A 138,557-nucleotide genomic window follows, 5' to 3' on the forward strand; every position below is an offset into this window, starting at 1 on the left:
CATTAAAGGGGTCAGCGTTGTTTTGTCTGGGTCTTTGGTCTGGGTGTAAATATGAATGAAATAACTTAAGTGTTATGTTGTGGTGTGATGTATTTGGTATTAAGTAAATACTAAGTAATATTGCTTAATTGCTGCATTCATTGATTGGAGTTTATATTTTGTAATAGTATTTTGTGTTTGTATTCTACATTTGTTAAATATGGTCTGGTGTTTAATGCTGCTAATATGATGTATTATTTTGATTTGTTGTGTAAAATATTTTCATATTCTACTTTTGATACTGCTAAGTTGATTGCTTTATAGTGATTCAAGTTGACTTTTATGCTAGTTTTTGTAACTCTGTTATTTTACACTGACTTAATTATTTACACTGGTGTATTGTCTGTTTGAAGGTTTTTACCTGACTTTTGATGCCAAAGGATCTGCAAAATTAAAGAGTGGAAATGTGTCTAAAGGCAAAACATAGTATCAGATGAAACAGCTGCTTTGACCCTTGACCCAGACTGACTGTCAACAATACTCAACATACTCTTGTTCAGAAGTTGTTCCTCAAGTAAAACACATGAATGTGTGTTAACTGTAGCTTGTGATTTGTAAGTTTAAAGTGAAAAACAGTGAATAAAGCAGACAAGTTGAGTTAATTTCAATCTGCTGCTAAGCCTTGTGTTTGATAGTCGTCCTTTTTCAATGTTCAACTTAATTTAGCGAAGTAGCTTGTGTTATGCTGTTGTAACATTATGCAAAAATGGCATGGGTTCAGCCGGACTCATTAGGTCCGGACCTGAACCTAAACCTCTGGATTCGAATCCGGACTTGAACCTGAACGTGGGTTTAGGGATGTGTAGGGTAATTATACTTGTTTCTTGCTCACACATTTGTACGAAGATGGAATGAATATTCTCTGGGACTAGCCATTCATCGTGGACAACACGTGTAGCACTTTAGGTAGTTAATGTTCATATTTATTTTTAAAAGGGCACCATCTGAAGCTTGTTCAGCAAAACATTAATATCTACTCAGTCTCATTCTCTGTAGGGGAGTACACGATTCGTTGACCGTTGACATTTGACAATTCAATGACCGATCAATACAAAGACTCTATAAACCAGGATGGTTTTGTGTGGTTTAATAAACAAAGATATAAAATCAATTAATGACACATTTGGTTACACAGGCTGTGCCTGGGCTCAACTTAGTTAGAATAAATGCTGGTATTAAGAATTAGGTTTTGATTGGTTTTAGGGAATAATTCAAGGGAACCTGTCTTTAAATGCCACTCTGTAATCAGCCACTCTCAGGTCTCACGTGTCCAAGGAAGGTGTGGAGCGAGGCCTCCCACGTCTTTGCGTTCTCAGAGTCCTTTGCGTCCTTGGAGCTGTCCGGGCGCTGATGCTTGAGCAGGTTTAGCATTCGAAGAGTTTGATGAGTCCAGGGTTCGTTGAATTGTGCATTTTTTTGATGAAGATGTTCGGGTTGTTTGGTGAAAGCCGAGTTTGGGAGACAATGCAGCCTCCCTGGTGGGGGAGGGGCCCCTGCGGGGGTCCCCGACCCGGTGTGTCGTCCTGGCAGGTCACGTGCCGGCGAAAGAAGAGGAGGAAGCAGAGCTGAGTCTGCTCTTTTATTGACCTGGGAGGAGTGGCCAAGTGGGAGTGGCTTTAACTCTTGGTCAAACTTATTCTCAGTTTGGGCAAATTTAACTCAAACCAGCAAAAATGACATGTGACCATAATAAAATAAACAACATTGTCAACAAACACACATCAATAGCAGGTAATGAGAAAGTACATTAAGTACGACATGAACACACTTCAAACCAGTTCTTGTGGCAAACGAAACTAAAACATGATTTAGTCACAAGTTTAGATCACACAGTCAGCATTAAGTTGGTTTGGATGTGAAATATAGTCTTTAAGAAACGTAGTCCTGAGGAATGTCTCTTATCAGATTCAGGGGGAAGGGCTCCGGTGAAGACAGTGTCCTCTCCGTGGGGGGTCATTCCTTTACACCCAACACTATGCTTTGATTTCTGCAACTGTGTTGAGCTGTGAAAAGGTATTATCTTTCAATCGTCTTTTTGGGACATATGGGTCCCTTACAGATACATCCCTACTGTCAACTGATTCCAATGCTCAACCAGAACCAGAAATCTGAGTTTTGTAAAAAAAAAAAAAAAAGTGATTCGAATTCAGACCTGTGTGACCTTACGTGGGCGTCACAGTGGCATGTTGACAACATTAAAGGGGCAAGTAAGCAAATTGAGCTACAAATGAATTGCTAAACCCTATTATTTGGACCCTGTTAACCCTTGATTTGCCACACTAATGGTAGTGGGAGATAAAGGACACTTAAACTCACTGTACAATAATTAATTTCCTCAACACACAGACTCAGAAACATATTTAAGGACAGAAAGATAATCCATTCTACTGTGTGTGATCACAAAGTCTGTATCAGTGATAAATGTGAGCGCAGCAGCAGTGTTCTGTTGTTTATCTGGTTTTCTACAACAGTTTACTTGTGTTGGGTTTTTATTTAGATGTCACAGACAAACTAAGTCAGAATTGTAGACTTTTACATTTGTTATTAGTACTGTAGCAACTCTCACCTTTTAGTTGTGTTTTGAGCTTTTACAGGAGAAAATGTCATTACTCGCTATTGACTCTCACCCAATTTCAGGTGTTGTGTGTTGTCGTCTGTATACCGTATTTAGCGCACGAAAAGGCGCACCGGATTATTAAGCGCACCATCAGCTATCTGTGTACAGTACCATGTGTACTGGTCCATACATAAAGCGCAACGGACGATAAAGCGCATAAGATGAACAAAACAGACAGATAAGTCAGAGTCAGTTGAGCTTTATGAAACGCGTTCAACTCATTGAGATCAACATTGTTCAACATCAAAACTCACTCTGCTATCGCTAACAGACACGTTAGCATATCCAAATCAATTCTCAGTCAAGATCACTTGTAAACACGTAAAATACAAACACAGAACACACTCTGCTACCGCTAAAAGACACGTTAGCGTATTCACAACAACTCCCAGCCTTGTTCAGTTGCAACACGTAAAATACAACACTGTCTGATATCGCTAAAAGACACGTTAGCATATCCACAACAACTACCAGCCTCGTTCAGTTGCAACATGTAAAATACAACACAGCCTGATATCGCTAAAAGACAGTTAGCATATTCACAACAACTCCAGCCTCGTTCAGTTGCAACACGTAAAAATACATCACAATACACTCACTTTTTCAGTTCATTCCTCGTCATCAAATCCTTCAAATGCGCCGAAGTACATCCCGCTTAGCTATGACCAGACCGTGTCCCGGTTTAATGTCTGCTGGGGAGCATAATGGTAAAAGCAGCCAAAGCGCTGATAGTGCTCCGTGCTAAAATCTCTTTGGTCATGTGATCCCGCATCTCGGACCCACGCGGCAGTTCAGTGATGATTCCGGCCTTTTGATTCCCACAGTTGACTGATAATTAAGCCCGTAAGTGCATTTCTAATAATATAACAGATCCAATGGTCTCTTGGCAGGAGCCATCTTGGGCCAAGTTTCTTGGGGTCCTTCATTTACCGGTAGGTGCGTTGCGCCTGACTGAAAATGTTGTTTACATTTTGACAAAGTGCCGCGTGTGCCACGTGCAGGTAGACTACTGTTCCCAGAATGCTTTGTACACATGTTGTTGGGACTTCCGGTTCTGGAGTACTGTAAATCTAGTCGCGCATCAGCGTCTCGTGTCCCAAATCTTCTTTATATACCGTGTACCACACAAAATATCTTCGCGGTCAGTAAGCACAACCAGAAATAAACCAAATATTAAGCGCACCGGACTATTAAGCGCACGGACGGCTTTTAAGGACGTTAAAGACTTTTACGTGCGCTTTATAGTGCGGAAAATACGGTAATCAACCATAACCAACATACACAATTGGCCAATACCCCAACTATAGTTTTAAGATTATGTTTAGGGGTCTAATTTATAAATTGAATGTACGTAAAATATTTTACGTTCGTGACACTCTATGTTAAGATTGTGAGCTAAAAAAAGACAACTCGATGTGGAAAGTAATTTAGCACGCGAGGCTTTCAAACGTGAGGGAGAAGGCAATTTTGAGCTCGGACAGATGAAAAGTGAGAAAGTTTGAGCAGTTTTATGGAAGTTTGTGTTTTGTTTGTACGTACACCTATAGTAAATGGTCACATCTATATAGCGCTTTTCTACCGTCAAGGTACTCAAAGCGCTTTAATCAAGGAACCAGTCACCCATTCACACACACATTCACACCCCAGATGTTCGCAGACACTGGGGGGTGAGTTGGGTTAAGTGTCTTGCCCAAGGACACAACGGCAGTATTCACATGAGGCAGCTGCGATCGCACCGCCAACCTGTGGATCTGACCGCTCTGATCGAGCGGGGAGTCAAACTGCCGATCTTTGGATCAGAAGACGAGCACTCTACCACTGAGCTACTGCCACCCAAATAGTAAAAAGGACACGTACATTTTTATAAATGATTGGGGGTCTCATTTATAAAACTTCTAGAATTCATATAGTTGACAATGTTAATCGTTAATCGAGATTAAGGAGCTGGACCACTCCTCCAGCAATCACGCCTCCACTTTTAACCACACCTCTAATTTCCCAGAAGCCCTATTTATACAGGCCTATTCCAGCATCTCTTGTTGTCTCTGCTCTCTCGACCATGGATCTATTTTATTATCTGGATAGGGTATGGCTATTCGCAGCATGTCGCCACCACCCCCAGTGGCCACTCCATTGGTACTGCAGCCAAAGAAATCGTGCAGCCCAGAAAGCTTTGTTTCCCTAGAGCGCAATGTAACAAAAAAGTGCTCGTGTTCGGCTGAAAGAGCACCTAGAGCTTTCAAAAATGTCGGATACAGCGGCAATTCTTACCTATTTATGGGTCATTGACTTTTTCTAATTTTAAGATTCTTCAGTTGTCTTTGTGGCAGTTTGGGGTTGCACCATAATTCGACATCCAGTAGGTGGCGCGAAAGTGTATAAAAGCGCCTCGTCTTCTTCGTCTCTAGCTCTGCAACTCGTGCATTTCCGGTCCTGTGTATTAGCTATTCACTCTTTTGTTGACAAAACTAACCACTTTAGTCATTGATTAACGCGTGTATTGTTTTAGTGCCGCTGTGTGGCTTAGCCCCGTCACGCACCGCTTCATGGCGCTTGTTGTCCGTCGCTTTGGTGGCTGGCACATCTTGTGAAGCTGGGGTCCGATGTGTCGTAGCCGGTGCGGTCAGCCATCACCCGTCAAGGGTGCGCGTTCACGAGGCGTTAAATGAAGCTTCAGGGTTGAGCCACAAACCTGTTGCTGCCCTGCCTTGCCTTGCCTCTTCTCTTTTTACTGCTACTTGTCCCTTCTGTGTGCTCCCTGCCCTGTGCCATGGGCCTGTCTCACGTGTGGACTGACATGTAAATTAAAATCAACGGATGTGCATCGAGAGCAATATTACATCTAACAAACTCAAAGGACTCGTTACATTCTAAATCTGCAACAAAGAGTATTTAATATATAATAAATTATGGTAACTTCTTGGTAGCGTCTTTAGAGGGCCCCTCACCACTCGTATGCCACATCTTTAAAACACATTTTAAGCTGTTGGCTTCGGCTACGCTCTAGCGCGCCGCTCTAGCCCAGCTCGTGACCGTCTAGACCAATCAGCGCGTCTAGGTGAAGTGAACGGGCCGAGACGCCGTGAGCGAGCCCAAATGCCACAAATGAGCTACAGGCGTAAAACTATGGATCTATGAGTTTAATAACAGAACAAATCATGGAACTAATGACAACCACGGATCTGAGAGCCGTGGATCTACTACTCAGAAGCGATGTCTTGAAATGTTTATGCCTGAAAAACGAAATAACGTAATAAATGCTATGGAAATGGAATGTTTTGCCAGGTATAAACTAATCGATGTTACGTTTTGTGTCCATCAGTGTTGTTATCTGTATAACACATCCAAGCAGCCTTAATACTGACTTATTCATGACTTTAAACATCTGAATACATTTGACATGTTGCAGAATGATAGGCATTTGGCAGATAAAAAATCCGTAATTTAAGAAATTAATTTAAATCATACATTCCATGTACTTACTAAGAGTCATAATTAAAAAAAGTTTACAAACTAGAATTTTTATGTTTTTTTATTTTATTTGCGATAAACCACAAAACACTGAATAATAACACTACATGACACTACATTGAGCCATGATAAGTAGATTTTGGTAAATACATATACAAAATGTACAGTTTTGCACTATGTATATAATATAATTGAATTGACCTATAAAAAACAAAACAATAATCATGCATTAATAATCAAGGCCGTGGCTGGAGAGCCGCGGTGCGGTCAAATGGCGGCACAGTTTCAGGGACCGCGGCATTTCCCTTACAGCCCGTTATAGCCTCATGGCTAACCCTAACCTTAACCCTAACCCTAACCTTAACCCTAACCTTAACCCGGCGCAGTCTAAAACGGCGCTAAAACGCGGTCAAATAGCGGCGCAGTTTCAGGAGCCGCGGCGCGCGGCCGACACAAAAATAACATGGCAGTTTCATTCGCGCACCGCGGCTCTGCAGACACTCCCAATAATCAAAGGTTCTGATTCATTGTAAAAGTAAAGAAGCGGCACACCAGCATTAGACCATGAGCTAAACTTTAAGGTAAAGCTCATATTTTAATAGATGTATGAGTGAAAACGGCTTGATTTTATGATGACGCAGTGACAGCTGCTCTCTCCTCACCTCGTGCTCCGTGCTCTCTCCTTGTCCTGTGCTCAGGTCATTTATTTTTTTCCAGTTCAAAATCCTTCAGTTTTCTTAAAACCAGTTGTTTAATATTTCACTTTATCTCACACGCAAACCTGACGCAAACCTACGTAACTTCCGGGCCGTATTGCCAGAAGAGCTAAAGGCTAACTGGCGACATGCGCTTCTGAGCAGCTGCCATTGACTTGAATGGGTCAATGGCAGCTGCTTGGAATGTGTGTACATTTAGATTGAGGAATGCAGCCGTAATTGAGTTTGGATCTGCGTGTGTGTGTGTGTGTGTGTGTGTGTGTGTGTGTGTGTCGGATAAGATGTGGTCTCCATGGATACGGCTCATCACAGTCTGGAGATGTGCGTGGAGTGTACCAGCAGCTGTACACAGCTCTATCACACACAAAAGGGTCAGGGGTTACGGAAAGAACTCAGTTAAATATACACAAAGACTAGTTTCATGCAAAGTTCAGATCAGCTTGACTGACTTACAATAACGCCTAAACTCATGTTCCTAATGGTTATTTTTGAGTTACATTCTAGTTGACACAGTTTCTTCATTTAAAACCAGGATTAAAAAGTTCATCTTTGAAATAGCTTACGGTCAAGCCAGTTAGGAACTGAAATAAAAACCTACAGTTTCCCAGCTACGCTGCCCTAGGAGCAACTATGCTGGGGGAAGTATGGCAGCTTGAGTTCTATCCTCTTCACAGTCTATCTGCAAATGGAAGCGCATCAGTCAGCCTGTCCATCTGTGGGAGTAGGATCTCTCTTCCACTGTGGTCTCTATTTTTTCTCACAGGGTTTTGTAGTTTTTCCTTGCCAAGAAGGAGGGTCTAAGGACATGGGATACTGGGACATTATCCATTTGCTACTTTTAATTTTGTTTAATCGATTTCACAGTTGCTCTTTGATGCAACTGTTGTGATTTTGGTCTTTACAAAATAAATTTAATTGAAATTTAATATTTTTACACAATAATACTTAACTTCTGGTTCAGTATTTTACTGACTGTTCATTAACTGTAATTCCTCTTAATATTTATTGTCTTTTGGCCACTTTCTGTTGACCATATCATATGATTTGAACTTTTGTGTTTCATTCACTTACCATTAGCCATTATTTGTTTCTGTTAAATACCAGAACACTTTAAAAATTGAGAGAAATTGTGTTATTTGTCTGGATGGTTGCATAAAGCATCCCCAAAAACTGGACCAGGCTTTAAAAGTAGGCCAAAGCGCATTTAATATTCGGTCCCAGAGGAAAATAAAATACAGTTTAATTACTGGCCCCGCCCCTTTCCACTTGTCCCAGAACAAATCTAATGTTTTGAACTGGTCCTTAAATCAAAAAGTTGGGAACCACTGGATTATAACAGCCTTTTTCAGTGTAAAATTTGATTCCAATTGTACAATTTGTATTTTAAGTTCAATAACAAATTGATGAAACCTGTTCTCTTTAGGACTGTACATAAAGACTCACAGCACCAAAACAGACTTCAAGAAAGTAATAGTTTGGCTTAAAGTGTACATGTTTTTTCTTTTCTTTTTTGCACTTAACAGCAAAACATTTCTCGTTTGATTGGAGACCATGTGGTATTTTATCAACCACCCATGAACAGTAGACTACACCTAGGATCTATGAATTCTAATGTCCCTTCACTCCTGACAGTCTGCCCATGCAGTATTTAAGACTGGAATGTTTGCAAAAATGTTCTTGTGAGGATAAAACTTAGCAGAGCTCTTACAATCCTACAAACATTATCTCCCAAATGTTCATTTTCTCACAAAGTCCCCCCTGAATACCTCAGTCCTGCTCTACAGGTAATACAATGCCCACTTGTTGCCATGGCGCCCACTGTTACTTCTGGCTCCACTTGTTTAAGATCAGAGCGCCCCGCTATACGCCATGTGTGTGAAGGCTGGAGCGGAGTGGGTTTTTTCCTGTTCTCTCCAGTCTTTTCAAAAAAAGTATTTTCTTCAGGCATTTGGCAGTTGAAATGCTACTTCTACCGTCTTTTGTGTTTTGGGGAAATAGAAACAGTTACAAAACCTCCGCCCCCGCCAACAGACCCACCCATACACTTCACTGGCAGCACCCCCTCCACCCTGGGAAGTATTTTGTGTCATACCAAAGCCTTTTCTCAGTCATGGGAAAAAAGATGGCAACATTATGGCTATTGAAGTGTTGAAATTAGTTTTTGTTATTTTGTTTTCAACCTTCATCATCAAAATATGTGTCTTGTTCTAAACATGCCTGTTTAAGTAATCCTGCTCTCCACTGTGGAAATCAATGAAGCTCCTTTGTCTTTAAACTTTTAAAATACATAACTTGCCTTCCACCAAGAAGGTGGTTCCACCAAGAAGAGGTGTTCTCTGCGTAGGTATCCTCAGGGTTCTCTGGTTTCCTCCATCAACCTAAAGCATGAATATTTGGCAGAATCCTCCAGCTTTGGTCCGGACCGAGCCTAGCTCAAGATCAGTTTCATGTTTCTCATAGATTAATTTTCACTACCCCTTTCAACGCTCATATTACTTTCTGCATGCAGTTAACCAAGTTTGATTCTGGCAGCCTTTATTTTTAATCTTCATGTTTCGCTCTTTTATAATATATGATTTTTCCTTGCTGTACAGTTTTTCCAAGCATGTGCAGAAGCGTTGTCACTGAATGTGAAAATAAATGTATACAACATGTGTATGGGAGAGTGAGCCATACAAATGAATGCAGGGAAGACTGACCCATGTATGAGAAACCACTATTATGTAAATCCTGTATTATTCAGCACAGTCTGTATTGCACATAGTGAATATAGACATTTACTTAATTTCCAGGCAGTTTTAAGTTCACATTATGTGGGTGACTGTTACTATTATACAAAACAGGGTCTAAATCAGGGGTGTCCTAACTTTTTTCACAGAGGGCCACAGACAACATGACAAGTTCAACATTTTGCATTTGATGTAGTTTTGATGAGCCTCCACACCTTTAGCCCTCATGCTATCTTCAGGTCTGGATGACCCACAAGCGTCTGTAGTAGAATGCCTCCACCCTCCCTCAACAACAAAAGTTTGTTGGTTTTCATTGTTTTATGTTCAGAAAATAAATTGAAAAAAGGAAAAAGTGTTTCTAACACGAGAGGGTAGCCCAAAGGTTATAAGGCTTGGAACATAAACTTTAGGTAAAAATTACAAATTCAATTTTCAAAAGTATTCAAAAGTAGTTATTTAGGTTAAAGAGTACTACTTTTGGTTATCTGGGCCATTTTTGCCAGAAGAGACCCGCATTTGGCCCCCAGATTACAGTTTTGACACCCCCAGTATAAATGAAAACTTACCTCTTAAAACTGTACACTATCTTTGTATTTGTTGGTGTAATATTTTTGTCTGTAATTGCTTGTGTATATCACTATTTAATGAATGCAGCGATTTGCATATTTGATCACTAAAAACCTTCACTTAAACGAACAGTATATTTTATTATATAAATACTGTACAGTACATACTTTTGCGTACATCATTGAGTAAAGCTTTTAAACCAACAGCCAACAGGAGCGTCCCTCACGTATGCAGTGCAGTGTCCTCGCAAATACTTTGTTAGTTTAGGCAGTTCCGCATGTAAAGAAGGTGTTTCATTAAAGGATTAAACTGAATTATAGGACTCGTTAGCAATATATGTATCCTAAGCAAAACTCTTATTTCATTCATTAGATACCAAAATGAAAAACAGTAAGTTAATAAATGTTACAAAAAACATCAAATGTCAAATATGGAATTTTGGTGATAGAACATGTGACATTGCTCCAACACACGTCCAGGAGATGGTATCATTGGCCCAAACATATGTGAATCTAGGCTGGAAAACTGTGTGCAAAATGCTGCCCAACTTGATCACAAAATTTCCCTTAATATTTCAAATTTTGGAAGGCACCGGACTCAAAGTGTGGCATGGCTGTAACATGTTCATAATAAGATTTCTTGTAAGACTAAATGTTATTTTAGCAAATTGTATCAACAACAAAAAATCATGTTACTATATGTGTACATGTGTGACAGGGGTGCCCGCGCTCACCGGACATCTTTGAAGCAGCATTACACATCCATCTAAGCCATGCAGCTGGGACAACAAGGGTCAAAGTAGAAGCAGAGGAACACACAGCGGACATTGTCATCATGTTAAAAAGGTTTTATTTCAACAACTGTCTCAATCTCTTATATGTTTAAAGTTCAAAAAAGTACAAAATAAAATCAAAATACATCAAAGGATTAGAAATCACAAAAAAACAAGACACTGTGTTCCATTTAAAATCAATCCAAGCAATGTTTCCAATATTTATACACACGCACTGGATTAGTCATACATCAACATCAAAAACGCTCAGTAGTTTTATCATTTTTCTTCTTCTTTTTTTTTTTAACAATGACAACTTTAAACTGCATGATTTATTTTTTATTACAAAATACACTGATGCAGGCAGGGATGAGTGTTGAGTGTTCACATTAAAAGCGTGGCTTTGTTTTTCACTTTTTTTCCCACTGTCTATATGCATATTACGTGCATGTGTGCAGGTCAGAGGGTAGGGGGCAGTAGACTGGCAGTAAACAATGGCTAAGGGAAGGTGCGGGGCAGCAAGAGCAGACGAAGGGGGTTACTCTCAGCTGGGGCAGTGGCAGCCTTGGATGTATTAGAGAACCATATATAAGTAGCTGTAGAACACAAGTGTCACTCCCTGTTATTTTCAATGGGAATTTTACTTGATGTATTCAGACATTTGTCAAGTTGACAAATTGTATGGTTTCCAAATTCCAATCCACCCAATGAAGGGATGTAATATCCTTCAACTTTTATAATAAAGAAGATGACATCTTTCTGAGGATATGTATCCTTCAGCTGAACCCAGTTTGGAGAAACAGACAAGAGCCATCGAAGCTAAAGTTAACCAAGTTTATTTTGGAAGTAAGGAAATAAAAAGTATACCAAATACCCTGAATACCTTCAGTGCTGAAGTTTGTTGTCGCATACTGGCACATTAGAACAGCAAATAAGACAGCTCCTGTCAGTTTCTACTGAGAGTCTAGGTAAATACATATTCCCCACTTCCTTAGAGTTTCACAAAAGCCTCGCAATAATATAAGATATTTGACAATACTAAAGATTGCAGGTTAAGTGTGTAAAGAAATAATAATTTATATTGCAACCGTCCATGGGAGCCGTAGGTGTACTATTAAGATCAAAATTAGAAAATCAACCCATATCATCACTCATGTAAACCAATTTGGTCAAAAATACAAAGATTTCAAAATCGATAAACGTTTTGTTGAAACAAAGATTAATAATTAAGATGTCCCCTAAAAATGACAGTTTCGAATGGCATAACTTCAAATGTTGCAATAACAAATTAACCAAATTTCAGTTCATTTTCAGTTCTCATAATACATCCATGGTGGCAGCGGAGGTGGAGTGAGTTTTTTTGCAGCAGCTGGGACTGCTTGGTGGCAGTGTAGCCATATAGACACGGTAGCAGACTGGGTTGTCGGGCTGGTAGTTGGCAGGCTGGTTGGTTGGTAGACCGGTCAGGCGCAGAGGTCAACCAGAGCTGGGAGGGCGCCCCCTGCTGTTGTCAGTGTGTCTGTGTTCACATCATGTTGTTCTGCATTGAGTTTACCTCGGAATTCTCCTCGCCCAGGACTTTGTGGTGGTCGGGTTTGGGGGTCAGGGAGTTGTGGATGTTCAGGGATTCGTCCTCTTTGGGCGGGGCCTTCACCGGGTCCTCCAGCTTGTTCTGGGAGTGAGGATCATCCTGCCCAGAGAGGAGGGCCAGGGCAGAGAGGACAGTTAGAACATCATCAGCAAACTATTACTACATTATGTCAGGCTATGCCAAATCTGCGGTCTTAGTATGAGCTGTTAAGGTTTTACATAATCTACATTTAGAAAGTGTTATCGTTTATCGTATTATATAATCAGTGGTCAACCTCTTCCTGTCATAATGGTTTAACATATATTTCTTGCAGTTATTATCAAGTTTGGTAGTTAGTATCGCCTAATGCAACGGGGGAAGATCAAAAACTTCCTCAGTGTGTTTTAAAGTTGATTGATTTGTTTCAAAATCCATTTGCACAGCACATTTGGTTAGTATTTGAGCTGTCAATGTTTCTTCCACTGTTACCACTGATTTGTCCTTTAGATTAGATTCATCTTTATAGTCATTAAACTTGTACAGTGTAACAAATGCATTTTAGTATCTAGAAGTAGGAACACTTACAAAAGGATACTAAAATAATAAGTAGATATTGGAAGCTTGTTTTGTTACTTTTGTTCAATGTTTAATACAGCTATGTGCTATCGCTAATGCTCTTTTGTGAGAAAGACCAGTGACTATATGGACATTGCTAAGCTTTTTTATGGCTAATCCCAAATATGAAAAATGGCTGACAGTTTACTTACTTTCACACCTGTTATTTTTGAATAAGGTACAAATAATAGCACTGATAATGCCAATTCAATTAAAATAATATATTTAAATACATCATTCTACAGGATGTATTTGTTCACACATGCACAAACTGGGTTACACCAACAATGATACATTTAACATGTAGCCATGTTTTCAAGCTAGCATCTTTATTCATTCTCTAATATCTATTTAACCGACTCTTGCCCATCTCATTCCCCCGCTAAATCATTGCTGTTGTAACCCAATGTTGGTCTTCAAACTTGTCTACATCTAAAAACAAGCTGCTAATGCAATGCTAATACCACTTAGTAGCATTAGCATTTTGGGCAAATGGCTAATGTTTTGAACCCCATGCTTAGTTGAGGAGACTTGAAGATGACCTGCAGAGCGACCCCTCCCCAGCCCCTCACCCACACTTGAGCAGCAGAGTTGCACATGCACATTCACGTCATGCAAGAATGATGTCGCTCGCACAGCCCACCTCTGTCTCCTCATTTTCTAAATCAAATTAATATTTACTCTACTACTGGCCAGGGTTTGGCTCCTCGCCTCTGGTGAGAGAAGTGGGTACCACCATCAGACTCTTAGGGACATCGTGTTTAAAGGGCTTTCGGTTCACTTCAGATGGACCACATTAAGGTCAGGGAGAATTGATTGCAGAGTGCATTTCAGATGGTTTTTCCCATCCATTTCCCATTAACACGGGGTCTGATCGACACTACGGCTAAAGGGCACATCCAGGGTACACTAGTCTGCAAGCTTTTACTATTCTAGGATGTTACAATTAAACATCAGCTCTGCACAAGGGTTAGAAACATCAAACATGGTGAGAATATTCTTTAATGTTTTTTCTTCATCACAAATTGTTCTCATGGTTTTAGCATGAATGTATTTATGGCGAGACATTTTAATTACATTTGAATTCACAGAGCTTAATGCAGCTGCCCCAAATAGAATCATCTAGAACTTTCTCCCTCTCTTCTGTGCATTTTGTGAGGATTGTTATCAACATTTTTATTTATTCTTAACGACAATCAAGATGCGTTCTCACCCATTGAAGACTTCTATATTTTTCAAAGTTGATGGCTATAGAAGCTAACATCTTGACATGTGGAAAGTGCCTTGTTAATGGGCAGAGAGGTCATTTGAAAGAAGGCATGAGCCTGTAGACCGGTAACACATGCACAGAACACTGTCCGGTCATCTAACACATGGAGGGAGCCGGGCAGCAGCAACTAGCCTGGGTTTGTGTTGGAGGTGCGTAAACTTTGAGAAGAGAGCATTTACCCGCTGGCTGCTGGCCTAGATAGTAACTTCAGGCAGGACGTGTGGGTACGTCACTTCCATGGTTACGGGATAGGGCCCCTCTGTCTTCCCGTCAGCATGAAACTGGAAAACGCGTGTTGGTTTGTTGGTGTTCAGCTCTTATCATTGTGCAAGGTGAAGGGGCGGGGAGGCACAGAGGCACCTGGACTTTAGAGCAGGTGTTTTGGGAGTGGGAACAGATATAAACAAGGTCTGATGGAGATGGAGATGGAGGCACAGGGACAGGCCCTTCATTTGGATCCTCATCATAATGAGGCTGACAATGAGTCATTTTAGATATTAGCAGTTTAAAAACAAAACGGTTTATTTATTGATTAATGCATATGACATTTTTTTGCAAGTCAACTCAACACCTCAATAAGCATACCAAGTAGTTGATTTCTTTGTCAATATGTATGTTATAGTTAAAGGCTCTGTACCTGATTTTAAAGGACTACAAAGTACTTATTTCAAAGTGTTTGCTGTGGTCCAACTTTATTCCTGAATTTGAAACACTTTCTAAGCAACTTAAATATACACTGTGAGGAGTTTGTTAGCATTTTTCACAACTTTTAGAAGTCGGAGTTGAGTTTTGCTGTCACTAAAGGTAACAACAACTAGCAAGCAACACTTTCTTGTATTTCCTCACAGGAGGCAGCAGTCTGATTTTGACCCTAAGAGCTGCTTTTACAATATCTCTGTAATGGGGAATTTTTTTTAAAACTTTATTGTAAAAAAAAAAAAAAAAAAAAACTGGTACAGCCCCTCAAACATACATTAATTCTCACTATTTTAAGCCAATTGCCTATTTTTGTACATTTAAAACAAGAAAATATCCAAGATATAAATAGAAAATGTATCTACTTTTGGTCATCGTGAGTTATACCCACAGACTCTATAAATGAGTGGACAGTGCACGCCCACTAGTTGCCTGGTTCCAAATAGGATCAATCAGGTGCCATCTTTCCTCAAAGTCATCTTCAGCTCCTGATAGCAACAGATTATACTGACAGCTAGTACGGCTCATTGCACCCACCCAGTGGAAACCAGTGGTGTAGGAAAGAAAGAGACCTTCTACAACCTCGCTCCTGAAATTAGCTCCACATTAGCTATAACTGCAAGTCGCCATTGACTTCAATTGAGCCAGACAATATGGCATCACTTTGTCCACTGATACAGTCCATGCTTATACCCCATACCACTCATCACTTTCAATATCATTGTCAATATTGTCTTGAGCATGTTGTGGTTGGCTGATTGTCAGGGCGGGGCAGTAAAGTACGGACTGTTCCACAAAGTCTGGAAAGAGGGGCTGGCTGACAGGGTAGGGCCACAGTTATAATGACGGGGGCAGGTGGGGCACAGGACTCTGGGACATACTTTAGGAGAGGCAGGACACTTGGCCAGGCCTTACCTCGCAGTCGGACTCCTCTTTGGTCTTACATTCCCAGGTGTATCTGCTCATGGTTTTCTGAGGGGAGGGGGACGGGCACACGGTTACACTCCCACAAGAACACAAGGTCAAACTTAGTAAGACACCACAGAGGAAAGAGAGCGAGACAGAGAAAGAGAGAGACCAGTGACGGCAAAGAGGAGTGAACGTGATGTTTGGTCATTTTGTTCTTTTATACTGTAGATACATGTAGACCCTTTCAAATACTATGTCATCAGAATGTTCAAAATCACAGAATGAGACGACTCTAGGCAAAATGAAGTTGAGCGTAATACATTTTGAATGATTAACTGACATTAGATCCAAAATGCTAATAGTTTCAAGTCTTTATAACAAAAATACAACAGTTTAGAATGTCTGCACGATTTGGAAAAACAAAATAAGTATTGTGATTGTGATTAGATTTGCAATTTTCGTTTTAAGAATAAGGATTCTGTTCAAAGTTCACATATTAACGTGAATTGACAAAACTAATAAAACTGACAAACTAATAAGAGAATCACATGTATTTCAGAACATGTTTGCAAAGGTTTACACTACAGGATTAGTAGTTTTTAGACAGTACCAGTACCCTCAGTAAGACAGGACATTTTGTTGTGGAAATTATAGTACTTCAAAAATTCAAGGTTCAAAATTGTGTTTGAGAGTCACAAATTGTACATTTAGTTTAGTGGTAAAGTGTGTTATCTCTAGATAAACATTTTTTTTAGAGAGAAGTAGATAATGTGGGGTCAGTAAAACCTACAAATCGGGATTCTGCAAAGTGTCTATCATAATCTGCTATTACATTATTAAATATATATAACATACTGTAATTGTAAATGTGTTTAAACCAGGCGCTGATTTGGATTTCAATTGCCAAAACCCCTTTCATTGTGAAATGATGTGGTTAATCCCAGTTTCTCCAATGCAATCACACTGGGTTCCACTTCACATTTGACTCCATTCAAAAGTTCAGAATATATTTGTTTACAAGCTTTAATAGAACTATAGACCAATTTAACGTGATTTATATGATAGAAGTTAGTTTGACAACAAGAAACATAGGAATGCATTATATATTATATATACAGAATTAAATCTTTTTGAAAGCTGAAGAGTATTGTGTAATTTTTCTTTTTTTTCTTCTCCATTCTTTTCCTGGCACAACAAATCTGTCCCTACTGATTTTATAATTGAACTTTTTGTAAAGTAAAATTGTGCAATAATCTTCAGAAAGTTATTGTAGCCCATTATCTTTCCTTTACAGGTGACATCACTTTTATATTGCACTCTTTTTGATGTCAAGGTTCATTAAGAGGGAGAGAGGGAAGGACAGACAAAGAGATCGGCCTTCGGAGCCTGACTTCCTGTTAGACGATATTCCCGCCCGACTCGATCAAGAGAGCTCCTGAAACTCCCCAGGTTTAAGTGAGCCTTACCACCGATGGACTATAAAGGTGATTTGAGGGGACATTTTGTATTATTATTTTTTTTATTTTGTGTTAATTTTCAGGAAAAGGGTGAAACATGAAGGTTTAGAAAAGTCTTTGGTAGAAAGGTCTTCCAATAAGTAGGAGGAAATGCTTCAGCCATGTACAAGGGTATCCTCCAATAGCTGACAATTGGTTAAAAGGGCTATTTATACCTTTGGTAAAGGTCCATTCTGTCTTAGAACTTTCTAAACTGTTTGTTTACCTGCAATAGCCTTTCTTGGATGCGTCATCCCTTGTGTGCGACATGGTACAATGTATGCTCACTGGACCTCGCTTGTGGATCTCATCGGGCTCTTTAATCCGGTTATGGAGAAGGCATTAGACATTGGAGGAAGCTACACCATGTAAACCAGGGGTGTTAGAGATGCAGCCCGTGGGTTTTAATCCAGCCAGTAAATCATTTCAAATGTATATTTCTTTTTTTTTTTATTGATGTATAGCATTTTTAATCACATGCACTATGAGTCAAACGATCCTTTGTAGCAGCTGCCTCTCCCCGAACAGCTCATTGTTGCTGTGTTGCTGAAGTGTTTCCTCAGTGCCTCAGTGATTGGCACAAAACTTTACAGATTTGAATTCAGTAGAGAGATCTGAGCAGGGGAATGAAGTGTGGCTTTGGGAAACATGTGAAAGAAAGAAAGGAGACGTTTTTTGGATGTTAGAGCTATGCTAAAGTGGCGCTAATGTAGAGCTAAATCCAAGAAAATACTGCCACGTTTAATAAAGCATCAACCTGACATGCAGCTTCATGACATTCTGCTGTGAGCTCAGAATCTTGTGTCCATGCTAATGTGACTGAAACGATAGAGATACTGTGCGTGTGCAATAAGAATGCACTCATTTGATGTACTACATGAATTGTTTATTCTCACAAAGCTTTAACTGTAAAAAATAGTGAGCTCATATTGAGATTGAGCAGCAACAGCCAACAGGCCTATATCACAGGTCCATATTGTCCATATGAATATGGAACTTTCACATGCTACAAATGAGTTTTACACCCCTGATATAATCAGTCTCTACAAGACACGCCACTACACCATCATGTGATGCTTCTGAGGAAGGCTGCTGGAAGTAGCTTAAACATGTACAGCCGGGAAATAAACACTTCTGTCCAACCAAAATAATTGTTACTTGACAGAGCTGTTCAGAGTATAAATAAAATGCTTTTGTTCCTGCTGCAATTAGAAAGTTTAATGTGCAAAGTCAGTCAGTGTGGATCCATCTATATCTATCTATCTAGCTTGCTAATATACAAGAGTCGCCTGGCTTCTGAACTTATGAAGCAACACCTCCTGGTTACCCAAAAAACAGCTAGAGTTGGCTAATCTTAATGGGCTATTTATCTCAGCAGAGGAACAAATGGCATCCATAAAGTTCTGTGGTTACAAAACGTTTTTAACTGTAGGTGTCTCTGGACTAGATTGTGTGTCCAACCCTGAGTAACTTGGGTAACAGAGATAGAAAAGGTTTCAAGGGTCATCATCTCACTGTTTTTGAAAGCTGTTTTGACTTACCGTATATAGATCAGTGAAGTATAAATTCTACTCAGACCAGTACCCTCAGATTGAAAATTACTTCTTGATGGGAGTCAAAACATCTTGATTTAGAAAACATTGTCCTGATGACTACCTTTTAAACATGTGCTTACCTTAGCCCACTCCTTGACAAATGAGATTGATAAGAGTTATTCCTGACACTCTTGCTTTGGTCTTCAACTCAAAACCTACACAACCTTTTGAACCCTTTTTTTAAAGCAGTTTGTGGGCCAATGTACCGTTGCTTTTGGGAGGGTTTTTAGATACTTTCGGGTTTCATAGTAGAAAAAGCTTCAGTTGTAGTCATCTGGACTCAGTTTGAAAAAATAGATGTTTCGACTCTCATCCAAGAGTCATTGTCAATAAAAGAATTTAGATCGAGAACTCCGATATTAATACTGTTCTGTGGTAAGACCCACCCATTGGGAGGAGCCTTCCTGAAGTAGAAAGAGTTGTTTGTTTCAACAGAAACTCCCCCCTTGTATCTACCGAGCTAGCCTATTCAGAATCTTAATGGGCTATTAGAATCCTCTTTGTCTTTGTGAGACCCTGGCTCAACCACCCTGAGTACCTGATTAGCATCTAAATGACCTTGTCCTGGTCCTCTACCTTTCCAGGGGTTCAGTATTCCATTATAGATACCAGGAAGATTGAATCTGAGCCCTCCATTTCTGTTTAAAGAAGGTCTTTCTTTTTTAACAAAAATAGCTTCCTTGACTCCTCTTTCAAACCATCTTTTCTCCCTGCTTAAAACCTTCACCTCACCGTCTTCAAACGAGTGATTAGAGGCTTCAAGATGGAGATGCACGGCACTCTGAGGTCCTGAACTTGTATTTCTTCTGTGCTGATAAAGCCTCTTGTGTAGAGGCTGTTTTGTCTCACCTATCACCTATCTCACTTATCAGCACAGAAGAAATACAAGTTCAGGACCTCAGAGTGCCGTGCATCTCCATTCTCAGATTCAATCTTCCTGGTATCTATAATGGAATACTGAACCCCTGGAAAGGTAGAGGACCAGGACAAGGTCATTTAGATGCTAATCAGGTACTCAGGGTGGTTGAGCCAGGGTCTCACAAAGACAAAGAGGTTTCTAATAGCCCATTAAAATTCTGAATAGGCTAGCTCGGTAGATACAAGGGGGGAGTTTCTGTTGAAACAAACAACTCTTTCTACTTCAGGAAGGCTCCTCCCAATGGGTGGGTCTTACCACAGAACAGTATTAATATCGGAGTTCTCGATCTAAATTCTTTTATTGACAATGACTCTTGGATGAGAGTCGAAACGTCTATTTTTTCAAACTGAGTCCAGATGACTACAACTGAAGCTTTTTCTACTATGGAACACGCCTGGACAAATGAGGGATTACACCGACACTTTCGGGTTTGTTTAATGGTTGAAACCTGGCCACCCTGCAATATCATGTCTTGGACTTTCTTTTCATTGTTCTGAATCATTTGTGTCAAGCATTTCCAACTACTTTAATTCTGATTTACTATCAGAGGATTCTGTTGAAAAGGTGAGTTTTAGGGATAGGTCAATAGGATGTAGGCCATTTTTTATGATATTTAGCTTTATGTCCAGATTTTATAAAGGCGAACATGTACATTGGTTAAAAGAGAGGCGATATTAATTCATGAATGAATGGTTATGAATTATTAAAAAGGAGAGATGACTGGGCCAGTAGAGCAGTTTAGGAAACTACTGATGCAGTTGTTAGAGGGTGGTACCACATCTTTAAAATGAAATGAAAATCTACTAACCATGCTGCTAACATGTTGATGCTAACAGCTAACCATGCTTTTGTCAGTTATTAGGCTCTTAACCTTAGGCGTATTGAAGTTTATCCTGACATATTCCCAAAGCACAATTATTATTCACATTATAATCTTACCTGTTGTTTCATAAATTACACCCTTCGCCCCACAAAGAAATAAAAATCCCAAATTGCCCAGATCAGGATAAACAAATCAAGCATATATTGAGTTACATTAGAGCACAGTTAGCAAAGCAGCACCGGCTAGCATGTCCGCTGTGGAGCATGTTAGCGCCTCGGAGGTGAGAATGCACGATAAAGAGGCCTGGAAGTGTTTTTTTATTTTGAATTTGTAACTATTTTATTTAGATTTAGACTTTTTTCATTGAAGAACAAATTTACTTTTTTTTAACTGTTTTGTAACATACTCAAGATTAAATAAATAAGTCGTAAAGTGGGTAACAAAATCAATAGCAGCAATAAAACGACAGGAGCCCCGGGAAGTGACAGCGAGGACTCTAAGAATAAGAGTAGGCCTAGAATGGGATTATTACATTTTTTGGGTGAACTCAACAAAATAAGGTGTACCTGGATCATTATTGAACAACAAAAATTAGGACTACATTGCCTACTGTATACTCAACGTACTTTTTACCTTTTTAAAAGAGTCAAAACATCTAAACTAAACAAACTACCTTTGAAACTTTTCTACAATGGATCTTGGACGAATGAGAAATTTCACCGACTTTTTAATTAAATACTGACTTCTGTTAGGATGCAGTTGTCTAAAGCATTTTGCGTTACATTGCTATTCAGTTGAAGCTACACAAGTCTAGTGTGAGTGTTGATTTTCTAACCTTCTGTAGTAAAATCAAAAATGTTTGATCATGTGTGGGAAAATAATATAAAGAGTGATTATTACGAATTGATTATTCATTATTATTTAGCTGTTTTATCTGTTATATCATATATATAATACAAATACATATTAATATATTTGAATCTATTCAGTGTCCTGAAAAGTGCTATATAATGAAAATGTAGAAAAAGAACGTTATTTTTAAGTTATTTTTTTATGTCATTTGAGTTTATATTGTATCCATATAACTATAGTTTTGTTACATTAATTTAATACAATATCTATTCTTGAAAGCTGGTTGGCATCATAGACTAGATGAGTAAGGTTTGTAAAACAGCTACATCTTATTTCGAGATATTGGTTATATCTAGCCAACTGTCCTTCTGGCCCCATGCTAACAGATCCACTTACTGTCTTCAAGATGCAAATCAGTATTAGCTGCTTTCCAATATGACAAACTCAATTTCCCTCAATTCACAGTCACCTCTATCATGGCATTCCCACCTCATGTCAGACCAGAATACTCATGCCCATGCATTAGGGTCAAAGGTCAGCCAGAGGGTCCCGAGCAGGGTCAGGGAGATGCAGAAAAGGGGGGAAGAGAGAGGCAAGAACCACGTTACCTGACAGATAATGTTATCATAGTAAGCCAATGCACGGGCATGAGGGACGTTAGGAGGGGTGTCGCACAGTTTCCTTACATTTGGATGGGAGCCCTCAGCGATGGTGGACAGGGAGAAATTGTCATTGTGCTGCTCCGACGAAGGCCTGTACTTACTGTGGGTAGAGCAGGAGAGGGAGAGGAGGGAGAGAAAAATGGGACAAACGTTTGGAACGTTGTCAAATGAAGATGAAAATAGGGGTGGAGGGAGGAGAGACAAAATTCAAGAAATTAGCACACATTCAACTGCAAAATAATGTTTGGTAAATGTAAATGTGCTAAATAAAAACACGAAAACACAATTTACTTATGTACATTCTTGAACGTGTACATGGTGTATGACGATTGCAGACAAATCTAATTATGTTGGTTTTCACTTATATCCGCAAAAATATTGGTGCAAAATATTGGCTGAATATCTATAATGTAATATATATAATACAACTATAATATAACTACAAATAATAATAATAATAATAATAATAATATAATAATATTACTATGAATGCAGCAAGCCAAACAAGAAGAGTCCTCTCTGTTACAATGCACACACATCCCACACAAGAATCAATCTAGTTTCACCGCCTTGAATCAGAAACAACAGAACTACAATCCAGCACAAAGAAAATATCCTTCCTTCAGAAAAGAACAAGGAAATGCATCATTGTTGAAGAGAATAAAGTATTCTGATTAGGCTACCCCAAATAAATTGTCTGTTTGCTGTAACCCGAGTCAACATTTTTCATCTGGGTCGGACGGTAGGCAAATTCTTATTTTTTTTTTACTTTGAAGGCAAAAAAAAAAAAATATCCAAATTTTGTCATTTTTTGAGTCGGAGTGACCACCAGGGGTCAGGCTTCAACAGTCAATGACGGAAAACGTCTCCATCAACCCGATCAGGAGACTAAATCTCACGATTTTAAGATATTTCAATCGACCTTTTGTACGCCGCTATCCTTTATTTTGGTAGCGAAGGCGAGCGGGGGGAACATGCGGGGGACATGGGCGCCGCCATGTTTGTTGTGATGACGCTGCTGGGCGTGTTTCAATCCCAGAATGCATTTGCGTAAGTCAAATTTCACACCCTGACAGAGGCTCACATTACAATGGAAATGTCAGTGGCGCCGACAAGGGCAAACCAACTTGTAAAAGGCAATATAACGACTCCTGCGCGTCTGTTTCATTATAGGCGTATGTGGAGGTCTGAAAATGAAGACGTGCATGTGTAACGCGGTGCGTTATCAGTCCAGAGATAAAAGTCAGGTTTACCAGCGTGATAAAAATATTTGACGCAGTGGTTTAGGAAAGACCGGTTGGTGAGGCGGCGAAATAATTGCAAAATAAAAGATTTTGACGTTTTTTCAACAAAATGTTGATATTTTTTTTCAGTCGGCTAGTTTCATAGCAGGTCGGTCGGGTTACGGCAAACAGACATATTATTTTGCTCAGCCTTATGCCAAAAACTGTTCATACCCAGTCACCTGAACCGAAACCCTAACAAGGTTTAAGGGTGTGAGCACACTTGTGAACCAGAACTAGAACATAACCAGATGATGTCTGCATCAGATTCAGAATAAAACTGAACTTAACATGTAGGGCTGTAACCCTTCAGTCATTTAGTCGATTAATTGGTCGATGGTGTCTTAGTCGACCAACATTTTTATTAGTCAACTATTTAGTTTAAAAGGATTTATTTGGAACAACAGCAAAAACGAGAAGATATAGAGTGAATTATAACTGAAGATCTCGGCGTGAATCATCTGTTTAATGTACTTTTCTGTGTAAATACTTTAGCTTTTGCCATACACCATTTTAGTTGACTATTTGGTTAATACAGGCATGTTTCTAAATTTCTTTAGTCGACCTACAAACAAGTACAAGTGTGAACGCACCCTTAATGCAGCTTCAATCTTTACCTTAAACTGGAACTCCTCTGCTGCATCTACTGAACCCATCCCACCCAGCAAAGACTGACTTAAACACCATCTCAGACAATCTCATCTCAGTATTATTTACATTAGCGGTACATCAGGTTATTGCAAATTTTTCAGATTCATAAAATGTCATTGTTTATCATATGACACTTCAAATTTCATTGACAAGCCAAACCATACTACATAAAATCTGACTTGTGTTCTGTTTCATCTCATCTGGAAGCTTCGGGACTTCCTTCTTGTCTGTGCAGCACTCAACAGTCTTTGAAATGGAGCATCTTTCTTCTTGCCTTAAAGGAGCGTGTTTGTCAGGAGTCGAATGAGTCGAATTATGTCACATTTCACCCAAGCTGCGGTAGAAGAAGTAAAGGAGATCAACAAAAGTTTTTTCTTGATCCTGGTCAGTCATGCGCAACACTTTACCTGATCAATAAGATGAGAGTCGTGTCCAAATGTCCATTAAAAAACATAGCGGTAAAGAGACGGTACTTTGTTTGACTGCATTTTAAGGAATACAAACTTTGAGACTAAACTAGAACAGAACAAAGATACACAGATAAATCTAACCCAAGCCAGGTGAAACTAAGAAGGTTGTTTTTTTCCGTTAGTGTGCTCTCTGTCGCGATCCAAGTGCACCCAAGATTTTGTTCCATTTATTTACTTCCCTGTTGGTTAGGTCCACATTCACACGCTCATCATTTTTCCCAAACTGAGCATGAGCCACGTGAGTGTTGACCAGATGACCGCCAAACTTCAAGCAAACGGAGCCCTGTGAACATGCCAACACACGCTCTTGGCACTACGAGCTTGTCTTTTTCTTTCACTAGCGGCTAAGTGAGGCTTGGTGCACTGGTGACTGCAGATAAATGGGCTCTGAGCGGCACAGAGACAGACCACGGCTGACTAATGGTGGTGTGAAGACAGATCAGTTTCCAATAGCGAACAAATATTTAATTTATTGAGCCCAAATGACAACAAAAGAAGTCAAGAAAACATATTTGCATTGGCATATGGAGTTTAAGTGCCTCTGACAGGTCAAACGACTCATTGAACTAAAATGCAGTTAAGATAAGTATATTCAGAATTGTTCTCAAAATGATTTAAAACAAAAACACAGAATGGCACATTTTTAAGTTTATGATTTCACTTCCTGTTTCTAATTGACATGATATCACACTTGGAAATTACCCAGCAACCACTGCTGACGAATACAAATATATGAGATCTCCTTTATTTTGTTATATTAATGTTTAGAGAGTCAAAAAGTGGTTTATTTGTGTAATTAATGCATAAACTTTGACTGGAATGAGTATCCCCAGTGTGATGGCACTTCCTGTCATTCCTGACAGATTTTTCAACGTTTTCTCCACAAATACCTGCTCGATTGGTGTAAAACTATTATTTGTATGTACAACAGGTATAAAAAGTCAGAATGACAAAATCGTAAAAGCCTGTCACACGCCCTTTAACCAGCCTTTTGTGAAACGGTCTCAAGGCCTTAAAAAGACAGCAATACTAGACTAACATGGTAAGATTGCTTCTGGATAGCAGTTGAAAGTTGTAATTTTACTTATTGAACTGTGATATACTTTAGAATTCTTGCTGCTTGGATTTACAGCCGTAGCATCCATCTTCCTTTCGAGTGGCTGTTTTTAGATTGCCATGGTGAGACGACTGTAATCACAGAGCAGATGGGAGAGTGGGAGTTTCTGACACGTCCGCCTCACATTCTCCTCTCTCGTTTCTCATCTCCTTCCTCGGCTAGCCTCTTCTTCCTTGTCTCTTCATTCCTTCGCCGGCTCCTTTCCGCTTCCTTGTCTCGTCTCTTCCTTCTTGTCTCATTTCTCGTCTCCTTCATCATCTCCTCACTTTCCCTGTCTCACTTCCTTATTTACTCAGCTTTCTCCTTCTCCTTGCTCATTTCCCCTTTCCTTCATTGTCTATTTTTTCGCCTCATCTTTTCTCTTCTTCCTCATCTCCTCACTCTCTTTTTCCTTCTTCATCTCCTCGCCTTCCTCATTTCCTCTCTCGTTGTCTTGTTTCTTCCTTATCGTCTCCTCTAGTTCCTAATCTTCTCTCATTTCTTGTCTTCTCCTCCCTTCCTTCTCTCTACTTCCTTATCACCTTACCTCCTCTTCTCCCCTGCCTTGTCTCCTAATTTTCAACCCTTGTCGATATTTCCCTTACCAGTCTCCTCTTTCCTTCCGTTTTCTTTGTTTTTCCTTGTCTCCTCCCTTCCTCTCTCCTTCCTTGTCTCCTCCCTACATCTTCACCTCCTCTCTTCCCCGTCTCCTCTTCTACTTCCTCATTGCCTTTCTTCCTTCTCGTCAACGCTCTTCTTCCTTGTCTCCTCTTTTTCATCTCCTCACCCCTTTGTAATCTCTTCTTTCTTTCTTTCTTTCTTCTTTCTGTCTCGTCTCTTCATTCTTGTCTCCTTGTCTCATTTATTTATCCTTGTCATTTCTCTGCATCCTTTTAACCTTCTCCTCCTTATTTCTTTAGTATCCTTTCTCATTTCTTCCGTCAACTCCTTTCTGCTTCTTTGTCTCCTTTCTTCCTTCCGTCCTTCCTCAGCTCATCTCTCTTTCCTATTGTCTCCAGTCCCATCTCCTTCGTCATCGCTTTTCCTTCTTTGTATCCTCTCTTCCTTCTTGTTTCCTTTCTCTTTCCTCCCCTTCTTTGTCATCTCCCCTAGCCTTCCTCATCAGCTCTCTCCTACTTGTCTCTTCATCTCTCTCTTTTCCTCTCTCCTTCCTTGTCTCCTCTTTGTAACCCTTGTTGACTTTGTCCTTCCTCTCTCTTTCTTCCTTCCTTCCTCAGCTCATCTCTCTTTGTCTCTTCTCACATTCCTCAGCTCCTCTCTTCCTTCCCTCCTCAGCTCACCTCTATTTCTTTGTCTCATCTCTCTTTCCTCATCTCCTCTCTTCCTTCCTTACTTCCTCAACTCATCTCTCTTTCTTTGCCTTCTCTCTCTTTCCTCATCTCTTCTCTTGTTCCATTCCTCTTCCCCTCTCCCCTTCCTTCCTCTACTCTCTCTGTCTTCTACTCCTTCCTTCCTTCCTTCGTCTCCTGCCTCTTTCATTTTCTCCTCTCCTTCCTTCCTCTCCCCTCTCTTCCTTCATCTTATCTTTCTTTCCTCTCCTCTCTCTCCTCTCATTTGTCTTGTCATAGGCCCGCTCTCATCGATCCCTCTAGATGGATTTAAGGATGTCTCTTACTCTTACTCACAGAGCCTCCAGGTTCCTCACAGCTGTATATAGGTCACTCCCCCCTCCGCTCTCTCATCCCCCCTCTGCTCCCTCATTCCCCCCTCCTTCCCCCACTGCTCTCACTGCCCTACTTTTGGCTGGATCTGCACGCCATGACATCACGTCTCACTGCTGCAGCGCTTCTTTACATTTACTCGCTGCATTCTAGATCTCCTCCATGACGGCCGAACAGATTGCATCGCTCAGCTAAAAATGGTTGCGACAAAAGCCACAATTCACCTGTTGGATTTGCCAGGTCATTGCTTCCTCTTTTGTGCACTTTTGAATTCATGTTAAATATTCAAAATTTAGTAAAGTAATGTATTAAAGGTTTTTCTTCTAAACACATCCAGGATTTTCACATCCAGTATAAGACAAAAATAGGGCTGCAATAATAGGTAAATCATTGATGGAACTCAAATTCTTATGTTTTATATTTTGATTTAATAATGTTACTGTCTTTGAAATAAAAAGGTATTTTTTGTATGTGTTTAGAATCTGTACGGTCCAGAGTCTACAATTATTTGTCATAGTCGACTAGCCGCGAGTATTAATCATTGCAGACCTACTCAGACAAAATGTCCTTGTTTAAATTGTTTCACAGATTCGTAAAGCTGCACTTTGTAACTTTTCAAGCAGGGGGCACTAAACATGCTTGTGACAATGGAGATGCACCACAGTTTAGTAATTAATGTATGCCAGCATTTATTCAATTACAGTACATTTGATTGCCTGACCCGCCAGCCCCGCCCACATTCTGTTCGAATGCGTAAGGGTATGGAATCCGAGTCAGAGCCAATGAAGTCATCGATCCTCAATTTACCTATCTGATCCCAGGTGGAGGTTTTAATGCGTCACACTGGCGATTCGGAAGTAGCTTTTTACCCCCGTTCCAAAACATTCAAGATGGCGGACCTGGCTCGAGACCGAGTGTTAACTTCTTACTTAACTTGTTGATATGGGCAACGTAATATCCGGTTAAGCGTGACGCGTTTTTTGCGTCACTTCTGGAATTATGTGATTGGTTCTGTCTCTGCTCTCTAAACTCCGCCCTAGAAATTGAAATGCTGCGGTCAGGCCCAAGACCCACACACATTTTTGATAAGTAGTCTGCCAAAACGTGTTGGGAATGGCTGGTCAGGCAAGTTTGCTTTGAAAAAGAAATGCATTTGTACTACGAGCTGGCTTGCCTCTCCACAGATCTGACCTGTGAGTTCATAAGATAAGATAAGCCTTTATTTGTCCCACAATGGGGAAATTCCAGTGTTGCAACACAAAGTATGTACAGAGGTGAATAATAAAAAACAGATAACTTATTAAAAACACTCTGGTAAGTTCACCAGGTGGCGTCACCTGCTTGTCTCCCTGGATATAGATAAGTTAAACATCTCCATGGAGACGAGACAAGAATGTGGCGGACACTCCATCTGGGAAGCTACATAGTGAATTTGGATAAGAGTACATCACTATATATAGCCTATACTTTCTTAAAAGAACACATGTTATGAATTATTTATTTGTCATTGTCCTTTAAACATGCTCTTGTTCCTCTGCTTTGGCATCTCAAGTTTTAGAACTAGAAGAATAATGTATTTATTGAAAAGTACATCGGTTTCCAGCAATCAAGCGTTCCATCATAAGGATTTGTGTTAGAACTCCGCAGCAGAGGTAATTACATGGGGAAATAAAACAATCTGGGAAGTGAGAGTTTTCTGAGGCTCAGAGGGAGAGGACTTACTTAACAGTTAGTCCTCTCCCTCGCCTTCATTCAAACAAGTGTGAATGAAGCTAAATACAACAATGGAGGTAAATACAACTTGTTACAAGCTAAAAACATTTAGCATAATAATTGATCTTTAAAAAGTATACATATTTAATTCCACAAGGGGGTGTCAGTGTTTACTGTCATGTTTTTAATGTACAGTTCATCCATGTAATCTGGAGTCTTTAAAGCCAAATAAATATAATGCTCACATTATAAAAGCTGTCTGTGTTCAAACTGGCCTTGACTGTGTGTATGTGTGCCAGTTAGTCCACCTGTTCTCTCCTGCGCTGGTGGAACAAACGGTCTGACACATTTGCATGGAACCCGCGCCTCTGCTCATCCACCACTGCCCCGTTGCCATGGAGATGGAAGCAACTAACACGCGCTAACTCGCCAGCGAAGCAATGCAACCCCTAACGCAGCTGCACTCTTTTATGTGCACTGAGAGGACCGTCCATTTTTATGCTAGAGTGAAAATGGATCACAGACTGTTCCATACAGTAGGCCTATGATCACAAAACACATTCAAGAAATATCACAACTTTGTGGAATGCTCATAGAGCTGGTAGGCAGGTTGGAAATTCAATTAAAATTGGCCTTTGAACTGTCTTTTTGTGCGTGTGACTAAAAAAGCTTCAATTTTTTTTTAAATGTTTCAACCTCAAAGACATGACTGCCGTCTTTTTTAATTTATTTAATGTATTTATTTTTTATGGGACATTGTAACTTCAAAGACCATCACTTAAATTAGCACAATTTTTAACAGATCTAATTTGAATTCTGATTTATTAAGGTACATTTTTACAGCAATTTCCAGTAACTAAAAAAAACAATAAGCTTTGCAATAATGGCTTTGTTAATTTTTCTGCTTTACATGGCTGAAATGTAATTTTAGCAAAAAAAAATGTACACATAAAATGCTTTATTTAAATATGAAAACATTACATGATGAAAATGTTGATAAGTTGACTTATTATTTGTTGGGGATTTCATGTGATTCATATTCACAAGCTTGAAGTTTTGTAAATAGTTGTGCCAGTTCTCATTGTTACAAAGGCTGTGGTTAAACTGTTCCCATTATGTTCCAATGTATTTGCCACTGGCCACACTTCGGACTGAGCAGAATCCATATTCACAATATCAATGAATGCCCGCAGTCCAGTGCATTAAAAGCAGCTCGATAGCTCACAATGGAACACTTTAACTCCCATAGATTTACACTGCTTCTCCAGCTAAGAGCCTTAATATGTGTAATAGGGCTGTGCTGATACCTGTTTGGTATGGGCTCCTTTTATGTACTGCCTTTTGGATTGAAAACTAGTTCTAGCCACTTTAAAAGGAGCTTGTGCTTTTTCAGTTCTTACTAACAAATTGTAACATACGTAGATCATTATTGAGTGTCTGCGTCATAAAGCAGACACTATATGTTCTTGTATTATGTCCTGATATTTTCGATATCAGGATTTTCCCGATTTTTGATGCGTTTCAACTCCTTAACACTTTCACCGATTTCAACAAGTTATACCTCTTTACGATCGCTTTCACCGTCTTAGGGGTGCTATTGCTTTTGACATTTGTACATCTTTTACTTTTTTCAGTATTTTCAAAAGTATCAGTACTTTTTCCCATTGAAATGAATGGGGCATTGACACCGCCACGTTAGACTTTCTTTTTTCAAAATCGTACTAGTCCTAGGTTTTTCGTTCGATTAAGCTCAAAACAGCACTTTTTGCATCAAGAGACATTAAAAAATAATTTAAAATGTGATATTCCTTACGGTCTCCGCGTAACATGCCCTCAAAAAAGGCTTAATTTCCTGCTAATGCTAATTAGCGTTAGCATTAGCATCTCTGTTGCTAGGTGACGGAGGTACAGGGAGGAGGTGGTGCAGCCGGGTCACCGAGGCTCTCTCTCCCTTTCTCCCTTTCTCCCTGCTCAGGTCTGCGTTCAGCACGATCTTGCAATTTGTCAAGACAAACAACTATTTGAATCGTAAACTAGGCAATCTTCAACTGTGAATTACTGAGCGTCGTTGGTGTTAGGTTTGGGCACTTTTCCTCCCTATTGGTTATAATAATATTGTCTGTTCAGTTTTGTCTAATGATCTGTTTAGTTTTTTTATTAGATTGGCTCCTGGCCGCGGGTGCGCGCCCTGGAGCCTTTAAATGGAGACCGGATGGGCTCATCTCTCTCTCTCTCTCTCAGCTCGGCTCCGCCCATCCCGCTACGGTCCCGCTTCGTAGACGCACTCGGCACTCGGCTCTCAATAGCAGTAGCATTAGCCTGTTTTGTTTGGCCTGGTGGGACCGGTAGTCCCATTTTCGCTTTTGTTTGGGGCTAGATAAAGGGTTTGGTGTGTCTTATTTTTGTGCTTTAAGTAGAGGTGTCGGCACCGGCTTCGACGGCCCTATACGGGGCTGGCCCGGTGTCGCTCCTATTTTATTTCTGTTTGGCTGGCCCACCAGGTCCACCTTTCTTTTTATAACTTTGGGGTGATTTTTAGGGCACGGGGGTTCGAAATTTGGTATTTATTTTTGGTGAAAACCTAATAAACTTGTTTAAACTTGTCTTCGTCTCTGTGTCCGTTTAAATATGTTAAACCTCTCTTCGGGGTCATAACAGTTGGTATGCCGCATAACGCAGCAGAAAATATGGACGGGCGGGAATGTGGCCGCTCGGGAAGGCGAGAGCCATCATCGCAGCTAGCAAGGCTTTAATGTAATTTGTTGTCAATTAAATCTGATTTTTTATCTTAAGTAGTACTACCAGTACTACATACACACATATAGTAATCTTACACACGTGTACTTTTGCACACGAATGCAGACACTCGCAATGGCTTCAGCCATTGCACATTATCTAGTTTAACATTTTCTTCACTGCTAAAAGGATCCAAGTAATAGAAAGGGGCCCATTGACTTCCTGTTTAAAACTGTAGAACCGATAAGCCCCGCCTCTCATAGTGACATCTTACTGTAACAAGCAGCAGATTTGTCTTTTTTTAAAAGTTAGTATGTGACATATAGAACCCAATATGTGTCACTCTGAGTTTGAATTTTCCGAGTAATCACCACTAATTACAGGGATTTGGGCGGGGACGGGGGATTACAGAATTACTCAAAGATGCAGGAATCAATCAAAACACAACTTTGAGGAAACTAATGATGAGGAAACACTGATTTAACAAGTTTAAAAGCTCATTAAAGTTGATTTTGCACAATATGTCCCCTTTTATATTCCCACCAGTTTTCTTCTGAATTGATAAAGCTTCTTGGATGAGAAGTGAAACATATTTTCTTAAAACTGAACGAAGCCTTAACTTTTAATATAGTTCTACAATATAGCCACCCCTGCAAATTGATTCTACTGACAGAATAATCAAATAGATGTAAACAGTAGTTGTTCTGTGTTCTGACCTGCGTCGTCGTAGCTTCTTGTTCTCGGTCTTGAGCAGGTGCAGTTTCTTGGCGAAGCAGACGACAATCATGAAGAGCAGCAGCAGCACCACGGCAGAGGCCCCCACAGCCAGGCACATGACCTGGAACTCCGTCACCACCGACTCACAGCGCGCCCCCTTGTTCCACATGTAGTCCTGGATGTTACACCTGCAAGACAGACGGTGTTTTTTTAACTGGTCTGCTGCATGTACAAATGTACTTTTCACATCTTAAGCACCCACCTGTAGCATACATTTAATTTACATTATCACCTCCAATTTATGGTGAAAAGATTGAACCAGGAGTCAATTAAAAAAATGGTGGATTAAGATATAAACTACAGGTACAGCAAGATTTTTCTATAAAATGACAGGATATATATATGGATATATATCCTATATACCTCCTATAATCTAAACAATTTGATAATTGTACCATTTCAAATTGCAATACTGATTTAATTAATTAATAGCATACATTGCCTGCTCAAAAAAAGGTTGCCACAGAAATAAAAGTCACGTGCTCTAATGTTCCGTAGGACCGCCTTTAGCTTTGATCACAGCACATATTCGATGTGGTATAGTTTAAATAAGCTTTTATTTCCATGAAGTGTTTTATTATTTGTTGATGATAGAGAGAGTGACCACTGCACAAAGCCTTCTCCAGCTCATCCCAAACACTTTCACTGGGGTTCAGATTTGTTGTACATTAGTTTCTGCTTCTCCTTAGATGTTTTCTCTGCTTGATGCCAATGATTTGACCCTTCTCAAACACACTGAAATCTTTTCTATGACCACGGGTTTTGTCTTTCCACATGGTTGTTTCAGAAATGAGAAGCCACTCACTGCATCTGTCGGGTTAAATACCATGTTGCAGCTGAAAGATCATCAGCCATGCAGCAAGCAAAAAGGTACGAGGCTCATGACTAATAGTTTAGTTTGCTTAGTTTAATCCAGGTTTTTTTGGACAGGCAGTGCAAAGCATAATGTGCAATATCTGATTTGAACATGTTTATCTTGTATTTACCATTTGGGGACAAAGAGAGGTCATGTTTGTCAATTTTGACATACCAAATTCTGTTATAGGTCAAATTTGTCACTAATCAGAGCATGATGAGGACTGACCAATAGGAGGAGTGGGTGAGTGTTGAGTGAAAGTAGTTTAGGCCCAAACATTTTTTTGTGTGTTTCCGGTAACCCGATCGACTTGAATTTCAAAATAAAAAACCCGACCTTAAACATTTTATTGCATATTTACTGGCGGTACGTTTAGAGAATGTCAAATTGAGAGAGAGAATCCAAAAGCTGCAAGAAAAAATCATCTGTGGGGATTGTAAAATATGAAAATCGGTGCACTTTTGATAGGTTTCGTTTTACCTAAGGCCGCATCCATGTTTGCAGATGCTCATATTTGGTCAGCGTGCGGACCGGCTGCAGATCATACACTCCTAACTCACGGAAGTCAGAATCAGTTAGGAGTGTATGATCTAGTGCCGACCCACTGGCTGCCATGGCCGTGGCGATATGCACGCCCGGGGTAGGAGCGGATATTTTGCGTGACGATCGGTCAAAAAGTGCTAACATCACGTAGTGACAATAAGAAAAATAGTGCAACGCCGACACTGGCGCCTGACACGAGTTCGTTCGCCACTTTCAAAGTTCCAACTATTGCTGGAAATGCCTATTAGTAAGTGATCCATTTGGTCAACGAGACTCCAAAGTACGGCTGGGAACTTACAAGCAATGGTTCTTTGTAAAATTGTTTGGGACGAGTGGATCTACAGCTCATTGAACACGCGCAGACAACGAGCGTTGCCCTCTCTGTTGTCTGCTAATGGCTCTTTTCCTGTGGTTGGACTATTCAATATCTGCATACCAATAAGGCCACTTCAATGCGAAGCACTCACTTCTGAGAAAATGTATAATTTAAAATATAAAAAAAATCTACCTACCTGAATTTTTTTTTCCAACATTACCGGAAACGCACTATTTATTTTATTTGGCCTGAGTATATTTGGACCATTTTACATTACCTTACATCGTATATACATTATCATTACATAGATACAGTCAGCAACACGTAATAGTGAAGGACACGTAATAGTGTCTTTGAAGACATTTTCTGGTGGATTATGTGTATTCTAAGCACAGCTAATTCTGGTTAGAAACACAACTTAGTCAGATGTGAACAGATGCTGTTGACCTGGCGTTGTTGTACAGAGGAACAAAGCAGCTCTTCAACATGAAAATTAATTGAGTTCCCCACAGAGGTCTGTTAGTGGGTTCCGACTGTAATGTACAGAAACCAAAAGTAGTGGGCTGAAGCAATAGCTTATGAGCGCCTCAGCCCATACACTGTATGGCAAACAGTTTCACAACTACAACAGCAAGACTCTCAGCGTATAGTGCACCAAAGGAACTAATTTATCTTATTACACATTCACTCATGCATGTGTGTGTCATGGCTTATCATTGTTTTCTATCCTTACCAAGGCCCACCCACACAGGTGTGCACATGCCGGTTTATGGGCACGGACAAGTATATAACGTGTGTCACAGGGTCATATCACAATTTTATAATAGATTATTTTATCAACCACCCACACAGGGCGCATAATTATGCAACTTTCAGTAAATCCTTTGTTATGCTACACTACCTCTGTATCATCTCCATCAGCAGTCGGATCAGTGCGTTCATGTGTGAGTGTGGTCAAAGACACATGTGACACAGCCATCTGAGCCCCAGCCATGCCCTGGGAGCCCAGCAAACAACGGTGTCCGCCCAGGTCACAGATAGGCTTTGTCTACACACTCGCAGGCATTTGTAATGGCACCATCTTTCTTAAGTTTAACCACAGTATTGCTGCCATGGCAACGCCAACTCAATCCCCACACCATGGGAAGAAATTAAACTTCTTGCAATATCTCCACAATCACAAAATTATTGAGGTTTGAGGAAGTTTAGAATATTATATATATATATATATATATATATATATTCTAAACATTTATGACTCTGCTCCACAAGATCACACAGATCATAATTTGTTTTGTTCTAACTAACTTTATAACTTTGCTGTTTCTCTGATTGTGCAGAATTTAGCTAGCTTATTTGCTAACAGTAGGGGGAGATAAAGGACACTTCAACTGAACGCAAAAATTAATTATCTCAACACACAGACTCAGAAACATGTTATTTGAGCAGAGAAGTAATCAGTTCAGAGTGATAAATGTGAGCATAGCTGCAATGTTCTGTACTTTATCTGGTTTTTTACTTGATTTTATTTTACAACTAAATATTAAGCAGAGTTGTTGTGCTTACAGAGAGGATGAGTGTGTTTTTCACACTTTAGACGTGTTTTGAGAAACCTCTATTGGCACTGATACAGTTTTGCCACTCACTGTTAAAAGAGTGTTGTGATGTCATCTGCATCACCTCTGCCCAACTTCGATACAGCTATGTATATTTGAGGTAGATTTATATAAGAAGCATTCATTTGAAAGTCCTTGTGCTCCTCTTCAGGGTAAAATTATGAGAAAGTTGGAAGAATACTGCTAGTTCATATCAAAGGAGACATTTTCATTGCACATTGCCTCCGAGCGCTCGAGTGTCCACACAAAGCCACGGTTTATGTAAGTCACCCTCAGTATAAAGAGGAGGAGAGGAAGAGAGGAGGAGGAAGCTGAGGCGAGACGAGTCGTCATGGTAACCGCAGCAGCAGATGTCATTCCATCACACACACACACACCTCTCTCTCTCTGTGTCTTCTCTTCCGCTGGGATAAACCCCTCCCCTGCTTGCTTCTCTTTATCCGCTGCTTTGCCCCTCCCCCTCATCGCCTCCAGCAGAATCATGTCTGCACTTTTCAAATCAACACAAAGTAGTGCAACGGAGCAACATGGCCTTTCAAACACCTCTGCCCAGCTGGAATTGATTCATGACAATACACTCTACAGTCTCCCACCTGAAGTCGTACCAGGTAACATCAGGCCTTAGAATACATTGCATTATGTATTTCTATTTGCAGAGGGTGGTAGAGAAGCCAAAAGTGTACTCAAGAGTAAAGTTACTTCAAAGTATGAGTAGTAGTAGAGTAGTATTTGAAAAAAATACTCAAGTCGAATAAATAAGTAGTGGGGACACTATTAATCAACTGTAAGAGTAATTGTCTGGACATGACAACTGATTTATAACTTGAAGTGAATGTAATGTGAAGGACAAAACATTAAATTATGCACAAAATGTGGTAGTTTTAAACAATAGAAACAAAATTAGATAAACTAAATTATATCTGAAAGAGAGATAATTTAATATTGTAGATTTTCTCACAGCAAGAAGAGGAACCAAAACATTTTAAATACAAAATAAAAATACTACTCAAAAAGGACTAAATGTATAGTGTCAGTGTATACTATCAGTATCAGAGTAACTGTAACTGAGTGAATGTATAGTGTCAATGTATACTATCAGTATCAGAGTAACTGTAACTGAGTGAATGTAACTTAGTATTACCCACCTCTGTCTAAAAGTATTTCATTTCTACATAGACCCTTCCAGTGACTTTGTATAAAGAGCGCCAGCGTTCTAAAGGCTGGTGCCATTCCATATGTTAGCTCATTTTCAATGGGAGAGTTAGCGTTAGCCTCTAAATGTTGCAAACTATTGTATAAAAATAACAACCATTTGTCACTGGCTACAAACATCATAATTCACAGTTTTATTTTGCTGTCAAAATAAACTGAATGGGACAGAACGTTTATATCCGCACCAGGCTGTGTGCACATCAGTCCTCAATAATCATATCATTGGCCCCCAATTCACCCTACATAAACACAGGCTTAACATTTTGCCCAATCATTTTATAAAATGAATGCTGAATATCCATTAAAGACCAGAAGTGACTTAATTACATTTATTCAAATAACTTTGAGGAAATTGTACTTCTAAGATTATAATTACCCCGAGTAGGATATTAAACCCTGAAAAATTCCATAGTGCCATGGAGTCGGGACTGAATTTGTTTCAAAATTCAATCTGCACATGCCCAGTTGCTTCTCAAACGTTGAACTCTTACTCCGAAAACACATGGACAAACGGTTAAACATGTTTATTTTAAATACAAATGAGCTCAACGTTCGTGAAAACAACATTTAACTGTTAATAAACCTGAGAAACTGATCAGTGCAGAGAAACATAAAGGCCAACTCTCTTTAGTAGTATATTACATTTTATTTTCATAATTTACATTCTGTTTGGTCCCAGTACAGATTTATTTCTAATAGCACATCTTAGTGCAAAAATGACGCTGCTGTGTGCTGTCTGCATCAACTTATAGAGCGTTTTATTCTCCGCAAAGCAGCACCTTTAATATGTTGGGAGATTATGGCAGGTACAAGATTTCTTTTTTTTTTTAATAAACATTGTGAAACCTTCTTACCCAACACAATAAGTAAACCAAGGCTACAACTGACAGATAGGCTAATATTTTTACCGGTTTATATTATTTAGATTATGAAAATATAGTCAAGCTAATGACTATATTTGACTGACGCAAATTTGTAAAATTACAAATTTCTCTCTACACAGTTAATACTAGCAGAATAGCCTTGCCAAGCGGAACCATTTGGAGCTTAAAAGGACCAATAAAGACGTCATTCTGAGCCGGCAGGGGGTGGCCATGCTGCAGATGTGCTATTGCTAATAAGGCCCCCTGCTGGTGTGAACAGGTCAGCGCAGGTCAAGGCCAATTCAAGCCACGCTACAAAGGTCAATTTTCCCACTGTTATTGGACAGAGCATGAATATTTAGCATTTTCTGCACGTATTTATGCTTGATCAGAGGCAGACTGTCAAACCGGTGAGAGAATAACGAGACAGCAGAGGTCAAAAGAGAAAAATCCTATACTAGAAATGCTGAACTTGTATTAAAAACATGATGCCGAACAAGCAAAGGAAGGGCAAACAGGGGGATGGAAAGTACTGACAGTGCATTCTATAAAAGTAGTTTCATTAGACCTTTGGTTGCAGAAATATAGCGAAGGTTTAAATAAATTACAATATCACCTAAATACATTTCTAGGAATTTTATAGATGGATAATGTTGGGAAAAATATTCTTTATTTCAACCAAGATACACCTAAAAAAAAGGCACTACGCTATCCATTACTATGATTATTCAGTCACTTGTGGCACTTTTATCACTTAGGCAACAAACTTCTGGGACAATCAGGGAATGTGACTTTCAGTTTTAAAAGAATTTCTAATATCAGGTATGCTTCTAAAATGTAGGTCAATTCCTTCCAAACTTGCTTCATGTGACATTTTTCTCATCTGGTTCTCGTCTCAGAGTAAGTAGAGATCCCTGCTTCAGTAATGGTAGTATTTGCAGTAGTAACCATAGTAGTGGCTGTAGCAATAGCAGTAGTATTTTCATTGCACTGGTTAGAAATGACCCACCCTACCAGTGCTCTTGCTTTGTATATTTGTATCCATTTTTATGTGTACATGTTTTCTAACATTCATATTACATTTTATAATAATATCCTCATACAGAAATGACAAAAAAGGTTGTAGCTCCCCATTTCCTTTAAAATGTTCTATAAATTATTAATTCACAAATTAAGAAGGAGAACTAAGTAACATTTTTACCTAATTAGACATCAATTATTATGACCTACTTATTAAAAAAAAAACACTTAAGATCTGTTCTCTGACAGTGTATTTTCACAAGGGACTTACAGGGGGAGTTCTGACTCTAAAGTTAGGTAGTTCTGCTTTAACAGAACAAATCCAGGTCTCTGTAGTTCCAACAAAAACAGAACTAAAGCTTATTAAAAATAAAGCATGTCTTTGTCATTTTGAATGTTTTTATTGCACTTTAAAAAAAACATGTGTCATTACTGTGAGTCAGGTTGTGTCTCCACAAACCAGCTGCTTGACTACATAAGCTATATCAGATGTGACCACAACATACACCGACCTATCAGAAAAGACAACTAGAACCGATGCCAAATCAGGACGTGTCCACTCCAAAACACCAATGGATTTCAGCGTCACCTTTAGGTCATTGCAACAGACCACAGTGTTAGATATTGGTTATGTTTTAGCTAGAAGCGCTAATGATTGTCAATAAAACCCTTACAGTTAGCAATTGTAAGTGTTAATAGAAAACAGAAAGGGAACTCAAATGTGCTAAGTAAGATCCAAATTCCAAGTATTACGTGATGAATTTTAATAATGTAACAAGAACCGCTGTTACGGGACACATACTATGCTAAACTAACAATTTAATTTAACCATGTTATAACATTGTTCACTCATCAAAACATACCTGGAGTTGTCATTCATAAACAAGGTCTTCTTCTCTTGGTCTCTCAAAGATACAGATCCAGATGTCTCATGGGCTGTTTATAAGTCCATAAATCATCGCCAAACCCATTCTGAACTTTCTGCCTTCAAACCACATTAATTATAACAGCATTCTTGTGTTAGCATGTCGGAAAAGGTGGCTAATCCTTGTTTTTATATATATTTTAAATTTATTTTTATGGAAATGTCCTCTGCTGCCAGTACAAGGCGTGCTAACACCAGTGAGCGCATGTAGGAACATGATGTCAGTTTTCTGCAGTTAGGCATTTATTTAAGTTCTAAAACATGACAATTACTCAAGAGTTACTCAAGAGCATGTTTAAAGGACAAAATCAATACAAATAATAAAGATTGCAGAAGGGAGAGAGAGTATGTTTATATTGCAAGGAAAAAAGTAGGGTTATTAGTACTAGTATTTGAAGGGTTAAATACACAAAGTAGTTCACTGGACCCTCTTCAAATTTGGCTGATGGAAACTTTAACCAGCGCTAGCCAAAGACGACCTACTCCATCTGTGTATTCTCACTGAAACGTTCCCATTTCAAGAGCAGGTCTGGCAGAAGCTTGCTGTTCTGTGAGTATGTGGGCGTAATCTGCGATGGGCTCGTGAATCTTAGCATGTATCCAAAGTGTTCAATGCTTGTGTTAATGACATCAAGCTGCATGCACACTCACACTCACACACACACGCAAACAGGACAATACAGAGACTGGCTGCGCCCAACATTTCCACTGGTACAGCCAAGTGAGTCATTCTGCTCCTCCACCTCCGCTAACATCCACAAGTTCATGCGCTGGTCTCTGCAAAGCTGCTAACTGTCAGCGGTTTATTCTTGTCGTATATGTTCATGGAAAGGGACTGTTGCTTTTAAAAGTTCTTGGCTAAAATTACGTGGGCTTTTTTTCCACCGGAGTTTGCATGTTCTCCCTTGAAGGTTCATTATGTATTTTTTCTGGGTTGGGTCTAAGATGTCATTGCTTGCTGCAGTATGGCATTAAACATTTGTGGCCCTCAGAGGCAACTGTTGTTGTGATTTTGGGCCTTACAAAAATAAATTGATTTGATTTGATTCATTTATTCATGTGTTTTTATTGATCAAAAAGGCCTTGAAAAACATGCTTTCAATTCTCCACAGATCTGACCTGTTACTTGGCCTGGTGGAGTCACCTGCTGGTATCTATGGATTTACATTAGCTTAAAGACATGGAGACAAAACATGTGGTCTACAATTTATTAATTATGTAAATGCTAATTTTCTGGCATTTTACAATTTATTGATAATTAAGTAAATTGTTTATTTATCTGGAGATGTTATTTTGCCTAGAATGTTCCACAAGAAAAAAAAATATCTATCTATCATCTATATTTACCAAATACCATACTGTGGAACATTCCAAGGCAAAGCAATAAAACGTTTGTGAGACTTACACGTGATGAACTCTCATATTCACAACATCAGAGGAAAATAGCAGCTGGAGAAAAAGATTCTGAATAGTTTTATAATATTTGTTTATTTCTAATGATTAGAACATAGTGGCATCCCGAAGGCAACAAAGCAAATTCACACAATGCACTGATGAAGCTAATATGTATCCATGTGAGACCAGATTTTTACAATTTAACGACGGCTATTTTTGTCTTTGAGTTAAGCACCAGCAGGACACAGCTGCAAAGATGTAGAAGTAAATTGGATTTGGCCAGAGGTAACATCAATTATAAAACTATCAAACCATTTTGCGGACAATAACACTGGAATCATAGAATATACTGCCACAGCTTTAAAAATGCCGGTTTTGGTGTCAATATGCTCCATCTCCACCGCATATCTCCATTAGGGTCTTGTTTAAAACCTTCTTATTTATTGCACCAGGACGTATTTGACCTTTTTAAATGTATATGCATTAAGTTAAACATGTCATGTAAATCTATTTCCATGTCTTCGTAAAAGGGATGTCACAATATCACATGTCAGTGTTACAATTACTGTGTGAAAAAACATAATGATTTAACGATTATTCATGATTACTGAGACTGTGACCAAACAACAATGAAATAATAAATGTTCTTTCATTCCCGTGGTCTGACATGTTTCTGTTCCTCAAGTTTGTGACTGGGTTTATGAAACTGAACTTTCAAGAATGACAAAATTAAATTAAATATGACAACAGCCAGATTAAAAAATGTATATACATTTAGGTCTATTTTTGACTAAAATTGTCACATTGTTATTATTTAATTATTCTCTACCAATTAACCTAATAATCTTGACATCCCTACTTCATTAGGGATTTTTTATTGCACCAGGATGTGTTTTGAGTTGTTTTAATCATCTATGCATTACGTTTAATCTCGATTGTAAAAAAAAAAAAAAATGTTATGTTATGAAAATGTGTCTACAGTAAAGCAGAGTGGTGTGTGAAACAGAGGGTTGACAGTGAGCAAGAGCGGCTGGTCTCAGGTCAGCGCTCCTCTGCTCAGCACCATGTGTTTGAGCGCTCGGGCTAACGGGCCGCTGGAGGCTGCTGCTGTAATTGAATAGTGCTGATGTATGACTGTGCTGAAAGGGGGACTCGCAAACACCTGATGGAAGTGAACTAACCTCGGATCAGCCATAAGATTATGACCACTGACCATACATTTAGAAGCATAGGTTGCATTAAGAGTAAAGCCATGTTTATGTAGTGCGGTTCTACCTCCACCGGGTATGCTAGACTACACCGGGACATCAGCATGTGTGGCCAGTGACAGGGAACAGCTAGACTCTATAATGAAATATTAGCTGTGACTCTTATGTCACAGCTAATATTTCGTGTGTGCTTATAGTAGTGCCTGTCCAGTAGTTTTTTGGTTCAAAGGTTTTCGGTTCAAATCTTGCTTAGACCAGTGAATTCTGAGCGAGACACTTCACTCACCTTGCCGTAGTTTGAATGTGGTGTGAGCGGTCCCTGGTGGGTTGGAAGCCTCAGTTGCAGTTGCGATTACAGAAGTAGCTTACTACTGAAGTAATTTTAGGACAGTTTTACACGAACCAAGTTCCTGAGGCTCAGAGAGAGGACTCACTAAACAGGATTAATGATACAAGCATGTGTGAAGCTAAATGCAACTCCACGAATGTTTTGGTGAGGGAACAATGTGGTTAAAAACATGTTTAAAATCTCAAAAACGTCCTTCCTTTAAGGATTGATCTAAATTGTGATCAACTCAACCTGTGAATGTATTAATCTTTCTAATGATGTATCAGTTTCTCTTGTCACACATGCCATCTTTAACATGCAGTGGCACCTCTTTCTTTCCAACGAGGCCCTCACTGCAACAATGCTCCTGATGTGCAGACGTGTCCTCAGGTGCAGCTCAGAGGAGAGGACTTTAAAAAATGGGCCAAATGCCCGGAGCAGATCTCCCCAAAGGGACAATCAAAGTGCCTGAGGACTTTTGAATGAATTCTGAAACAATATCAAGGTTTATTTATAAAGCACACTTAAAGTGCTGCACAGCAAAGTGCAATAATACATATATATACAAACAAGGAAGGTTTTTAACAAGGATTAAAACTGCTCTAGTGTCTCAGCAGATCTCAGATCTCATGCAGAGGCTGTTCCAGAGTCTGGGCCCCGCCACAGAGAAAGCTCGGTCCCCTCTGCTTTTTAGCTTTGATCTGGGCACATCCAGGAGGAGCTGAGAGGAGGACCGCATGATTGCTGTTGAAATGAGTATAGCTTTTACTCTGTGTTTATTTATGCTTTTCTATTATTTAGATTTTATGTTGTTTTTTTATTATCATAATGTTGTAAAAAAAAAATGTTGGTTCTATGTGCCTATCGCCTCCAACTGGCAAAATGGGAGGAAGCAGGTTTTTTTTTTTATATATATAATTTATAGTATGATTTTGTAAACAAGCAACTGTATTTTTAGCCTAATTTCACTTATTGGTTTCATCGAACCAATACGGATATCTGGGGAACCCATCGAAATCCTATAACCCATCTCTAATATTAACGTCCAGCTATTAGGTATCGTTGTCAATGAAAAGAGGATTTTTGTGGATGATAATTTGAAACTGCATTGAGCTGTTGAGCTGACTGTGACTCTGGTGTAGCACTGCTCTATTGACCCACATCCTGATACTACACTGTGTACTCCGGTGTGCCAGACCACTGAGGGCATCCAAAGCACATCTGCTGACGGATCATCTCACTGCGCTGTTGGTTAATCTGTCCACAGTCCTTTCAAAACAGGGGCCGCGAATTAGCCATTGGAAGCAGAGCAGAAATGATTGTGATTGTGAGAACAGAGAACTTCTATTCACAAGAGATGCCCATCCCTCTTGTTTAAGCAGCTTTATAGAATCAAACTTAATGAAAGAAGATAATGAAGTTGATGTGACATAAATGCAAATAAAATGTAGCGTATTTTATATTTATGTTTACTTTATTGGAGCCTAGATTTGCTTGAAGTAGTGATGGGCAGATCAATGCTATATATCAATGACAGAGGTATCAAAAAGTATCCATAATATGTTGTGAAAAGTAAACATATGTACAAAAACCTAAAATATGAACATTAGTTCAAGCCAAGGTTGAAAGAAGATTGAAGATAAAATTGTTTGTATTCGAGGAGTTTTAATGCATTTTAGTACAAAACTAGTAGAAAATCAATGGCATTTGCACATTACTACTTGAAAGTTGAAATTTTTTTATTGTCACGATTATTGTTTCTTTTTTGATATGATTATATTCTTTTCCTCTGGGGATAAAGATCAACATTGTCTAAGTCAGACTCTGCGGTGTATTTTTGAGTTATAACATGATATCACCTTCATGTCCTACTGATGACATTTCAGTTTGATAAATGTATTAATGTTACGGATTTGTTAGGTGAGATCATTTCAACACGCCTTTTAGTAATTAAAAAAAAGTATTTAGTATTAGAGCTGGGTTTCGATTCAAATTTCAAGAATCGATTCGATTCCGATTTTTACGTTTCACAATCGATTTTTTCTGATTTCTCAGATCCCATCCGATTCGCTCCGATTTCGCTCTGATTTCCGATTCGATCCGATTTCGATTCAATCCGGGGGTTAATGTTATTAAAAATTAAAAATGTATTTGAACCGTTTCCTTCACTTCATGACTGTGTGAAGAAGCAACATATTAAAACTAGTATTATATCAATATTAAACAGCAAATCTTACAAGTATTGGTAGTTACTGATGGCTGGAAGACTGATGAAAAGGTTAAGGGTCAACCTACCTTCAAGAAAGATAATCCAGGAGTCCTGAATTATCTTTCTTGAAGGCAGATTGAAGTTCGCTGAGGGAAATGTAGAAAATAATTTTAATTTTAAAAAAGAAAAAAAAAGAAAAAAATCGATCTTTGGACGTACGAATCGATAATCGGTCATTAATATGCGAATCGATTAAAAATCGGAAAATCGATTATTTCAACCCAGCTCTATTTAGTATTATAGTATTTAATTAAGTCCTTTGACCTCCTGTTAAAAATGTATTGTTCTAATATGCAAGACAAAGCAGATGAATGAATCCATCAAAATACAAATAGAATGATGAGAGAACACCATTTAAAAGTACATTTTGCATAATATATCACCTTTAAAGACATTTACACTCATGTAGAATGAAAGGTGGTCAATATATCAAAATTAGATAGAGTATTGAGTATAGAGTACAGTAGAAAAGTTAAGTTGCAAACATTCAACATAAAGGTGATATTTCTTTACTTGATTTATTTTACAAATGGTTCACATTTCTCTGTTAAATACACCTCAACTAATAGAGACATGTTTTAACATATTTTGGTGGATTGACATATTATTGTCTGATTGTCTGAATAATAAATATTCCCTTTTGGCAAAATCTCCCACCCCAACATAGAATGAATCCAGGAGAAGTCTTAGACCAAGTAGCTAAATTACTACTGAAGGAAGACTAACCTAAACCAACACCACACTAGGATTTAAATAGAACACATCTGAAGCACAACAACCTTCTAAACAACTAAACCAAAATTAAAGATATAGTAATATTCAACATAGTAGAAAAAGATTCAGTTATAGTCATCTGGACACAGATATTTATTCTAAATATCCATTTATTCTTTATTATTTGGAATAAATATCTGAGTTCCCGTTCCTCATTCGCAGATTGAAAATGACTCTTGGATGAGAGTCGAAACTTTTCGTTTTTTCAACAAAAATAACAGAGTCCAGATGACTGCAACTGAATCTTTTTCTACAATGGAACACTCCTGGACGAATGAGGGATTACACCGACAATATTCAACATAAAAAAATTCTCATGTCCTGCTTCAGCCCCAATTCTGAAAGGAAAATCAGTCTATTGGCAGGAGGGTGGACATTTCCTCATAAAGCAGTTGCCTGCTAAACCTTCCCATATGTCCTGGATACAAACACCAGCCCCTGTTATCTGTACTGCTGCAGGAGTACACACAGCTTTGGTTACATGTGCACGCCATGGAGCAGAGAGAGTGACTTTATGGCAACAACCGCAGATGCATTCTTTCCTATTTTGGAATTCAGGTAGACTGACAGTCCCTCCTTTAGTCACATGCTTTAATTATTGTTTTTGTAAAAGTGAAGTCCCTGAGAGTTTTTTTTTTTTTTTTGTGTGACTTCTTTTAAATGTGTAGGTCTGTTGTTGCCATGGTTGGTACAGTGTGTAGGTGATTTGGATTCTGTAGCCTCTTGATGCTGGTACCTGTCAAAAAGAGTAATCAAGTCTATCTTAAAAAGATAGAACAAAGCCCTTTGCTCCATTTTAGAGCAGCTAAACTGTTATGAAAAACTTCAATAATATGACTTCAATAATGGGACTAAAGGCTTTTCAAGGAAGTTTAGTTAAAAGTAGGGAATCCTCTGGACAAACATTGTTTCGATTGTCATCCGGAAGTCAATAAAATATTATAATTTTATGAACTAGATTATCAGAGAAGAGTTTTAGCCTGAAACTGCTCTGTCTTTGTTACCTGATGACCCAGTTTCAGTTCATTTCGCCCACTATTGTTTTCTAGAAGCCTTTTCCCCAAAGCTGCAATTACCTGACCTGGCTCACGCCAGATTGATCGGTGTCTTACTCTGAATTGAGTTCTTCACATGAATGAATCTGGCAAAGCCCTTGCAGAAAGCCGTCAGGACGTTAAAAAAATACTTCACGCTGATTGGTTGAAGGTCACAACAGCAGAAGTAGAAAATCTAAATTGTGTTAAATCCAGTGTTCAGAAAAGAACAGTCCTCTTTCTCATCCACAAATGTGCAAACGCTAGTTGCGGCGGTTAAAGTGGCAGCTCGGGACACCGTGCTCTTTCACACAACAAAACTTTTTCCGGTCGCACTCGTGAGTTTAAAACACGCCACTCTCTCCTCTGTTGTGCTTTAGTTGCTGCAGGTCAGAGCGGAAAAAGTTGTTCTGTGCGCTCCGTGCACCACAGATTTGCATGTTTTTAATTAAATATGTAAATTAAACGAATCATCAAGGCAATAAAATAATAATCAAAGGTTTTTTTGCAATCAAATTACTCAATTTACTCGAGTAATCTTTGCAGCATCAAAACATTTTCTGCTATGGATCACTCCAGGAGGAATGAGGGGATTACAATGACTTGTTTCAATAGTATTGTTTACATATACCCAAAATATCACTATCAATATCAAACCATGAGATGAATACAAAGACACAGGTCAAAAGTGTGTTTGTACCTGCAGAAGACGCCCATCCCCTCCAGCAGGTAGCACTGTCCCCCGTTTAGGCAGTAGTTCTGCTGCAGGTCACAAGGCGAGCGGCAGCTTCCATTCACCCTCTGGTAGCCCACCCTGCACCCGCCCTTGCCGTCAGAGCCATCCACAGGCAGAGCAGCAGGGGGCGCTGCCACAGGGCCACTCAGACCGACACGGCCCACTCCAGGCAGGAAGGAACTGGGCCCCGGGAGACGGGACCTGGTGCGGGACAGCCGGAGGTCAACGTCGCTCTCATAAGCATCGGTGGTGGTCATGTAGTAGTCTTCGGCGGTAGGAGACACCCCTTCATCGTAGGGCGACAGGTAGTCGTAGTTATCAGGCATGGCCCAGGATGTGGGGTCACCACCTTGCAGCTCATGAGCCTGATTGGAGGTAGGGGGTGGGGCAAGGTCTAGACCACGCCCACGAGAAGAGGGGTCAAAGAAGTCTACATGCAGGACATCCTGGTTGGGCAGGTTGGTGGAGGGTGGGGGCATGGTGTCCATGAATGAATCTAGATTGAAAACAGCCGTGTCCTTGTTGTGGATCCAGGGTGGGGCCGTGTGAAGCTCCTCCTCCTCCTCCTGTTCCTCACCCTCCATCACTTCCTGACCCTGTGCATTGCTCGGCAGAAGGTGCTCAGTCTCAGCTGAATCAGGGCTGATCTGAGGTGGGACGGCTTGCTCCTCTGATGTTGGGACCACAGGCTCAGGAAACATGCCACTGCCCTGCTCTGTCTGCACATCCTGCTCTCCAGCGCGGGGAAGGCGGCCCACTCGAGGGCTCGCGGTGCTCACAGTGTTGGGACCGGCTGAGGCACTCACTCCGGTTACCGCAACGATGGACTCCGCGGCCTTCGCTGGCTCCGCCTCCTCTGGCAGCAGGGACGTGAGGTTGGCTGAGATCTCAGGCTCGGTGCCGTTGGATAGAATTTCATTTCCTGTAAAGGCAGATTGACAAAAACATTATTATTATTGTCTTTACCATATTTTAATGAACTGAAAAAATAGCACACATAAAGCTTTCAAGTTACAAAGTTTAGTGCTTTAGTTTTAGTGCTCAGTTTGGTTAATCAGCCTGTCAATTTTGTGGAAACACAAGTTTCGGCCCACAAGTTTTGGGTCATCCCAGGCAAAGAAAGTTCAGGGTGTGATTCCCAAACAAGATGAGACATTCGTGTGGAGTCTGCATGTTCTTCTGATGGCTGCATAGGAATTCCCTTGCCGGGGTTCCACTTTAAGGGTCCTACAGTTTTTCACATTTATCAACAGTAAAAAACAAGTAATAATTCTCCAAAAGCAAATGATTCAAGTCTTGAACAAAAACTGAATCTGTAAAATTGCTTGTGCACAAAACTTGGAAGACTTTATCTCTTTAATAGATGATCATGTCAAAAATATTACAACGGCAAACAGAATGTCTTGTAGTGGCCATGTCAAATCCAAAGGCACTTTTGTGTTGGAATGAAACCTGGCCGTGTGGGCATGCTTTTAGGCCCTTCAAAGAGGAGGAACGTGATCCCAAAATAGATAGTTGGATTATTTATTGGTCATCCATCTGGAGAGTGTATTAGTAGAACACTGGAGTGGTTATATTTGAAAAAAGGGACGCAGTTTGAATTATTGTCGAATCTAAAAACTGCCTTCACCACAAATGGATGAGCACTCTGAGATTGCATGTCTGACGTCTTTTCAAGTTTTGATTTTGGTTTGGAATGACCTGTCCCATACCATGGTTTCAATAACAAACAATCTGAACATCAGCTCTTTTCAAAATTGGATTACATTTGGCACAGTGGACAATCCCAGTCACTATATTAACATGCACAGGGAACTCGAAGTGCGCTAAACAACCAAATTCCAATCAGACCACTCTTGTTCCAGTCTACAGCAGATCTAAGAACCGGTTAAGTGAGAACGGGGGCTGAGTGATGTTCATGGACGTCTATAATTTAGCATGATTTAGCTCTAGTGATATTTACTTTCACTTTTATGCAGCCAGAGGTGGAAGAAGTACTCAGTTTTGTTATTTAAGTAGAAGTACAGATACAGGAGCAAAAAACTTACTCATGTTACAGTAAAAGTAGCACAACAAACTTTGATTTCAGTAAACAGTTTTAGGGACACGTTTCAGGATGTCTTTAAGAGAAAAAGTATATCACACAGCTTTTGAGAACTGTTAAATAATGAAATGTAGGGATTTGGATAAAGAATTGTGCTGATCTTTGGTCAACAGTTGCAATTCCAATCAATTGCCTAATTGTGCTTGTGAATTTTATGGATGTATTTTTGTTTACTTGGGGCCGGCGTGAACTTTTTGGCATCATGTCACCATGAACGTGCTAAAAAATAACCCCTCAAAACATTGACAGTTTTACAGTTTTACTGGAGTGCATTTACAGTAAATGCAGTCAACGTAGCAACTACTGTTAGATTTACAGATGTACATAATAGACCTTTAAGATCACAAGTGAAAACCAGACTCAACAAATCAGATAGAACCTCTATCCAATTAACCATAGCCATGATTGGCCAACACTCTTGAGTGGTCGAACATTTGCCTCATGCAGAAAGGCGCTCTCCGCTGCCCCCTGGATTATGGGAGTAATTCCCTAATGTACTTGTGAGGCGGCGAGCTGGGATTAAGGATTACAGACGGCGTGAGAGGGATTGAGAAGAGTTTAGAGGAGGAGCAGCAGGAGGTGAGGAGGTTGTGAGAACATCAACCTTGCATAGTTTTGATCTGGCACAAACGCTGCTCCTGACGATAAAGCATTGTCTAATATAATGTAAAACTTTGGTCAAGGACTTTTATTTACTTCAAGCAGAAATGCAGTGCCAAGGGAAAGCTGAGCAATGGTAAACTTCAAGTCAATAATCCAATAGATTGACTGAATGACTGACCACACTATACTGTTGTCAGTCATAACTGCAAAATCTGCTAAATTAAAGAGTGGAAATGTGTCTAAAGGCAAACATTTTTTTATTTGGCTGTCTCAGTAAAATGAATGGGATTGAACGTTTACATCAGTATCAGGCTGTGTGTGTAACTGTTCAAAACACATCACACACGGTAGGGATTTATGTACAACAAAAAACTATAGTAAAGTGAAAAAAGTCAGAGATAAATGGATGTGACAGTAACCAGGGAGACAGAGAGTCAAAGTGACAGGGACAGAAGTCAAGTGTCAAAACAGTTTTAGAGGACAGTCCATTCCACCAGGCACACAGAGACACAGCTGAATCCACACAAGGACAGTCCACTCCATTGGGGACAATCCACAGCACCGGGAACTGTCCACATCAGCAGGACAAATGCCAAAGCACAATTCTTATTTGTCACTGTCTTTGTTTTAAAGTTGTTGTATATTACCCGCATCTAATTTTAGCCTGCAGTTCTCTGGTCTCTGCTGCCCTTTTCCATACACTAAAGCTGCAAATTAATTAACTGAAATACAAGCATAAGCAGGAGCAAAATAGTACATACAACTGTTCTGAAAGCTTTTTAATAACTCTTGAACCAGGACTGCAAGCTTTAGCAAATGGCAAGGCCTGCATTCATGGCAACAGAATTTCCTTTGCAAACATATGAACTGGTCTTATTGTGTAAAAAAGCAACAACAAAAAAAGCTAACCAACAAACATTCTTGCTAAGCGGTTCAGATTTCAGTCTTTCCTCATATTTTAATGCTTCAGAATCCTACACATTAACACATAAATCGCTTTTCAAAAATCTTTCAGCCCAGAACAGTGGTCCATGTCAGATCAGCACAGAGCAGTAACTCAATTAGACCTGTTTGATTGCTATTGAGACGTTGGCTGGAATGTTCCATGGTATGTCATTAAGCAGCCTCTCCACAGATCTGACCTGTACATGAAGTCTAAGCGGTACAACTACAGTAGGTGGCGGTTATGTAACACTTGGATACCAACCGCCATAAAATACCAAAGAAAAGATTTAAGTTTAATGCCAGACTTTAATGCTCTTTACTAAAATATAACTTGTACTTGTCAGCCACAGAGTTCAGAATGTCCAACGCTTCGTGACGATCGTGAACTGACAGTAATCCATTTGCTACTCTAAAAGGTGACATTGCACACACTTTGACCGTGTTGTCCGTTTAACACAGATCACAAAGTGGGAAGCTCACTTGGCGCGGGGGGCTCTCATTGGCCACGGCAGCTTGTAAAGTAGACGCTGATTGGTTGTGACAGCCAGGGCAGCCTTAGTCTCTGACCCAGACATGGACAAAGGCGTCGCTGTGTGGGAGACAATTACACAGCGCTGGACAGAAGGGACGTTGTTAAGGTAAACATATCGCTAGAACGTGAACATGTGTAGTTTTTGGTCATTAGCGAAATAGGCATGTAGATGTCAAAATGAATTCAAGTTACATCAGGTGAAAAGAGTGGGTGAATTGGATGGTAGCTGGTCCAAATCTTTCCCCAAACACATGCAGTCATGGTGCCCCTGAGCAAGACACTTTACCGCATTGGTTGGTGGTGGCAGAAGTGGAGTATCTAATAAAAAACTGTCAAATCAAAGAGAGCGTTTGCCAGACTGGATATAGACAATAAAACACAAGTACTGGACGTTAAAAGGAAAAAAAACAATATTATGTTAAATCAACTTTAATGGGCTTTTAACCAAATTGTAACTATTTTGGATTGATTCCTGCATGAATGAGAATTGTTCTGTATTAGAGGCTTGAGAGCTTGGAAAATCCCTGTTCTCACCTACCCCCAATCTCCACCCACATCCCTGTACTTAGTTATGATGATTTGAATAGACAAGACTCCATGTGACACATGTAGGGTTCTAAAATGAAAGCAACTTTTCTAAAAATAAGAACATGTAAATAACTTTTGAACAGGCTTATGAACAGGCAGTCAATGGGTCTGTTTCGATTTCTGAGTTGTTTTAGATCAATATTGCGGTTTACAATGTACAAAATGTGAAAGGATGATCTACTTATGTTTTAGCTAAATTCTAAGTACCTGAGCAAATGCACCATATGTTTCCTTTAAAAAGAACATAAGGTTAAAAGCCACACAAAGTCAATTTAGCAGAACATAGGAATATGTCCTTTAATATGAATCAACCTTGCCAAAATGTTGTCAGACAGTTTTCTTCTTCTCAGTTACTATTATGAACAATCATGACGAATAATACTGTATTACTTGTATAGTGCTTCTTTAGAATTGTAGATGCATGTAGCTTCAGATCTTTTGGATTGTGGTCAGGAGTACCCAGCTGGAGTTTCAGCCAATTTGGACACTCACATACACTGTACATTGCATTATATATTCATTCCACTGCTGCTGAAATTAAACTACTTCTGTAGCCACGACACCACGGCTGCCGCCCACACACAACATATATATGGCAAGGTGAGTGAAATGTCTTGTCTTCAGGATGGTGGACAAGTATTCAAGCCACTGAGCCATTGCTGCCCCGACAAATGACATACTTACAAACTGTTAATTGCATCTAAAGCCCGACTCGGACTGGATTGGCTTTACGCAGGGACCTTAGGTAATTTTCACAATTTTTCACAAATGTTGTCTGTTTTTCTAGTCCAGTGCGAATTATCAATATATGTGAAAATGTCTCCTCTAAAGAGACATTTTCCACTGCAAATGCTCATGTCTGTGATTTTAAGTCGGTGCACTAAATAACTAAATAAAAATAATATTAATTCCCCAAGGACAATTCTCCAATTCAATTATTGATTTTTCTACAATAAATAGTAAAACACCACAAAACAAACTGGTAAAGACATGACACCATTTCAGGCTGCGAAATAGACGGGGGCCCGGGGCCCGCAAGCAGTTGAATCTCCGGCGGGCCCTTGGTTTGAAATAGGAGGGGGCCCGCCGTGCCCCTCCTCGAAAAAAATCAAGATTTAACTAGAAATTTGGCCATATTCGGGGCATTTTCATCACTTAAGTTTCGTTTTGACAGACATGCCCACTTCGCACGTCTTCTCGCTTCTCATTGGCCGAGCGGTCTCCGTGATGTAATATCGATGAAAGCGGGCTTTGGCCGCTGCGTTCGTGTTGCGTTCACGTGTCCTCGGAAATGCACGGTCTAATTTTCGGGGCAATGTATATATGTTAGTAGTTTATTTTGTAGGATGTGATTTCATATATTCCACAAGATCTCCTTGTGTCAAATGCTGTAAACAGTATTTATTTTGTATCTAAGAAACATTATTATATTGAATTAAACAGTTTTAAAGATCATGATCTCTGGTTTATATGATTCAGTATTTGTGCTCTTCATATCAAATAACAGATAAAAGTGCTTTAAATTGTTTTACATGCTAATAACGAGGTTTAAAACAACACATTTATCTTGTTCTTATGACACCGCGATGCCGCGCACGCTTGTGGGCCCCTGAAATTGCTAGGGGCCCCCCAGGCCCCTAACTTTGAAAATCTATTTCTCAGCCTGCATTGTCTTGGCAACAGAGGACCGAGAGTCTTTGGACAGGTTTGGGTGATTTTGGTGCAAAGTTAGATCTAGGTGCTGTGTATGAATTGAGAATAGTGTGTTTCATGAGAATATGATCGTGTGGATATAATTCTGAGCGCTGATTGCACCAACGTGGTAATGAACCACGTCTGATGCTACAGAACTTCCATTTTAAATTTGTTTTTAGTACTTAACGCTTAAAACAAACTTAAAATGGAAGCAATGCTAGCGACTTGAATTTAACAGTTCCTGACATTTTGGTCTTTCTAAGTCCTTTATTTCTGGAACAAAGTCTGTAAAAAGTATTAAATTACTGTTGTCATTTATCCTGTGTGAATAAACACAACAAACACAGACGTTGGGAAGTAATTCAAATTTTGCAGACGTTTGTGAAACAGTAACAGGGCTTTAAGATATTACAGCTCCTTTCTATCAATACGTTAGATGCTATAGGCCCACACTGTGCATTCAGCTCTAATTGAAACCATTGATTTTGCCGCACACGCATGCACACGCACACATGTACACGCACACACCCACACACCCACACACCCACACACACACACACACACACACACACACAGCCTTTGACCTGCTTCTATCTGCCACGGCAACTCCCATCTCGCTCTTTAGGCCCTGCCTTCGTCACATAAATGCTTTCATCTGAGGCTCCACAGGTGGCGGGATGCAGGACTGATCTGTTGCCATGGAGATGCCTGGTATCCATGGGCAACGGAGGATGCGGCGGCGGCAGCAGCTTTTCAGAGACAGGAGGAGATTTGTGTTTGTCTTTGCACTGTGGAAATAGATGGATTTCACAGTTTTGATATGGTGAGAATGAGAACGTGTGGCGCTCGTGGGCGAGGGGAAAAGTATTTGTTAATGGTTGAATGATGTAACTAGTTAAGTTAATTTGTAGTGGTTGGATAGTACCTGTGATAAATATTTATTATAGTTTTACCTCAATAAAAAAATGGCTGTGTCCGAATATCCCCCCTAGTCCCCCCTAATGTTTACATTATTGACTGTTTACTAAAATCACAAACTAAAGTTAAATCAATTATTTTTGCTTCACATTAGAACACAACATGTTTTCACAATTTTATTTCATCATTTTATTTATCAATATTATCAAATCAATCATCAAATCAAATAACTTTTAAAAACTATTTATAGACTGACAATAATTATACATGTTAAACATCAAACAAACTAGAGTATTGAACTCCTTTCCGGTGCTGCTCTTCTCACAGCTAATGCTAAGGTAAACAAAGCTAACGTTAGCGACTTTGCAATGTAATTATTCATATTCACAGATCAACATTGCTTTGTTCAAAAAGCGTTCATCAGTCTTGGTGTATCCAGTTTAAGACCTGTCGCTGTCTGTTGTTGTTTTCCCAACTCTCCCAAAGCATCGTGGTCTATAGTGACCGGTAGTGACCAGCACTAGGGACTACTTTTCAAGGTGCATTGTGGAAAATTTTGAGTCCACAACATTTTTGCCATTCAGACACCACCAAAAATGGCCCTAAATTGTGCCAGGGGACAGTTTCTATGAACGGGGGAACTATGCTAATACTAGCATAGGCTACTGGTTCTGGTTCCACATCTCAAATAATTGCGCATAAACGTATGGTTTTACAGCATTAAATATAGCAGCATATAACCCTAACCCAGGTCGCGGGAACATAGGGTTTACCCCTATAGAAACATAGAAAACTAGTTACTAATTAACTAAATTAGTTAAAACGTAAATGAAACTACTGGTCTAGCCATATGCACTTTAATCTAGTTTAGCATACTTTTAGTTGTATTATACTTAAACTCAAATGTCTCCCACAGAAACACAAACTCAAGCATGCAGCCAATCATCTCATAATTTAACTAATTATTGGTATGGTATATATATTTTTATAGGCTTTAATGGACAGGACTATATAGTGAGGAATGAAAATCATTAAACTGTGTGCGCCGGCTGCACTCAGCTTGGCATATGTGCTGCTGCTTAGACCACAAGACAACCAGGCAGGACCATAACCACATTCATACATAGGAAAGGTGGTGGACGTGTCTTGCCCAAGAACACAACAGCAACACGCATGGGTCAGAGCGGAGGAACTCTCCAATCCAATCGTCCTTCAGCTCATTTTACAGCACAGCAGCAAAACCATCAGCCTCCTCAGCCACACAATCCATTCTTTTTCTTGCACCAAACATTTTAATGGCGGTAACTTTATTCATGTTTACCTGTTGGCATTGAAACAGTATGGACACTTTACGTCAGCAAAGTGTCCAAGAGTTTTCTTTCAAGAAATTATCACAAAAGAGCTGCATCCATTTAAAAAACGATATACCTGTTTCTGTGATAAGAAATCACAACGATGACATTTTTTCTGTTCAAACCATCATCATACATAGAGCTGTTATTACTGGTTTACTAAATGTAGATTGAATCATGTTTATTTGCTTTTATCTCCTTGCGTGATGGGGTTCAAAGTCACAGATGCTAGTGGCTTCGGAGTGCTTCCATGCAGCTAACACCGCCTCTTTCGCACTGCTCTTGTAAGACAGGAAATTACACACTCTTCTATATAAACGAATCATGCATAACCTACATAAACTATGTCCTATAGCTATATACCTGTAACCTATATACACATCCTGGTACTGATATACATGTTCTATCATATCCATTTTAATGAAGCATGAATTTTGTGCAGATCGTTTTTGGGCAATAACAGTGACACTGATATTCCTGGATTTGGGACATCACTACTGTGGTCTATTACAGCTATGGTCTATGTGTGGCACTCTGATTGATTTCTACACACGAATCAATCTGGAGAGGCTCTCGGAGAAGCATACAAATCGAAATAGTGTTGAATCCAGTTGGAAGAAAAGCCCAAACATCACACATATTGAACATACATCTACAAATACAATGCACCTGATGGTCCATACATCTGCAAAAACAGGCTGAAATATGTCTGTTGGCGCCACCATGTTTGCGTTAATTTGCATTGCAATTTTTTTCTGTTCACAAAGTTGAGCTTCCACGGTTGCTCTGTGTTCACTACTGCCCCAAGTGGTCAGCCTGTATACAGCTCCGTTGATACGCAAGCTGGGACAAGACCAAAAGACAGGTAGAACAACGCGGGGACGGACTGAAGGCTCCATGTATATCTGTAAGTGTCTCAACTGTGGAGCCTTTATTCAAACTCTGTACCGTATAGTTCGTTCATCGGGTTAGTAAATAGAAATGACAAATGTCCCTTGCCTTTATTCTGTTATTTCAGTACTTTTGCCACATTAGAAGGTCTGCGTGTGTGGGAAGGTGGCCTGAATGCTAATGAGAGCATGAGAGGCCTGTGCCTGTGCAGACAGGGAGAGGTGACACAGACAGGCTCGTGCACGTACATGAACTCAGTGACTCTCTCCACAAGGACACGGGACACACTCAGCAGCAGCGCGCGCACTCGTACACACACACACGCACGCGCGCACACACACACCTACACACGCACACACCAACACACACCTACACACACACACATGCGCACGCACACACACACGCGTGCATACACACACACCTACACACACACACACACACACCAACACACACACACACAGAATCTATTCTGCCGTTACATTATGACAAGCACCTGAACATATCAAAGGAGCGAGTGAAACTCCATTGGTGTTGGACAAGAGAGAGCGAATAGTGATGTCTAGACTGCCATGTCAGAACATCTCCAACACTGAAGCTCTTGGAGTGCTCCTGGTCAGCAGTGAAGATCCATAAGAACTTCAGAAGAGAGTTTGTGGACCACTGGTCACCACACAAAACAAAAATGGCCAGTAATGCAGCTGGATATATATGAGAATAATAAAATAAAATGTCATACTTCTTAATAACACTATACACCTCAAACGTGCATAATATCAGTGCATTTGAGTATCCGAAATATGATCCTTATCTCGGTTATGACAGTATTCTGGATTTGACTTTTATATGCGCTCAGAGGATACTCATGTCCCTGTAGACATGAGGAATTAGATTACCTTGGATAGGGTGGGAGCTAATAACAGATTCAGAGAGAAATGCCTGAACAAAATTGCTACACACAAGGAATTGTCAAATAAGCTCAGGAGAGCAGTCACAGCTTCAGGAAAAGATGTTTTGAACAGTAGAAAATACTGAGTCCCCCAGTGACAGATAAGTTAGAGAGCGGTACAAAGGTGGTAGACTGTTATTTTGTTGTTGTGACACTAAAATAATGTGTTTTTTAAACCCCAGGTAATAGTTACAGTCCTTTAGGGAAAGTTGCAGCTCCTACTACATTTCTTTCTTAAGTTTGCACATGCTCAGTACGCCATCACTGGAGAGAAATCAGTATTGTGAAAATACCCCAGTGAACGTATCATGGTTTCTCATATATCAGATTATGTATACTGAAACTAGGACACTGCGTTTCTATGGACACCGATTAAAGAAAGGTACTTGTCAGGATGGACAATATATTGTAGGTTCTATTGAAATATTTTTTTCAATTTGTTCTCCAAAACTAATATTATTGTCTTTATTTGTCATCTAGACTTTGCCTGCCTTGCAATAGATTGTGAAACATTGATACAAATGAGTTATTGGCCACATTAAGTTACGCAAATATTATATATTATCCATTTTGGGCCATTTATAGTCTGTAAGTCAAAACCAATGAAGGCAAAAGTACTTCAGTCCAAGATTATGAATTAGTTGAAAGTACAATATCTGGTTCCTACAACAGTAATATGATAAAAATACAAGTTTAAAAAGCCATTTCTATCAAGAGAAAACAATTCACCCTTAAAGCCTGTTAGCAAGTCTCAAATGTATATGCAGTTTACTTTTTTGGTCTGCACTGCGCTCATTTCACCTTAAACACATCTAACTCCTGAGAGACTTTCTTTTGTTCCCACACAAACATGTAATGACCGTCCACGAGAACTGTGAAGACACTGCCCACTCAGCTCTTAAGCGCCTGTACGTGCCGTGTCTTTGACCGACCACTGAACGCAACAGCAGTGTATCCGCCAAAAAACCTTTACAAAACCTCCGACGTCCTTCTCTTCCATACGGGCTGTGGACAGGATGGACATTTGCAAGTGTGGACAGCTCAAAGACAAGTACCGTTGTTGTTACAAGGACAATGCATTCACAAAGTGTCTCCAGATATTTTTAGCCATTTTAGTTTTTTCCTACATGAAACATTCTCTTTTCAGGTCTGATGCTATGCTATTAACCCACTGTTGTCTGTACGTACCTGCATAATTTATTCCTCCCTCTACAGAGCACAGCAATCTTGGAAAGATTCTTTTTTTTTTTGAGTAGCTGTGACTTAGAAAATAAAATGATCAAACAGTGGACAAAACAAAGCAACACAAACAAACAAACAAAGACTTTACATCACTTGGAAAGAATATCAGGAAAGACGTAATAACTACACATTTAATATCCTTAATAAACCATGAACAGTAACTGAAGTACCAAATATGTTACAAGTTAATTAATACCCTAACTACTTAATTAATTCTTAATACACTTGTTAAACTTTGTATGACAAGTCATATAATACGTTCTTGATTAAAGTCCTTTTAACTTACTTAGCTATTACTTTTTGTAGTGGTACTCCAAATGTACTTTCAGCAGGCAACTAACTGACCACAGATAATGTTAACTGAACAAATAAATCAAACAAAGGAACAGCGTCTTCTGCCATATCTACAGGGAAAACTGTGAACTGCACTTTATAACCGAAAGTAAGCTCAGGTCCAACGCTCAATCTTAATGATTCTTTTAGATAAAAGGCTGTGATTGTTCGATGTCACCTTTTGGCAAGAAAGGACAGGCTTTTTCTTGCCTGGCCGGAACACTTTGGCACTTGACAACCCTGTCAGTGACGTGATGGCGGATGGTGCTAGTGCAAGAGGAGGAGATGGAGAGGCTGAGGAGGCTGGTGGTTCTGCTGGGAGTGAACCGTATTTTCCGGACTACAAGTCGCACCTTTTTACATAGTTTTGGCCGGGGTGCGACTTTTTTCTATTTTCACATGACAACTGATAGAGGGCGCTCTAGGCTCTAAGTGACGCAGGAGAAGAATTGGCACTTCCTCTACCTTTGGAGTTTGCAAAGTTGTTTAGAAGTGATTCCGAGGAAGAAGAATTCAATGGATTTAGGTGCTTTGGAGTAATATTGATGCGTTGGTAAACTTGTTAGCATGTTCTTTATGCTATAGTTATCTGAATAATGCCCAGTTCACACCGCCGCGTCAAATTTGCACCCGACGCAGAAGTTGGACGCCTGTACATTTTGAGGCAAACGCCCCGGACACACTTCTGAAAAATATACACCAGCAGACGCGCATCCGAGGTGCACATGCGAGGTTGAGGAGTTGTTGCTTTTCTCGTGGTGTTATGGAGTTTAATGGTGGACCATGGCTTTGGTTTATTAAAGGCGTAATGGAGGATTTTTCGCCGATTTGAGAACTCAAGCGGCGCACTCGCCCCCGTGCAGAAGCAGAGAAAAGCCTCGCGGCCACACGTGCGTTTATTTATTAGCGCGACGGATAATCGCATCTCTCGTCTCCATAGATTTCCGTCTCTTCTGAGCCAGTTCGAACTGTCTTTCTCTGTCTTAGTTTTGTCCTGTACACCGAGGGAACTATATTATGATATTTTAAATTGCATTTCAAGATGAAATTTCCCCCCAAAAATGTGTCTTATACTCCAGTGCGACTTCTATATTTTTTTTTCTTTAATTTTTTGACTGGTGACTTATACTCTGGAAAATACGGTAAATGAAAACCTTGGGCGATATTGGTTGAGAATTATGAGCAGCTGGCTGTGAATGGCTGACAGCGACAGACAGGTGACATATAGTCTTCCTTGTTGAATTTACACTTGATTCCACTGGCATAACTACACCTTTACAGCCTGATAAGATCCGCACATGGAGCTTTTCACTTTTGACACAAATTGCTCCGTTCTTCCTGGCCCTGTGTGGTCGCCTGATTTCACGGACCATAAGCCGCAGTCTGGATAAGGCGCGTAAACCTGTCCACTTCTCTGTCTGGTCTCCACATCGTCATTACGGGCTTTAAATCATCTCTAAGCTAGCACCAAGAGGGTCGGCCATATCACAGGGATAATTACACTGTCTTTATGCCAGCGCTAAGCATAAGATGTAAAGTGCCAGAGACGTCAATGCACGGTAATGTCCGCAATTACAGGTACAAGTGGTGATGCATGTACTCAAGTAAAAGTATACAGTATGCAGGAAAAGTACTAGCAGTGGTGAAAAGAGTATTGAAACATTTTACTCACTCAAAGTACTCAAAGTACAGTTACATAGCTAAAAAAAAGTAGAGCTGTCTGATTTGTAAAAGTGTAAAGTAAAAAAATACCGCTTAAAGTACCAGCAGTGCATGGTGAAAAGACTGAAAATGTGTAGCCTGAAAGTACTGGTGCCTAATTTGTACGTAAAGAAAAGTACAAGGTATGCAGGGAAATGTGTACTACAGGAAAGCTGCCTGATTTGTAAAAATATTAAGTACGCAAGAAAAATAGGCTTTTAGATCAGTCGTTTATACAAGTACACAGGAAACATCAAAGTAATAAAAGTGTACTTAAAAGTACTAGCAGTGGTGGAAATAAAATTGAAAATGTGTACTCACGTAAAAGTACAGATGTACCCAATAATAATTAGGAGTAAAGCTGCCTATTTTGTTCTAAAGCAGCCATCACCAAATGGTGGACTCCGGTCCGGATCCGGACCGAGTGATGGTTCTGTCCGGACGCGTGACCGGTGGTAAATTCACGAGATAAAGTCATTTTCATGGAGCATTTTTTTGTGTACGGCAGTGGCTATATTTACACGGTGCTGATACTCCAATAAATACAACAAAACGGCATGCCCGGGGTTCAGTGCACCTGGTCAGCTCCGCCGCAAGGTGCGGGCGCCGCTCGACCGCACGCATCTCATATCATATTGACTTTCCTGCGGCTCTCACGAAGTGGAGCTTCGGCATTCTCCGGACCATGGCTCGGCAGCCAATCAGAGCCAAGCACACAAACTTTGTCGACCAATCAGCACTTGACAACCCTGTCAGTCAACCAATCATGCAAATTTTCACTTGTAAACAGTAAACTGTCATGGCGCGGGCCGTGGCAGACTTTAATCAAATGTTTCCCGGCCCGATTTAATGATAATATTTCCTTTTTTCTAAGATTTATTAATAAAAATGACCCCGGCCTTGCACTCGAAAATGCCCGTCCACATTTCAAAATACCTCGTCCAAAATACGGAACGAAAGAAAACCACCAATATTGAACTTCAATATGGTGTGTAAATGATTATGTTTTTGTTTGTGGACTTTATTGAACTAAGAGTTTGTGTGTGTGAGACAATGTTCATTGTTGAAAATGACTGGCTTGTGGTCTTAGTACTGTAGGAGTCAATTTCTGTCATTATCATGTTGGTGTGTGACATGATATTGTTAATAATAATAATAATTTGGCTGAGCAGCGGTGTGTGTGTAAGAGGAAGGGATGGGGTGATGTTCATTTGTGCCCATGTGTATGACGTGGCTCTTTGCGGTAATACAGTAAACTGACTGACTGGTTGATATATATATCGGCCGAAGAAATAGAACGTTGGCATACATTTAATTTTAATTAAAACGGCCCGAAAGAGCGACGTGGGGCCGCCCTCCCGTGGGCCCACCACCCGCAGGAGGATCCATAAGGGGCCGGTGCAGAGAGATCTGGGGGGCAGTCGACGGCAGGGGCCTCGGCGACCAGATCTCCAGACACAGAGACTAACTCTGGGGACATGGAATGTCACCTCGCTGGGGGGGAAAGAGCCTGAGCTTGTGCGGGAGGTTGAGCGATACCGACTAGATATAGTCGGCCTCACCTCCACGCAGTTTGGGCTCTGGAACCCATCTCCTCGAGAGGGGCTGGACGCTCCACTTCTCTGGTGTTGCCCGCGGGGAGAGGCGGCGGGCTGGTGTGGGCTTGCTTATAGCCCCTCAGCTCAGCCGCCACGTGTTGGAGTTTACCCCGGTGAACGAGAGGGTCGCGTCCCTCCGCCTTCGGGTGGGGGACAGGTCTCTCACTGTTGTGGCGGCCTACGGGCCGAACAGCAGTGCAGAGTACCCGGCCTTCTTGGAGTCCTTGGGATGGGCACTGGACAGTGCACCGACCGGGGACTCCGTTGTTCTACTGGGGGACTTCAACGCCCTCGTGGGCAATGACAGTGACACCTGGAGAGGGGTGATCGGGAAGAACGGCTTCCCCGATCTGAACCCGAGCGGTGTTCAGTTATTGGACTTCTGTGCTAGCCACGGATTGTCCATAACAAACACCATGTTCAAGCACAAGGGTGTTCATCAGTGCACATGGCACCAGGACACCCTAGGCCGGAGGTCAATGATCGACTTTGTTGTCGTGTCATCTGACCTCCGGCCGCGTGTCTTGGATACTCGGGTGAAGAGAGGGGCAGAGTTGTCAACCGATCACCACCTGGTGGTGAGTTGGATCCGCTGGCGGAGGAGGAAGCCGGACAGACTTGGCAGACCCAAGCGCATTGTGAGGGTCTGTTGGGAACGTCTAGTGGAGCCCTCTGTCAGTAGGGTATTCAACTCGCACCTCCGGGAGAGCTTCTCCCATGTCCCTGGGAAGGCTGGGGACATTGAGTCCGAGTGGACCATGTTCTCCGCCTCCATTGTTGATGCGGCTGCTCGGAGCTGTGGTCGCAAGGTCTCCGGTGCCTGTCGTGGCGGCAACCCCCGAACCCGGTGGTGGACACCGGAAGTAAGGGATGCCGTCAGACTGAAGAAGGAGGCCTATCAGGCCACTCTGGCTTGTAGGTCTCCAGAAGTCATTGACGGGTATCGGCAGGCCAAGCGAGCCGCGGCTCGTGCTGTCGCAGAGGCAAAAACCCGGGCCTGGGAGGAGTTCGGGGAGGCCATGGAGGAGGACTATCGGTCGGCACCAAAGAAATTCTGGCAAACCGTCCGGCGCCTCAGGAGGGGGAAGCAGTGTCTCACCAACACCGTTTACGGTGCGGGTGGAGGCCTGCTGACCTCGACTGGGGATGTCGTCGGACGGTGGAAGGAATACTTTGAGGATCTCCTTAATCCCTCAGTCACGTCTTCCGAAGAGAAAGTAGAGACCGGGGACTCGGAGGCTGGCTCATCCATCACCCAAGCTGAAGTCACTGAGGTTGTTCGCAAACTCCTCGGTGGCAGGGCTCCGGGGTGGATGAGATCCGCCCTGAGTACCTAAAGTATCTGGATGTTGTAGGACTGTCTTGGTTGACACGTCTCTGCAACATCGCGTGGCGTTCGGGGACCGTGCCTCTGGACTGGCAGACCGGGGTGGTGGTCCCTCTGTTCAAGAAGGGGGACCGGAGGGTGTGTTCCAACTACAGAGGGATCACACTCCTCAGCCTCCCGGGTAAGGTCTATTCCAAGGTACTGGAGAGGAGAATCCGACCGATAGTCGAACCTCGGATTCAGGAGGAGCAGAGTGGTTTTCGTCCCGGTCGTGGAACACTGGACCAGCTCTATACCCTCCATCGGGTGCTCGAGGGTTCATGGGAGTTTGCCCAACCAGTCCACATGTGCTTTGTGGATCTGGAGAAGGCTTTCGACCGTGTCCCTCGAGGTGTCCTTTGGGGGGTGCTCCGGGAGTACGGGGTCCGGGGCCCTTTGCTCAGGGCTGTCCGGTCCCTGTATGACCGGAGCAGGAGCTGTGTTCGCATTGCCGGCAGTAAGTCAGACCTGTTCCCAGTGCATGTTGGACTCCGCCAGGGCTGCCCTTTGTCACCGGTTCTGTTCATAATTTTTATGGACAGAATTTCTAGGCGCAGTCAGGGGTCGGAGGGTGTCCGGTTTGGGGACCACAGGATCTCATCTCTGCTGTTTGCAGACGATGTTGTCCTGATGGCTCCATCAAACCCGGACCTGCAACATGCACTGGGACGGTTTTCAGCCGAGTGTGAAGCGGCTGGAATGAGAATCAGCACCTCCAAATCCGAGGCCATGGTTCTCGACCGGAAAAAGGTTGTCAAAAACAAGTACCGTTCTAGGCTCAACAATGAACGCCTAGATATGTGCCTGAGAATGGCACTAACTTCATTCCAACCAAGATTGAAATGACTGGCAGGTCAGTCACATGCTATTTTTTTCTCTTTAAAGGTCCAGGACCCTATAAGAAAAGTAAAAGAAAAATAATTAAAAGGGAAAAGTTCAGAGAAAATACTCAAGTCAATGCTCTTGACTAATTGTTCTCTTAAAAGTTATGTATTGTTGAAACCAGATGAAAATGTCGACACAAGCTGGACTTCGGTTCGGACCTTCTCCTTGAACAAAATTTAATAACTGGACCTCAGTGACTTTTAATTGAATACCCCGTGTGCTACAGGAAAGCTGCCTGATTTGTACGCAAGAAAAATAGCCTTTTAGATCAGTCGTTTATACAACATGTAATTATTTTAAACAGTTTAAAGCGCATCATCGATCATCGCTGCAATAATTCAGATTTACACTTGAGTATTCTAGTGCAAGTAATGGCATTCTCTGTTCTACCAGCCGTGGTGAGAGGATGTGTGCGGTTGTCATGGAGATGGGATGGAGAGACTCGAGTACTGCATCCAGTATTCATATGTGTTTGTTTTTAATACCCTGATGACATCCGACCCAGATATTGCAGTTAAGTATTTCTCTCAATGCACAGAATAGGAAAGACAAGTGTTTGAAGGGAACTTGATAACTGGCTTGATAAGAATGATACTGGTAAAGATGATTTGACTTTAAAAACACAGAGGAGCACTTCTGGAATATGACCAGATGATATCAAAACGGCCTAAATATTTCAAACATAAAACGCATTGATGTAGAACATAGTTTAGAGCAATGAGATCCAATATGCAGCTCATGCGTTAGTAATGTTTAAAAAAAAATTATGATTATAGATTCAATTTGTGAATTCCACATGCAAATCCTATAGCTGGTCTGCTTAAATTTGACAAAAGCGGAATATTGAAATGTTGCTTTACACTAGTAAAATTGTACCTTTTATCTAACTGTTTTGACTAACCCTTTACATAAAAATGTACTTAAAGGGGCTGTACCTGATTTTGAATATCATGAAAAAGTGAAAAACAGACCTAAATTTTAGGTTTGCAGTGACCCAAAAGTATTTCTCACTGACCTAAAGGATTCCTGCACCCTACATATTCATCGAGATATTTGTGCTGGGGAAAGATAAGATAAGATAAGCCTTTATTTGTCCCACAATGGGAAATTCCACTGGTGTAACACAGAGTAAGTACAGAAGTAAACAACAAAGAAAAGATAACTTATAGAAAACTTAAAAAAAAAAAAAGAAATAGAAAAACTCTTATAAAAAACCTCTTATATTCTTAATAAAAAGTTAAAAAAAATAATAATAGTAACATAGTAACACTCTTATTTACAGCAGTTATATGGACGGAGAATATTGCACCAATATGATTGACATTATGTCAGAGTAAGACACATTTGACATTATTATAGGGCTGCGAGATTAACTGCAATCGAATTGAAATTGCAATTTGAATAGACAATTAGCAAATTGCAAAGGCTGCAATTTTTAAACTACCATAATTTCCTCTACAAAGAACAAAATATCCTGTCTCATTCTACATAAAAAGCACAGCCCTGTAGTTTGGATATTTTATTAGTTTGGTCCCATTTTAGTATATTTGTCTATTCTGTTGGACGCGATTAAAATGTTCACTTTGAACAGAACGTTACCATCAAAAAATAAATCGCAAATCTAATCCTAATTGCAAAGCATCTCAGAAAAATGTATGTTAAAGGGTACCGCCCCTTTAAGTAGAGGTATTCATTAAACTATTGAGAAATAGTCGAAAATACAGATTGTTCTACTGTAAAAAGTATGAGTTATTAATTGTAAAACGTACTAACGCAACAGTATTTACTTTGTTACTTTCCATCGCTGCTAATATATATGACCAGTGAGCTGTACATGTGTGTCAGGAAACCAGGAGTAAACCCTGTTCAGGCCCCTGCCTCCTGTACGAGCCCCTCTGTGGGGGAGGGGACAGAGGAGACGGGGGGGGGGGGTAGACTGGAGTCAGAGGAGCTGATTGGTGGTGATGGTCCGGGTTTAGCATCAGGTCAGTCTGCACCAGATCTGACACACCGTCCACCTCAGTTTGACCCGGCGCATGCTTCAGTGCTGAAAGAATGACCAAAGTCTTCCACTTGTCTACAGCGTGTCATAAGGATAAAGTCATCATTGTTGACCCAAATGTTGCTGTCAAATTGTGTATGTCACGACTGGTTTGCTGCTGCTTATGAAGGAAATGGAGCAACACCTGTAAATTCAAATTCATATTTTTTTTTAGTTAGTCAAACCCAACATCTCAACTCCCCTCAAGCCATTCTTATACTTAAAGGTTGAATGGACGATTTTTTTGGCCCAAATCTGAGTCTTATTTCCTCGTGGTGTGGACTACTGGATTCGAATCCAGAGGTTTAGGTTCAGGTCCGGACCTAATGAGTCCGGACCTGAACCCAAACCTCTGGATTCGAATCCGGACTTGAACCTGAACATGGGTTTACGCCAACTATTATTGGTACAACTGACACTACTTACGTGTGTAATTATGCTACTCCTTTAGATTAGACTAGCCTGTATTGACCTTGTAGGGAATTTTGTCTTCTGCATTTGACCCATCTTTTAACCAGTGCCACCAGTTATAATAAGTAAATATAGTCTAACCACAGGTAAGAGAGAGAGAGCACTGATTATAAAGCAGGAGAGGGAACGTACGGAAACATTGATGTGATGAACTCGAACAAGCTACTTCTATTTTACAATTAAATGTATTTTTGAGATAATTATATTTGGAAAAATATCTTATCAATGCCAAGCCTTCAAAATAAAGATGACAATGGTGATGAATTGAGTCAATGTGAAATACTGAAAATAACCAAATAAACATCATTATGACTGCAATTACTTCTGCTGTCACTAGTACTACAACTACCACTACTACTACTGCTGCTGTGAATCACCTGTCTATAAATCCTTGACCAAAACATCTCAAGATCTTAAACTGGCCTTGATCTCAACCTTAGCTGGGGGATGTTTGCCTATTGTGCATGAATAAAGGTGGAACATGGTGAGTCCTGGGCTGCATCCGGATGTCCACACTACATGTCCAACTACATAGTCCGGCACTATATTATAGCAGCTACTCATCAGACACTCAGCTCATACTTTCTCTACGTCAAGTGACTCTGGCGTCTGAGTGGAAAAAAGTCAGCAAAATCAGATCAAAATGTATTTCTGTCATTAATATTGGTGAAATCCACACATATTTATGGACCAATAATCACCATACAAGTTATGGAGCCCACATTAAACAACAAACGGACTGGTTTATTCAACCTTTTTGCCTGTGATGGTGATCTTAAAGGCGTGATGGACAATTTTTCGCTGATTTGAGAACTCAAGCAGAAGTGCACATGCGCACTCCCCCCGTGCAGACGCACAAAAAAGCCTCGATGCTACACGTGCGTTTGTTTATTTGCACGACGGATCGCCTCGCATCTCTCGTCACCGTAGATTTTCGTCTTTTCTGAGCCAGCTCGAACTGTCTTTCTCTGTTTTAATTTTGTCCTGTACACTGGACAAAATATTATGATAGATCCATGCGCTTAGACACAGGGAAACATGCTGCTCTCCTGGGGACGAGCCAGAACGAGGCTGCAAGTGAGCAGTAGGTGCATTCTATGATTGATACGTGGCAGGACTAATCGGCAGTCCACGCCACAAGGAAATCAGACTCAGATTTGGGCTAAAAATCGTCCATTCCACCTTTAAGCTAAGGTAAGCGGCTAACACTAGCAACTGTTTTTTGCCGTTAAGTGTTTTGTTCATATTCACAGTCTTCACAGAGCTTTGTTCAAACAGCTCTTCATCTGCTACATTTACCCGTGTTGTGTCCAGCAGGGCCGGCCCAAGCCTTCAGGGGGCCCTAAGCAAAAACATTTTTGGGGGCCCCTCACCACGTCATCAGAATCAGTTTTATTGCCATTGTCAGTAAACAATTCACATATGGGAACTTTCTTCAACGCAAACAAAGCACCAAAACTCCAGGGCATCTGTTTGCCAGTTAGTTTATTCTCAGCACCTCACAAGCTCAAATATTGATAACTTAAATCCCACAATGCAACTTGGTATTCCGCTGACATCACCTCTACTCCCTATACAAATAACACACGTCCCAGATATGTTTTTGGGTATATTTGTGGGCGTTAAGGGTCGACAGCCACATTAGCACATTAGCAGTTTAAATTAATGAACAGGGGGGGTCTGGGGGCTCTCCCCCAGAGATTTTCAGACCTTTTTTGGGTCTTCTGGTGCATTTTAATGTGGTCCAGCCGCTAAAGTAAGAGTAAAATGTTGAGGTTGTAACGCTATAAAATGATGATGTGATGAAACTGTGCCAGGGTAAAATTATTAAAGCCAGTTATTAATACATTAGTGTACTTAATTACTCAATACAATATTGGCTATGAAAAATAATTATGGTCAAATTGATTAATTTTAACTGAAAATGTAAAAGTAATAGTTATCCTTACTAATTTATCTTTTACTGCTCCCAACTGTTCCTTCTTGCTAAAGTGACAAAACAAGTTATATTAAATTAAACAAATGGCATAAGCATTGCTTGATTAACAATTAACACTGATAAAACAAACATGTTATTCCCAGAGAATGAACAGAACGAGAAGTGAAGGTCCAAACCCAGCGATAGTGAAGCGACTGCGTTTCTGCAGCTTTGCCACTTTTGTATAAAAATATATAGTATTATTCTATAACAGACGTAATCATAATATGTCTGGTTATTTTTCACTATCAATTTATTATAATTTATAACAAATAGTCTAATGATGCTTTTTAAATAGATTGAAATGTTTTATTGCTCTATTAAAAGTGAATTACAATATAAATGTTTGTTCTGATCAGAACACCACACACTGGACTCCTGCATGAAACAATGCTGCGATGTGATTGGCTGATGGACCTTACGTGCATAAACCTTTACGTTCCTCTTATTGCACTTTAAGAAGTCAAAGTAAAACAGACACGAGTCATGATTGATCTCACACATGGTGATGTGAGAGAGGGGACGCAAACTCAAACCCGCTCATCTCTAACTGAGGCTGCACAGGGGCCCGGGACAGGGGCCTTGTGCAGGGGCCCTGCTCAGGGGCCCGGGACAGGGGCCCTGCACAGGGGCCGCACACTGTTCACTCCAAAGTCTCACGTCAGAGGTTCTGGACGAGACGGTGCTCGTCCGGACCGGATCTCCGCCTCTTAGTGACCCGGGGCATAGACGCCCCTCACCAACCTCACCTGCTGCTGACACTACGGGGCTGGTGTCAATGTGAAGCTTATTATCTTTCATTCAGACACATATTGTGCGCGGGGCAGAGCTCTCGTCTCCTCCAGCCTGAGCAACTAACGTGACAGAATCGTGTTGTTTCAAACAGCAGCATTAACCGTCTCTTTGTAAGAGAAGTTCAATACCTGGAGAGTGTTGTTGAGTTTGCAGTTTCTTTACATCGTCAAGAAGTTTCTTCTTTCGTTTTTCGGCATCGGGGGGATATATTCCTCTGGACATGAGGGCCACGCAGGGACCACGTTGTGTTGTGTTTATGTTTTGCTCTCGTTCTGCTCGCGCACAATGAAGTTGACCAATCAGCGCAGGTTTGGTGCCTTGGTTGCCAGATTGTCATTACAAATAAATGCGGTTTGTGCGTTATTTGTTACCGCTGTGTGCGCTGCCGCGCCAGCAGCGCTACTACACTAGTGGCGCACGCTGCGCTTGCACTTCGCATAAGACGGGTTGCCAGATTGGGGGCCCTATTAACGCCTCGGGGCCCTACGCGGCTGCTTAGTTCGCTTATAGGCTGGGCCCTGGTGTCCAGTTAAAGACCTGTCGCTGTTGTTTAGCCGACTCTCGCAATACATTGTGGTCTATATTGACCTAGTGATGGCCTAGTGACCATCACTGGACACTAACTTTCAAGGTGCATTGTGGGGAATTTTTAGTGCACTAGTTTTTCACCTGCTGGACATTCAGACAGCACTACAAAATGGCGCGAGCCCTAAATAGTGCCCTCTGTAGGAAACAGTGTGAACATTCGGCCAGTCACACGGACAAGTCAGCAAAATGCCAATAAATTGTGATTTCTGTCATAATTATTGCTCTGGCACATATTTATGGACTAATAATCACCAAACAAGTTTTATTTCAAATGGATCCCATGTTAAACAACAAAGGGACTGTTGTAGAAAAATATTCAGTTGTAGTTATCTGGACGTTTCGACTCTCATCCAAGAGTCATTCTCAATCTGCGAATCAGGAATGGGAACTCAGATATTTATCCTACTCTGGGTAGGCCCTGCCCACCGGGCACCTCTTTGTTTTCTATGAAACTAGCCTCTTTGTAGTTTCATAGAAAACAAATATCAGTCCATTAATGGGCTATAAGCCTCCTACCCAGAGTAGGATAAATATCTGAGTTCCCGTTCCTGATTTGCAGATTGAGAATGACTCTTGGATGAGAGTCGAAACGTATCCAGATGACAACAACTGAATCTTTTTCTACAATGTAACACTCCTGGATGAATGGACTGGATTACTCATTACTTTTTGCCAATGATGGTGATCTTTATACAGCTCAAGCTAAGTAAGGTAAGTGACTAACGCTAACACTTCTGCACGGTTTAGAGTTTTATTCATTATCACAGATCAACAGTGTTTTGTTTAAACTACTTTTATTCCGGCGTGTTGTGTCCACTTAAAGACGTGTTCCTGTTTGCAGCTGTTTGTGTGACTCTCGCAGTGCATTGTGGTCGAGTGAATGGCAGTGGAGACTACTTTTCAAGGTGCACTGTGGGAAATTAAGAGTGCAATATTTTTCACCTGCTTGACAAAAGGGTCCTGTGTAGAGAACAGTATTGTGAAATGTGTGTTGGACAAGCAATGGGTACAAAGATACACATAACCGACCAAAGACAGTCCAATCGACACATTCACAAGTACATACAATACAATCTGATTTTCTACACACATTCATCAAAACGCCAGTCCGAGGCATCTACAAATTGCACCCTGTCCTGGTATGGCACAACTTTCTGAAGCTATTGGAAATAAATAATTTAGCGTTTTATTATTTATCCTGAGAGAGAAGACTTCAAACTTTGTGCCAGTTTTGATTTCAAGTGAATAAACCATTTAATTGCCGAAACATAAACCATAAACCAGGTCGACAAATCTGCAATCTGACAGTTAAACAGCGAATTCCACCATCGAATTCCGATATTTCCTTTCAGCCCAGATTGAAACGCAAACTATTTTCTCGTTTTGTGGACAGTTGGTACGTGTTGAAGTGGAAAATCACCTAGCCATCTTTCCTCCCTTCCCTGTTTAGCGCTCCTCCCCCTGTCTGCCTGTCTGTGTATGAGAATGTGCTCCTGCTGCCCTCATGAATTATTCAGCAGATCGGCCCTAATCCTCGTCTTTGTGCCACGCCGGGGAAAGCTCTTTACACCAAATACAACTCGCAACCATTTTTCCTCACTCGTTTTGGCACATCTTTTGGCTACTACCAGACCAGCGCTGTTCCTTGCGCATTGCTTTATTTGAACGATGTATTTCTGAACTTGGTTGACGGCGATGCGTTCTAGCGTGATGTCATTAAGAGTTTAGGATATCTTAACGCTTCAACCGTACCATTATATATATGGTAATGGGCTTGAACTGTTTCCAAATTTATGTCAACGTCGAAGCAATCCACCATTTATACAGTTACCATGGGATACGTTCAGGATGAGGTCAACCAAAGACATTTTTTGTTGACTGCAGACAAGCCCTTTGCATCAATAAGTCGACTGAAAGGGAAACAGGCCGAGGCGTAGTTCTAGAAGAGAACTCAAAACTATTAAATATTTCTGTAATCTGACCTGACATTGGACCTAAAGATTGACCGATTGACCAATGCCTATACAGATTGCTTAGAATGCAGAGATACTGATGGCCAATAAATTAATTCTGACATAATTTTTGGACTGATTTGATTGACTAGAACTCACCCACCGCCCTGTTTAACCACAAACTAAAACTAAATATGTGTTTTAAAATTAAGGCTTATTAAAGCACAATTATTGGCCTCATATCGGTCTATCTCTTATTTAGGGCTGAGCAATTAATCAAAAGATCAATGGATTGAGTCATGTGAAATTGTCAATTATTTGGGAGGGTTTTTTGGTCCACAGTTGATCTTCTGTCAATAAAAACTTGTCGTTTTGAGCAGAGCTCAGACTTTGGAGGAAGACATTTTTTTATATTATGTGTGTAAAATGGCAAAGATTAAAGGTCTGTTTAGTTCATGTTCATGAAATCATAACTAAAAGCCATCGAATATGAGAAAACAAATCTTATTTTTTTGTTTTCCCAGATTGCCCAGCCCTACTCTTACTCTACTCTAACCTAAGACACAAAAAAAAGATCACTCAATAACAACTTTTCATGCCAAAAGTACCAAGAAACTGCATTTATATATATAAAAGCTGAATAAATCATGAGTGCTTGCTGCCGTACGGTACATTATGTCATAAAAGCACAGTTTAATTTGTAAACCTGTGTATATGCCTATATTATATGATACAAATATGTTTATTATTTATGTTTTAATATAGATATAACCTCTGAGTTCTTTGTTGAGACTGCCAGACAACAAAAGCCTGTGAAGCTTAAATCTCCGTTGTGACCTAAATCAGGGGCTGATGCCAGCCTTGCCCCCCTTTGGAACCCCCCTGTGGCACCCACATAGAACAGGCACAGTGCAATGTGATTTTGTGATTTTTTCATGATGATGTCGTTGCCTTGACTGGAATGTATAACAAATGGCATTACCTAACCTGTCTTTCTTTTCCTTTTCAACAATTGCGTAAAAGAAAGAGGATTTGTCATTAAAAAAGTCTCATGTTTGGAAAGAATTCTGTTGGAAAGATGTATTTTACAACACAATGTCAAAGTGCACATTATTCACAGGGAAATACAAGTTTCTGGAGAAGCTGGGGCTGGTTAAAAACATTTTTTCTTTGAGCGTGTTCGCCTCGCCACAGACCTGACCTGTTGGCCTTAAAGGTTGAATGGAAGATTTTTTGGCCCAAATCTGAGTCTCATTTCCTCGTGGCGTGGACTGCCAATTAGTCATCAATCATAAAATACACCTACCACTCACCTGCAGCCTCGTGTGGCTCGTCCTCCGAGAGCAGCACGGTCCCGCGTGTCTAAGCGCATGGATCTATCATAATATAGTTCACTCAGTGTACGGGACAAAATTAGGACAGAGAAAGACTGTTCGAGCTGACTCTGAAGAAGACGGAAATCTACAGGAGACGAGAGATGCGATGCGAGCCGTCGCGCTAATAAACAAACGCACGTGTGTGTTGTATCAGTCCGCACGGGGGAGTGCGCATGCGCACTTCCACCTGCGTTCTCAAATCGCAGAAAAATTGTCCATTGCACCTTTAAGATCACCATCACAGACACAATTCTGTGCCATACACATGCATATTCTAGGCAAACGCAATAACATCTCCAAGGGGAAAAGTAGTGCATCTTTTCCCTCTCTGAGGGTCTAGATCAGGGAGGAAGCCTTTAAAGTGCATATAGTTGGAGTATGAGTAAGGCTCCTCAATTGTAAGGCTCCTCAAAATAATATGCATATGTATTTAAATCCTAATTGAAGTTATAATTATTCACACAGTTATTTTATTAGGGAGAAAAGGCACCCTTAAAATGAAAACAACAAACATAGTTACTGAAAGTAGACGACAGAGCTCACAGAAACAATGCTTTTCAATAAATAGAAAAGTACAATCTGTGAACAACTTTCAAGGAAACATGTGCGCTTTGAAAACACTTCCAAATGAATGTTAGTAATAAATTAGAGCAATCACTGTCATTGAAATTTGATGAATTGCACAGCACTAGTCACTAGTTTAAATGTAATAGAAAAAACACTTCCCTAGAAACAAGAGAAGATGCAAACTTCTAAAACAGGTTGAGGAATCAAAAAACCTGAAACCTGCTCCTTCTGAGGCAAACCAACTACTAAACCACAGTGCCACTTCTAAAATGCAATCAGTTTTATTCCGGTAAAGTAAGCAAACCTATAAAGCCAGTTTGACAATATAATTGACTGGAAATATGAACACAACCCTGCTTCATCTTTTATTATGACCCACTTTTCATCAATTCTTCCAAGAGCTTTTCCATAATGCAGTCTACCTTCCAACACCCAAATCAATAAATTGAACCATTCCGACATTTAACATCAAACCTTTACAAAACATAGAACAAACCCGTGGCCTACATCACACCTTCCCTCAGCTGTCAATCACCTTTAAACCCACGTCCATTTAAGGCGTCGGCGTGGTCTCCCTTTAACCCACAATCACAGCCGCATCCTCACTGACCTCCTTTCTGCCACGGACCGCTGCAGCACCCAAGGGACTCTCACTGTTGCAGGAGAAGAGATGCAGAAGCAGCAGCAGCGCCGTGCATGGAATTAGCGCAAAAAATTGGAACATACAGCCTTAATTGATCATGTTTTATAATGCAAGCTATTCCAAAAAAACATGCCAAAAGCTTCTTAATCTTGCTGTTTGGCCTAATGCCTAAAGAAGATGGAAAATCGATTGTATGGGACCAATCTTAAAACCATATACAAAGAAAATGGGCTTAAAATATCATGTTTTAGAAAGCAAACTATTCAAAAATCATGCCAAATTTGGACAACACTACCAATTTGACAGCTACAATGCCTCATAATCTTGCTGTTTGGACTATTAATTCTCCCAAAAAATATAATGAAAACTGATTAAATAGTAGGCTACCAACTGAAAACAATATGCAAAGAAAAATAAATGAATGCATTACGTTACAGCAGGGCAAAAAGGAAGTCAGATTACTCGTGTATTCGAATCCAAACCAGCTGCAAACCCGTGCGTTTGGATGGAAACGTTAAATGTGTCACGTTAAATGCCTGACAGAAGCGCGTAACAGAGCATCAGTGCGTTGGGAAACGTGATGTCCTTCGTTGGCACACACAAAAACCTGCAAAAACGTCGTGATTTCCGTGCGTATTTGTTTGGATTGTGTGGTACTTTTGGATTTCTTGAAGTTTCGTGATCTGTGAGGCGTTTTTTGGAGTGTGCTTCGGAGTGTCTTACCGTGCACAGCCAGCGGCATCAAGTGCATGGCCAGGACGCACACGAGCAGCGCCAGTCTCCCGCCGCTCTCCATCCTGGGTGCGCCAAATCCAACACAAATCCAACTAACGGGGGAGAAAAAAAAAAAAAAAAAGAAGTGTTTTTTTCTGGAGGTTGTTCCGCGTAAAGGAAGGAGAGGACTGATCGAGCCTGGTCGGATTCGGTCTGTGTGCAGACTAGACTCGAGCCAGAGCGCGCGTCTCGCCCATGGTGATTCTTCTTGGTTCTTTTGGTCCGGGTTTAGGGGTCCATTGAGCCCGGGATGGTGGTGCGGGGAGCGGAGGGGTGGTTGGCCGGTAGTCCTCGGTGCAGTGTGCGGACGGGAGTGCAGCGGCTCATCTGGGGGCTGGCTGGAGGCAGACGCACACTGACGGACCCCCTCCCCCTCCCGCGGCCTCTGCCTCTCCGAACAGACCCCCCCCCCCCTTCTCTCTCTCTCTCTCTCTCTCTCTCTCTCTCTCTCTCTCTCTCTCTCTCTCTCTCTCTCTCTCTCACACACACTCTCTCTCTCTCACACTCCTCTCTCTCAATATCTCTCTTTCTTTCTCGCTCTCTTCTCTATTCTTCTCTATTCATCTCTTTTTCTCTCTTTCTCTCTCTCTCTTTTCTGTTCCTTCCATCGTGTTTGGCCCAAAATTGCATATTTTTTGTGTTTTTTGTTGTTGTCATAATAATATCGATAATTTTACACCAGTTATTTGTGTTATTCCTATCAACCTTTCCCTCTACTTGAAAAGGGAACAGCATTTTACTGTAACAAGACGCAAATTAACATTTACATTATTTTTGAAACGTGTCACTCTGTGTCTTAATTTGTCAAATAATCACAACTAAGCACAGGGATAGGTCAGGGGATGGGGGTAGGTGAAAACAGGAATTTTCAGAGTCATTGTTGTTGCAGAAATCAATCATAACTTTGTGTAAACTAATGATGAGGAAACACTGATGTAACGAGTAAAAGTCAATTTTTAAATGTCCTTTTAATAGGACAATCCAATACAAAAAATAACATGTATATTTTAACATTTTTCAAAGTTGAAAGGGCCCCGATGTGGAAGACCAATAGTGGTTTTAAATGCATTTTAAAAGTAATATTCTCTAGATGGGAAGAGTGAGTTCAGACCTGACCTGAGCTGAAAGCGACTGATAGAGACTACTGCTGTATCTGATTATTGCAATGGTTGTCTGGACAATACAGACTCTAAAACACATATACCACGTCACCATGTCTTTACCTTTAATTGGTTCATAATATAATTAAAAAGTCTCAATGTACAATAAAATAATCGTTTGACTAGTCGACTAATTACCGTAAAAATACATGTATAATTGCTAACTAACTATAGTTAACAATTATACATGTAATTAACCAGGCTAAATAACCAGGCTTGGTCCGGACTATAGGGTATCGTCCGGACCAAGCCTGGTTCAAGATCAGGAGATGGTCCGACTGCTCCAGAAGTGATTCCAAACTCCACACTGCATTTGACCCATCCTTCCACGCCGCTGGCAGAGCACAAGCTTCATACAGGAACAACAAAACATTTTAAGTCATTTAGTCGTTTAATTTGTGTACTGGCGTTTTAGTTCTTTTATAAGAATCCCAAACGGACCACGGCGGAAATGAGAAAGCGTGGAGTGAGTTGGAATTTAGGAGTTTGGAATCATGCAGTTTAATCTGCCATTTCACTTGAAAATGCTGAGTACTACTTAACGTTTTTGTGCGAGAGCCTCATAACTTTGAGCGCGTTTGCCAGCGACAAATCGATACACAGTGCATGTCTTTAGTTGACTTATCCAGGGCCTAAATGTTGAAGTGCACAAAAGAACTTCTATATATGGATAATATGTGTCAGACCCAAAGTAAAAGTGATTTTAGCGTCAGTGAATGGACTTAAAAAACTCAGAGGAGCAATTCTGTATCACCACCAGATGATTATTGAAGCTCAGCAAAATAGAGTGCAACCCCTTCTCTCTCCCCTCCCCCTCTGGGACTGTCCCAAAGTCTTCCGTTGGTCTCATTCATTCTCCAGTGTGTGGTGTGAATAGCCTGTTGCTCACACACTCTCTCACTTCGGGGGCCGTGCGTTTCTCTTTGATTCTTCTGTTTCCTTTATGTCCCTCTCCCACAATTGATGCCGTCAAAACAAGCTGCTTGGCCTAGTGCTGCTAGCTGTTTTTTAGATACAGGTAACGTTAAACTGATATGAAAAACCATAAGGGAACTTTGATGACTAAATTGTGAAAGAAAGTGTGTACATAATGTGAGACTAAACACCTAAACTCCACTCATAACCACATTTCAAACAGAGCTGCAAAACTGGGAGACCTAAAGGGGAGTCAGGGGGAGAAGGGGCGGGGTCTGAATGTGCATACTGCCGTTGTGTCCTTGGGCAAGATTGATGCCTTGATGTGAGTGGGGGGAAAAGCGCTGCATAAACGTAATCAAACAACATCTCCATGGTGACAAGCAAGTGGCGGACCCTCAACTAATTTACATTTAAAGTGCATGTGACAGGTTTGTATGTTTTTTTAATTGAAGAAACATTTTATCAAAGCATTTAAAATTACAGGAAGTAGAGCCGAGTTCTGAAATGGAATCTAACTGTGTCATCAATACATAAAATTCAACCCAAAATGCTTGGACAAGTTTTATTTAACATTGTAAACAAGCTTTGGCACCTGTTTACAATATGGTTGCTAAAGTTGTGAAATTACCTTTACCCATGTCACATCTGCTGAAATAAATAAATTACAGACTTCCTCAAAACTGTCAAACAATGGAAAAATAGGCACGATTTTGTGGTGATGAAATGAGTTGTCAAACATAAATTTGACCCGTGCCATAAACGCTACTCCCAAAAGTCCATGTCAGGGTCAATGGGGAGGGTTGCACTAATCAGTTCTATTGCTTCGGTGACCCATGAATAGAACATTAGCATTTGACCTTAAAGTTGCCTCACAATGTTCCACAATTGGAAATGTTAGAAATAAAATCCAAACTTCTTGGCACACTTCCATGCCTTCTTTTCAAACGTACGACCACATTTAAAGTTCACATTTGGCCTGAAAAGAAGCATTATTTCACCTAATTTCTATAGTGCCCTGTCCATTTCCCGGACGTACAAGTGAAAGGGGCAATACACGGAGCAGCAACAAAGAGGGAGGGGGTCACAGGGGGGGGGGAATAAGAAGTGTAGATACTGTGATGAATGCCTCTGAGGAGGAGGGCTACATAAAGAGAGAGAGAGGGGAGAGGGAGGTAAGGGGAGAAAAAATGGAGATGGGAGGACCGAGGGAAGATAGAAGAGCAAGACGAAGAGAGCAAAGAGAGAAAAGAGTGAAAATAAGAGACAAAAGAGAAGGTAAGAGAGAGAAGAGAAAAGGGGGAGAAAAAGATGAAAGAACAGAAAAAAGATGAGGGAGAAGAGAGAAAGGGAGAAAAGAAGAATGAAGAAAGGGAGACAAGGAGAGAGAGATGAGAGGAAAAATGGAGATCAGAGGAGAGAGGGAAGGTAGAGGAGAGAGAAGAGAGAAGGTAAGAGAGAGAAAATAAGAGACAAAGAGAAGGTAAGAGAGAGAAGATTAAAACAAAGGAAGAAAAAGATGAGAGGAGAAAGAAGGAAAAAGGGAAATGTGGAGAAGAGAATGCGAGAGAAGAGAGACAAGAAGGGAGAAAGTGAGGATATAGGACAGAGCAAGGAGGAGCAAGAGAGAAAAGGAGAAGGGAAGGACAGAGAAAGGTGAGAGAAGAGTGGAAAAAAGGGAGAAAAAGAAGAGAGGGAGGTGTGGCAGGCCTACATGTGTGGAACAGTTGGCTGTTTATTCAGAATCCAATACAAAATTCAGATGTGGCAGAAAGATGCTCAGCGGCTCGTGAAAACTAGGTCAAGAGGACATTCTGGAGTCTGTCGTGTGCATATTAAACAGCACCCAGTCTTTGTGGGGATAAAGGGTGAGGAATGAGCCTTTAAATAAGCTTTCATTATTTCTAAAAGACAATGAAACCAGATTATACTCAAACCAAAAGGTTTTACTGCACAGCTTTATTGTCAAGTGTTGAAAGATAAAATGTCCAAAATGAGAGACAAGTAGGTGACCAAGTTACAGGTCAGATCTGGAGAGAGGTGAGCCCGATCATGGTATAGAATGTATTTCTTTGTTTTTTCTTTCTTTTTTAGGGGACAAATGCGACATTCAGACCAATTTTATTGGCCTTCAGGCATTCTGGTCAAGTGGCTCAATTTCCCCTAAGATTCCATGTTCCAAGATTTAAAATCCCTTTACCATCATGTTTTTTTTAACATGATCTGAAGACGTTTGTACACACACTCGCACACTGGTATATGTATGAATGTGAGTGTAAATGGGTGAGGGGGTCCTTGATGTAAAGGAAGTAGTGTAAAGAGGGCCTTGAAGGTAGAAAAGCGCTATTTACCCTAATAGTGACCATGTACCTTTCATATAAAGGTAAAGGTTTTATATCTACTGTAAATCAAGGTTAGTTCAGGAGCTGCACACTATGTAGCTCTAAGGGTGAAAATGAGGCCACTGTGCGCTGTCTGCATAGAGTGTTTAAGAGTGTTTAGTGCGCTGTTAGCATGCTAGTTGTTATTAACTTAACTGTGTCATCAAAAGTCACTGTGGCCTTAGAGAGTTGTCAAAAGCACCAACAAAATAAAATAAGAAAATAATTAGGACACTTAGAATGTCTTCCTATGTAAGTTCTCCTATAGGATTCGATCTGTGGCCCTCCACTTGTCCCAATATGTGGCCCTCAATGAAAAACATTTGGACACCATTGTGTTAAAGCAATAAAAACACACTTCAATCACAAATTAGATATGTTTAATGCCATACTGTGGAATATTCTATCCAGGCAAAGTAATAACATCCCCATAGAGACCAGAAAAGTTACATAGTGCACATTTAAGTTAAGAGCAGCTAAAACTTATGGCCGTGGCTGGAGAGCCGCGGCGCGGTCAAATTGCCGCGCAGTTTCAGGGACCGCGGCATTTCCCTTATAGCCCGTTATAGCCTCATGGCTAACCTTAACCCTAACCCTAACCTTAACCTTAACCCTAACCCTAACCTTAACCTTAACCTTAACCCTAACCCTAACCCTAACCCTAACCCTAACCCTAACCCTAACCCTAACCCTAACCCTTAACCCTAACCCTAACCTTAACCTTAACCTTAACCTTAACCCTAACCTTAACCCTAACCCTTAACCCTAACCTTAACCTTAACCTTAACCTTAACCTTAACCCTAACCCTAACCCTAACCCTAACCTTAAACCTAACCTTAACCCGGCACGGTCTAAAACGGCGCTAAAACGCGGTCAAATAGCGGTGCTGTTTCAGGAGCCGGCACAAAAATAACATGGCAGTTTCGGCCGCCCGCCGCGGCTCTGCAGACACTCCCAAAAATTATAAACAAATAAGAATACCATTACTTTAAAATATAATCGTACAAAGTATTCATCCAAGAAATTACTCAAGTAAATATTGTATTTGGGGAAACGTATACTCAAGTCAAAGTTGTGTCTGGACTTAACATCTGATTTATAATTTAAAGTTTCAATAGTTTCAAGGACAAACGCATAGACCACTTAAAAGAGAAAAATCAAATCTGAAGGAACAATGGAAGAAACACAAATGTTCAAATCATTGAGTTTTTGTCACGTGTAGATTTATTCACTGTTGGAGGAGGAAGTGACACTGTACAATATATGACTCATATCTGCATAAGTTAAATTCGATTTCAATTTCATTTTTCAATTAAATTTATTTTTGTAATGCCCAAAATCACAACAGTTAAAAACAGCGACAGTAAAAAACAGATGTGAATAGGGACATACAAATGTCCAAGGGTCCCCTGTCCTTAGACCCTCCTCCTCGGCCAGGAAAAAACTACAAAACCTCCTTGGGAAAAAGTAGAAACCTGGAGGAGTTCCACAGTGAAGTCTCCGTCAATGCGAGATAGACAGTGGAGCTGGAACCAATCAGGTTCGAGGCAGATGAAGAACTGTCCAAATGGAGTAGAGACAATTTCTCCAGGGAGTCGAGGAGCATCTGGGTCTACAGGTCATGGATGTAAGAAGAAGAAGAGGAATTAGAATTAGAGTTAGAATTAGAATTAGAATTAGAAGAAGAAGAAGAAGAAGAAGAAGAAGAAGAAGAAGAAGAAGAAGAAGAAGAAGAAGAAGAAGAAGAAGAAGAAGAAGAAGAAGAAGAAGAAGAAGAAGAAGAAGAAGAAGAAGAAGAAGAAGAAGAAGAAGAAGAAGAAGAAGAAGAAGAAGAAGCAATGAACAGTGCAAGTTAAATATTAAATATTATTGACAGGAAACGTAGTCAGAAGCAGAGAATAGTGCTCAAGCTGCCATAATTCCCCAGGCGTAGTAACTCCTGGGGCGGCATAGCTGTAGGTTTTTATTTCTGTTCCTAACTGGCCTGACCATAAGCTATTTAAAAGAGGAAGGTTTTAAGCCTGGTCTTAAATGAAAAGACTGTGTCGGCCTCTTTAACATGGACAGGAGCTGATTCCATAACACAGGAGCTTGGTGGCTAAACGCTCTACCTCCTACTGTGCTTTTAGAGACTCTTGGAACCACCAGAAGGCCAGCATTTTGAGAGCGAAGAGCTCTGTTTGGATGATATGGTTCTATAGCATCTTTGAGGTCGGATGGGGCCATGTCATTTATGGCTTTGTAAGGAGGATGTGAAAACTACATAGAGAAGAAACATGTTATTAAAGGTTACTGAAATAAATACTACACTACCCTCCTTTGGGGAAGTCTCACATGTTGACAATAAAGACTAACGCTCATATCATAGCAGCGGATTAAGGCCATTTCATCTGATCACCTCCAAAACCCCGACCCTCCCTCTCATGGCTGAGCTCCTGGACAATAATATCACGTAACCATGGACATAATAACACTTACTGTTTTCATGTTTACAAGCAGGAACAGTACTGTGGTTATGTTTTTACACTGAATAGAGAACAAATGAGCCACTAGGAAACGGTCTTTAGTAACTTGAAGGTGCATTATGTCATTTTTCACCCTGCATGTCTTCAAGGAGATGTGATTGCTTTGCCTGAAATGTTCCACATGGCATTAATTGTGTCTTGCATTTATACAATTACACATGTTTTATTGCTTGAAAAACATGCATCCTATCTGTGAAATGAAATTAAAATGCTATAATATTCTACTACAGTATGGCATACAAATTTGTGTACATATTAAGCCTATTTTATATTCTTATTTTTTTCATCTGATAGCTTATTGTTTTTTTTTTATCCCATAGTAGATTTGAATGAAATGTTTCTCTTTTGACTTTTTCATTATTTCATTGTATGTTGCACCGAATCACCAAGACAAGTTCCTATGTTATGAACTTTGTTCATTGACAATGGCAATAAACCCCTTTCTGATTCTGATGCTGATTCTGATTCTAAAACTTAACTGTCACTTGAACAATGTTCAGAAGTATGGTTTTAAATTCCTATTTCCATGGAATCATGCAGGTGACGTTCCACAGATCTGACCTGTAACTTGGCCTGGCAGCTTGTCTCACTAGATATGTGTAATGCTGTACATTCCTGATGAAGCACTTATTTATTGTTTTATTTTTTGTCGGATTCACTATGATTAAACGCACACACAGATTAAATATGCGCAGATAAAATAAAATATAAACAATTACTTTAACGTTTGGTGAAAATCTAATGAAAAACATTTTAAGTATTTCTATTTTTGCATTAGAATCAATTATTTTTGACATCCCAGTCAGTATCCATAAATCTTTATTTGGTACATATCGCTCATATAGACAGGCTTAAAAAATATTATGCCTGGTTATTTTTCTGGCGTTCGTCTCATGAAAATGTCGCATAAATGTACACGGTATGGCTTAAACTTATCTTTCAATGATTACTGGCGTTTTTAGTGCCAATGAATACCTGCTTGACTTGCAGTGTGTTTATTGGATAGTGCCGTACAAGGTTTCGGACACTCCACCTAAAAAACTACAAAGTGCACCTTGGGACTATTATTGTTTACAATGAACAAAAATGTAAAGATTCCTGTACGTTAAAGTTTCATTACATAATACAAGAAAAAAAGCATATTTTGTCCTTGTTTTATCATTTTGTGTTTGTCTTGCTCTCACATCATTGAAGTAATAGTGTTCTGGTCAGGAAGCGTGCTCTGCTGTCTTTGGTAAATAGAGCAAAACTAACCTGTGTTCTGTTTCATAACCAATCCGACATTCAGAGCAAAATAAACTGGACCCACACCAGATCTCCTCAATGGTCCATTCACCAAATGCAAGCACGATACGTCTTCTGTCAACAGTTTCAGCAGCAGGTTTACTCCGAGCACCTCATAGTGTTGTTGTGGTTGGTTTCTTTCGTTCTAATTTAGATTAAGTCAAGACGCTACAGGCAAAACTCCTCACTTTTCTTCTTCTTTTCAGGACAGTATGCTCTCTCAACATAAAAAAAAAACTTTTATATAGGGGAAATGTAAACGTCTCAAATATGTGAAATGTTGGGAATTTTCTTATACATGATAAGTTTCAAATTGATTTAACTCACATTTTTTTTCCAATTCACCTGCGGTGTCTTGTTTGTAGTATGTATGTGTAAAAGTATGTCCCTTAAATCACCTAAATTACGAATACATGGATTTGAAGGAGATCAACACACCCGCTTCTGTTGTAGATAAATATTTACACTGGTTTACGATGAACAAACTCTTAAATAATGTGTTATCAGTTCTCTCTAGATATGATGATAATACATTCTTACCATTTGGTGAACATATGTAAACTCCAAACTCTATAATAATGGTATGACTGAGGTGTCATAACGCCATACATTATAAATATCATGGATTCTGTTGTCGTGGCAATTTCTTTGGCCATATTACGCTTGTAAGAGTAGCAAATTCGAATATAAAATAATAATGCCTTCAAGTGAAAATTGACAAATTTGACAGACTTTGGACAAAATGGGACGTTTTTTTAGGGTTCTCTAGGCCATGATATTATTTTTTCAATTATCTTTTATTTTAATGTTGGATGTGTGCGGCTTTTATTTTGTGTCTACTCTCTCTCTGGTTGTGTTCTTCCTTTTCTGTTTGTTTGTTTGTTTGTTTGTTTATTTTTTATATGATCTTTAATTTAAAAAAAGAAAACATTTAAATAATCGAAAAAGAAGGCTTTATAGACCTGTAGAACTTATTTTCTGTTGAGATCGGCATCCCTGTGTTAACTGATAGCTTCTGGAATCAGGTGACATAGTTTTCTATTTACCTAATTTATTAATAGATTTTAATTATCGTTATGACCAGTTTGGGGGGCGTAAAGCTAACTAGAGGCACTGCTTTATTTGAAGCTGTTACTCAAATTAGTCTTTAATCTGTGTTTTTTTGTGTTTGTGATCAAGTTTTTATTGAATTGTTCAATTTCTGACATTGACGTCACCACATTACACGGAGGCTGAAAAAACAAAAGCATAATTGTATATCTATTCTTCCACCCATGTCCCACACACGCACGCACGCGCGCACGCACACGCACACACACACACACACACACACACACCTAAGAGTTATTTTTTCTGACCACAAATGTACTGTATTTTCCACACAATAAGGCACACTTAAAAGCCTTTAATTTACTCAAAAAACGAACCTTATAATCCAGTGCGCCATATTTATAGATTATAAACGGTTGTGTTTACTGACCTCGAAGCGATTTTGTGTGTACTATACCGGACTATAAGGCGCATTAAACGAAACAAAACGTGTTTTGTTAATGCGGCTTATAGTCCGGTGCACCTTATGAATATGAAAGATTATCAAAAATAGACGTCCAGTGCGCCTTAAAGTGCAGAAATTACGGTATTTTGAATTACTTGATTTGTGTAGGTACGAGTGCTTTACATTTCCAATAAAAATACCAAATGTTTTGTTAAAATCCATTATGTATTTCTTGAGTTTTTCAGAATTTCTAAAAGCTTATGGGGCTGTTTTCTGATAACTAACCTCCAAAAAACACAAAATTATGTTGTTTAATTCGCATACATCAAAATCCACTTGCAGCAAACATATAAACTTGCGAATGGGTTCTAAATGTGATATTTGGCATTTCCATTTTTGGTTACTTATGCCATATTTCCAAAATGCAAATTGAGAATAAAGTGATGGAAATGCAGTTACTGACATTTGTACTGCAGACAGTTCTAATCCAAGCAACCCAAAGAACACTGAGCAAATACATACTAAGCACATTTCTTTAAAAAATCAAACTACATAAATGTGTCTATAGGTTATTAGAAATGTCAATACCAAACAAGGTCTTCTCCCATCAGATCAAGATCCCACCGCAGACCCTTGGACCCTGTGGACTTCCAGGGCTTGGCCTACTTTCACCTCTTCAATTTTTTATGAGCCACCACCACTTGCACCAGACTGCATCACATCATAAGAATCACGTCTGTGTGAACACTGCACTGTTACCAACCTGACCCCAACATTTGAAGCCCTGGGCCTTCAGGGGCTGTGCCGGGTTACGAGGAAGGATCATAGTACACATAAACCACGTCTCAACTGGTTCAATGGAGCGGATTGGGACAGTCCAAAAGTGTCTCCACTGTCACTTTCGGAGTGAGATTGTGTCTCATGTGAACCGTACAGGTCTATTTAATTGATCCAGAGTTTACCCTGAGAAGTTAGCTTCCAAAGTCGTCTGGCTCTCTTTTGGCTCCTGGAACTGGAGATGGACAAGTGCGAAACACAACAGTAAAAAGCAAACCAAACAAAATAATGATTTCTCACCAAACACATACTTGAGCTTGTGATAAACCCTTGTTTTTGCAGTGATGGTAACGTTGTTGAGCCTTAAACTTAGACTTAGCAAAACATTAGCATCAGGTAATTCCTGTTTATCGACGCATTGCACTTGTGTCAAGATTTTCAAAAACTATTTCCAATGCAGAAGTCGTCCAACATTGTCCAAACCCAATGCTTTACATAAAGATACGTTATAATGTGGCTTGAAGTGAAGTAAGTGAAATAAACATATTTTCATGAATTGCTGAGATTGGTGTTATGAAGAAAAAAAAAATGCGGGGCACTGCGAGAATGAAGTAATTACTTTATCTCATAATAATAAGAATAAAGTCGTAGTTTAGGGGCCGGTGTCAATGTTCTGATTCAAAGTGACGTAAACAGTTCACTTTCAGCACCACGGCCAGGACTCAAAACAACAGGCTTGGATGAGTCGACAGTTTAGAACTACATAAAAGCCTACAATAGATGTTAAAGTGTTTCCTTTTTGTAGTTTTTCCTGGCCGAGAAGGAGAGTCTAAGGACAGAGGACCCTGGGACATCGTCCCTCGCCACCACAGACATTGTCTGACTCCCTCGCCACCACAGACATTGTCTGACTTCATCGCCACCACAGACATTGTTGATTCATTTCTCCCTGTGGCCCTCAGAGGCAACTGTTGTTGTGATTTTGGGCCTTACAAAAATAAATTGATTTGATTTGATTTGATTCCTGACCTTTAAAACCATGTCTTATGTGTGCTGATTACAAAACAAGACACTGCAGTTTTTGTCAGTATCGCCCCCTCCTACACAGAAGGAGATGATTCTTGCAATAATTGAAAAATAAGGAAATAATTACTTGAGAAAAGTTTGGGTTTTGATGGAAGATACTAGAGTGGTTGTCTCTGCCGTAGAAAGTCAGACAACAAAAATTCAAATGCATATCCTTTTGCCATGTTGAAGGCCATGTTGACCAAAGGGTGTTGGTACGCAAGATGTATTATTTGATAGCTAAGATTGAATAAAGGCTTTTTAACTTCTCTAAAACAGATTTTTGTTGTCTTTCTTTTGGTGAGATGTTACCCTGCAGAGACAACACCTAGTCTAGTCTCCACCTGTCTACCATTTGCATAATATTATTTTTGTTATCGAGTTTTGTTTTTAATGCAATCAGAATTGTGTGATGACAAATAAGATGTCAGATTTTTCTTCCATAGACTTGAAGACTCAAAACCGGGCAGCTGTGTCTAAAGTATCTTACTACCAAGTGTGGAATGTAACACAAATATAAGGCAGTGTTATGATCAAAGTTTCTATCAAAAGTAGAAACACATAAAAAAATCCATTCCCATCATTTTTCATTATAATATTTTGCATATGAAGAGAGTGATGTCATACTTGGAGCTGGCGATAGAACGAGCGCTGCATGCCATGGATTCAGCTACTGTCTACAGAGGCGTCGTCATAGCAACAGGCTCCGGCAACAAAAGGCCAAGGACCCACGGTGCTTCAGAGCCCATCGTGCACGCATGCAGAGGCCATGGGAGAACGCAGCGCTGCATGAATGTTGCGGAGCGGGGTTCCAAACGGCGGGCGGGGCATCTGAGGGGATCTGGGTCACATCACTCCCTAAATGTTTCTCTTTTCATTTTATGCACAAACGAATAATTCAGTGTAGCAAGTTATGGAAGAGTGATGGGGAAATAAACCTAAGCTAAGTTTGATTTGATCGTCAATATCAAGCTAAATCAACCTTGTTTCCTCATCATTAGTTTACTCAAAGTTGTATTTTGATGCATTGATACATGTTTGAGTAAGCTTGCATTGTCCTGCAACTGAGGCTAGGTTGCTCAGAAAATCCCTGTTTTCACCTACCTCCTCTCCCCATCTACATCCCCCAAGACAAGATTGACGCATGTAGGATTCTAAAATGTAATGTACACACTTTTCAAAAATAAATACACGCAAATGACAATCTGCTGCTTGTTATGGTGAAATGTCATGACACTATGAAGAGGTGGGGCTTGTTACTTAAAGGCGTAATGGACGATTTTTCGGCGATTTGAGAACTCAGGCGGAAGTGCGCATGCGCACCCCCCCGTGCGGACGGATACAACACACACACGCATTTGTTTATTAGCGCGATGGATCGCATCGCATCTCTCGTCTCCTGTAGATTTCCATCTTCTTCTGAGTCAGCTCGAACTGTCTTTCTCCGTCTTCATTTTGTCCCGTACACTGAGGGAACTATATTATGATAGATCAATGCGCTTAGACACAATGAAAGTGCTGCTCTCATGGGGACGAGCCGCACGCGGCTGCAGGTGAGCAGTAGGTGCGTTCTATGATTGATATGTGGCAGGACTAATCGGCAGTCCACGCCACGAGGAAATAAGACTCAGATTTGGGCCAAAAAAATCATCCATTCAACCTTTAAAGGAATAATAGAGGATTTTTTGGCGCACAATCTGAGTCTCATTTCCTCGTGGCGTGGACAGCCGACTAGTCCTCCCACATATCAATTATCGCTTTTGTCCTTCTGCACACCTGCAGCCTCGTTCCCAGCATAGCAGCACATTTCTCCGGCTGCGCAAGCGTGGTTGATATGCCGGTGTGTGTTTAGCGAGTTCCCTCAGTGTACAGTACAAAATGACGACAGAGAAAGACTGTAGTTGAGCTCAGAAAAGACTGAAATCTGCGGAGACGAGAGATGCGATGCGATCCGTCGCGCTGATAAACAAACGCACTTGTGGCAGCGAGGCTGTTACGTGCTTCCGCACGAGGGTGCGCACTTTTCTAAAAGGGACAGTCGCTTGAGTTCTCAAATCAGCAAAAAATCCTCTAATATTCCTTTAAGTTATTGTTATTAAAAGTATTTTTTCTATTACAAAGCTGTTTTAGAACAATATTGTGTTTTACAATGAACAAAATGTAAAATTATGATCTACTTACGTTGCAGTTCAATATTAAGTACCGAAAAAAACACAATACGGCTCCTACAACACTAACAGCCAGGCAAATACTATACTTTACTAGGTGTAAAGTACATTATAAAAGTTCAGCTGTTGCACGCTGTTTGCATCAAATTATTAAGCATTTTAGCATTTACAAAGAAAGATCTGGATACGTTGTCATGTCGCTTTTGTGTGAGGATATCAAATAAACAACTAAAATACCTACTGTATATAGGGTTACGGATGGCAGTTAAAATATCTGCTACTTCTTTTTTATGAGAAAATCCATTGGCATTGTATAATAGGTGATGTGTGTTAGCGTTAGTGAGTCTAGATACTATAGATAGCAACTGGAGAGGCTTGGAGCGGTGCAGCAGGCCCAGTGGAGTGGAAAATGGAGCATATACGTGCCATTTCAGCGCCCTGAGCACATGTACTGCACTAATGTAGCAGAGAACAGTTCAAGTGAGCACCAAATGGGTCTGTGTGACTTCTCCCTGGAGTACCCCTATAGTCAACGAGTTCAGTTGGTAAAGTAAGTTTTCCAAGAGCAGGTCAGTTTACATGTAAGTTATATATTGTTATTGTAGAATTTGTGATCTTCTGTGTTCAAACAATTGTCCTTAGGTAGGAAAAAACATTTGGTTTTGCTTTAATAAGAAAAACATCTCTGCATGTTCTGCCAGAGCCTTCTTTATAAAGATTATACAGACTATATAGACTACACAGAGTCCAGAGGTCCACTAGATACTTCAGACGTGAGCAGAGTTCAGTGAAAATCCTCATTTGCTCAGAGAACTGTGTCTGAATGTTTTTGTTTTTTTTAAACCAATGCAGGGTTTGTCTTGGTCCTTTTTTCGGATAGTGAAATATGTAGGTACTTCACTGGGGATTTTGCAAAATATGACTCAGGGGACAGTTCACACCAGTTCAACATATACTCCTGACTAACTGTTAGTTTCAGTGTAGTTAGCTCCTCCTTTCAGACAGATATGAAGCAGTGACACACCAGTTCTCTGTCAGAGGAACTAAAGAAGCGACTCTGATGAGTGGCAAAATGTATTTGCTCTTAAAACTTTCACAAAAATACTTCACCTGGACGACTGACGGAATACACAAACAATTTTAATATAATATTTACAGCAAGTATCACCTGTCCATAAAAGTAGACATGATGTGTGTAACAATCTGGTTCGTGAGTGCACACTTCACTTCACATCATTCGTCTCACTCTCCATGTCAAACCAGATCTGAAAGCAGGAGCAGCAACGGAGGAGACAGGAGCGGAGGAGGTCACGGGGTCGCGCCCATGGGAACCTCAGATATCCTGGATGCAACTGTCAGCAAAATATAAATGTGTCCGGAGTCTCTGGTGGGATGAGATGTCCGTGGGCTCAAAGTCTGGACACGTACTGCATCTATTCTTTGTTATCCAGGATCTAACAGTCCCTACGTTTACGTGAACAAACGGCTTTTTACCAATTTAAATAGATTTTTCAAAATGCATTAAAACCCATGAACTATGATTGCGGCATCTTGATTTTAATCTCAAGGATCCCAATAATATGTGGAGAAGTACATGTGCAGGGACATTCTTGCAGCATGTGACAGTGCAGTCTGATCACACAAAGAGCAAACGAGGAAGTCATTCAACTGCACAAGAAATAGACATGAGTTTGGACTTGGACTCACCGGTTTTAGATCAGCAGAGATGACAAACTACAGTCCCTCCACCGTGGACAGTGTGATTTTGTTTAGGTCCTCTGTGCTAAAGTGAAAGTAAAAGCTAATGGAGCCTCAGTGTGTTTGTTTGAGAGAAAATCCCTTGTGAACAATGCAGTTTGTTAGGTGATATATGAGTTGTTGCCTTTCTATGTGGCCAAAAGTGTGGTTACATCGATGATAGAAATATTGATTAGCAATTATAGCTCCAACGTTTTAGCGCTAATGCTCAATTACTTGACGATAGTGATCACTAGTGTGTATCAATACTGAATATCAATCAATAAACTGATACTGACAGAGTAGAAAAAGCTTCAGTTGTAGTCAGAGTATAGATTCTTGTGCAAAAATATTGATGCTAGAAATGTTTTTTAAATACATTTAGTTAAAATGTTTGTTAAACATTGTTTATATTTGAGGTTTTCTGCACATATATTTACTTTGAATATTAGTTGAAGCTTAAGTTGAAAGGAAAGGAAAGGTCAAATTGATCTTAGTCGAGGAGTTTCAATGCATTTTACATGACAGTACTACACTCTTTGGTATGGGATCCAAATCATGATATTTGCATTAGTTGACAGTAAGCCCCCAGGGAGCAAGTTGGCTGTTCACTGAGGTCAACGGGCCGCGCTCGCTAGCACTTTAGTCTTTAGCTAGGTACATTCGGCAGCACTTACTTGTCTAAACATACAGATTTCTCCAGGTGCAGTATTGACATTGACAGGTCTTAACATGGTGTCTGTGATTGTCTTCTCTGCTTTGTGTTCATGAATTATTTATTATTTTTTTTGCGAGACTCTAATTCACTATTCGCTAATTCCCCATGATGGTTTTGTGGAAAGGCCTTATTGCCCGGGGGACTATGGCTGGAAATATAGCTTTGGCTAAACCTGGTGTAAAACATCTCTTATCTAATTATATTAATGTATTTACACATGCTCCGTGTTTATACAAATAAACTAAACTAAACAATAAAATAAAATACAAGCAGACTGACCAACACTCACAGGAACATCGGCATGGCTAAACTCTTTTCTTTTCTAGTGCTGGGAAGTGTAATAAACCCCCTCTATCCTTCCTGTCCGTGAAGAGTCCTAGCACTCAGCGCCCATCTGACGTAAAGGGATCATTGTACATATTAATCCCTACATTTTCCAATGATCGATGGGAGTATGGAGTTAGAAGCTTAAACTACTGTATATCTCTGAACTGCACATGCCCTGTCTACGGCCCATCCCCCTGTAATGCACAGTAATCGCCCTCTCTGTCCCATCTCATCCCTCTCAATAACATCGTCATGGCTCAATCTGCCCCCTCTCTCCAGATTACACTTCTGGATTAAACCAGTGTGTCATTCCCACGTCCACGGACTGCACTCGCTGGTGGGGAAGGGGATAAAGGCAGAAAGCATCTTGTGGTGGAAGGTCCTGCAAGTAAAGGATGAATCCATCTGTGTCAGGAATTAATTGTGGGCTCAATAGAATTATATTGGGTCATAAAGCACTCTTTCCAGACCTTAAACCACCTTATACTGAAAGAATGGGTGAAATAAAGAGGAGATGATACATTTACTCCCTCTCTCCTGACCAAAGACGTTGTCCAGTGGTAATGGAGGTTTTTTACTGTTCTACACCCCTCACATATAAAAAAAAAAGTACCGCACTGAAAGTAGCCCTATTGTTGTTTATTAAATGTTTTCTCTTCCTAAATCTCTAAACCTAACCATGTAAATGCCAGTTTAAAAGTGAAAGTCTAATGTTTGAGAGGTAAGAGTTGATTATCTCTTGTCCTTTTGATTAATACCCCTCAAAAATTGAAATGCGTGTGAAAAAAATAATAAGTAAAAGTAAACGTTTTTGAGGCACAATGTTACTGACTATGCTAATGGCAAATAGCTACTATTTCAGGTCTTGCTCTGGTAATGAATACACACAATAAAAGTTAAACTTGTCCATATGCTAGTCTATGGTGACGTTTATAAAGCCTGAACAATGCAGAATAGGTCAGAGAACTATTAGAATAAAATGTGGATAGAAACATGGACTACTAATACTAGCATTTGTCAAAAGGTTTCGATTATTTGCCAAAAAAGCTGTAACGAGTGAAACATATACCATCCAAGATAAACATTAAGATAATGACAAACACAAAGTCATACAAAACAGTTTATTTGACAGTGTCCAAGGGCCAAGTAACAACAGACCCACATACAAAATAAAAAAGAAAACAAATCTACAAACTTTTAAACAGAGATAACTTCCATCTACACAATTCTTCTTAAAAATACATTACCATTAACACAAAATTAGCGATTTAAGATAATATATGGAATAAGGGAATCCCTAATATATTCAGGAGATAAGCCTGATGCCAACCGGGAGAGCAGGGGCACAGTGGATGCGAGTGAATGACTGTAGTGTAGTCTCCGACACTGGGGGCAGCAGTGAGTGATGCAGCAGTCACATGGGCACTTGAAGGAAGAGGAAAGACTTAACAGACAAGGAAACGGGAGGTAGCAGAGTTAGCAAGAGGAAGATATCTAGAAGAGGTAGCTAGCGGGTGAGCGCGGAGGTAGCAGAGGCTAACAGTGCTAGCAACGGGAGACGCGAGTTGTGCCTGCTCAAGACTACTGGACTGCCTTATCTGAAGAATAATGAAAGACACTTCTAGAAGCTGAAGAGTAAAAACGGTTAGAATGAATTGAGTCAATGACACTATTGCTTTTGTATGGCAAGTAATAGAGGAAAGAAGGCCAGGTCAAGGTGTGGGTCTGAGGTAGGGAGCAAGAGATGAACTTGTTGGACAGTTGAGAGGCTTAAGTATCAATACCTAGAAAGAGCTAAAGTCTAGAAAGGCATCATGACAGCCTCCCTAATGCAGAGGCTGTGTGCGGGTCAGAATATATGGTGTATGTACAGGACATCCAGAGCGTTGTGGCAAAATCTCGCCAAGTCAGTTTGTGCACACAGCAGCCGTTTCTTTGATTAACAAAAGCAAATAACTAAGATAGAGCTAGGAAGGATACTATTATGGAATTGAAACCATTATCAATATCTTTCTTGCATAATTTCTATTGTAAACTTCTAAATCTTGTTAGACGTATGACCTTTGTTTGATACCAGTAACACTACAAGTGTAGTGTTCCCACTACACTGACCTCTTTTGCATCAAATTCAACTTCATTCTAGCAACACTGCCTCAAAACCCTGGTTCACACTTGACATAAAGCTTAAATAATTTAACAGGATGAAGCACAACAAAAGATTGGGTGAGCAGTGGTTTTGGTGGAGCACCTCACACACACATCTACAGTGTATTACTTAGGAGCGAGAGGTAGATACTCAACAAGACAAGAGCGAGGGAAGGCTAGATCCTCTTTATGCATGTGTGAGGCTGACGTTCAGCTCCAGCATCAGGCTCAACTCACAGAAAGGTATGTCAAAGACCCAGCGACAGTGTCCATCAGATATCTGTTCAGCTACTACAACTATCACTAACGTTTACAGTCATTCCCACAGCCTCCCACTGGCCCAGGAGCACAAACAGTGTTATACTAGAGCCCAGCCGGTGCTATGGCGCCCAGAGACAGCTGCTGCGTTTGTGTGGATCTTGTTGGGTCAGTCTTTGTTGAATTGTGTCCTGTAATAAGAGTTTGTAGAATAGAACTTGAGCTAGTAGCAAAGGGCAACAAAGCGACAACATTGTCAGGACATGTGCTTCTAGTGCGGAGACATTAGTTGTCGGCCACTCGTCCACTGGGGGGTGCAGGGGGTCCCACGGGAGGTACTGGAACGGCCTCAGCCTGCGCAGCTGGAGGGCCAGGGTCTAGCACAAAATAATTAGAACATTTATTCAAATGAAAACATGACACAATTTTCAATACAGTGCTGGGGTAGCAGGACTTGCACTCACACATGCCGTTGGGAGCTCCAGGGTGGCGAGGAGGCATCATAGGAGGCATGCCTCCAGGAGGAGGCCCAGCAGAGGGAGGGCCGGCCAGCATCCTGCCTGGTCCCATTGGGCCTGTGACGGCAAGGGAAACCATAAATATACCAACTGAGGACTAGTAGCAGACAATGGTTTACTTTCAGTCACAAACCAAGTATCAGCACATGTGCTATAGTTAACTGAGAGCAGTGAACACTTACCCGTCTGCCCGGGGTGGTGCGGGGCCATTGGGTGATGTCCCATTGGAGGATAGCCTGGATGCATGGCTGCACCTGGTGGGGGGCCTCCGTGGTGGGGTGGGGGAGCCCCGTGATGAGGTGGGGGCCCTCCATGGTGTGGTGAGGGTCCTCCTGGATGCATGCCTGGAGCAGGGGGCCCAGTATGGGGTACGGGATGTGGCCCTGGGTGCTGACCAGGGTGAGGTCCTGAAGGGGGTCCAGGGTGTGGTCCGGGGCCTTGTGGTGGCCCCTGGGCCTGAGCAGCTGCAGCTGCTGCAGCCTGCTGCTCCATCTGCTGCCTCGCCTTCATCTCAGCGTATTTGAGCTGCTCCATGTGGAAGGCCTGACGCTCAGTGAGCAGCTGCTGCCTCTGCAGCTCCAACTGTACACACAAGCACATATTCACTTTAACACGCAGCATAACATTTATCCTTCTTTGTAGAATTAAATAAAACATCCCTCATCCTGGAGTTTGAACCCACTTGTGTGACAGTAGTGCCGAGACTCCTGCAGCAGGAGCCTGTGAGGACTGGCTCAACCGCAGAGCAGTTGTTGCTGCCTGTGGAGCTGCCCACTGCATTTCAGCCTGTGGCGGTGCAGCTCCTTCCAGTTGCCTGCCTCTCTTTGGAAGCCTCTGTTCATGCACTATTTACAACTAGGAAACTGGGCTACAGTCCCTGTGCTTATTCAGTCAGACAGAGTTTTGCACTCTCAGTACAGTCTCCAGGGACAGTGCACAGCATAACACACCGCATCTTCACTTTGCTTTGTAGAGGAAGGTCATTAAGAGAGCTTTTGTTTATGCAGCATGTTCCTTGGCTCACATGTAAAGATGAAGGAAGGGCACTGTGTTTGGACTCACCGCCTCCTTCTCCCGATCCATGATGGTCTCCAGCTCTTCGAAGTGCCTCAATTTGATCTCCAGCTTCTTCATCTGTGTCTCCACCAGCAAAGCCACCAGAGACTTTATCTTTCTCTCCTCTACTGCTGCCAAATGCTGAAAGAGGATCAGATTGTTATCCACAACACAAAGATGAACCTGCTGGTGGGAGTCATGGTAATGTGGGCCGGCCTCACCTTGGCTTTGGTGGCAGCAGAGGCCAGTGCGGCGGCGGCAGCTGTGGCAATGTTTCCCTCTCCGATGTCGTGCACCAGTTTCTTCCTCCTCTCCTCTGTTTCTTCTGAAGCACCTTTGTCTTCTTTGTCCTTTTCTGTTTCAGAGGACGAGGTCTCCATGTCCTCCTTGTCTTTGTCTACAAATGCCATTGAAAATGGGGAAAGGGGTCATACATTTGAATGGGCATCATCCTGCTCTGGACAAGTTCATAAAAATCCTGAAAAGTCATGAAGATCTTTTAAAAATTAAAGTCGGGAAATATTTTCTTGCCACATACATTAGTTGTTTATCTACAGAAAGAGTCAAAGGTTAAAGATGGGCTGCAAAGTTAATTGTAAGTACTTTCAAGTTGTCATCGGTCGTTAGTATCCAAGTCTTAATATATTCAGATACTATTGATAAAGATATAAACTATTTTTGAAAAGAATTACGCTCCTTTGCTGCCTCAATCTTTTTGCCTTCACCTAACCCGGAAATGTGACGTCACTCCGGGAGATTTGCTAGCCAACACTGAGGATATTTACACTGAAGTGGACAGCGATAGCGACGAAAATACGAGTGAATCCTCGTCAAGTGCGCGGATTTCAAAGGATGACGAATAGCATCCAATTGAAGAACAGGTCCAGCAACTGCTGCCTCATATATTTGAGCCTGATGCTTCGTCACCACGATGAAAATGGAGCGGATGAGAATGATGATTAGACGAGAATGAGATGGCGACTGGATATCGACAAATTCTGAATGGTGCGTGTTAAACTGGAATAATGGAGAATATTATTCTCCATGAAATTATGTGAAATACAATGATGGCGAGGTTCCTTACAGTATGAGATCGAAACTGCAAATGGGAGTTGAGAACGTGCCGGTGGCTCAATTCACTTTAATTTCAAATCCATTCATTCAACTTCCTGGTATAATTATTACAACCGGTAAGATGCATAAAGTGAGCAATCTCACTGTCAACAACAACAACACGCCATAATGCACACAGTGTCAGTCAGACCGCCGCTACGAAAGCACAGACAACTGCCTTGATGTGAAAATATCTTGCAACTTACTTTTTCAAATATCAAAGTCGATATTTCACGAGGTTTAGGAAACCGTCTTCTGTGAAATGTCGGTAGCATAGCATTGGACCAGACTTGCCATACATTGCCAATTTGGGATTCCAAAACATTCTTAGTACAGACAAATCGTGTCCATTCCGTTTGGACCACTCAAAGAGCCCGCTTCCCTCTTGAGAGCAGTGCAGTGCAACACATCTCCGTGTCATTGCAGATTTGTCGTATAAAACACAAAATTCCGCTCGGTTTAGCGCATGTCAGATGAAAACAGTATACCTCCGGCTACTGCAATCTCCCTGTGTGACTTCACTGATTTTGTGACCGCAGTCGAAGCATTCGGTTGCTATGGCACGTTCTCGGGTTTGGCGTAATAAACTCATGAAATATTTGTGTCATTGGTTAAAACCGACCGTCCAGACTTAGTTGTGAAAAAATGAAAGCTGTATTCCACTTATTAACCGACGTTGCAGCCCATCTTTAAGTGGTTTAAGTAGGTTAAAAAGGATGAATAATGCATAACAAAGGCTCCAAACTAACTATTTGAGTAAGGTGGCATAGGTGGTTAAAGAACAAAAGAAAAATGTACCTTCACTTACAATGTTAAACAAACAGACTGGTAAGTGTTTGTACTTTTAACAGTTTTTTATGAATTAAACTCACACTAAAATAAATTTCAGAGTTTGCTATGGTAAGAGCAGAGTGGGGCCTCTTCCTTTCAGCTTCAATAGTTCTTTGCAGTCTTTTACAGTCTCCTTTCATTTCTTTTCACCTTGCACAAATGGCATTAAATAACAGACTGTTGAGAAGCTAAAGGTTCTAAAGGTCTTGTTCATATATAAATAAAAAAGCCAAACTTCAAGAGAATTTAGGTCTATGCACCAGAGCCCTGATGTAATATAGACCTTCACAAAACAGCTCAAAGGGTAAAACTACACAACCAGATGAAAACACAGAGGAACTGTGTTGAGTGTTTGGTTCTGCTGACCTGCTGCAGACTCTTTGTCCTGCTCCTCCTCCGGCTCCTCCTCCTCTTTCTCTGAAGACTCAGTCACCTCCGCCGTCTCTTTCTTCACCTTTTCAGCGCCTTCCGTTTTCTCTGGTTTCTCCGCAGACTCGCTGGGTTTCTCTGCCTCGTCCTTTGACTCGGCCTGGTGGGAAAGGAACACATGCACGCATGTAAATTCAGATTAGATTTTTTAAAAAGTGGGATTATGTAAAATGTACTTTTTACCATGTTATACCGGTGCTCCATACGCATTCATTTACTCTGATGTAATTTGATAGATTCCTGCATGTTTGTGTAATCCAGTTTTGTTCCCCCTACCCTCTATCCCCGCCCACATCACTGCACATGATTTTCATTGTAATTATTCACAAAATTCGGACGCAGAGCACTTTTCAACAATTGTAATGTAAAGTAAATGTCAAACTGCTGCATGTTAAAAGTAAAATGCCACTATGAACAGTTTGGTTCTGCAGTTTTGAACAGTTAATACAGTTTCAATTATTTAGCCCTTTTAGATTAAGATTGTGGTTTACAATGAACAAAACGTAAATCCTGATTAATGCAGGTTATTGTTTAATGTTAAACCCAAGTAAAGCAGGACTTCTTTAATAGATGCAACAATATGTGGAGAGACACTATAATCATTAATTGACTTTAAGGACTAATTGTCATGCATTTTGTGTCCAGGATCACAGTCTCATTGAGATTATATAAATAAAATAAATTTTATTTTTTCAAGGGAGTCCCGGCTAGGACAAAAACACTTTTTAAACATCACAAGAAACCCTTCAGCATTAACAATGGACAAAATGTGTGTCAGGTAAAGGATGAGTGAAAGTAGGTATGAGTTACCTTGTCGCCCTGCTGAGAGTCTGTGTCAGTATCCATTTTCTCCCCCTCAGAAGTTTCTGAAATGAGAAGATGTGGAATATTGAACATTTCTAACAGACTTCCTTGGGCAAGGCACTTCTATGCTTAAGTATGAATGCTGTGTGCGTGTGCAATTGGTGGTGATCGGCGCCGGAGGGGCCCATGGTGCAGACTGGCAGCCTCACTTCCATCAGTCAGTACTGGGGCAACTGTAGTTGGAGTAGCTCAACGCCACCAAATTGACGAATTTAGTGAAGGAATAATGTGAAGTAATGTTGACAGGTGAGCCTGGCTCCAGAAAGCTTTAATTAAAGTAATAATTGGTGGTTAATGCAAGGAGACAGCTTAGAGTAAACAGTGATGAACAGGGAAAGGAGAGAAATATGCACATTTCGGAGTGATGACCTAGTTTCCGCTGCTGCCCCTCCTCCCCTCCCCATCTGCCACTGTTGTTTTAATCCACTGCTTACAAATGCAGTAAACACACACGTGCCAGTCTTCACATTGGTTCAGATGTGACGGACCCCTGCAGGTCAATGCCAGAGACCCCAAAAATGTCCTGACACTGATTAATTGAAGACAATCTGAATACATGAGGTGTGCAATGATTTGAAGACAGGCATAACCCGCTTTGTACATGTTCTGCATAATAATCAAGCTGTTACTTAAGAGTCTGCTGCCCTCTAGTGGTGAGATAGTAGAGAGCTCTGAGGAAAAAGAAAATGAGAAGAAACTGCAGTTAGTTTATGATTAATTTTTCAATTTGTCGACAAGTCAAATAATTTCTATTGTATATTGAGATAAAGAAAAAATATATATATTTTAACCAGATTAAGGAGGAAGAAGACTTCTAGGGATTAAGTGTGTATATTAAAAACAAATTGTTTCCTTTTTTGACATTTTGAATAAATAATGAAACAGTCTTTGTTTTACAACCTCTTTAGATTTTAATTTCTGACCCGTCTCTTGTGCAGTTTTAAAATATAAGGATTCTTGTATGTTGTGATTGTCTTACGTCACATGAATGCAATATATTCATAAACTGTACATAAACTGACCTGTCTTTTCGGGCTCCTCGGGGTCCGTTCCTGCGATGCCACTCGTCTCCAGGCCAAACGTGGGGTCTAATTTGCCAGTGTTGCGAGCTGCCTCCTGCACCTTCTTCACATGAGCCTCCAGGATGTCAGCAGGCACTTCCTCACGCACGCGAGAGAACTCCTCTACACAAAACACATGACACAAACAGAACACATGAAGACACAAAAACACATGAAGTCACAAAAAGAACACATGAAGACTGGAGGGTTTTATTCAACACTGTTGGACATGATGATCCTCAAATGGGGCAGAGGGAAAAAGGAAAAACTACAAAATTATTGTATAATGTCAATCACATTTGGTGACCAAATTACATCTACATTTATTACTACAAACAAGTTTGTCCTGACCCCATCTCAAATTACCCTGAAGCAATAAAACCGGATCTTTAGCTTTGCATCCAATTTCATGTTTAAGCAAACTTGACATAAACCTGAACATTTTTGGTAGATCAAGTTGTAGATGATTATCAAAACCTGTAGAAAAGTAAGGCACATATACTGGTAAACCCAAGCATACGCACCCAGCACATGTTCTGCTACATTATTTATCAGTGCAAATAATAAGTGTCAGTAAAAAATAGGTCGTACCAGCGCCACTGGTGAAAAAGGTTAGTCTAAAGCCCTGATGTTAAATAATGATCAATTATATGATACAAAATACCAGGGGGTTTGTTTATTCTAAGGAAAAAAACAAATATTAAACCATTGTCTAACTGACCAGGAGTAAAAGTTTCAACGATCCAGATACAAGACTCCACGTGGAAGTGCCTTACCCAGTGCTGCCCTGGCTGCAGCTGACGCCACACGGGGGTCAACCACAGAGGCCAGGAAAGCCACAGTGCTCATGACGGGGTTCCCGGACTGGCTGAAGGGGATGGGCTGATAGGCCAGGGGCCCCAGGGAGCTCTCGGTGCTCTCCAGGTACGGGTCCTCTATGGGCAGGCGCAGGAAGTGCAGGATACACTCGTCCTGTGTTCTGGAGCCCACATGCTCAGACACCTTGTTCCAGTCATCTTTGAACATCTCCAGAGCCTGTCACACACATTAGGTAATGAGGAGGTAATGGAAGGCGTAATAAACAGTATGCAAGGTCAATGTAAATCAGAAAAAGAATTACATTATTAATTGAATTTTAATAACTTCAGTGACTCACACAATATATGTGTAAAATGTGACGGGAATACGCTCAAGTCTGCCCTAAATTGAATATGAATTAGTTGATGTAGAAGGAATTTAAAATTAGAATGTGTAAGATATTAGAGACTATACTATTTTTTTAGAGGACAAATGAGGGATTACACCAAATTGTTTCTAAGATATTAGAAGTTAGAGAACATTTTAATATTACAACAATCTGTATTGTTCATACTGTAATGCATGTACATCGTTTTTCATAAAATGCCTGTCAACATCCAGCCGAGTGGCAGAACTATGGGCAGCACAACAGAAAATGTGTCTGTCTGTGATGCCATTGTTTTGTTCATATTAACTTAATACAGTATATTATATAGAAAAAGAAAGATTCAACATTGTTGTTCCGACTGTGCAGAGCTTAACAAGCTGTTGGCTAATGGCAGGGGAGATATTGGAAGCACAGTAAGTAATTTCCTCAACACACTGACTCAAACATCTTACTTAAAGGCGCAATGGACGATTTTTCGGCAATTTGAGAACGTAGGCGGAAGTGCGCATGCGCACTCCCCCGTGCGGACTGATACAACAAACGTTTGTTCATTAGCGCGACGGATCGCATCGCATCTCTCGTCTCCCGTAGATTTCCGTCTACTTCTGAGTCAGCTCGAGCAGTCTTTCTCCGTCTTCATTTTGCCCCGTACACTGAGGGAACTATATTATGATAGATCAATGCGCTTAGACACGCGGAAATGTGGGACGAGCCGCACGCGGCTGCAGGTGAGCGGTAGGTGCGTTTTATGATTGATACGTGGCAGGACTAATCGCAGTCCACGCCACGGGGAAATAAGACTCAGATTTGGGCAAAAAAAAATCGTCCATTCAACCTTTTAGGAGAAAAAGGCCATCAGTTCAACTGTGTGTGATCCCAAAGTCTGTATCAGTGATAAATGTGAGCATTTTCTACTGTTTACTTGATTACTTTTTGAAATGTCAGGTACAAACTAAATATTAAAGATGGGCTGGGACTGAATCTAACGGCCAACGAGGACTTGAAAGCACAATTACAAATTGTAGACTTTTATATTAGTTATTCAACTGTAGCAGGTCCTTCACATTTCAGATGCGTTTTTAGCTTTTTCAGGAGAAAATGTCATTAACCACCACTAACACTACATACTTTGTCTCTTAGGCCTTAGTTATTTTATTACTTGGTTTACGGATCCGCCGCACTTAGATGATTGATTTCTACAATATAAATAAAATAGATTATTTTTTTTTTATAAAGTACCGCCGTCAACGCAAAATAGCTTTAAATGAAATATAAATAGCGGTATTAAGTCAAAAGATTAGAGCCCGTGAAGCAACTTTCGTCAAAATCCTGCGGGAGTCTGTGTCGGACCCTGAGCGCGGCCCGGGAGAGCATGAGGAGACGCGCGCGCCCGTTTCCGTGACTGTGCGCAGCACTAACTCCTTTATATCGCAAATACACATTTTAAACCCGTTTACCACAGTTTCTCCAACGCGTTTTGCCGTGACTAAGGGTGTACACTTAGAAGCGTCAATTCTACCAACGCAAAACACGCCAAATCTACTGTTACATGCTCCTGCACGCCGCGTCTCCCCTCCCCTCCTCCTCCTCCCGTGGTGCCTTCTGGGCAAACCCGAAAGAAAAAATCTTTTGAAATTGAAATTATATTTCGCCCGCCTGTTCAATATATTTCATTTAAAAATCCAACCAAGTAATAAAATAACTGCGGCCTTACTGCTAAAACATTCTGTGACCAGGCAGATAAACTACTTTATCAACAAGGGAGTGTACTACAGAGCCGCGGCGCGCAGCCGAAACTGCCATGTTATTTTGTGTCGCAGCTCCTGAAACTGCTGAGCTATTTGACCGCGCTGTTTTAGACCGTGCCGGGTTAAGGTTAGGGTTAAGGTTAGCCATGAGGCTATATGGCAGTGCCGCGGTTCCTGAAACTGCTGGGCCATTTGACCGCGCCACGGCTCTGCAGCCACGGCCTTTCAACAAACTCACCTCCAGAAGCAGCAGCGTCTCCTGTTCAGTCCATTCTCTGGTTGTGGTGCTGCCTTTGCTCTGTTCAAACAAAACCGCGAGTTCATAACAGAACTTCAGAATAAATATTAAAGCACATTTTCAAATATTGCTGACTTTTGGGTTTTTCTTGGCATAGAGGTCGGAGCGAAGGTTGAAGTTCTGCAGGTCGATCTTCTCTTTTCCTTTGTCTCCAAAGTTTGGCATGGGTGGCACAGGAGGAATCTAAAGAAAATGTTTGAGAAAAATAACGTTTACACATCAAGCCATAGCCAACATTTAACCAGAACTGCATTGTTCACCATGTCCCCATCTCCACCCACAGACAGGGTTTCAGAGAACAAGTTAAAAAGAAATTAAAAAAAAAAAAAAAAAAAAAAAACAGCCCAAAATAAAAACACAAAAATAAGTAGCGAATATTTCTCAACTACAACTTTAAAACATTAACAGCTTATATTTCAGGTAATATTGGGTCTATTGTTAAGGTATGAAAAGAGGTTAAAAACAACTGCTTTATGATAATAATGATAAAAATAACAACTCGCGAAAAATAGAAGGCCAAAGTCGCTATAAAGATGCAGGCTGTGAGCAACCAATCACGTGATGTGCCCACAGAATAAATGCACTCCAATCGTATTATGCAGCAGCAGAACCATCAGCCTTTCCCCTCTTCCTCCTCTATATAATATATTCACCTGGTTGGAAAGGGTTAACAAAACAGTACAAACCGTTGGGGGTCGGTGGTTGAGGGGCATGAGTCCGGAGGGAGTATCGGCCAGCACAGTGAAATGAGGGGTGGGAGGAGGGCCCATGGGGAGGGGTCGGCTCTCAGAATCCACCTGGTAGTTCACCAAACCCCACTGCTCCAGGAACGCATGCACCCTGCAACACAGCGGGGGAGCAGTTACTTTCTGTGTGGAGATTACATGTTCTCCCTTTGTCAGGGTAGGTCTCAAGCTTTGGCATTTGGGAGTGAATTGTTTATTTACAGATGAGCAGTTCTCTGTATAAATATGAATGCTGCCAATTGATATATATATAAAATTTAAAAGGGATTAATCACACTGAAATAAGATTAATCAGAGGGTAAGTTTCAATTTAAATCTTAACCTAAAAATCTCTTAATTTGTACGTGTTTTTGCACATTTTCTTTAATAATTCTGCGTAATCCAAGAGCGCGTGTTTGGTCCAAACAGACCAATGATGAATGTGTCAATATTCTAATATTAATCATACGAGTTTAACGCGTTCACTTCGACAACCTTAATAATCATTTGTAATTGCGTCCATTTGCCCGAACTCCTGTGATTAGCACTTTGGGTGAGAGCTTTTCCCGATGCAGACTTCTTAAATTGACAACAGCCCTAGAGACTGGAGAATCCACTATAAGGCCATTTATATCCTGAACATAACAGAAGTCAAACAAGCTGAATCATTCACCTTTTCAGATTTCAAAGTTGTAAGTGGCGCCATGTTTGACTCTTATTCTTCATCAAGCTACATTCTAAGATCTGATGAGATCAGGCATTGTCAAAATGGTATGGCCACATTAAGAGTTACATAGAGCACCTTTAAGTTGGATTATGTCAAACTGCTGCTCACCTCATGATGGCACAAACATCTCCGGTGAGATTCCTGCGGCAGGAAGTGGAGGTGAGGTACTCCTGAGGGTTCAGTCGGTACGTGTCGATCATGAAGTTACGATAAGCCAAGTAACTAATGAAAAATGAAAAATATGATAACAATGAAGTGTGTAGAAAAACACAGTAAGACAAAAATTATAACTTACATCTCGGGGGTTTTAGACTTGTTTTTGCCGTTGAAGAACTCTGGAAGGGCTCTTCTCTCAATCTCGTGAATACTGGTAAATGAGACGTAAAGTACAATTTAAAATACTGGGCCCTTTTACAGAATGTAGCTCAATACTAGAATCTCACCAGTTGTAGTCGAACCAGGCGCCGTAGCTGGGGACGATGATGTGGTGGGTTTGTTCGGTTACGTTGTCCTCGCCGGAGTCCAGCAGACGGTTTGTTTCACCTTTGCCTTGCTCCTCGTCATCCTGTAGAGAGAAGACTGTTCATAACCATGGCTATCTTTTGGTTACGTCCTCTTTCTCAAGGATTGCCACGCCAGTCACAGTACAATTTTTGATCAGAATATGACTATTGTTAAACCTTTTGCGTAAGGGCTGTCAAACGTGTTTAAAACTGAACTCTTGGGACATCGGCCTGTTATTTACACTAACAGAGGGCAAAAGAATTTCTGGTAGACTCACCTTTCCACCAGACATCATTGAGTCTTCTTCCATGTCGTCTAAAAGCAAAACATGAGGCTTAGTGGATAATCATTTTAATGCAAGCAAAGTTGAAAGAAAACAACAGGAAAACATACCCATTTCACCTTTCATTGGAGCATTATCATCCTTCTTTGAGTTAGCTGTAACAAAATTAATTTAAAAGTTATTCATACATTTACAAAAAATACCCCCAAAAAGTGTTTTCTAGTTTTAGAATTTATTTACACGGGACAGGTGATGCAACTTTGAGTTACAACTGCGTGTATTTTGATTCATTTCTGCATGTTTGAGTGATCATGTATTGTCCTGCAACCGAGACTTGAGTTCTCAAACCCCCACATTCCTGTATTTAGTTGTGATTTTAATACAAATTCAGACTTGTAACTCTCGTAAATGTAACTGATCTGTCACCCTGACAGATCACAATCAGATCATGGCCAGTTTCTAATAATAAACTGCCATTTACAAAGAACAGAATGTAAAATAATGATCAAGTGTACTGCTGCAGTCTTACCGTTCTTAGACATGCTCTCGTCCACACTGGCCCCTGCAGAGGAGTCGTCTAGGTCTTTGGTCATGTCCTCCTCAGTGTCATCCTCTTCTCCACGCTGGCCCCGGCGCTTCCAGTGAGGCCCTGGGTTCCTGTCAAAGCCCAAATGCACAAATGTAAATTATAGACATAAAAAGAATTGTGGCCAACAATCAACATAATAAATGAAGACCGGATGGAGTGGAGTAATTTAATAATTGCACTAATGTAAATTTTGTTATATTCTGGACTTTCCCCTCTTCAGCAACAGACCGTTACCGCCAGGCTGCTCTATTGCGACACACTGAAAATAATTTGTGCGGTACTCATCAAACTTTACTTTACTTTACTTATTTATAAATTCATTATGCTCTAATAACTTCTTATATCCAACCAACTGAACCTGTCATGGCTATTGACATGTTTTTTTGTAGTTTTTCCTGGCCGAGAAGGAGGGTCTAAGGACAGAGGACTCTGGAACATCGTCCCTCGCCACCACAGACATTGTTGATTCATTTTTCACTGTCGCCCTCAGAGGCAACTGTTGTTGTGATTTTGGGCGTTACAAAAATAAATTGAATTGAATGGCTAATTCTGAATCAGGGATGCGTACCGCTACGACGGACCAGATCCGGACTTGTAAAAATGTTTCGGTTCAGGTCCAAAAAACCGAAACCCCGGTGATTTGGTTCTGGACTCATTAAAAATCTACCACTCACATTCTATATCCTTTACGTTCTAGAATCTAAACCATCTGAAACCTTCCATAGATCGCGAAATTCGCTCTAGAAAAGACGTAAACACTGACATCGCTGTCAATGGTGCATCCGGAGCCATCAGCGACGCACGCGTCTTCCCCGCGGCAGAAGTTGAAGCCGGCGCAATGGATTTAAAGACGCGAGAGACCGAACACTGAAGCGGCAGCTGTAAGATCACTGACTTTATTTGAAGCGTTTTAAGCCGCCGCGTGCGTCGCCGCTTGTGCCGCTCCGTGAGTTAGTTTAAGACGCTTGTTAAAGGAGCGGGTGGTTGGTTTGGTTTGGGTGTAAATATTGTAACTTCTCGCTCAGGTCAGTAATGCTGTTTTAGTGCTCACAAGTTGTCACTTTATTTCTTGAACAGAGTTGGTTAATGTTGGCCGTAACCATGGTGATGGAAAAGGAACATCAAAAAAATCATCTCATCTCCTGAGCCCGCTCTTAGCTCCGCCCCAGAGACCGCACACACGCACTAGACTACAATATGAATAAAATAACTGTATAATGTTGTGGTGTGATGTAGCATTTATTTAGGTGGGTTAATGTGCAATGTGCAATATACATATTTATACATTTAAGTAAATACTAAGTCAAAGTAATATTGTTTAATTGCTGGATTCATTAATTGGAGCTTATATTTTGTAATAGTATTTATATTCTACAGTTGTTAAATATGGTCTTGTTTAATGCTGTTAATATGATGTATTGTGTGTAGTGTAAAATATTTTCATATTCTATTTTTAATACTGCTAAGTTGATTGATTTATAGTGGTTCTAGTTGACTGTTATGCTAGTTTTTGAAGGTTTTTACATGACTTTGATGCCAATGGATCTGCAAAATTAAAGAGTGGAAATGTATCTAAAAGGCATTAAACTTCAAGTGTGGGGGCCAGCTCAGTCAAACCAGTAATACACTTGACAAACACAGTATCAGCTGAAACAGCTGCCCCAATACCAATACTCAACTTGCTCTTGTTCGGAAGTTGTTCCTCTAGTAAAACACATGAATGTGTGTTAGCTAGCTAGTAGCTTGTGATTTGTAAGTTGTAACTTCTGTTAATAAACAGTGAATAAACCAGATAAATTGAGTTTATTTCTATCTGCAGTTAAACCTTGTGTTTGATAGTCGTCCTTGTTCATGTGTCTTCAACTTAATTTAGCCAAGTAGCTTATGTTATGCTGTTATAACATTATGCAAAAATGGCATGAGTTCAGCCGGACTCATTAGGTCCGGACCTGAACCTCTGGATTCGAATCCGGACTTGAACCTGAACGTGGGTTTACAGGCTGCGAAATAGACAGGGGCCCGGGGCCCGCAAGCAGTTGAATCTCCGGCGGGCCCGCGGTTTGAAATAGGAGGGGGCCCGCCATGCCCCTCCTCGAAAAAAAAATCGAGATTTAACTAGTGATTTGGCCATATTCAGGGCATTTTCATCGTTTAAGTTTCGTTTTGACAGACATGCCCACTTCGCACGTCTTCTCGCTTCTCATTGGCCGAACGGTGCGTGGGTGTTGCGTTCACGTGTCCTTGGAAATGCTCGGTCTAATTTTCGGGGCAATGTATATATGTTAGTAGTTTATTTGACATCTCCTTGTGTCAAATGCTGTAAACAGTATTTATTTTGTATCTAAGAAACATTACTATATTGACGGTGTAATCCCTCATTCGTCCAGGCGTGTTCCATAGTAGAAACAGCTTCAGTTGATTCAGAATCTTAATCTTAGACAAAGAGGTTTCTAATAGCCCATTAAGATTCTGAATAGGCTAGCTCGGTAGATACAAGGGGGGAGTTTCTGTTGAAACAAACAACTCTTTCTACTTCAGGAAGGCTCCGCCCAATGGGCGGGTCTTACCACAGAACAGTATTAATATCGGAGTTCTCGACCTAAATTCTTTTATTGACAATGACTCTTGGATGAGAGTCGAAACGTCTATTTTTCAAACTGAGTCCAGATGACTACAACTGAAGCTTATTACTATATTGAATTAAACAGTTTAAGATCATGATCTCTGGTTTATACGATTCAGTATTTGTGCTCTTCCTTCATATCAAATAACATATAAAAGTATTTTAAATTGTTTTACATGCTGATAACCAGGTTTAAAACAACACATTTATCTTGTTCTTATGACGCCGCGATGCCGCGCGCGCTTGTGGGCCCCTGAAATTGCTTGGGGGCCCCTAACTTTGAAAATCTAAATCAGCTTGGTTTAGGTATGCATCCCTAGTCACAAGTGTGTGTTTTATTGTAATTTATTTGGCTTCATGCCGTCACTGCCAACATTTGAAGACACAGTAGACACGGTGGTCTTTCCTCATCTCCACCTCAGTCACAGTGAAGCCAAGTGCTACATACACTTCCTCATATTTCCTCGTCTTATTAGCTTTTGGGTGACTTGTTTGTTTCGTTATTAGGGATGTCACAATATTCATTTTAGTCACGATTATCATGAGGAGAAATATCACGATTATTCACAATTATCAGAAAAAAGTAAGGAAACATTTATATTGTATTTTTTTTCTTAAACAATTAACTTCCCTACTCTTTAATACAGCATATTCATTTAAAAATACAATACAACAAATGGATTGAATAATATAAAAGTATGCTTATTGGCCCCTCATTGTAGCTCTTTTAAGTATTATATCATTTATTAGTGAGATGAGCTCCATTGTAACGCTCGGGGGAGGGGCTTGAATCTTTCCTTTGGCTAGAGCTGGGTTGAAAAAAAATCGATTTTCCGATTTTTAATCGCTTTGCATATTAATGACCGATTATTGATTCGTACGTCCAAAGATCTTTTTTTTTTTTTTTTAAATCAAAATTATTTTCTACATTTCCCTCAGTGAACTTTTACCCCCGCCGCGTGACTAAATTCACGCAGGCGCGCTCGGTAACGTTAGCGTAACACTTAAGACACCTGAGACACTGAAGGCTCCGATTTGGAGGAATTTCGGGTTCCGGGAAATAGAAGGGACCAACGAGCTGGACAAAAGTAAAGCGGTCTGCAAAAAGTGCGGAATTGAGGTAAAGCACTGTGGTAATACCACCAACTTAAAGAATCATCTGCGGCGGCATCACCCTAACTTGTCCTTGGGACCGCAGCAGACGAAGCTGGACATGCTGTCACTACCAATCAATTCGGCACGTTCCCAGAAAGGGAGGCGATTGCGGGCTTCATTTGTAAAGATATACGGCCGTATTCCGTCGTTGAAAACAATGGCTTCAGGCAGTTGAAAGTCGCGGAACCTCATTACAAAATGGTGTCTCGCAAGCGAATCTCAGAAGATGTGATACCAAACATGTACCAGTCCGTGAGGGAGAAAGTCAAGACACACATTCAGTCAGCAGAGAGGGTGGGTGAATGACCACTGACTCGTGGACATCTGTAGCTACGGAGCCGTACACTTGTACGACTCCGTAGCTACACACACTTTGACGCCGATTGGAATTTGACCTCATATGCATAAGCATAATAATAATGCACTGGTTAGTGTCCCAGTAGGAATCCACTGTTGCAGATGTAGTCACCTCAATGATGTCTTCCATTTATTGTGCTGAATTATCTTTCTTGAAGGTAGATTGACCCATAACCTTTTCATCAGTCTTCCAGCCATCAGTAACTACCAATACTTGTAAGATTTGCTGTTTAATATTGATATAATACTAGTTTTAATAGCTACAGTCATGAAGTGAAGGAAACTGTTCAAATACATTTTTCATTTTTAATAACATTAACCCCCGGATCGAATCGAAATCGGATCGAATTGGAAATCAGATCGAAATCGGATGGAATCTGAGAAAATCGGAAAAAAAATCGATTTTGAAACGTAAAAATCGGAATTGAATCAATTCTTGAAATTTGAATCGAAACCCAGCTCTACCTTTGGCTCACGCCAACAACAAACAGATTTGTGAAGAATGAAAAAAGCATTTACAGGTAAGATTACGCTCTGGAACTACCAGTCTCTTCTTCTTTCTTTCCCTCCCTCTCCCTCTGGGCCGCTCTGGTGCGCGTCCAAAGCGTCCGACGCTCAAACGCCCCCGACGTGTTGCGTCCGCCGCTCAAAGCGCAGGATTCACGCCGCAAAAACACGCGTCCGCATAGACTTTGAATGTAAACTGGACGCTTTGACGTCTGCCTTCCGCCGCTGTACAACTACAACAATAATCGTCGACTGTAGTGTAGCGCCCAGTTTGTGCATGTTCACGCGCAGTTTTTGCTGGTGGAATATTTTTTTTTTTTAATAATAAAAAAAAAAAAAAAATAGATACTATGACTCAGTATCGATACACCTATTGATACGGAGTCCGTGACGATATATCGCCGTATCGATATTTTGAACTGTATTTGTATGTATTATTTATTATGTTTGTATTATTTTGAATCTGTATGTTGCCATGTCATGTAAGTGATGTTTCATGTGCGTCTTTTTTTGTGAAATGGTGTTTCCTTGTGAAACAGTGAAACTGTGAAAACTAATTTCATAAAGTAACTAATGCTTTCTTTCTTCAAAAAAAAAAAAAAACCTTTAAATCTACTGGATATGTTTTGAGCAGTGTACCACAAAAAGTGCCTGCGTAGAAGCAGATGCCCATAGATGTTATGAATGCATAAATTCCTTATTGAGCGCTCGTGTTGTTTGTACTCACCCCTTCTTACCGCCCTTCTTGCGGGACTCGGCGGGCGTGCTGGGGGGTGAGGGTGAACGCCTCCTCTTCTTCCCTGCAGAGTTGGCCTTGCGCTCCTTACGGTCGGGCGTACGGGAAGACTGATCAGACAAACCCCCGCGCAACAGCAGGTAGCGAGGGATGGAGGATGAGAGAAAGAGCCGCAGAATGAGAGGATGGAACGGTCGCACACACAAGGAGGGGAAGCGCCGGGGAGCGACAGGGGGCAGGGCAGGTGGGTGAGATGCTGGGTGAGGGGTGGCTCAAGGTTTCTGAATACACTACCTACACAATATTCAGTTCAAAGTGGATATAACAAGTACGTTTTTTTTTTTTAATGCGAGATTGCATCTTTTTTTTTAATTTATCGGCCAAGTTCCAGTTTGTGAAGAAACGTTTAGTAAAAGCAGGTTTGGAGCAGAATTCCATTGGAGGAAGAAATTGGGCTGTTTTTTGTGTTAAATGGCAATAATTAAAATACGTCTTGTTTATGTTCATGAAATAAATACGCCAACTGCATCCATAGTTAACAAGACAAAATAATATAACATTTGTTAAAAACTAGGTTTTCCCTATTTTCATGCCAGTTTCAAAGGTTTTCTGGCAACAGTACATTAACCAGCTTGCTCCTCAACACAAAGAAGAGTGTTTGTTATATAGTAATTAATCCATCTCTTCGTCACTATGTTACAAAGACTACGCCTTATGTGTACACTACAAGTCTGCCACAGAAACCCTGACATTAGACAGAAGCATGAGGAAAAGTCAGGAAAAGATGGGTAACGGACAGTGGTTGGATACGAGCATGCAAACTCTAGCGCTACATGCAAAACGCATACTCACAAGTCGACTGTACACAAGAACACAAGCCGGATAGTAAACATGTATGGTTGTACCTCCTCCTCTTTGGGGAAGATCCTCTGGCGGAAACTGACTGGCTTCTTGTTGTCATCCATCTCGTAGTCCTCCTCATTCATCCACTCATTAAAGGCATCTGTGTCCAGCACCCACTTGGCATGGACCTGAGACAAGAACAGAGTTTGTTTTGAGTTCATTTTATTTTGAACAATACAAGATGGAAAGTTACACTGCAATTTGCACATATACAATTTTAATAGGGCTGCAACTAATTATTTTTTCCTTAGTCTACATTACAGCAATTTTCTCAATTAGATGGCAAGTCATACAATCATTTATACTGCGCATTGGAGATTTTTAGAGTTAAAGCTATAATATACCCAACGGAGGCTTCTTCACAAAATATACTACAATGTTGTTCTGGGCTCATGTTGATGTAACAAGTGCTGTCTTTGTGAGAAAGATTAGTAACCAAATGGTCTGTTTGAAGAGACAATGAGTAAACATGAAAATAGAACAATTAGGCTAAAATTCATTCATGAAACAAAGGGTTTTATAACACAAAATATATCAAATTTTTTTTTTACAAAAGTTAAGTTAATTTAGAAACTTTGCTATAAATTAAGATACATTTGTGGGATTCTATGTATTTAAAAAGAAGTGGCTCAGATATAGGTCCCAAAAGCATTGACCATCACTAATTAAGATCAACTCAAATTGAGTATATCGATTAATTATTAAATTTAAATGTAAATCCATTAGTCCCGATTATTCTGGTCAATAGTTGCAGTCCTACCTTGATACGTCCCTGAAGCAATTTTTTCCTTTTTAAGTCGTTTTGGTTCCATAGGCTTTTTTGAACAGAACAGTGCAGCGTGATATGGTGAGGAGAAGAGGGACGAGCGACACACTGATGTGATGTTTGTGGAGTGTGAATAAAATGTCCATACAGATGACTCACCTTCCATGGACGGTCATTGTTTGGGGGATCCTCCACATCTCCGTCCACCTCATTAGCTGACATCCAGGTGTCATAACTGAGGGAAATAGAACAATATAAAATGTTTTCCACTGATAATGTGAATTTAATGTTCAGCTTTAACAGCTTTATGTATACAGAGAAAGCAAGACTTGTTTTCATGAACGCCCCGTTTTTTTTCTTTTTTCACAATACTATAAATAAACCACCAATACGACTGTTATTCAAATCACGTATCACCATGTTATATATAATTTATATTGGGAACTTCAGATGTGAAAAAGAAATGAGTAAAGAAGCTAAATTGTATTCGTCGTAAACTGTTCCATCTGTGGGCAGCATAATGTAAAAACAAAAGCATTTCAACATCATTAAATGCTCAACCAAGCAAAAATATTTTGACTAGTTAATTGGCTCGTTTTATTTGACTTGTTTCTAAAACATAAATGTACCGTATTTTCCGCACTCTAAGGCACACTTAAAAGCCTTTAATGTCCTCAAAAACAGTCAGTGCGCTTTATAATCCAGTGGGCTTAATATATGGATTATTTCTAGTTGTGTTTACTGACCTCGAGCGATTTTGTGTGGTACACGGTGTATAAAGAAGATTTGGGACACGAGAGATGCAGATGCACGTCTAGAAGCACGTTTACGGTACTCTGGAACCGAAGTCCCAACATGTATGCAAAGCATTCTGGGAACAGTAGTCCACCGCTACAAGCGGCGCTCTGTCAAAATGTAAACTACATTATACGTCAGGAACAACGCGGACACCTAAATAAAGGACCCCGAGAATATTGGGCCAAGTAGGCTCCTGACAAGAGACCATGGATCTATTATATTATCGCAAGATACACGCTTACAACGCGGACTTTAAACTCTGGGCATCAATAGTATCAATCAACTGTGGACAGAGCTTTCACGAAGCCCAGAATCATCACTGAACTGCCGCGCGACTCCGAGATGGATCCAGGGATGCGGAATGTTCGGCATCCATCACAACTGTTAAACACGGATAATGAAGATGAAGAATTTAAGGGCCGAGGAATGAACTGAAAAAGTGTATTGTGTTGTATTTTACGTGTTTGTAAGTGAGCTTGTCTGAGAGTTAACTTTACTTACCTATTTTTTTTTTATATATATCTGTTAGAGCTGGGTTGAAATAATTGATTTTCTGATTTTTACTCGATTCGCATATTAATGACCGATTATCAATTCGTACGTCCAAAGATCGTTTTTTTTTTATTTATTTTTTTTATTAAAATTCTTTTCTACATTTTCCTCAGTGAACTTCAATCTACCTTCAAGAAAGATAATTTAGGACTCCTGGATTGTCTTTCTTGAAGGTAGATTGACCCTTAACCTTTTCATCAGTCTTCCAGCCATCAGTAACTACCAATACTTGTAAGATTTGCCGTTTAATATTGATATACTAGTTTTAATATGTTGCTTCTCTACAGAGTCATGAAGTGAAGGAAACGGTTCAAATACATTTTTCATTTTTAATAACATTAAACCCCGGATCGAATCGGAAATCAGATCGAATCGGATGGAATCTGAGAAATCGAAAAAAATCGATTTTGAAACGTAAAAATCTGAATCGAATCTTGAAATTTGAATCGAAACCCAGCTCTAATATCTGTTTTGTATTCATTGTTCAATGTTTTGTTGTTTGTGTTGCACCGAATCACCAGGACAAGTTCCCATGTTTGTGAATTTTGTTCATTGACAAATGGCAATAAACCTTATTCTGATTCTGAGTTGTTGTGAATATGCCAACGTGTCTTTTAGAGATTGACTGTGTTGTATTTTACGTGTCTATAAGTGATCTTCGCTGAGAATTGTTGTGAATATGCTAACGTGTCCTTTAGCGGTAGCAGAACAATGTTGATCTGAATGAGTTGAACGTGTTTAATGAAGCTCAACTGACTGACTTATCAGTTTGTCTTGTTGAGCTTAATGCACTTTATATATGAATAAGTATCCATAGTAGACCATTTATTGATGGTGCGCTTTATAATTCGGTGTGCCTGTTCGTGCACAATTGCCCCACCAGAGAGTGCCTCTTTACAAAACGTACTGAAAAATCTATACCGCATTATTTATGGACTAATATTAATCATTCGTAGTTTACTTAAACTTAGATCTCACGTTGGTGAGGAAGCAGACCGGATTACTCACATCTATGTTTCAAATGGGGAAACTATCAATCTTTCGTCAACACAAACTAAGGTAAATTGCATTAGCAACTTAACACCATGACTCCTAATGTAAGAGAGGTTTAGTCATTATCAGGACTTAACGGTGCATTTAAACTGCACTTCCATCTGCTTTCATTAATCCGTGCTATGCTATTCCGCTGGAACAATGGTCTACAACAGTGGTCCCCAAACAACGGCCCGTTGGGCCTTTCAATCCGGCCCGTTGGGCCTTTCAATCCGGCCCGTTGGGCCTTTCAATCCGGCCCGTTGGACCTTTCAATCCGGCCCGCCAAGCATGTCCAAGTTATATAAAAAAAAATTTAAAAAAATATTTATTTATTTTTGCCGTAGGCTTTAGACAGTAGATGGAATGAGAAAGAAAGGAAGGGGAATGATGAGAGACAAAGGAGGACATGAAGCAAATGTCGGAGTCGGGATTCAAACTCACGATACTGTGGCTGGCTGTTCTTTTTACCTTTCGCCTGTAATGCCCACATTTCCCCAAGAGATGGCACTGTTCCCTCTAAGCTGTGCGCCTGCGCAGCTGCGCACTGCTCGCTCGCAGTGCACTTAGTGCGCGCACTGCTCGCTCGCAGTGCACTTAGTGCGCGCACTGCTCGCTCGCAGTGCACTTAGTGCGCGCACTGCTCGCTCGCAGTGCACACTGCAGTACACTTAGTGCGCGCACAAGAAAATCTATGGCGCGCATAAAATAAAATTCACCATAAACGGCCACCGGGGCCAATCAAGCAGGAAGCGCAAGTGTTTGACACACTGAAGAATACTCTTGTGGACAGTAGAAGACAGTAGATAATTAATCATTAATGCATTTGGAAAACAATTTGTACATTGAGCCTTGCATTTGTTGCTTTGTTACAAGTTACAGGTCAAATCTTGCGTGTAATTTATAGTAATTCATTAGTTCACACAAACACACCATATTTTCCTGGCCTGCCCCCTCGCCAAATTTTAGAACCCAATGTGGCCCTCTAGTCAAAAAGTTTGGGGACCACTGGTCTACAAAATTGGACAAAAATGTCGGAACAGCTCCTCTAAGTTTTTACAATGGGATTAAAACCAATTTATTTAAACCAACAGGAGTGAATTGCATGCTTGGTCTCACCTGTCTGGGAAGCCGCCCCAGTGCACCAGCATCTGCTTGTCTTTTTTCAGAACTGGACGCAGCCACTCCTCTGTAATACAAAGTACGCAAACACAACTTTCTAATTACGGTTTAATAGAAAACATTGTCGCAATAGACAGTGGTCAAAATATGACCTGCATCTGACCTGATCTAATCGGAATATGGCAGCAGTTGTGATGCTTACCTTCTTCTGATTGAGGAGGAGAAGGGTATATGAGGTGAGTGGCCTTTGACTTGTCTTCAGTAATGGAGCCCTGAAAGGTTCAACAACATTCCAATTAGCACAGCGAATATTATTTGGCTTTCTGAGTACCACCAGATCTCAAGCCTAATTCAGGGCTAAATATGATCTAAAATGAAAAACATCAAAAGATTTGTCTCAAAATTTAACAAATACTCAAACTTCAGAAGTCAGTCTTTATCACCAAGAAGGAAGCGGAAATCATTTTTTATATCTTTCAATATCTTTTTTTTTTAAGTCAAATTAATTCAGCAAATGAACGGACACGTGTCACCAGGCATTCTTGATAGGGATGCAGACCTAAACCCACGTTCAGGTTCAAGTCCGGATTCGAATCCAGAGGTTCAGGTTCAGGTCCGGACCTCATGAGTCCGGCTGAACTCATGCCATTTTTGCATAATGTTATAACAGCATAACACAAGCTACTTGGCTAAATTAAGTTGAAGACACATGAACAAGGACGACTATCAAACACAAGGATTAACTGCAGATTGAAATAAACTCAATTTATCTGGTTTATTCACTGTTTATTAACAGAAGTTACAACTTACAAATCACAAGCTACTAGCTAGCAGCTAAACTATACCTTAACAGTTAACACACATTCATGTGTTTTACTAGAGGAACAACTTCCGAACAAGAGCAAGTTGAGTATTGGTATTGGGGCAGCTGTTTCAGCTGATACTGTGTTTGTCAAGTGTATTACTGGTTTGACTGAGCTGGCCCCCACACTTGAAGTTTAATGCCTTTAGATACATTTCCACTCTATAATTTTGTAGATTGGCATCAAAGTCATGTAAAAACCTTCAAAAACTAGCATAACAGTCAACTAGAACCACTATAAATCAATCAACTTAGCAGTATTAAAAATAGAATATGAAAATATTTTACACTACAAACAATACATCATATTAACAGCATTAAACACAAGACCATATTTAACAACTGTAGAATATAAATACTATTACAAAATTTAAGCTCCAATTAATTAATCCAGCAATTAAACAATATTACTTTGACTTTGTATTTACTTAGATGTATAAATATGTATATTGCACATTAACCCACCTAAATAAATGCTACATCACACCACAACATAAGTTATTTTATTCATATTGTAGCGACCCTAGTCTCTAGTGCGCGTGCGTGTGGTCTCTGGGGCGGAGCTAAGAGCGGGCTCAGGAGACGAGGTAGTTTCTTATGTTCCTGTTCCATCGCCATGGTTACGGCCAACAATAACCAACTCTGTCCAAGAAATAAAGTGACAACTTGTGAGCACTAAACCAGCATTACTAACCTGAGCGAGAAGTTACAATATTTACAACCAAACCAAAGCACAACCCGCTCCTTTAACGTCTTAAACTAACTCAAGGAGCGGCACAAGCGGCGACGCACGCGGCGGCTTAAAACAATTCAATTAAGCCAGCGATCTTCCCGAAGGTTCGGTCTCTTGCGTCTTTAAACTCATTTCGCTGGCTTCAACTTCTGCCGCGGGGAAGACGCGTGCGTCGCTGATGGCTCCAGTGTGCGCCATTGACAGCGATGTCAGTGTTTACGTCTTTTCTAGCGCGAATTTCGCGATCTACGGAAGGTTTCAGATGGTTTAGATTCTAAAACGTAAAGGATATAGAACGTGAGTGGTAGATTTTAATGAGTCCAGAACTGAATCACCAGGGTTTCGTTTTTTTTTGGACCTGAACCGAAACGTTATTACAAGTCCAGATCCGGTCCGTTGTAGCGGTACGCATCCCTAATTCTTGATGTTCAGATTTGTTTAGAGTATATAAACGCACACCAAAAATCTGTACGCACAATTGCATTGAAATACGACAGAGCGCCTTCCTAAATGCAGGTGCGATATTCCCTCACCTGGTGCCTCTTGATGATATCTTTGAGCTTACTGGCTTGTTTCTGCTCTATATCAGGAGACAGGAAGACGTTGGGTCTGGTCAAACAGTTATTCTGGACACAAGAGGAAGTCAAATATTAAAAATACATTACGCAATACCCATGTAGACAGAGAGACAAAAATGAAAGCAATGAAAAGCCCAATATTCGACTTTAATAAAATATTTTTCAAGTCTTACCTGTACCAAGTTCTTCTCAACATTTAAAAACATTTCCACATTTCGGTCCATGCGGGAGGGATTCTGAAGGTCAAAGCGGCGCCTAGAATGGTGAACAGACAAAAAAGTGATACAATAAAGGACTATTTCCAAATACCCTTACAAATTGACGTGTAGGATCAGTTTGGCATTGTTCTCTTGCCATTTATGTCAAAATGCTTTCTTGCAATTACTAAGGTTTGCATCCCTTTAATACAAACCCCAAGATAATTTATACCACAACAGGCACACTCACCATCCCTGTTCACTTTTGAACTTGTACACCGACCCCAGGATATGACACAGAGCACCTGCAGCCTTAAAATCCATGAAACATTTTGCCTGTCGAAACACAGAAAACAATTGATGTGCAAATCAAGGTGAAATGTGGATATTTCCGTGATGTAAATAGGGGTTTTGTTGGACGTACAGGCAGCTTTGTGAGCGCTGGGTTGTTGACTCGACGTCCAAATGCGTCCTCCTGGAACTGCAGCAGCTGAACCACAAGGCCTGCCAGGGATTTGCTGGATGGAGAGTCGTTCTGGACATGCTGAAAGAGCAAAAGCAACAGGTTTAAAATTGGACTGTGGTAAAAATGTAAGTGAAATAAAATATGTTTTTGTAATATAAAACACAGCTGATGTGATTAAGGGGTCAAGGATATTGATAATCTTACATAAAAGGAGGGCAGGGTGAATAGAAAACATCTTGCCGCGATAAAGATTCCCACGCAGCTCCCTTGTGAAAATACACTGTTCGTACAGACCCACATAAATGTCGCCTTAAAAACCCCAATTTAAAATGAATAGAACCCGACACACAATATTCAGGCCATTGAGTAATATCGGTTTCAGTCCAAAAATAGAGCTGGGTTGAAATAATCGATTTTCCGATTTTTAATCGATTCGCATATTAATGACCGATTATCGATTCGTACGTCCATAGATTGATTTTTTTTTTTTTAATTAAAATTATTTTCTACATTTCCCTCAGTGAACTTCAATCTACCTTCAAGAAAGATAATTCAGGACTCCTGGATTATCTTTCTTGAAGGTATATTGACCCTTAACCTTTTCAACGTCTTGTCTTCCAGCCATCAGTAACAAGCAATACTTGTAAGATTTGCTGTTTAATATTGATATAATACTAGTTTTAATATGTTGCTTCTCTACACAGTCGTGAAGTGAAGGAAACGGTTCAAATACATTTAATTTTTAATAACATTAACCCCCGGATCGAATCGAATCGGAAAAAATAGATTTTGAAACGTAAAAATCGGAATCAAATCGATTCTTGAAATTTGAATCGAAACCCAGCTCTAGTCCAAAACCACCAATATCCGTCCCCCATGTTACACCTTACGTTGTTAGGAGTAAAAGGAGAGTATGAATGGAGCCATGAATTTTGAGTTATTGGGCCACAACCTCCTTCCCTCAGTCAGAGCATTGAAGATGGGTCGTGGCTGGATCTTACGACATGACAATGACCCGAAGCACACCACACAGCCAGGATAACCAAGGGGTGGCTCCGTAAGAATAATTTCAAGGCTAGGGTTAGTCTCAAGACCTAAATCCAATAGAGAATATTTGGAAGGAGCTGAAACTCTGTGTTGCTCAGTGACCGACTCCAAACCTGACAGATCTAGGAGATCTATGTGGAGGAGTGGGCCAAAATCCCTGCTGCAGTGTGTGTAAACCTGGTCAAGACTTACGGGAAATTTTTGACCTCTGTAATTGTAAACAAAGGCTTCTGTACTAAATATTAACATTGATTTTCTCAGGTGTTCATATATTTATTTGCACAACAACATACAAATACATTTTAAAATCATATGTGATTTACGGATTTTTTTTTATTAGATTCTGTCTCTCACAGTGGAAACAAGTTAACAGTCTAATCGGAGAGTAAAACAAGGCTAATTTAGACTAAACAAGCCAAATCAGGCTCTGACATTTGTCAGATGAAGGATTTTGGTGTTATTGCGATCGATTATTGCATTAGCCAATATTACGCAGCCCTGGTTTATAATAATATGTTACCCTTTATCATAAATATTAAAGGTGGTATGGACCATTTTTTTCAGCAAATTTTTTATCATATTTCCTCGTGGCGTGGATAAATCATTTGTCCTGCCACGTATCAATCATAAAACGCACCTACCGCTCACCTGCAGCCGCGTCAGGCTTGTCCCCACGTTTCCGCGTGCCTAAGCGCATGGATCTATCATAATATAGTTCCCTCAGTGTACAGGGCAAAATGAAGACGGAGAAAGACAGTTTGAGCTGACGCAGAAGTGGACAGAAATCTACGGGAGACGAGCGATGCGATCCGTTGCGCTAATAAACAAACGCACGTGTGTGATGTATCGGTCCGCACGGGGGAGTGCGCATGCGCACTTCCGCCTGCGTTCTCAAATCGCCGAAAAATCTTCCATACCGCCTTTAATAGAAAAGGATCCATGATTAATTTCCATTTCTATTAATTTTGTTCTCCATTACATTTTTAAAACTAAAAAACATTCAGATACACAAGTTACATATTGACAAATAAATATCTACTTTTTCTTTTGCATCATCTCAATAAATATTATAACAATCAGGAATTTGCCAACATTTTACCAAATGTCTTGGTTAAAGGTTGAATGGACGATTTTTTTGGCCCAAATTTGAGTCTTATTTCCTCGTGGCGTGGACTGCCGATTAGTCCTGCCATGTATCAACCATAAAATGCACCTACATGCAGCCGCGTCGGCTCGTCCTCATGAAAGCAGTACGTTTCCGCGTGTCTAAGCGCATTGATCGATCATAATATAGTTCCCTCAGTGTACGGGACAAAATGAAGACGGAGAAAGACCGTTCGAGCTGACTCAGAAGAAGACGGAAATCTACGGGAGATGAGAGATGCGATCCGTCGCGCTGATAAACAAACGCACGTGTGTGTTGTATCAGTCCGCAAGGGGGAGTGTTCTCAAATCGCCGAAAAATCGTCCATTGCGCCTTTAAGGTTCAATTTAGAGCTGCAACGAACAATTGTTTTAGTCGACTAGATAAATAATGATTTCTTATGTACATTGAGACTTTTTAAATAAGGTTTTAACCAAATAAAGGATGAAATATGGCCACTAAGTATTCTAGAGAGTCAGAAATCAAAAAGTTTTCTTATCAGAAATTTTGATAGTGCCACTTGAATTTTTTATTTAAAAAAGGTATTTTGCAAGATACAATTATCAAAATACTTTATTTTAAGTAAACAATTAGTCAATGTATCGTGGCAATAGCCCTAGTTCAAGTAATGCACAACGCATAACTAGATCATGAAAACAAACACAGGAGTGCAGAAATATAGCTTTATACTTGTTTGGGAGAGTACACGTTTTTGTTCAGTTCTTGTTTAAGTAATTTGTAATAGCTGTAATTACAGACAATATCTGATATTCTAGTTTTAAAAATAGCAATAATTTTTTTCAATGTGTGTGTACACTTTACTTCTGGTTAAAAGAACAGCACCAAAACCTTGTGCGAAAGCGTGTGTTTGTTGTGTATTACGGACTCAAGTCTTTTGTTTGGCCATTGGCCGCCCTCAGCTGTCAGCTTTTACGCTCGTCGTGATTAAAGCACGTTGGGCGTACGTAAAATGCATAAAAATGTATGCAAAAATTATTAAGCTGCAGATTGAATAAAGTAATAACGGTGCCTGGCCCTTGGACCACGTCCCTTTTAGCTTTTCAGCCCAATGCTAACAACTGATTCAACAGAAAACTATTCAGAATTAACAATAAACGAGGTCTGGCAAACTAAACTCATGTTACAAGTGAACGAACAACAACAGCATTTTGTGATATTGGTGAACATGGAAGCAGGAGTCCTTTATGTGCATTTAAATGATTTCCCTATCGGCGATAGCGAGCTAACTAGCTAACAGGATGTTAGCTGAAATGATAACTTTGCAGGGGCACGTGAGCGCATCCATTTGAGAACAGCTCCACACTAACTGCAACGTAGTGAGAGTTATACACGAGTAAACACCAGGATGTGCATATAACTGTCCCGTACAGAGTGCACACAGCAGCGGTCCATTGTGCAGCGGGACGCAGGCCTTCACAAATCAATGGAGAGGCGCTAGCTAACGCTAACCTTCTTGTAGTGCTTTCCGATCCACAGCCGCACACTTTCCAGCTGGGACACGGTCTCTGAACTCTCCCAGAATTTGGACGATGGGCCGCCATCCTTCTTCCTGCCCACTGCCGTGCCCCCGCTGACCGGGCCGGTGGCGGCTCCACCTGAAGCCGCTCCGCTCGCCGCTGTGGTCGCCGTCGCCATTGTGTTTTGTTCGCTGTTGTCTTTCTCCCCGCGGCTCCGCTCCGCGCACACTGTACTCTGCGCTCTCCCGTGATAATGCACACTGCGCAAGCGCGAGAGGAGCGCCACGTTTAAGGCTCGCGAGAGTATAGACAGCTCTAATGCGATTCTATTCTGCCCGGTGGGTAGGGTTTACCCATGGATGTAGGGTTTACCCATGGATGGGTTTACCACAGAATAGAATAAATATCTGCCTAAATTCGCTAATTGACAATGACTCTTGGATGAGAGTCGAAACGTTTTGTTTTTTCCAAAACTGAGTCCAGATGACTACAACTGAACCTTTTGCTACATGGTTCTCCTCACACTGGAAAAGGTGGAGATTAAAGTTTTTATTTGTACCCTTGGTTTGCTGTGATTCAGTGCCATCAAACATACATCCACACAATGAACACAGACACAATGGACGGATAAGTACGGAAGCGTAGACCTGTCAACAGTGCTTAAATCAAATCTACCAGCATAACTCCCAGAAATTGGGAGAGTTATGCTGGTATTCCTGCTCACTATAATATTTGTATTACTATTTTATTTTAATTTTTTGCCAGTTTCACTTTTTAACCTGACACGTCGGTCTTGTCTGTCTGCTCAAAATATGGGAGCAGACAAGAGATTATGCTAGACAACAGTAATTTTTCATTGTATCTATAGATGAATACATGATTTACCACAAATTATCTTTTTTGTGAAGCTCAAATACATTTTGAGGCTAGAAAATAGTATTTTCCCCCCCTCCATTCTTCATAATAAAGAAGCAAACTAACAGACATTTCTACCCTGGAATTAAAAAAAGATTGCTTATTTTTTTCATGATGATCTGTTAAATATTGGAAATATGTTGTGATTTACTGGTACTTAATTTTGCCCCCTGTTGTCTCCATTCTGTAATTTTCAACATTCTGATGATGAAACATATTTAAAGGGTCTATTGATTCACATATTATCCATTTATCAATCATAGAAATACAAGCCGTTAGCAGTGTTTACAGTGTTTACATAGAAATAAAAATCTGATTATGATGTGATTTCTGGAGTGACCAGATTAATACATTATACATGTAAGCAGCTAAATATAATGATATAAAACAGCATAATATTATAATAAATAAAGATGATGATGATGATGATGATGATGATGATAATAATAATAACATAGTTTGTCCTTTTGTAACGACAGAAATAAAGAAATTGTTGTTTCTTTGTTTTCTTGTTATGTGAATGTAGCTATAGACAATACTTTAACAATAGTAGAATAGAATAGAATAGAAGAATAGAATGTTATTACAGAATATTTCTATCATGTTCAAACAATTCAAATTTTTTAAGGGAGGGGGGGTTCCATTCACTTTTCAACCTCAACCGCAACATTTACAGGCAAATTTTTGCACATTTTGGAAAATTGGTCATGGGATAATTTATTTTCTCAACATTTTTCACTCTTATTCCCAGCAGAACTGCTATTATGGTATTGTACCAGATTAAGGACATTGATAAAACAGCATTATAAAAGGGGAGCATTCAACTGGTCTTTAATCTTATCATTGTACTTTCCTTTATGTTTTTATTATTATGCCAGATCTAAGCAGGAAGTGGCCCATGAACTGTTTTAGGCTGTAATCTTTTTACAATGAATGAAATGTTTATCACACTGGGACAATTGGGTTGAAATAAAAGAAACAAGGGTGTAAAGTTCCATTCACTTTTCAACCTCAACCGCAACATTTACAGGCAAATTTTTGCACATTTTGGAAAATTGGTCATGGGATAATTTATTTTCTCAACATTTTTCACTCCTATTCCCAGCAGAACTGCTATCATGGTATTGTACCAGATTAAGGACATTGATAAAACAGCATTATAAAAGGGGAGCATTCAACTGGTCTTTAATCTTATCATTGTACTTTCCTTTATGTTTTTATTATTATGCCAGATCTAAGCAGGAAGTGGCCCATGAACTGTTTGAGGCTGTAATCTTTTTACAATGAATGAAATGTTTATCACACTGGGACAATTGATCAATTCCTTATTGCAAATGAAATAATGGTGAAGCAGCAACTCTCTGCTGCTTAAGGTAGACAAAAGAGAAACACAGAGTATTTCCCCTGATGGCTCAATTCCAGGGACAAATCAGTAGTTGGGTGATCTAAGCCAGTCTGCTAAACCAAGGCTTATAGACATGTCTTGTTTAGAGCACTCTAAACAGTTGACAAGGAACTGTTTCTTTCAGTCAAGGAAAATCTCTAAACTAAGAAAAAATGTGACACAAAAAGATCTATAATTTATAATTCATGCCTTAGTGTCTTCATGTTTAGACTACAATATAAACAAGAAGGAGCTGTCAGGTCTGCAGCTGGTCCAGAACTGCAGTGAGGATCTTGACCCGGACATTTTCCCTATTCTCCAAGCTCCATATTGGCCAGATGGTGCTGATGTTCAGAGCCTTGCATGCTCAGGCCTCTTTGTATATCAGCAATATGATCCAATGTTACACTCTTTCTTGGTTCCTCCTCGCGCTACATTTTGGACCAGAGGAGACTGATCCTTCCGGACTTTTGTTCCCAGACTCTGGAACGATCTTCTGTTCTCCCTGTGTTCACTCTGTTGATACTTTTAAAAGCCAACTCAAAACTTTCTTTGATATGGTTTTAGGGACTGATTTTACTTCCATATTGTCATATGCATATTGACTACTGTTAGTTATTTGATATCTTTCTGTATTTTAACTCTTTAGTTGTGAAGCACTTTGTGACTTTTTCAATCAACTAATCCTTCAGTGAAACATCAACCTAATAATTAACTTAACAGCTAACAAAAATGTACCTGCACAACATATTTGCTGTATTTTTTATTTTATATTTTACAAAAGTGAGATAACAATAATGGCGACAGAAGGAATGATTTCCTGTGTCTCTCAGTGGAGCAGTGGTAAATATATATATTCTACATAGCAAGATAACTACAATACGCACGAGTGTCAATCCAGCGCAGATAAAAGGTCATTACAGTTAAAATAGAAGACAATTCAACATGAAAACATATATAACAACAAACAACACAGAATAATATATACTATACATTAAAAAGGGTTCTTTATTTGGCTTTTGCAAATAATTGTTGGATTTATCTTCACTTTAGGGAAAAACGGGTGACAACAGTTCTGTATTGGTCCGAGGTGGTAAATAATGTGGATATCGTCATGGCATAAGGTGGAGTTTCTTAACTGTACTATAGTCTTCCTTTATTTTGTTTTTTAGATGCAGAATGCTTCTTCTATATTACAGAATGTGCATTTTTTTTAAATCTTTGTTGATCATTTTGTATATAAAGAAGTTGGAGCAGGAAGTAGTTCGGAACTGCGGCTTCCCAGAAAATCCTCTAAACATTAAGCTGCTCATGTGCAATATAAACAAGATACACGTGTTTACAGTTCTCAACAATGATTAGACTCATAAATGTGACCAAACCAACGGCTCATAGTAAGATAAGACGTGTGCATAAATACTCCCAAGAAACTCCTTCACTGCACAACACGCTAATAGAGGTTCAATCTCTCTGGTATCGGTAACCTATTTTTATTGAAATTTAAAAAAACCTAAGCTTTAACAAAATCTCAACAACTGATATATTTTAGGTAATACAAGTAAAACTTTATTATATTATCGTTATTATTAAAAGTGTTTGCTTCAGTCATATTCACCCATTTTTTCTTCAATCCTCCAAAAATGAAGCTAATCAAAATTCTGTTTTTGTTGGTTATCGTAAGGACATGCTCTGCCCGTATTTATCGTAAGTATCAACTGATTTTATTTCACTGAGAAAGTTTGAGCCTTACGAATTTTTTTGTTTTAATTGTTTCTTAGAAAATGTGGCTCTTCGCGGCAAGGCTACCCAATCCGACAGATACAACAGCGATTACGGTGCCGCCTCTAACGCCATTGATGGGAATCGTGAGTCACACTACCTTGCCGGTTCATGTGCTGTGACTAAGGAGCAGACGAACCCCTGGTGGAGAGTAGACCTGCTGGATGCATACATTGTCACCTCCATCACCATCACAAACAGACGAGACTGCTGCCCTGAGAGACTGGACGGGGCAGAGATCCATGTGGGCAACTCTTTAATGGATAATGGGAACAACAATCCTGTGTAAGTGAATTGTAATTTTAATTCAAAATGTGAGTAATACAGCTTTAAATGACTGAATTGCTTACATTTCTATTGCCTTATCGCCCAGCCTTACTGTGAGTTGCATGGGATTATTTTGCTTCATTATAAACAAGAAACTATTAGTCAAACTGGCAACTGGGCTTACAATCCTGAGCCTGAACTAAGGCTGAAAGAACTATGGACTGACAATATATAAATGGGCAATAGATGTTCTGGTCCCATACTGATAGCTAATATACTTCTCTTGAGTTAGATAATAAGTCTCCTCTCTTTACAACTCTCTAGTTTTACAATAGTATAGTAGAAAAAGCTTCAGTTGTAGTCATCTGGACTCAGTTTGAAAAAATAGACGTTTCGACTCTCATCCAAGAGTCATTGTCAATAAAAAGTCATTGTCAATAGTAGTTATAATCAATGTAATCCTCTGTCCTGTCTTCATCAGAGTGGCTAGGCTCCCACATATCCCAGCAGGCCGCTCTCTAACCATCACCTTTAGCAGACAAGTGGAGGGACGATATGTTTCTGTGGTTCTACCAGGACTCAATAGGCTTCTGACCCTCTGTGAAGTGGAGGTCTACGGATACCATGCACCAACTGGTACGTTTTTAAGTTAAAGGGGACATATTATGTAAAATAGACCAATATTTTAACCATGTTTTAATGGATAACATGCGAGAACAGAATCCTCCACTCTATGCCTTCATTTGATCAAAGTATAGAAATGATATATGTATATATAGAAACGCGTGATCCGATCACCGTAGGATTGATAGTCAAAAAGGAAATTCAGCTCGCCAAGACGGGAGTGTCTACAGAGCCGCGGCGCGCGGCCCAAACTGCTGGGCTATTTGAGTTAATTCATTCATTAATAATACGATAAGGAGCTCAGGCTATGCACAGAAACAAGTCGGTTATGGAAAATACGTGAGTTTAATCATAAAAAGTGCATCAACACTAGAAAAGTCCAAAAAGCAGTGTGTGGGGAGGCGAGGAGAGCCCGCTGCACGGAGACACACCTTTGGTGAGGAGAGCCGCGAGTAGAGCCCGCTGCGCAGACTCACACCTTTGGACTCGTGAACCTTCGGACTAATAAACCTTCGGACTTGTAAACCTTAAAATTTCGGTGAAATTTCGGACTCGTGAACCTTCGGACTAATGAACCTTCGGACATGTGAACCTTAAAATTTCGGAATTTTCGGACTCGTGAACCTTTGGACCAGTAAACCTTCGGACTCGTGGGCAGCCACCTTTATGAACATGGCTCCAAGCTGTAAACAAAATCAATGTTTGTCTGGTTTGTTTTTGTGCAGGAGAAAATCTAGCACTCCAAGGAAAAGCGACGCAGTCATCACAGCACGGTAGTTACAGAGCATCTGGCGCTATTGATGGAAACCGTAACATTGAGTGGAGTTCATGCTCACACACACAGGCTAACTTAAACCCCTGGTGGAGACTGGACCTGAGGAAAACACACAGGATTTTCTCTGTGAATGTGACCAACACAATAAGCTCTTCTGTAAGACTAAATGGAGCAGAAATTCACATTGGAGACTCACTTGAAAACAATGGCAACAACAACCCAAGGTATGCAAATGTATTAGTTATGACAGCAACATATATTTCTACTGGTTTAGAAGCAGCTCTGTATTCAACACTCATGCTAAGGCTCTGTGGAACTGTGACAGAGCTTTTTTCTCTAGACTAGTTGTAGTTTTAGTACCCAGAGTTGTCCACATATGTGGTTATGTAATATACTTGTTTGAAAGCCCAGATTCTTTCACATCGTGCCACAGTGAATGTAAATCAGGAATTCTAAGGCTTTATAACAATAAGTAGATTCTTGAAACTGAAGAATGTATTATCTGTTTTATCCCTTCAGGTGTGCAGTCATCACTAGTATCCCTCCAGGTTTCACCCAGGGGTTTGACTGTAACGGGATGGACGGTCGGTACGTTACCATAGTGATCCCAGGACGGACAGAGTACCTGCATGTGTGCGAGGTGGAAGTCTACGGCGCTGTACTCGACTAGATATTTTGGCAGTTGAATGTTAGTTAAACTGCTAAAAATGACTATGATTTACTGTGCTTCTATAGTCTCACTGACCACTGACTTAATTAAAGATGGGCTGCAAAGTTATTTGAAATTGTGCTTTCAAGTCGTCGGCGGCCGTTAGTATCCAAGTCTTAATATATTCAGATACTCTGCTTAAAAAAACAAACTATTATTTAACGAATTAAGCTCTTTTTCTGCGTCCGTGTTTTTGCTTTCACCTAACCCGGAAATGTGACGTCACACCGTGACTGTTGTATCTTGGCCGAAATAAAGTAGAACAACATCTCAATTCCCGTCGTGTATTTTAATCACAACTTTATCACAGGTACATGCGGAGCATCACTTGCTCGAGAACTGGTAACAACATGCATACCAAAGGCAAGTGCGTCCTCTATTGGGGGGCACTAATAATGACACCCTATTGCACACAATAACACATTCACATTCAGAGGAGCAGAATATAGCACATACAATTCTCTAGTGCAATATACCACAGTGACATTGTCTAGCTCACACTGAGGATATTTACACTGAAGTGGACAGCGATAGTGAACAAAATATGAGTGAATCCTCGTCAAGAGAGAGGATTTCAACAGATGACAAACAGCATCCAGTTGAAGAACAGGTCCTGCAACTGCTGCCTCATATATTTGAGCCTGAGCCTCGTCAGATGATGAAAATAGAGCGGATGAGAATGATGATGAGGAGATGAGAAAGTGCTGCTGCTCACCGATGTGGATGATGGAGTCCGCGCTTGCACCAGAATATCCACAGTCTGGTGCTCAGTCCGGTGTTCGCCGGATCCACAGCGCGGCCCGGTGTTCATAGCGTGGCACCGGGCTCCTCCTCCGGGAGGACGCGCGGCACCAGGCAGTGTGGATCCACAGCTCGGTGCCACGCTGTGTGGATCCACAACCCGGTGCCGCACGGGGAGGAGCAACAGCGCGGCACCGGGCTCTCCCCGGAGGACGCGCACTGACATGCACTTCCCAGACGTTATTCAGAAAACTGTAGCAGATAACTATACCACACACCGGTCCATTCAACTTCCTGGTATATTTATTACAACTAGTGATATGCATAAAGTTAGCACTCTCCCCGTGAACAACAACAACATCATGCACACGGCGTCAGTCAGACAGCCGCATACGGCGACTACGAAAAGCATAGACAACTGCGATGTGAAAATATCTTGCAACTTACTTTTTCGCATATCCAAGTTGAGGTTTTGGAAACTGTTTTCTGTGAAATGTCGGTAGCATAGCACTGGACCAGACTTGCCACACATCACCGAGCTGGGATTCCAAAAACATTCTCTTAGTCCGGGACAAATCGTGTCCAAAGACGTCCTCTACTCTTTCGTTTGGGCCACTCAAAAGAACCAGCTTCCCTCTTGAGAGCAGTGCAGTGCTTTAGATCTCCCCGTTATTGCAAGATTCGTCATGTAAAATGTAAAATTCCGCTCTGTTTAGCACATTTCAGACTAGAACAATGAAGGTCTGGCTACAGCATGTTACCGGTGTTACGTCACTGATTTTGCGACAGCGGTTAAAGCATTCGGTTACCAAGGCGGTTGCTATGGCGCGTTCTCGGGTTTGGCCGAATTAACTCAAGCTATATTCCACTTATTAACAAACGTTGCAGCCCATCTTTAAAGTGTGTTTGCAAATAAAATAAAGTTAAGGTTTATAAGCAATAGTTTCTATGCATTGTCAAAAGTTGATAACTAGATACTGATGACAGCTGGATAATAATAATGACTGCAGGGCTCAGATTAAAGATTTTCACTTGTATAGCGGTGCTGCTAAACAATCCGTTCATTTTTTCAAATTAGTATAGCAATTTGATAATTGCAAAGCAAAACACGAAAGTGACTAACAATCAATATTTTCCATTGATGTAACAAGATTATTTATTTCAAATGTATTTGTAAACATTCTATTTTAAAATAAATCTAACAAATGAACTTTTAAACACTTTAAAAAAAAAAAAAATTAAACAGAAAACTTGCAAATAAAATTAGTTGTTGAACAAATTAATTAACACCAAGTTAGATTGCCTTATTTACAACTTATCATCATCAATCAGATGACTATTTGCAGGAGTCTCATTTACATATTAATTGTCTTTACACTCCCCAAAAATGTGACTGACCGTGGCTAAACCAGTTACATGTCTACCCGGAGACATTTTGAGTTATTCTGAAAGTGTGAATTCAAAGCTTTCCAATGATGTCTCACTCATGTAGATCTGATAATATTTGAGTAAGTTGTGGTCATTTGAATGTATACAACTCTCAAACACATTCATTGAGAAAACGGGGCTCAAAGTTTCTCACCGGAGTGAGCCCAGAGTCACAGGGGGGCTCATTTGCATCTCATTGAGATAAGCCCTCCCCCCTGTCACACTGACACCACCTCCCCCTACAGCTGTCACTGAAGACTCAAGAGGAGTATCTGTCACTGAAGACTCAAGAGGAGTGTTGTTATTGATGGTAACTGGACTTGAATCAGAATTAGAAGTTACTATATTAAAATGGAAATACTTGGATTACAAAAGGCCCTGAATAGAATCAAAGAATCAGAATGAGAATAGGGTTCATTGCATTTGTCGATAAACATAATTCACAGCTGATTCAGTGCACCAACAATGGTGCACTGAATGATTCAACACAAACAACAAAAGATAAGATAAGATAGCCTTTAATGTTACAACGCAGTAGATACAGGGGGAAAGGACAGTAACTTACAGGAAGTTTAAAAAAACACTCTTAATAGAAGAACTCTTATAAACAGATGCCAGGGCCAGGTATACGAAGTATAGCTTACAACTTAGCTCCGAATAGCTGCGTTTAGCTCCGGGCTGTGGGGCTAACAGCCGGTTTAGCACCATAAAACAGACACAAAGCACAACCCACACAACCCACGGGCCAACCCACGTCGAAAAATAACCCGATAACATGGTGATAACAGCAAGTAGTCACATTAAGCCCGTATTGCAGAGTGCACTGAAGCAACATGTTAGCTTAGCATTAGCTCCACCGGAGCAGACAAGTAAGATTCTAAAGTGATCACGAGACCGCCTTAAAACACAGCGTTAAAGCAATAATTTAGTAGTAAAGTAAAAGTGTACCTGAGTAAACAGTTCCGTTGCAATGTAGTCCAGGAAATGTAAGCTCTGAAGACTGTGCTCTGCAGATGGTCTGGAGTAATGAGCACGGAGCACGCAGCTGTAGCCATGCGGATCACAGCTGATTGGTGGAAAATGTAAACAATACTGTGTTGGCTAGAAAAAGGTGACGCCCCCCAGGAGAGCAGGAAAAAGACCCGAAAACTCCACATTTTTAACAGCTTAATGTATACGTTTAAGACAACCAATAGTGTTATCTGAAGCACACAGGGGCTTATTCATAACTTCAACTAGCACATTCTGCAAAAAAACGAAAATCACAAATTTGGGGGAAAAAAAGTAAAATGCTGTTTTTCTCAGTTTCACCGAGGCCGACATGTTCCGACAATTGCGGCGGCGGGGCACATATACCCCAATAAAAAATTGCCTATAGTTTGTGAGAAAGTCTCAACTTTTACAAACGCATGTCCTACCTGTTTGCTGTTTATGACGGACGAAACGGCTTTCAATCTGTAAATTCTTGTACTCATTCTGTCCGTAAGGAACCATTGAAAAACAATATCCACTTGTATTTTTCCTGAAGTTATCCGATTTCGAGATATTGTCAAGTAAACAAAGTTTTCTTCTTTGTTGATAATCAGGATGAAGGCTCGTCCGGCGCATTTCTGTCGAAGTTTAGTCTATACAGACTGCGAGAGGCAAAGATCGTTCTCAAAGACTTTATTTGATGAAAACAGGGAAAAACAGGCAAAACAGCGGCATGTTGTTCGTCTTGCAGCTGAGATTCAACTCTTCACAAGATTTAGCTGTGTTTTATATCGCTGTTGCTTGGGTCTGATAAACATGGCCTGACCTTCGCTATGACGTCCGCTTTAAGATTGTTTAGACTAGTCCACAGATGATTAGAAAATACACAGAATAGTTAAAATACACAGAATAATTCATTGTGACCCATATGCAGCAAGATCGTCTTGACTCATGATAAATAGGACACAGACTTGACAATAATTTGATCAATATCCACAATTCCCCCTTTTGATCACATCCACATGTGATCCCACTGAAGAGGCGCCAGACGCAACCTCACAAAATAACAGAACGTAAATCCCCCAAAAACATATTAAATGTTTAAAAATCAAATTAAATCATTATATAATCAAGCAAATCCTTAAAAAAACGTTTAATAAAAATCGGTGTGAGACAAGGAGCATCCCCCGTTAGCGTAAACACATGGTGGGATGTAGTAATCAGATTAGTCAGATTCAGGAAAAAGTATGTTTGGCAGAGTAATAGCATGTGTAATCAGGGTCCAAAGATAAGCAGGTTGTTTAGTAAGAACAGATGCAATCAAGTGTTCTATAAGTGATCTAAGACAGCACAGCATCCAATCATAATCAATACACAGGCAGTAACAATAATATTGGTGAAAAACAGAAACAGTGCCAGCCCAGGGCCCAAAGATTTGGTATAACCAGGGAGACCACAAGGGGCAAGGGTGGTGGTAGCTGATTCTGGTTTGACATGGGTTGACTTATATTCATCCTTTGCCGTCTTTGAAATTGGCCAGGTTGGTTTGGGGCCATTTGGTGTTGACCTCTTTGTGTTTGCCCTTGGGGGCAGTCTCGAGCCCAATGTCCAGTTCCAAAGCAGTTTAAGCACTGATCAGGAGTCACGCTGAACCTGTTTTGTCCTCTTCCAGCTCCTGCCCCACGTCCTCTTCCACGAGAGAATGTATTACGTTCACGTCCTTGATTGTAGATGATTTCTGAAGCAGGTGTGTTGTTCTTTGGTCCTGTGGTGGATGGGACGGCCTGTGGTTGTGCCATAGTGGGTTGTACTTGTCCCAGGACCATTTTAACCTCCATAGCAATCTGTTGGGCACTGTCTGACACTGGATTATCTTCTGTTGCCACAGCTATTACCTTGGCAGACTTATTTTGCTTCTTTTTATCATTCACCTCTTCTTGGAGCTTTTTGAGTTGTAATTTGATCTTTGCCATTTTAATTTCTTCCATATTCTCATTCCGTCCTTTTTTCCCCCTCAGGTACTTGGCAACGTGAAGTTGGCAGTTGGCATCAAACTCTTTTTCTGTCTTTGAGTAAAGACCAACAACATCAGCCAAATGATCCTGGACACATTTAGGTAGTCCTTTCACCAGAGTAGAAAAGAACATGAGAGTGTTGCCAGTACCAGGTTGTATGGACTCTCCAGTTGCATCATGGAACTGTGCTTTAGCTCTTTGCTTATATGTAAAATAGTCTTCATCATCTTTCATTTCGAGAGCCAACAGTGCGTCAGGAAGACAGGTGGGATACATTCCTTTAAGTACCTGAGTTAACTGAGGCTTTATGGTGGCAAATGATGTGGATGCTCTAACTGGAGCATGAATCTGTTTGGATACTTCAGAACGGATCCTGGCCGCCGTATTCTCTCTATCTGTTGCTCTTACAAGAATTGCAGACACATCTCCCCAGCAAAGTGTTTCTCCCGCTGTATTCGTGGTCAATGCTCTGAGGAAGGCCGGTGCACCTTGTGTCAGTTCGGGCAGTTTTAACATCAGCCCTTCTAGATCTTTCAATGCGAATGGTTGGTACACTTCTTGGTTATTTGCAGTCATTCGGAGAGGTGCAATGAGAGGAGGAGCTTCTTCAGCGCTAGAAACCTCATCATCTTCTTCCTTGGTACCTTTGTGGAAGGGGAGCGGGTCATGTTCTCCACTCAGGAAAGCGTCGTCGTATCCATGCTCATCCACCATTCCTGTGAATGCTCCCACCACATATTGATTTGATGTTGACACAAATGGGTCTGAACCCGTTTTCTTCTGTTGTTCCACTCCTCTTTGAATGTGCAGTTTCTGCTGTGCTTGCTGCTTTCTTTTAGCTTCTATTAGCCAGTTCCTAGGACTGTTTCCCCCTTTCGTCCAAGTTTTACCTCTTCTTGTTTCCTGCGTAGATCAGCTGCCACTTCTCGTTCTTTTTTTTCCAGTAGTCGTTGTAATCTTTTTTCTTCATCTGTGTCTGAAGCCACTTCAGGTGGTGACCATGCATTGGTGGCAAGTTGTTCTTTTTGAGCCACTGTTTGCTCGAGCATGAATTTGGAGATGTGATTTTGGCTGGAAACCAATGTTGTCAAAGCTAACACCTGCTCCTTCAAATCCTGCATCTGTCTTTGTTCTTGAGTGGGTTCTGAAGGAACCATAGTCAGAGTACCCGAGACTACAGCATGTTTTGTTAGCAGCGGTGGTATGGTGCTGGGTGTATCTTTTATCATAGATGAATCCATGGATGAGCACTGCAGGGGAGGAACCGCTGGAGTAGAAGTGTGGGGAGCTGGTTTTTCTTGTTCCGTTTCTGTCATAATTTTCTTCAGTTCTTTCGCCAGTTGTGCATATGCGCTGTGATGTTCGTTTTCAGAGGAGGGGCACTGCAGTTCACCTTTGGCCAGAGGTGGGGGGGCACTATAGCTGTGACATCGACCTTGTACCCCAGTCTGCTCGCTCTCCTCATCTGTTCTAGAGCCTTCATCTTTGTTATTTGCTCCAAAAGGGATGCGCTTATCGGCTCTGTTTTTCTGTTTCATTTTGTTTTTTCTGATTGTTTGATGCTCTTCTGGTTTCACCTGAATATTGGCCAAAAATAGTCTCTCTCTTCTGATTAAAATGTCTTTTGCCATTTTATGTAGTTTCACTGAAAATGATAATTTTTCTTCATGTTCTTTCAGTTTCTTTTTGTCAACAGTGTAGGGGAATGGAGATGGACATTCCACGGCCAGATAACAGAAAATCTCTCTTTGAACATTGGGGGTTTTTCGTTCTCCCTGTCTCCCTCACCGCAGGGGAGCCGCTGTGACTTTTTTTTTGATAACAGGTCTTCTTCTCCCCACAGTCTTACAGGAAGACGCCCCGATGAAAACTGTTTTATGTGATTATGCCATGAATGTTTGAATCAACTCCCTACACCGCATGTTTCACCTTGTGTTACGTATTTTTCCACTGTTTAAGGTTTTATATTCCCAATGCTTGATTTTCGAGCGCCCATCACAGGTGAAAGAAGATGTAAAATGTGTCTACCTCAAGAAATAATGTGCACAAACTGCCAAAAGTGTTTAACATGTAAATGTTAAAACAGGGTTCAATGTTTTTGCCATTATTATTTACGTTACTCCAGTTTTATTTTCTCGGTCAGAAAAATGTTAAACAGGAAGTTCTCGCAGTAGCGCCCGCCCCTGTCGCTCCCAGCATGCCCTGCGGGCCAGGTATCAAAAGGACGCTCCAAGCTAGAAACGCTCTTTTTTGTCCCTCTCTTTTTTCTCTTATTGTTCTTCTATCTTGAAGCCGTCTC

At 40.5% G+C, this 138,557-nt stretch overlaps 3 protein-coding genes and 1 long non-coding RNA gene across 20 annotated transcripts; 1 reads left to right on the forward strand and 3 right to left on the reverse strand.

The window, feature by feature from the left end:
* Positions 1–10,971: 10,971 nt before the first annotated feature.
* Positions 10,972–77,105, reverse strand: cspg5a (chondroitin sulfate proteoglycan 5a). Of its 14 annotated transcripts, none has more exons than XM_072461584.1 (7): positions 76,655–77,105; positions 47,786–48,743; positions 32,666–32,854; positions 22,265–22,418; positions 15,978–16,034; positions 14,546–14,647; positions 10,972–12,583 (listed from the first exon to the last, which is right to left on the reverse strand). In XM_072461584.1, exons 1-6 carry the CDS (start codon positions 76,725–76,727, stop codon positions 14,561–14,563), a joined length of 1,518 nt encoding a protein of 505 aa, XP_072317685.1. In that variant the 5' UTR covers positions 76,728–77,105; the 3' UTR covers positions 10,972–12,583; positions 14,546–14,560. The 14 variants fall into 14 exon arrangements, with proteins under 14 accessions (XP_072317685.1, XP_072317692.1, XP_072317683.1 ...); XM_072461591.1 differs by having other exon boundaries at positions 22,343–22,418; positions 76,655–77,104; XM_072461582.1 differs by having other exon boundaries at positions 10,972–12,601; positions 76,655–77,104.
* LOC140374498 (uncharacterized) lies at positions 26,817–27,233 on the reverse strand. Its single transcript, XR_011929094.1, has 2 exons — positions 27,120–27,233; positions 26,817–27,061 (listed from the first exon to the last, which is right to left on the reverse strand). It is a non-coding gene; the product is annotated as an uncharacterized lncRNA (long non-coding RNA).
* Positions 77,106–94,365: 17,260 nt separating the features above from the next.
* smarcc1a (SWI/SNF related BAF chromatin remodeling complex subunit C1a) lies at positions 94,366–124,911 on the reverse strand. 4 transcript variants are annotated; one of them, XM_072461290.1, is made up of 29 exons: positions 124,642–124,911; positions 120,939–121,058; positions 120,765–120,850; positions 120,491–120,572; positions 120,273–120,365; positions 118,347–118,416; positions 118,142–118,211; positions 114,800–114,875; positions 113,877–114,002; positions 112,963–113,057; positions 107,534–107,661; positions 107,115–107,159; positions 106,999–107,036; positions 106,661–106,782; positions 106,513–106,584; positions 106,326–106,439; positions 105,452–105,605; positions 104,841–104,948; positions 104,706–104,765; positions 102,310–102,568; positions 101,495–101,656; positions 101,102–101,143; positions 100,419–100,474; positions 99,546–99,708; positions 97,457–97,632; positions 97,242–97,376; positions 96,362–96,761; positions 96,126–96,236; positions 94,366–96,038 (listed from the first exon to the last, which is right to left on the reverse strand). In XM_072461290.1, the coding sequence occupies exons 1-29, from the start codon at positions 124,825–124,827 to the stop codon at positions 95,947–95,949; spliced, it is 3,441 nt and encodes a 1,146-aa protein (XP_072317391.1). In that variant the 5' UTR covers positions 124,828–124,911; the 3' UTR covers positions 94,366–95,946. The 4 variants fall into 4 exon arrangements, with proteins under 4 accessions (XP_072317391.1, XP_072317390.1, XP_072317389.1 ...); XM_072461289.1 differs by having other exon boundaries at positions 107,124–107,159; positions 112,963–113,081; XM_072461288.1 differs by having other exon boundaries at positions 112,963–113,081.
* A 3,638-nt stretch (positions 124,912–128,549) lies between these two features.
* On the forward strand, positions 128,550–131,074 carry LOC140373862 (uncharacterized). The gene is made up of 5 exons (XM_072460558.1): positions 128,550–128,652; positions 128,727–129,012; positions 129,476–129,630; positions 130,344–130,617; positions 130,913–131,074. The coding sequence occupies exons 1-5, from the start codon at positions 128,589–128,591 to the stop codon at positions 131,061–131,063; spliced, it is 930 nt and encodes a 309-aa protein (XP_072316659.1). The 5' UTR covers positions 128,550–128,588; the 3' UTR covers positions 131,064–131,074.
* The last annotated feature ends 7,483 nt before the right edge of the window (positions 131,075–138,557 follow it).

Source organism: Eucyclogobius newberryi, unplaced genomic scaffold (assembly GCF_026437365.1).
Source record: "Eucyclogobius newberryi isolate DKJ021-1_F unplaced genomic scaffold, fEucNew1.0.hap1 SCAF_3, whole genome shotgun sequence".
Lineage (NCBI taxonomy): Eukaryota > Metazoa > Chordata > Actinopteri > Gobiiformes > Gobiidae > Eucyclogobius > Eucyclogobius newberryi.

Coding starts and splice junctions, on each gene's coding strand:
- cspg5a (XM_072461578.1), bottom strand. CDS start 76,727: ATGGAGAGCGGCGGGAGACTGGCGCTGCTCGTGTGCGTCCTGGCCATG. Junction 32,855..47,785: donor GGGATGGGCGTCTTCTGCAG/GTACAAACACAC, acceptor TCTGTCTTGCAG/GTGTAACATCCAGGACTACA. Junction 12,602..15,977: donor AAGAGGAGTCCGACTGCGAG/GTAAGGCCTGGC, acceptor CTCTCTGGGCAG/GATGATCCTCACTCCCAGAA.
- smarcc1a (XM_072461288.1), bottom strand. CDS start 124,827: ATGGCGACGGCGACCACAGCGGCGAGCGGAGCGGCTTCAGGTGGAGCC. Junction 120,366..120,490: donor TTGAGAAGAACTTGGTACAG/GTAAGACTTGAA, acceptor TCTTGTGTCCAG/AATAACTGTTTGACCAGACC. Junction 114,876..118,141: donor TGGGGCGGCTTCCCAGACAG/GTGAGACCAAGC, acceptor TATTTCCCTCAG/TTATGACACCTGGATGTCAG.
- LOC140373862 (XM_072460558.1), top strand. CDS start 128,589: ATGAAGCTAATCAAAATTCTGTTTTTGTTGGTTATCGTAAGGACATGC. Junction 128,653..128,726: donor ATGCTCTGCCCGTATTTATC/GTAAGTATCAAC, acceptor ATTGTTTCTTAG/AAAATGTGGCTCTTCGCGGC. Junction 129,631..130,343: donor CGGATACCATGCACCAACTG/GTACGTTTTTAA, acceptor GTTTTTGTGCAG/GAGAAAATCTAGCACTCCAA.